This window comes from Calonectris borealis, chromosome 1 (genome assembly GCF_964195595.1).
Source record: "Calonectris borealis chromosome 1, bCalBor7.hap1.2, whole genome shotgun sequence".
Classification (NCBI taxonomy): Eukaryota; Metazoa; Chordata; class Aves; order Procellariiformes; family Procellariidae; genus Calonectris; species Calonectris borealis.
The window spans coordinates 57,461,117-57,600,079 of record NC_134312.1 but is presented as its reverse complement, the minus strand read 5'-3'; the positions used below and the strand labels follow the sequence as shown (position 1 = coordinate 57,600,079).

Genomic DNA, 138,963 nt, shown 5'->3' with positions numbered 1-138,963 from the left:
GCCGCAGGAGCGACTCCCGCCAACAGGCGCGTCCCTCGCCCGCCGGCCCTGCAGGCCCCAGGCAGAGGCAGGGGCAGGGGCCGGGGCCGGGGCCGGGGCCGGGGCCGGGGCCGGGGCCGCCCCCGCCGGCAGCGCGAGGCCGCCCGGTACTCCGCGCGAGGGGAGAAGGCAGGGCGGCCACGCGCGCGCCCACCACGCCCCCCACCCGCCGCGCTTGTGCGAGGCGGGAGGGGCGGGGGGTGTCCCGGTGCGCTCTTCCCCCGCCGCCCGGCGGGGCCCGCCCCGCCCCGCCGCAGCCCACCTTCCGCACGCGCTTCTTGCGGATGCTCTCCACTGCGAACACCTGCTCCCCGATGGCCGACAGCTCCATGCAGCGGGCGGGACAGCGGCGCTGGCGCCGGCCACCGGCGGCCCCGCGACCGGGGGAGCCGGCTGTCGCAAGGCGGAGGGCGGGCGGGGCTGCCTCCCGCGGTGGCGGTGGCGGCGGTGGCGAGGCTGGCCCGGCGGCGGCCGTTGCCCGCTGGCGGCCGTTACCCGCCGCTCCCCCTCACACGCCCCCTCGCGCGCGGCCGCGCCCCCTCCCCTCCCCCCGCCCCGCTTTAGAACCTGCGCAACGTTTTCCCCGGCGCGCGCCGGGGGGGGGGGGAGGAGGAGGAGGCGGGCGGCGGGGCGCGGCTTGGGCGGGAACCGGCTGAGGGGCCGCCGCTGCCACCGCTCCCTGCCTCAGCCGCCGCTTTACCCCTCCCCTCCTGGAGCCCGGCTCCCGCTGGCACCCCGCTTTCCTCACGGAAAGGGCCGTCGGTTTCCAACACGCCGGCGCTTGCGGGGGGAGCGCCGTGAGGAACCGCTGCCCGCCGCCGGCGCGGTCTCTAGCCGCCGCAAAGCGGTAGTATTTACGAGTGTTTTCCACAGGAATGGCCCTCAGCGATCGCGTGTCATCGGCGGCCGGTGGGAAACCACCAGGTGACAAAGTGTTGAGGCAGGAGAGGCCGGCGGCACGGACCGGTGCAGAAGAAATGCGGTGTGGCTCGTCTGTCCGGGCACCCGCTTCAGGTGCCTTCTCGTGAAGTGCTGAGGGGTTTTATGGGCATAGCACACACGTAGCTATTTGACATCTTGAAACAGGCAGGACCTAAGGCCACCTCTTCAAGGTGGCCAAGGCTTGTTTGGGTAAGGCAGGAGAAAATAGGAACATCATGAGCAGACATTCAGCATGGAGGTGTCCAGGCTCCTTTGCGCACCAATCTGGGACGCGGAAATGTGCTTTTGCTTCCCCAGCACTGCATTAAACAACAGATTATTTTTTCAAAGTCTCCTAGGACATTTTTTCATCCGAGCAGGGACTTATTTCTACACGTGTAGCTACCTTTCCTCCCACTACTGTGCTCAGTTGCTCTTCCGCTGTGACTGTGTGTCACTGGATGCTATTCGTATGCAAAGTTTGAGATGGGATGAACCTTACTGTACAAATGGCAAATATTATACAAAAGGAAGTCTACAAAGAGAGCAAGTTAATGTTAGTCATTTAGTTTGAAAGCGTTCATTTTCACATAACATACCCGATCCATACTTGTGGATGCAGTAACTGGCAGGGTGCCGATTCTTGCTGCAGCCATTTAAGAACTCAAAATCCACTGTCAGGAATTGTGATCGTTGGGATAACCCTTAAATAGACCTAGCAGTTCATAACACAGTTTTGGCTCTGTAACATTGTAGCCGTTGAATATTCAAGGTTTTGGTACTGTATTGCAAAATAATAATAATAATAATAATAATAATAATAATAATAGAAAGCTTTGATCTTCTTTGTAATCCTTCCTTTCTCATGTTATGCTTCTATGCTTTAGAGGGAATAGAGAAAAATATTTAAGATAAAATTTACTTTGTTTCTCAAAATTAAGACCTTCAGAAAAAGTAGAGTCAAAAGAAGATCAGAACATTTCTCTGAATTGCAACAACCTGTTTGTAATCCCTTTCCTTGCACTTGAATCCAATTACTGCAGTGCCAAACTGGAAAATGGGAGAAACTGTGCTCCAATGACCACCTTAGGATAAAATAAAAGAAAGAAATAAATCTCGTGGTCACAACAAACTTGCAGATGAATCCATTATTGATAAACTGTTGCACTTCTTAGTATAGGATATTTACAACTTGTTATTTAATATGTGTCTTTTTAAGGTCAAGAATATATATATTTTTTTTCAAAATTAAAGAAACTTTGTTAATGAACACTAAAGGAGTTCTCAAAACGAATCAACCTGCATTTTGGTCACAAGCTATAATCCTCTTCTTATAAACAGAGGTATACAACAAGAACCCACACATTTGATATCATCAGTATAATTTCTGCAGGATTATTCCCTTCTTTCTTTCTGCTTTTTCCTTTTCTCACACCAGCAACTGACCCAGGTGAAGTTTAAGCAACATTTGCATCAGTTATGTCGCAGCTTTCAAAAAAGCATTCCTTTGCCTGGAAGGATGAGTGATGAAATCTGTCCACAAGATGACATCAGCATGCAGCAAAGTTCCAGGCAAATCCCACGACATAATAAAAATATGTGTTTCTTGTTTGCTGGGGATTTTTCCGTACAAGTCCTCCTTCCTTCATGGGGGCTTTATTCTCACGTGGGGTTGTACTGACTGCAGTGAAACCTGTGAGAGTTAGGACTGCTACAACGACAGTGCTCCCCTGGTTCTTCCAGTGCCTCCAGCACCAGAACACGCTGCTTCTGGCTCATTTTACTTTTCAGAAAGCGCTACCAAGTGTCTCATGATCGTCTGGTCAGTTTTTTTGTAGAGGGTTTGTTTGTTTGCTTGGGGTTTTTTTTGCAACATTTTGGACAAAAATATTGCTTTTTAAAGCTGTTACACCACAATTACTTTTCATTCTACTGAAGGTTATAATATAATTTGAGTAGGTTTTTTTTGCATGGACGACCAAAAACTGAAGAGCAAGAATGCCTCCCTTCCTCTCACCCCATCCCAAGTTCTGAATTACCGTTAAGTGAATGTTACTAAGCCATTTATAGGTACTAGAAATAATTAAGACAAACAATATAAGCAATCAAGTTTTTCAGATCTTACAGCCTGTTTTAGCAGTACTTTAAAAGCCATTCTGTGATAAAAGACCTCTTCTAAAGTATATCAAGAACTAGATTACAGCAATCTTTATTGGAGTTGTTCTTGTTACGACTAATTGTACAGTCACACTAATATATAGCAGTGAACTCAATGTGCAGAAAACCAAAGCAAATATTGAACCTTCCTTAGTACAAATTCAGAGACCCAGATCCAGGAGGCTTTAATCAAAATTCCAATTAACTTCAAAGAGTTTTTCTTGGGTAAAAATTGCAAGCAGAATCTAGTACAGCAAAATTACCATTTTAATTGCTACTAGTCTGATTAAGCGATTCAGCTTTCAGTTGATACAAGCCCTTACATTAACACTAAAAATTTTATTAATGGTCATTTATATTCTACCAAGCCTAATCCTGCCAAAGATTTTTTTCTTTTCCAGAAGACTGCAGCAAAGATCAGCATAGCTTCAAAACACCCCAGCACATCCCTGAGGAAATGCTGCTTGATGAAGCTTCAAGAAACGACCTTGCAGCAGAAGCAAGCCTTGGCAGCCTACGAGCACGCTGCTGCCATGACTCCGTAATGTCACGGGAGCTGGCAGCCGTGAAGAGCCGTACTGCCGATGCCGTTTGCCATGTATCACTGACTCGATGGGTGAACCGGCCTCTCTCTCTGCAGTGCTGTATGTTTAATTATCAGTAGATGGCACTCATCATGCTGCTCTGCAAGTGCAGGTCCATTTTATATGCAGATGATGGTTTTGGCAGGCAGCCTCATAACGCATCACAGAAATAAAGGACAGCAAACGGGCAGGGTCAGTGCCGCCCTGGCCCAGGAGAGCAGCCCACCCAGACCCCTGAGCTGGCTCAGCGAGTGGAGTGGGCCGAGGCACAGGCAGGATGCACTGAATATCTGTGCAGTTAAGCCCAAGGGCACCAGAAAACCAACCCTGTTGGTATGCCCATATCGATTAGTAACTTTTAATGTTAGTTTCTTAAAACCCAGGGGAAGAATGCAGCTGCCCTGTGCTGCCAGTTGGCAGCTCCTCGGTTTACCCGGAGCCCTTGCGACAGCAGCCAGCGAACAATGTGTTTAAAGCCACACTTTTGCTGTGCGTTCCTCACCTGGCTCTGATCTGCTCCCAGCACAGGGATTTCCTGACAGTGGATGGATGGCCAGCGAGGCACAGCCCCAGCGCAAAGTAGTGCTCTGCCTCCGGGGTTACACAACACACACAAGGAAAACAAACGTGGAAGTCCCCTTGCCTTGGCCAAAGAAGCTAATCCTAGGGGGTAGAAGTGAGATCATCTGGCCCGAGCTTAGGTCCCTCTGAGAGCTCTGGTTGGGGACTGCCATGAAGAAAAATACCTCCTGTGGGTTCAATGTTATTTCACTTCCCTCCTTAGCCCCTTTTTGCCCAGCATGGGGTTTCTCCATCCCTTACAAGGCATACATGACAGTTGTCTACTTCAGCCTTTCATCCTCTTTAGATCAGAGCACCCAGCATTTCTCATTTATTGTGGCCATGCCTTGGACGCAGATCTGAGGCACCTGGAGTACCATCTAAATGGGATGGTAAGCACTGAATCCCAGACTGTGATCCTCTAAACACTGCACGGCTGGCACTCGTCCCTTAGTGTCACCTCAACTTGGTGGGCAACTCAGTTTTCCTCTGCACCCTGGCTCACACTCAGGTGTGACTGGGAACCACCAGGTAGGTGTTTCTTCCCAGTCTTCCCAGAACAGGATTAGTGCAGAATGTAGCAGCTACCGTTTTTCTTTGAAAAGACCGCTGGAAGAGGACTTGTTTTCTTACCTGTTAAACGATAGCTCAACAGTTATAGCACACACCCAGCAGTGCTGGCGATCAAGGTCCAGTCCCTCTTCTGTCTTCAGGGCTGTGAAATCCCATCTTCTGGGAGACTGCCCCAAACACCAGATTATTAGCTATCTCAGGAGCAAGGGGAGCACACATTAATCCGCTGAAGTTGTCTCGCTCTAAGACAAATTCAGAGTTCACTGGGCCAGGGAATGGGTGTGACACAGCTCATCTTCATGGTTATTTTCCTGGGCAAGAGGAGATCTGTGTTCTCATCCCCATGCCCGACTGTGTACGTGTTATCCAGCGCTCAACTCATGCAATACACCTAAACGGGTCCTAGGAAGATGCTGAAACGCTGATCTCTGCTTTCCAAGAGAGAAAACACTTAGCTAGAGGACAGTCTTCCTTCTTTCTGGGCCGCTTTGACTGCAAGAGTGAAGTGTGCTGGTTCAGGACACGAAGTACACAATCCAGATAAATTCCTCTACGGGAAGTTGTAGTAGGATTTTCAGTGCTCTGAAGCCTAGACTTGAAGTGTGGGTGGGCAAGGGAAAATAAGTGCTTTTGTGGTTTGTTTTTTTAAAAAATATTTTTGTGGTTTCAATGAAATTGAGTTTTGTTGTTTCAATTAATTTGAGTTTTGTTATTTTAGTGAAAGCCTGCCCATCTGTGGATTAATGATATGTCTTTGAAAAGCCTTGGCTCCCACATGCTTTATAGAAACTTCTTCAGCTGTTCATTGCTTAAAACTTCCAAAGACTCCCACTCTCACATATGATCCTCTCGCGGCACCTCCTGCCTGTAGAGCATCCAGCCCTACAAATGTTTCCTTTCACAGCGGACTATTTGCATGTGAGACAGTGCATGTCCCCTGTTCCTTCCACTGTGAAGGGGACAGAGTTGCAGTGCTCGCTTTCTTCATGCCTGAAGCACCCTGAAAAATTTGAAAGATTTAAAAACCAGGTATGGAGCCAGAGAGTCTTTCACACTTAGCTGAGGGTTCAGCGTCTGTGCAGACCATGACATGGTTGGCATTTGTGTTCAGATCTCCTGCTTTGGTGCGAGAAGCAGGCAACCAACCTTCAAGGCAGGGCACATCTGGGTTATGCCCTTGGGATGCAGAAGCTAGGAGGTGCTCTTCATCCATATTACAGATGTACCATATTAAACCATGCCCTGCCATGCCACGTCAGGCAGAGTAGAGCAGGCTAGGCTGGCGGAAAGAGTGCGTTGAGGAGAACATTTAGCTCACTCCCACTTTCTGGGAGAGGGCTGTGACCACACAGCTACCATTTACATGCACGCTGTGCTCTGTGACAGCACCTTTACAAGATCCCTCTGCTCTGGTGGGTGCCTGATCTGAGATCACGACAGAGAAGGTAAATGGAGGAGGAGGAGGAGGAGGAATGCACAGCCCTAACTCCTAAGCTCCAGGGAGGGACTGAGCTCTCACATGTTTTCTGCCTTCTGCCTCTAGGCAGCTCGCTGCCCTGGGTGGTGGTTTCCCCTTTGGGGTGCCTCCTTGTATCAGCAGAGGCCGTAAACCTGAGTGCAGTCCTGGGAGGCACCTTGGTACCTCAGTGTCCTGCTCTCTGGGTCTGAGAAGGCAGTTGTTGCCACCGGCACCAAGCTTGCGCTCTGTGTGGAGCATTTGTTCTCCTTCTCGTCCATGATTTCCCATGTAAAAAGCTGGCACCAGCTGGCTTCTTCCTGAGGGAATGTCCTTTAGGCCCTTTTGAGCCGTTCCTGATCCTCATGCCTGACCATTGTCCTCGCCAATCAAATGGAGCCCGACTTCTGCCTCCTAAAAAATGGGAGTTCATGGCTTGTCACTCAGGAGGGTGCTGGTGGTGCACAGGGAACAAGCCGGTGAGTCCCAGGAGGAGGGTGCAGGTTGCAACACTCTGCACCGTGTCACCTCTTTGCCCTGTCCCTTGGAAGCAGTATTTCCAGAAGTGATGCAGAGAAAGGAGTTACTCTGTTACTTAAGCACTGTTGACTTGTCCTGTGTATTTGGGCTTGGCAAAAAACTGCTCTGTGATCTGTCCACAGAACAGGATTAGTATTACCTGCTGCCTAACGGCTGGGTTGCAAGTATCGACTAAGTAATTTTTGAAGCACTGGGAGAGGGACGAAAGGCATTAGAGGGGAATGAAGTGCCCTAAGGCAGCCTTCGCAACCACCTTTGCCTGATTTCCCTGCACACAACGGCACGCGTGTGGGCTCTGAACGGCGCTCGTTCATTAGATGGCACTGCAGACCCAGGATTTCACGGCGAGCGCGGTCTCTAGATGGCTTCTCTGGGCCTGAGCGGGGTTTGTAGGCTCAGACTCTTCATTGCCCTATTTGCGTATTTTTTTCCTGGGGAAACATGCTGTCCTGACAAATCCTGGAAGAACACAGAAGTGATATTGCAAAAGCAAAACAGCAGCAATCAAGACTTCCGATACAGCCGCCCGGGCCTGAAGTCTCCAGGAACTGCACGGGGGGCCTGGAGCTGCTTGGGGTAAAACCCGTGCAAAGGACCTGCGGTCCACCCGCCCGCCCTGGCTGCACCAAGGCAGCGCAAAGGGCAGCGCTGTGGGGCTGCTGCTTCCCCCTGAACCGGGACACAGCAGAGCTGGTCCTCCCAAAAATGTCGTCCTTTCTCCAGCAGCCTGCGGAGAGGCCTCAAAGGCTGCTGGCGATCCAGAGACACGTGCTCTTTGAGGAGAGGGCACCATGCCGCTGTGCCTGTGCCTCCTGCCTCTGCTGCGAGGCCGGCAGCGATGGCTGGCACCTGGCCTGGGGCCCTGGAGCCTCCTGTGCTTTTGGGTAGAAGACACCCAACACCTCTCAGGTTGTGCCTCTTCCACTGAAATGTCCCGAGCTGAACTGGGGTAGGGAAGGCGCCTGTGTTCTCTTACAGCCCTCCCAGCCACCTTCTTCCTTCACCTTGATTTCCCTGGCATTTCCTTGGGTAAATGTTTATACAAGTTTTCAAAGCCAGGGAGTGCGCGGGCAAGATCCGGGAGTGCTTCCCTTGAAGAATTTGGTTTGAGGTGTTTTAACCCCCTCCCCCCCCGCGCTGCCAGTTATTCCCAGCCTGGTGCAGTCCTCGCAAAAGCCCGGCTCTACCGAGGCGCACCTGACTTGGCTGGCAACTGCCACGGCTATTCCCATCCCAGCGCCCCGCTAGAGCCGGGCCTGGGCTCCTCCGTCCCAGCTGGCAGCTTAGTCATTCTCCAGCCCCGGGTCAGTAACCTGCAGCCTACTCAGTGCCCCTCTGTCTGAAGCTGAAAGATAAATGCCCTTGAAATCTGAAGTAACCACGATAATTTTATTTTGAACAGGAAAATGGACTGTTTTTTCCCCTTATCTAATTGATTAGGAATGTCAAATATTCTTTTCTGTACACCGTGCATGCCTCTTATTTATGTAGGAAGCAGCTGGTCTAGGGATTGAGCCAAACGCTTTTTTTAAATAGAAAAAATTAAGCTTTCTTTTGGGGCTGGGGGGGGGTGTGTCACTGTATTTCATCGTGAGTTGACAGATAGAATCCATCTCTCTGCTTTTCCCTCTGCGTCCTGACATGCGTCTGGGAAATACTCGCCATGTCCCCACTTCAAAGAAAACTGCAGGTGTCTGGGAGAACGGGGGCGAGGAGGGAGCACTGGGACACAGTCAGGCCAACGGGATGTTCGCAGCTCAGGAGCTACGTCTGGGCGCCCGAATGACATCAGAAAAAAAATCTTGGGTTTTGTCTGGGTAGATTTCTGTCCACTTCTATTTCTGCACATTGCTGAGCAGTACTAGATGCAGCAGTTACTATCTAGAGGATGATATTAGCTTTGCGTCCGCGTGACTCTCTAAGTAATTCCTTTCTGTAATGGGCTTAAAATGGAGCGTATGTTCCCGTTTTTCTCAGTATGCAGTTACGCTTCCCATCTGAAATTATACAGCCTTAGATTGCATTTCAGAAAGTTTTATTAGGAAGAGCCTGAAATTGCAGCGTAGTTAGATTTGTTGCTGAGGAAATCTGTTCATTCAGCCTGATTGACAGACACAGCACCGTCTACTTGCAAAAAGCCAGCAGAAAGATGGCTCTTGGTCCCATTTGGTCAAATGGGTAACTGAACCTCCCTAAAAGATGTAGGACTCTGTAGAGTCACTAGTCATCATCACACCTAGAAGTTCATGCGAAGAAAGCTGTCAATCAATAGAACTATTTTGTAGGATAAACATGTAAATAATTTAAACATGGTGAAAAATACACAATCAACATTGTAGGTGTCACCGTAAAGCTGTCACTATGGATGTGCCTCATCCCAAAGCAGCCTGCTGCAGCTCCATATGACCACGGCCAGTGGTTTTAGGAGTGGGTAGTTTGTTAAAGGCGGATGTACGAAAGCAATGGTAATTGAAACACTGAGTAAGGCCACATATTGCATGAGGAACGTAAAAATATATCTCCAGTAACACCTCTGTTCACAGAAGATGAGAGCAGCGATGGGTCATACATTGGTGGATCATTGAACTAGCAATCTTTCATTCAATGTAGGGTTGGCATCATCCGCAGAAGGTTTATACCTGAGTGGAGAGAGCTGGGAGATACCAAATAAATGGGGTAGTGTCTTACCTCTCCTTTCAAAAGTGTTCACATGACTTTTCATCACTCAGCCATGGCTGATGTCACCACCATTGCTTCCCACTTTCTGTGACGCAGATCAGCTTGGCAGGTTTTCATCACATATCCCATATCTGTGCTTGCCTCCGTAACCAAAATGGGATCTTGCTGGACTTCGCCATTGTAGTGAGCAGAGCAGCCACAAATGGGTGCCAGTGGGGGAGCAAACAGAGTTACGGATGGACTTTCCCAGTCAAAATAGCACATATTCCCTGTGACACGTTACTATGGGAAGTGATCATTTTGATAGTCACCTTGAAAACACCTGGTGAGTTGGCATGACACTGATACAGCTTTCAACAGGCTCGTATGTGAGGTGTCCCATGACCACTACTTATCTACATAGGCCTCCAACCTTGAGTTGTGAAGACCGTTAAAAATGGTTTGAAGAGCACATTCACAGCAGTATTGAGACAACCTGGACTATCCTGTCGTGAATATTCCCCTTTCTTTATCGTAGTTGTGCAGTGTTTCTTAGGGCCATTTCAAAGCTGAACTCATGGCTGTCATTAAGGCTATGGCCAGAACGACACTCTGCGCCTCAAAGCTGAATATTCAGCAGTAACTGAGCTGCTGAATGCTGCTCGATGAGCTCGTAGGGACAAGGCAGCTGAAAAGGCTTGATTTCACCTGGTCTGGCAGGAAACGCTGGGATTTGTTTAATCAGCTAGCCAAACAACCTCCAGCACCTGCTCCCTTAGCAGAGAAGGCCAAGCAACAAACATTTTGCTGGATAAGAATTTCCACCAAGTTCTCACCGGCCGGAGGGAGATCTGCCGGCAGCACTGCTCTCCATCACCGAGAACTGTTCACAGGGGCTGACCTGGACGTAGAGGCAAATATGGCCAAACTGGTTGCTCCCACCAGGCACGAGGACACATATACGTGGTAATTTGGGCTAAATGTTTGGGTTTGCTATTCCAGGTTTTTACTTATGTTATCAGGAGCGGGTGAATTGCCAAAGGTTTGGCAGCTGATAAAAACAAGTGCCGTGCCAGATCCAGGGAAAACCCCATGCTCAGAAGCAAGTTGCTAGCCCCAGCTCCTCTTTCCTACATGTTTCAAGGTCCCCCAGGGACATATTATTTGACAATGCTGTTGGAGGACGAGGCATGCTGTGCATGTTGAGCAAGCTGGATTTTGCTGAGGCAGTGGTTCCCATGATCAAATTTTAGCACTAACTGTAGTTGTTAAATAAATCAAGCTGTGTTCCTGGACTTGCTGCTGCTTGTCATACACTGGCACATTGTTCTCCTGAGGTGGGATTCACTGTGCTTGGTGTTTGCCAGCTAAAAATTAAGCACCTTAAATTGAGCTGAATGAAAATGAAGCAGTCAAACACTAGCAGCCCTTGTCTCCTTCTCTAGACAAAGGAGACCGTTGAGCACTGCCACAGCATGATTCATCCCAACCTTAAAAAAATTAAGCCAGGGAATTGAGTTGCTTTCTGGACGTGCCCATCTCACTCTGTTGACTATCGAGGGAGCTGAGACAGCTGGGTGAGATTTCAGAGCCAACGTTTAGATGTCTGCTGTGAGGTGAATCCCACCCTTGGCCAAGAAGGAGAGCTTTCTGCCCCAGTGAGTGACCAGAGTTACCACCACACATGAACGGGTTTGGGTACGCATGGAGGGCACAGCAAGCACAGGGGAAGTACAAACACACAGCCTTCTGTGGGGCTGCATGCTGCATCCCAGCTCTGCCCCAGTTTCCTTCCTAATGACCTCCCACTAATCCATCTCCAAAACCTCTTTGACATGGCTAATGTTTGCTCAGAAACTGGCTTTCACTGACCGAGCGGTTACCCTGACTGCTGATGGGACTGACCACATACACCCTGTAGCAGGGGACAGGTTTATCTTCTGGGTTGGAGAAGAACAGACCAAACCAGTGCCAAGAAGATGCCACCTTCGCATTGCATTTATTATTACCCAGAACACAAATCCATCACCCTGGGCCAGGACCTGACGTTTGAGCCCAGACAATGCAGGTAGATGGGACCTTGGATCTTGCTTTTCTGGATTGCCTTAGGCATGCCAGTGCACAAAGTCAATCCTTGAAACAAATGAGTTTGCTCAACTTAGGGCGTCAGTGGACATGTACGTCAAATGCCGACTTAGACCTGCCATCCGCTCCTCCACTGCGGAGTCTGGCCCTCTTTCCCGGTGCCAGGACAAGGCTGGCCAGCTGTGCGTGCTATTGACTGAGCGCTGAGCCTTGTGAGAGATGTGCCGTCTCTGTGAGCGCTCAAGGACTACTGGGTCCATCTTGCCCAGCAGCCTGGGTTCTCATGTAAGAAAGTAGAAATCTGGGGAGACACGTATACAGCTGAAGTAATGCCATTTTGTGTACAAAGACCCTATTTTGATTTAAAAAAGGGCAACTCCTTTCTTTCTTGCACCTGCTATTTAATCAGAAATCCCAATAATCCTCAGACAAAGAGGTATAGATCTGATCAGCCCCTTGAAGGCTGTTGATTGACACTGCCAACAAATGAGAGGCGTGGTGTCTCAGATGCTAAATTTCTCAGGAAAGAAGTTAGAATAAACAAAAACAGTTTTACTTGGATTCCTCCGCAACACAGACATTTAAATACAGTCGGTTGGGTGCCAGTGACACTGTCATTGGGAAGAGAAATCCCGAAGAAATCTGAACACAAGCCAAATGGGAACTGAAGAGCCAAGGTGCAAGTAACAGGGGTTCCTCTCGTTCCAGCCTGGAAGCCTGGCCAGAAATGTCATGAAACCGTTCATCGTACCTGTGATGTATATTGTTTTGTTATTCTGTTTTATATAATCTGGCAGTAGATTGACGTATATGATATGACCGCTGTGATTAGCTTGGATGGCTTCACAGCTTGAGTATGGCTATGCAGGGATGGCTACTAGCGTACCTTGAAGAGATATTATCCTGCAAAGCGGCTAAGTCCGGATCATGCTGGTGGATGGGAGAGGTCGGCAGAAGCGCTGAAGAGCCCCCTGCTCCCCACTGGAAAGCCGGGGGGTGGCGGGCAGCCGAACCGCAGGGCCCTCGCTCCTCCACGGTGCTGGGAATGGGCGATCCACGGTGGCGGGGACGAGCGGCAGCTCCGAAGTGCCGATGCTGCTGTGGTGGGAGCCATCCACGCTGACCGACCCCTGCGCAGTGGGGGAGAAAAACAAAACCAGCCCAGGAGGGCCTTGTTGCGAGAAGGAAGTATTATTTAACTTGCATTGTGTTGGGAAAGGAAAACAAGGGTCCTGGCGCTGGGCCAGGTCCATTGGCCTCTTTTTTTTTTTTTCTCTTTTCTTTTCTTTTGGGCAATTGTTCTAGTGAGGCCAATTTTTTTTTGTTGTTTTTTGTTTTGTTTTGTTTTCTTTGGTGTTTTTGGAGTTGACAATGCACGGGGCAATTTCTCGGTGCTCTTCCTGTGTTTTGGCACAGGGGCTGCCCGAGCGCCCGGCCGCGCTTCCTGCGGCAGAGACGCCATGGCCACGGCCACGGCCACGGCCACGGCCACCGGCACCGGCACCGGCGTGTGGGTTGCATCATTGGGCGAGCGGGGGCTTCTTGCCTGCCCTGGGGCCGGGGGGCAGGAGGGAGAGGCGGGAGCACGGGCAGCGGGGTGAGTCAGTGTGGAAAGGCAGCGTGCATTTCTGTGGGGTGACTCACCAGCCCTTAGGAAGAAAAAAAATAATAAAAAAAAATTCCAGCCAAATTCTTTCGGGGAGGTAAACAAGGTCACGCAGTGCGGCGAGATCCTGTTTACCTGAGACAGGACGTCTTTGCAGAGCCCGTGCTGGAAGCGGGGACATGTTGACATGACTCAGGACGGCCGACGCGGGGAGACGGGGCTGGGGGCACCGCTCGGCCAGAGGGTCCCCGCTTCACCGTGGCGAAGAGGGGGCGAACCCCCACCACGGGGCCAGGCGCTCCCCTCCGCAGAGGATCGTCCTGCCACCCTGCGGCTCTGCCAGGAGGGAGAGCAGGGGGCAAGGGACCACGGGGCGATGGCAGGGCTGTGCCAGTGCTCGACACTCTCCTCCAGCCCTCCTCCATGCCGGCAGCCCCGGTGACTCCGACCCGCTGCTGCCCGCCTGCCCATGCCCGTCGCGAGCGGGCGCTTTCCCCGCGGCCCCACGAGGAAGCCCCGGTGGCCACACGGTTAATCAGAGCCCATTCCAGACGCTGACTGAGTGTTTTTTCCTGATAACAAGACGTGTGTGAGTGTACGTCGCTCGTCGCTCGGGTGAATATCCTGTTCTTGCGACAGGCCGGAGAAGCGGGGGGAACCCGGGGGGGGACGACGGGGCAGTGCACCGGGATTTCACATTCCTGGCATTCCTGCCTTGGCCGGTGACTGCAAAACAGCCCAGCGGGGGGGGACAGGGCACCCACGGGTGGCCACCCCGGCTACCTGCGCACCCACACTTCACCTCCATCGCTGCCTCCCCAGCGAGCCCAGCCACGGCGTCAGGGCAAGGGGTCAGCCCGGGCCACCCCTCCGTGGCCACTAGGTCCCTAGATGGAAGCAGCCCGGCCCCCTCAGCATCTTCTCTTTCCCCGGCGGTCTTGGCCCCTTTTCCGGCACCTGTCCCTCAGTTTGACCTTCCCGGCCGTGTCCTGGGAGCGCCTTATCCGGCACGGCCCCCCCGCGCCGGCGCTGCAGCAGGGCACACCGGCCTGAACCCACACTGGGGGGGTCGGGGGCACCTGCTGCAGGAGGACAGGCTGCGGGGCCTTGCCGAGTCCCCGTGTCCTGCCCTCGGCCACCCTGGCCAACCGGCGAAGACGTACTGCAAGGACTTCGCACTCAGGTCTCACAGTCCGGGGTTTCGCTGGATAAGAAAGCCCTGCTCTCTTCCCCGCTGGGGTGTTGTGCATGGGGAGGACAGGGATATACAGGGAAGTTATCCTGGTCTGCGCTGTTGAATTTAGCTCTCAACAAGCATATTTCTCCTGCCTCTTCCTTTTCCATAATCCTTGACCCATCAGCCATACTGAGCTTCTCACTGGGTCCAGAGAAGGGAAGGGTGCTCGGTGCTTCCCCTGCTCCCAAGCTGCTGTTGGGAGCCAGCACGGTGATGGAGAAGCCCACGGGACACCCTCCTTCTGTCGGCACGACTTCAGCTCTCGGCGGTGCAGGAAAGCACCCACAGCCCTGCTTCACCCCCAAACAAAGCACAGAGCCCAAGGGTGCCCCTCAGCCGGCTGCCTGGACCCGCTCCCAGCCCCTCCACCCTTGCAGAGGTGAGCCAGGATCTCCAATCCAGCTATTTCAAGTGCTGCAACAAGAAGAGCTCTTTTCTTTCTTTTTTTTTTCCCCCCTTTTTTTCCTTGACTCGACAAACCAAACAGGGCCAACGTTGACCCTCGGCCAGCGCTATGTCATGATGGTTTTTGTCCCACGGTCAAATCAAGATCCTCAGGGTCTTGCATAACCAGATACTTGGGAAAAGAAAGATTTCTTTCTTTCTTTAAAACACACCCCTGTTCTGCCTTCTCCAGCTTCCCGGTTTCCCCTTTCACAACCTGCCGGGCTTTGGTAACTTTCTCAATGAAACAGGCACACGTCGTAGCCCCATGGACCGCTAAAAAGAAGGAGAAGGAGACTCCCGGCTCCCATCACCAGCTGCACACACGTGTGTTGGTGGAAGGGGAAGGGACGGGGAGGAAAGAGGACGGTGCCTCTGGTCACATGCAGAACCCCGTTTTTGAGGAATTGAAAACATGTTATATCTGCAAGATTTCAAAAAAACCCCAAGGGTGCTTCTGCATTTTAGGAAGCGGCCGGTGCAGCCATGCCCCCGAGGCCTGGGCAGGCTTGCGGGAGGCTCTCGAGGGAGTCCCAGCGATAGCCCTCCCTGCAGCCATCGGGGAGAAAATTGGGGCACGCTGGGCGCGGGTTCAGCCCGCGACTGGGTGTGCAGCAGGGATCTCAGCCCGCGACTGGGTGTGCAGCAGGAATCTCAGCCTCATCCCAGTGGCCGGTGCCTTTGCCCTGGCAGCGGTGGGGTGAGGAGCTGGTCAGGTTTGAGATTTGTTTGGTACTTGTCTGTTTGCGGGGGGACTTACCACCACGCCACTGCGATTTTCGTAGATTTGCGTATTTCTTCGGTGTAATTCTGGTGGGGGAATCCCCCGCAGCACAGGGTTGGGTACCTGTGGGGCTGCAGTCAACAGCAGATAAACTGCCTTTGCTCGGCGTGGAGGCAGGTCCTCGCTGTCTCGGGGCCTGTCTCTGCAGAGAAGAGCTGCCATACATCGGTCCCAATTTTCTTCCCAGCGTGGAGGGCCTTTTTACCCCCACTGGAAGGGGACTAAGCCACACTGCAGAAGGGCGTTCAGTGCAGGACAAGGCAAAGGGGACTTCTGCACTTTCTGCACAGTCCCCGGTGCTGTGCAAGAGCTCCATGCAGAGCTCCATTTATTCCTAAATTCCTTAAATTCAACTTCTTTTCAAGCAGCCTTTTACATGTGCAGCTAAGAAGAGCCCTGGTATTGGGGAAAGGTGGGGAGATTTTGGACAACATGTTGACAAGTGCCTTATAACCATATGTAATGACCCAGGGTCTGTAGGAGGAACGGTGTCGAGGTCTGACACTCACTGGCAAAGCCCATTCCGACCTGAGATTGCTTGGGAAGGGGCGTGCTGCCCAGAGCAAAGGTCCAAAGATCAGGAGCTTAATCTGAGGCACAAAGCTCCAGTCGCTCAAGGACTTCAGCCCTGCCCAGGGCTCCTGAGCAACCCAAGTCCTTGGGAATGGGAAAACCCCAGCAGGGATTCGCTGGACTCCCAGAGGATTACAGCCCAAATGACTAAACATGTTATGTCACCCAAATGATCTGCTTCCTTTTATGGACAAAATCAAGTGTCAGAATCACAGGTTTCCTCTTTCCTTAGAACTGGGCTTTCTCGATACCACAGATCCTTCTTGCAATGCTAAAATTAAATGTCTGAAAGCACATGCATAGTGTTGCAATCTTGCTGCTTTGCTTACTGGTCTGTGTAATGCATGAGTTGGGTAACAAACAATAGAGGTTGGAAATAGCCGGGACCGAGATTTCCTCTTTCAATTGCAGAATTGTTTCCTTGACTGGTGCGTGCATAAGCCAGGTGGCAAAATGCTTGCCCCGACCAAGTTTCCTGGCAAGCAGGAGGGGTCTTTGAGTGAGGGGTGGAAAAGAGTGAAAGAAAAAGCTCCCAAAAAGCAACTCCTGCCTTTCTTGGGCTTGGCTTCACCCTCCTACTCCTTTACAAGTTCATTCTGACTTTCAGTAGCTGGTTCTTGCAGCTCTTCTCAGGTCCATTTTCAAACCTGTGGATGGGAACTATTGCCAACCCATACGAGTGATGGAGACCTGAGATGCAGATGCCCATATCCAGAGCACCTCTGATACTGCCAAAACCTGGCACTGTGGCCTCTCCCATCCAGTGACACATACCCCAGGGAGCCAGGTCCTACCAGCCCTGGGGAGCAGCAGAGTTTGTTGCTCTCCCAAATTCAAGAACTGCAGTGACTGCTTCCACCCCCACCTTAGCCCGCAGCCAGTCTCAGATGGTACCAGCTCCAGCCGAGCGTAGGCATCCAGGTCTCATCAGGCTCTTATTTCCCTCCACTCCAAGTCAATAAGGACTCATCACATGTGAGGTTCAGGGCCCACCTGCCTTACCCACGGCTCGGTGGGAGGCCTGGCAGGGAAGTTGTCATGTCCTGGTCTCCAGGAGACCCGACAGCCCATTGAACACAGGTAGGGAGCTTGCAGTGGAGCGGCTTTCCGGGATGCTGCAGACCCAGCTGGGTGCTTCTGGTCCTGGTAGAGTTGTGCAGGTAGAGTCACCTACACAAACATGTTCCTGCTTCTGAAAAACCCGACCGTTTGAGGTCTCCTCCAGACCCCGGTGTTTGCGCCTTGTCTGACTAAAATGGCTGCCTCTGCACTCAACTCTTGTGACCTAAGAAAGGGACCCCGGGCTGGGAGGTGAGAGGTGGCTGCCTGTCAAGCTTGTGACACTTTGGCTTTGTGGCCACGGGTGCCCCAAAGCCAGGGATGCTGCCGGCAGCGATGGCGTCCCTCCCCAGCTGCACCCACAGCGCAGGCGAAGCACCGCGGTGGGCACGGCAGCACCGTGCCAGCGCCCGCCGTTTGCTGCCCGAGGGCCTCCGCTTCCTGGATGGGTGTTCACATGCACCCAGATTCCTTAGAGGTTTTTTTTAATCCAGGTTCATAAATATTCATGTTTTCCAGCTGGCAAAAATCCCCTGTTGCTGGCTGGCCTTCCTCAGGGGCCGGTGGTGTATCAGCCCCTGCTCTTCCTCCTGGTGACAGTGGGAACCCTCCAAGCTCCCAGGGCTTCTCCTAGACACATCCACCCAACCCAGCCCTCTCTCCAAAAGGAGGAGCAGCTCCTTAACCCAAACCACTCCAACCAGCTAACCTCTTGCTTGGAAGAAACCACACAGGATGAACCTGCAATCAAATATCCCGGTTTCTAATGGCTGGGTTAGAGCAGGGAGGGAAAGGAACGGGGTTCAGCCCTGGGTTTGGGAGTTGCACCTGGCTCTGCATCTGTGTTCAGAGAGGGAAACTGGGGCAGGTTTTCTGTCCCGCAGGGTAGCAGCATCTGGTTGCTCCTTCCTGGCCACGAGCTTTGAAACCATCTACAAAACCTGAGTAAATAAATAAGTACAACAATAGGTCGCAGCATACCCGGTGGGACTATCCATGGAAAAGGGAAAATACGTATCATGGGGAAAAAACTGCAAATCCTGTTCAGCTGCTCCTTTCTGTTTCATTTAACACACTTGAAGACGGCTATGCTGGGAAAATGCTTTATTTGATTACTGGGCTGTTCACACCAACCTCAGTGGAGCCAGGAGAGCCTTGTCCCTGCCAAACCTGAATGCAAAAAGCGCCCATTTCAGCCCTTTTAAAACCGGCTGATGAAGCCGGTGGGATGCTCTCATGAGTAGAGCATCCCCCATCCCATCCCAGGGACAAACCTGCACCACTGGCCGTCTGCCTTGCCGCAGCGGGTGCCGGTCCTGCCCTTTGTGGACCGAGAACTTCATCTGGATTTGCCCATCCTTCTGGGAGGGAGCTGCCCCTTGCCCAGCCTGGGATGCTCCGAAACGGGGTCCCCCACAAGCGAGAGGTGCGCTCCCCCTTCACTCCGCCAGCCAGCGCTGCCTCAAACTTTCCAGGGCAAGGCTATGCTGCGATTGCGGTGTTTTGTCCATGGTCACCGGGTTTATGGGACACCAGGGAGACCCCCTTTTCCTCCCCTCCCCCCCCCAGCACAAGCATTTTGTTTTTCTTCTTGATTAGCGGAAAAAATTCCTGAACCTGTCAGAGGGAAGGAAGGTCTTTTCTCTCTCTCTCTCTCTCTCTCTCCTCGGCCAAACAATTTCCATCGTCACGGTGAAATACTTTTTCCACTGAAATAACACCTCTGCAGGCTTTAAAGGTGCAGGCCCCTTTGCACAGCCCCCCCTGCCCCGAGAGATGCCCTCCCGGGGCCACACTGGAGCGGGACGGGGGTGGCTGTTCCCCATTCTGCTTTACCCGGACACGTGCAGCCAGCCCAGGGCTCGGGACAATGCGGGCACCTCACACAGCCACCTCCCAGGACTTTTCCTCACAGACATCAAGCCAGCGTGTGCCGGGTCACGGCAAACCTCCCTGCCCCCCTGCTAACCCCCCAGCATGCCCGAATGTCAGCCCTCCTGAGTGCCCTGCCAACCCGCCGATGTCCATGGAGCCTGCCGGCATCCGCAGCCGAGGCCTGGGGAGCGGTGAAATCCCCTCGACGGAGGTGGCCGTCCCCAGGACCTCCTCTGAACCCAGCCACGTACGCCTGGCTGAGCTCTGCTGCCCGCCATGCTGCCCTGCCTGCTCTGGGGGACCCCGGCCCCTGCCCGCTGGAGGAGAGAGGGAGCATCCCACCCGCCATGCGCGCTGCAGGGTGCCTCCTTACAGCCGCCTGCCTAATTTAGGCAGCCAAAGCACTCGTGCAGGTGCATGGTGTGGTTCACATGTGACCCCGTGTGTGTATTCCGGGCTGTCCGTGTGCCGGACCCTCATGGGGCAACATCCGACGTCACCAGGGGAGAAGGTCACCTATGGGGCATCCAGAGCCCTCTGGCCAGTCGTCTCCTGGGTGCCCTGGGCTGCCGCTGGGCACGTGTCTCAGTAAGGGCTTCTCTCCCGGAGCGCACCTTAGTTCATTAATCATAGCTTTTCCTGCTCTGACCTCATTTGATTTGTCTCTGACATCATTGCTCGCAGCCGGCCCTGCGCTGCGGGGACCAGCAGTAGCTAACACCTTCTCCTCTGCTCTTCCCCAGGTCTGTGCGTAGATTCGTACTGAAAAATAGTTTCTCTTCATGCAGGAAACACCTGAGCGGGGCCTGGGTTTGGGGAGCAGAGCTTGCCTTCACTGACTGCATCGGCCAGCGGTGGCCAGGGCCGAAGGTGGGGGCATTTGGGAACTTGGGAGTTTCCAAAGCTGCCGGGGCAAGACCTGCAGCAGAGCTGCTTGCCCAGCATCTCTGCACCGTCCGTCCTTTGTTTTTGCAGCGTGTGCAAAAAAAAAAAAATCACAGCAAACATTTCAAAACGCGCATCGACTGTCAAGCCACAAACCTCCCTGCTGCCCGGGTCCCCGCTGTGTTTGGGTTGCTGCTTAATCGCTTGCAAACAGCTTCTTATATTGAGTTAGTAATTACAAGGGAGTTTTTTCCCTCAAGACTGCTTTCCTCCCGGCTTCGCCACGACCTTTGCTGTGAACCCAAGGCAGTCTGTTGTGCCACAGAATCCCGTTTGGTATCTGCCTGGCTGAGGGAGGAAAAAGGGTAGGTGAGCCCTGCCATAATTTTATATTTTGATCTCTTCACCCTCCTGCTCCTCTGCCGAGAGCCCCACGGACCCACCACTGGGACTGGGGGTCTCGCGTTAACCCAGTGCCTGCACCACTTGCAGGGAGGCCCTGGCGTTTGGGGTTCCCTCCACTTCCCACCCTCTTCCTTCTCATTTTTTGGGGGGCTGTGTTGTTCCTTTAACCCTGCGATGAAAGCCAAAAACAGTCGAGGCTGCCTGGCTTCCTCGCAATGTCTTTTAAGATGGGAAATTCCCAAGACTGCAACGGGTTCACTCGGTCACGGGCAGATCACGGCTCGGGGGGGCCAGCACCATTTGGTCACGGGCTGCGTGAAGGCAAGTGGGGAACAGCTGCGTGCTCGGGCGAGGGTTTTTTGCTGTTTCTTTTTCCTAAATAGTTTTTAACTCCTTATATTTTCCTCCCTCTTTGTACCCTGTTTTTCTCTTGGCACAGCCGGCTTCTCCAGCCCCAGGGCTCACCAGGCGCTGGTGCATGGACAGCGAGACAGGGCCACCCTCCGATACATCCCCGTCCCACCCCGGGATTCTGCGGGATGGCAACGGCTCCCACCAAGCCCCTTCCCAGCCGCATCCGGAGCATGGGCAGGTCGGGTAGTGGGACAGGGCGGCCGTCGTGGGGGGCACGGCTTACGCCAGGGAGGCGCGAGCCTGGTGTGGGGAAGGGAATGCCTGTGTGGGCTTCGTGCCACATGGCTGGGCTGAAGAAGTCTCTTCCTTCGAGCCACAGCCAGGCGTGGTGGCGAGCTTAAGCCGTTCGTATTCCTGAGTGCCAATAAAATAAGCAAATAGTCAAGGCTTTTCCTGGGACCAGTGAGGAAACTCTTGCAAACTGATTTTTCATTTCATTTAGCCATGTGACAGCTTTAGTGTTGCAAACCCTCAACACTAAAAAGCCCGAGGCCTGGCTTTAAAACACAGGGGTTTGCTTTTTGCACCTGAAGAGCCCATGAGTTTGCTCTCCCATCTGCCCAGGAGCCATGTGCTCGCAGGAGAACCCATCGCTGAAGCCTCTCTGCCGCCTCGAAGGCTGGATGCGTTTCCTCCAACAAAAGCTGAACTTCCCGTTGAATGACATATCCCGAGGCTGGGCCTTTAGGTAAAGCAGCAGTCGAGCAATTAAACCAGGCAGAGTTGCCAAGGCTCCCCAGCTCCTCCGAGATCACCTGTAGCACCGGGCGAGCCAAGCTGGCACCCCCGCGGGGAGGAGATGCTTTCCGGCGGTGTGCTGCAGCCCTCCCGGGGCTTATTTCGGGATTTATTGCCCGAGCTTGGCTTTGCGGGGTGGATGTAAACCACCTGCTCCAGCCTCGAGAAGCGGCAGGGGCGCCCGCCTTCCTGCGCCCCACGCTGACCTGCGCTGAACGCGCGCCAGGGAGCTGCGAGCGAACGGTGTTCAAGCGAGCGCCCGAGCAGCTGCCGCGAGCGGAGACCAGGCGCTGCGGAGGTGTTAGCTCCAGGCGCCCGGGCCCGCGGCTTCTTTCAGCACCTATTCATTTCGAGCTGTGAAAAGCAGAGGCGCACGCTGGTGGATGGGGTTACACGCCTCCCCCGGGGCCGCCGTGGCCGGGCGGTGTGCCGGCCCCCCTGGGATGCCGAGCCCTTCCTCCCACCCCCGGTCCAGGCTGATGCACCCGTGCTTCCCGTGCCTTGTACCCCTCTTTGCGCCCATTGCTCCCCAAAGTCCCTGCTGACAGGCCCTCAAGCCCAAAGAAGTCTCACACCAAAAATCTTTCTTCTCACTGGATTATCCTAAGGAAATCAGAGCAGGGATGCGATTATTATCCTCACTGTGATTTTGCCCATGGTTTCCATCCTCGGGGGCGGATACAGCTCACCCCTACTCCAGCTCCCTTTGGAGGATCATGGAAAACGTGTCCTCACCCCAAAATGAACCACGCTGGAGCGAGGCACACACCGGGGAGTGCCAGGCTTGTCCTTCAAGGACAGCCCGGAGCACACCCAGACACCGAGCTCCCCGGGTTCACTGTTGCAGCACAAGTCCCCACTTGGGTCTACGCTCCTCAGAGATGAGCCATGGACTGAGGGTGCTGTCCGCGTGCCAGGGGGACCCCAAAATTGAGGCATGGGGCAGCAGCTGCCTTCGCTCCCCGTGGCGTCGCGCTCAAGTGCCAGATGTGCGATACCTCCCTTGCTGGGAGGAAAGGGAAACGCAACGGCCTTTCCGACCGAGGGAAGGACCGCCGTTGTCTAGACGATGTGACTAAGGAGGGAAGGGGCTGACTGTTTGTACAGCTTTGGGGAGTGTAAACAGTGCCGACTGTCCCAAGCCCTTCAAAGCAGAGGAATCCGGAGATCGGATGAAAGCGCAGGGAAGTTCTGGCTGGGTGTCCGGACAGAGCAGCTAAGGAGAAGGGGACCACTTCGAGACGAAATCCCCAGCGCCTGAGTCATTTCAAACCAGCCCGAGCGCTGGGCGGCAGGCGGGAAGGAGGAGCGCAGCACCGCCAGCCGTGGGCAGGGCTGTGCCTGGGCTCCCAGGACTTTCCCAGCTTTGGTCGCTTCTCTCTGCAATCTCAGAAAAAGTGTCCTGAAAACGAAACTGGAGGCCCTGGGAATCCCACTCTGCCCTGCGGTGAGCCGGTTTGGCCTCTGCATTTCATTCAGCTCACAAAAGAAAGAGAAATGATGTTTGAGAGGTTTGGTTTCCTTTTTTTTCTTTTTTTTTTTTTACAACTTTAAATACAGTACTGAGTATAAATTAATCTTACATTTAAAAAAAAAAGCCAAAAAAAATTAAAATAAAATAAAACCTCACCATCTTTACAAACCAAAGGAAACAGATTTTGGAACAGGAAAACAAAATGTCTTAAGACTTGAGGGCTTGGGGATGGAGGGAGGGAGCAACGTGCCACCTTGGCAATGGTACGAGAAGTGCTCTGGGCTTGCAGGAGGCGAGGACTGCGTCCCTCCACAACTTGTAACAGGTCCCAGGTTGCAGCTTCGCCTCCTTCTCCCGGCTCCCTCCGGGGCTTTGCCCCACGATAGGGGGGTGTGTGTGTGCGAGGGGAGAAGCGGCTGGAGGCAGGAGGGGAAGGGGAGGGCTGCCGCCCTAGCTCTGGGCAGGCATTTTTTTCATGTGTAACTCTGCAGCGCCCAGCATGGCACAATCCAAGACTCCGAGGCGACACTGGGAATTCCCATCATGTGTAACATTTCTGCTAATGGTGACTGAGGGTTGGGTGTGCAGAAATAGCCCTTGCCCTCTGAGTCCTCCTCCCTCCTCTGGAGCAGGCAGTGGCCCGAGAGGGACTCTACAACTGACCAACTCTACAACTTCTCTGAGTCCTCCTCACTTAGAAGAGCTCATTTCTGTCTCAGACGGCTGCTACCAGCTGCAAAGACCATCCTCATTTCTTCCTCTATACCTAAACAGAGCTGCCCACATCTTGGACCAACTTCCAAGTTAGGTGGGCTGGGAACATCTAACGGGCAAAAATCCAGAAGGAATTTGAGAGGGAAAATGTGAAGAAAAAGATGGGAGATGCGGGGACATTGGCATGGAGAAAGCAGTGGAGGCATGGTGCACCCGTGAAGGGGTTAAAAACCTTGAGGGAATGTCATGATTCTGATTTCAGGACCACAGAGCAGGCAAGGACAGCTCACTGAGATTAAGTCATGCTTCTAAGTTTGGCTGTTGTTGGTCTTCTTGTGGTGCCACTTCGCCTCCTGCAAGGAAGTTGTGCTGGGGGGTTGGTGGAGAGTGAGAGAAAAGGGCAACAAGACAGGGAGCGATCAGATGATGTCTCTGCCTGTCCCGTCCTGGACCTCGCCGGCACGTTGCAGTAACAACGTGTTTTTCTGCCAGCCCAACGAAGCCAATGCACGCACGTGCCTCTGAGCTTCCTGCCACCGGGGAATGAAATCCATTTAAGAACATATATATATATATTTATATATGTATGTATAAATACACATACACACACACACGCACGCACACGTATATATATATACACACATATACACGCGCACACATACAGAGCGAATTTAAAAAATAATCTGAGTCCGAGCCTGGAAAGTTGAATTCTCCACCAGCATGTGCAAAGATGGCTCCCCTTGGCAGGGGCCGGGAGCGTGGAGACGATTCTGCCGCTGTCTGCTCCTTCCCCACGATCCAAACACCTTCCAGTCAGCACCAGGAGCAGGAGGGGAAAGGGAGGGGGGGAATGCATTTGGCTTCTTTGTTTTGTTTTGTTTTGTTTTTGTTCTGTTCCCCGAGATGTTGTATATCTTAGTGGTTTTGGTTTTTCTTTTTTAAAATAAAATATACACGCGCACATTAAAAATATATATCTGTCCAGGTAGGGCGATAAAAGTCCTTAGTGCATTTTCCATCATCGGTCGCCGCTCGCAATCTGAGATATGCCTGTTTTCAAAATGTAGGTCCAGTGCAAGTGTTGATCTCAGCCGGGCCCCCCAGCCTTACCAGAAACACGAGGGGAAGGGAGAATATTCCCCTTCCGCCCTCTGTCCGTTTGTTTTTCTCCTCCTCTCAGAAGAAATTGGACCCACTTTCCTTTTCACATTTTCCATCCTGTCCTCTGGAGCAGGGAGGGCATTGTCCTGTCCTCATCGCATGTTGTGGCTGTCGGGGTTCATGGTTTTATTTGTACTTTGTTCTTTTCTCATATATATATATATAGGTCATGTTTGTCCTTTTTTTGTGTGTAAAATTTTAAAATTATGCTAATAAATGAAAGAAGGGAGAGGCTTTGGTGGGAGAAGGTCCACTGATGGAAAGGGAAGCACCAATTGCCGTCTGAATCAGACGTCGAGGCAGACGGACAAAGAAGAAAAGTTATCACTCCAAGGACCCCATGGGGGCAATATAGCAAATATATTAAATAAACCTGGAAGTGAAACAAAAACAGACATGGCATTAGAACATGTAACCCTGCAACTCCCCTCCTCTCCCGTTTTCTCCTCTGGAAACGTTTGTGTCGAAGTGCCAGATTAGAAGCCCAGGAGGGCTTTTGACCTTCTCTATTTTTACCTCTGGACAGCTTGCGCCAGAGCTGAGATTTGCATGGGTTTGCATCTTTTCTAGCCTGGGAACCTTGGGCTGGCCAGGAGGATCCTGGGATAATCAGAGCCCTCGTAGTGCTAAGCGTGGGAATACCAATCCCAAGACACGGCCTGGTGCCCCTCGTCCCCGTCTCCTGAAAGGCCACGCGATGGAAGCCCATCGCCCCCCTCTCCTGAGGCGAGGGGAAGTGAATGGGAAGTGAGCGGCCCAAGATCGTTCAAGGGGCCATGGCAGAGCTGGAACCACTGAGTCACAGGCCAGGGCTTTCCCTGTTAAGCTGTGCCACCTCTCTCTAAATTCAACACCCCAGGTCCGCGCCCTGCCTCCTCTTTCTTTTCTGCACCTTTCCCTCTCTCACGGGGAACCAGGGCTTATCTCCTTCCCCTTGTACTGGTGAAATTCTCCTGATGACAAGGGAATTGCTCCTGTTTACACAAGTCAGGGAGAGAAGAATCAGACCCTGGGCTGACGAAGTCCAGATCTCTTGCCAGAGATTCCAGTTCTCCTTTCCCCTGGTATGACCTTTCTTATGCACACAGGCTTCCCACTAGGAGAGAGATGAACCAAAAGTGTCGCTGCTTTGCAGTCTTTCTGCCAACTCAACTAATGAAATAAAAGGAAAAGGGATCCCCAGAGCAACATTAATTCTCTGCTTTCAATGGAGAATCAATAAAGAAAGGAGAACAGGAGTTGCTCCACAGAAGAGATTAATTACATGGACCCCGAGGGGATTTAGGTGTAGAGAGAAGTCAGGCTCACTCTCTGCCTGTAAGGGAGGCAGAGAAAGGGGAGGGCAGGGCCTGAGAGCAAATATGATCGCAGCACGATCCTTCCACCCCTGCGAAGAGCCGTAGAGCCATAAATAGGATGTACGCGTTGGGTCCCAGCCTAGTCCTTTCCCCTCCGTCAGCCCCAGTTTTATCACACCCAGGCCCTGCAGTAGCCCCACGCTGAATGAGCAGCTGGTGCTGTGGGAAGCATCCAAGGTGCTCGGGCAGAACCATGCCCTGGGAGAGCATTTCTCCCAACTGGAAAAGCAGCTTGGTGTTACCTGCCTTGTGCTCTCTCTCCCCTGCCAGCACTTCTATGCTATGAGGATTTCTTTCAGCACTTTCTTATCGTTGACATGCTTGTACTTCTTATGTTTCCTCTTCTGCGCCGGCGGCCGGCGTACTCGCTGCCTCTGTGAGACAGCGGCTGTAGTGAACGATGGTGACGAGCCTGCCAAAACAGAGGGGAGAGTGTCTGTACGGCGAGGGGCAGCTGGGTCATGTTGAAGTATCTTTCCCCACACGCTATCAACAAAGAGCTCTGCAACAGGAGGGCCACAAAGCCTCCTTCTTCTATTCTTCTGTCCCTCATCCTGTGTTCTCCGCAGTCTCTGCTCTCTCCCTTTTCCCACGATGCCCTTCCCCTCACCTCTCACCTTCCCCTCCTTCATTTCCCTCAGTTCCAGCCCCTTGCTGGGACATCGGCTGGTATAAACCAGCGAAGGCCCGTGGGATTCACTGGAGCTAAGCAGATTGAAACCCGCCGAGGGCTCTTTCCTTTCTCCCCAGTCTCTCTTCTCACGCCTCCCTCCACTCTACTAATGCCAAGATCCTTACGTCTCTGTTCACGTGGCCCTGGCCGGCTGTTCCTGGGGGGCTGACGGGACACTGCTTCACACCGACACTGCACATGGTCCTCCAAAGGCACAACGACTTTTTTGAATTTTGGCTTCCTCTGGACAAATTCGATTTTGTTCACCTATTTGGAAGAGGGAGGCAAGCAAAAGATGAATACAGCTGTAGCTCCCACTCTGTAAAAACAATCAGTGTCAGTATGCTTCAGTACTGGCTTTCTTCCTAAAGGGTCAGAAGGCAGTTTATAGAGCGTGGTTCAAATCCAGGGGTGGTGTGTATGGGAGCTAATTCTGCACACACCAGCAGAGCAGACCTAGACCAGGCAAGTTTGGATGTGACTGATTGTTTCCCTGTTCCTATTGCCGCTGCTTGAGCAGGATGACCGGCTGATCACAGACAGAAACATGGGACGTGCAGAACACGCTAGCCTGTTTCTGACAGCTGTGATGGCGGAGACCTGGGGGCGACCAGAATTAATTCCCACAGGATCCTACAGGAAGGGCAAAAGGAGAAAACCTCAGGCCCGATGCAAGCAAACGCAGCTTCACCAGCTCTGCTGAGGCCTGTCTGAATTTGTCTCAAGCTCTTTAATAACTCGCAGGGCTGAAGCCCTCAGCTCTGTGTTTCACGGGAAAGGCGGTACTCTGGAAATTCCCTCGGACTCTCCACCAGTGCTGACTCAGAGGGAAGACTCACTGTTCCACATCCCACCACAGGGCACGAGCTTTCTAGGGGGTCCTCCCACTCCAGGAGCGGCTGGGCCTGACCCCACTCAGCTTATCTAACAAGACCGCGGTCCCTGAAGTGCTCCGCAAGCTATAAATACTTGCTCTGCTGCGCATCTGGGATTGAATTCCTCTAAACCCACTGCCCCCAGCAGCATCCTTCAGCCAGCGCCGAAGCAGCCAGGCTGTTTATCTTTCCTTGAAAGCCCACTCCACACGCTTCAGACCACACGCTGCTCGCTAGACAAACACTTCCAGCCAAACAATAGAGAGACCTCTGTCCTCAAAGAAACCATTTCCAGGTCACTTTTTCAGGCTGGCTTTTGACCTCTCACTTGTTTTTTCCACAAAAACAACTCCTGCTCCCCCCCCATTTTTCCCTCATTCAGCCTGGCTTTTCTGAGAAAGGAATTTCCTGATGAAAAGCGCTGTGTGAATACAACCTCTCCCAGCCAACCTCTGCCGCCTGCCTGGGGGAGTTTCTTACGGCTCAAGCAGAGGATTAGTACGGGATGAGTATTATTTTTAAACAAGCTGTCTGGGAGGAAGCTGTGAGGAGATCACTGGTAGCTGTGAGGAGGGCAGGATCAGAGCAAGAGGTTAGCTGTCAGGTGTCTTGCTTGCTGCTGGAGCGGGTCAGGAGGTAACCGTGGGGCTGAGAAAGAGGAGAAGCTGCTCCAGTGGGAAGAAGCTGCAGCAGCAGCGGGAGGATGGAGACTGACACTGCAAGTCCTCCTCTTTTTGCATCAAAAACAGTTCCCGCGATGAAAGCATCGCGTTTCTTCTGCTCTAACACAGCAGACAAGGCCGCCTCGAACAGAAATAGCCGCGGCGTGGAGCTGCGGCAGGGGACGGTGCCCTGTAGCTCTGCTATGGTGACAGTCCCCAGCTGCTGGACAGCACCAGCCCTCCCAGCAGACGGCACGGACATCACCCCACGCCAGAGGCTGCAGCGCTGCGTGGCTAATGCAGAAGATGCGACTGCAGAGAGGGTGCGAGGGAACAGACAGCTGTGTGAGCCTTGCACCTGAGACCCGCTCTGGTTTTGGTTTTGGGGGCTAGGGATTGAGGTGGGCTGAGGGAGGAGGGAGCAGCAGGATGCGTCTCCCTTACCTGGACATGCCGGACGCGAATCTGCGTGGGGCGACACTGCACGTTGCGGTTGTTGCAACACCCGGAGCAGCGCTGAACCTCCACACAGGGTGGCCACACCACAAAGTTGGCGTTGGTGCTGTCCACCATGTTGCGGGAGATTTCAAAGACGACTGCCCGCGTCTTGCACTCCGCGAGGACAGCTGGCTCTGCTGCTGCCAGAGCATCTACGGAGGGCCAAGAGAAGAAGGGGAGATGAAATGGGCTTTGCAGCTGTTACCAACCCACTGCAGCCACCTCTACTGGAAGAGAAAGACCCCACACGGCTCTCACACACACACACATGTTCTTCCTCCTTCTTCCACCCCTCCAGCTCCCTCCCTGGACAGAGCCGCGCTCTGTGGAGGAGGCCCCAGTAAAACGATGCTTCTTACTGCAGCGGCAGTCCTAGGCAGGAGATAACACTTCTTTAAAGCCAATCAGCACCAGCGGGATTTAAAGCAGAGCAGCTTGCAGAGCTCCAGACTCCCTCTCCTGCCCTCCTGGGGTGTAACACCCAGCTCCTACGTGAGGCCCAGACCCTCCTTCTCATCTGTCTACACATCGATGCACGCTATAACCTCTACCCCCACACATGTATCTCAGACGTGCACCTGCACCCACCCACAGCTGCTCAGGTGAGTGCCCCAACAATCACAAGGTGCAACACCCGCCACTCACCTAGGCTTCGTCGCTCTCGAGACAGGGCCACGGGGTTTTGACCAGTCTGAGTTGCATTCAGGTCCAGGCTCGAGCTATCCTCCTCTGCAAAGGGAAAGACATGACCTAATAGCACTCGGTAGAGGCAGGAGAAGACAGCAGGCACTTGTGCTCTGCTCACCAGGCAAAATGCAGAGACGTGGGATAAGCCAGGGCCCCTAGTACACCCCTAGGTGTAAATCCACCAGCAAGGTCACAGCTGTGCTGGGGCACGGACACTCTAGGTTTGCTCTTTGCTCAGGCTAGGCAGTTCAAAGCAACAAGCCCATCATGAAAGAGGGGCCCCAGACAGGTCTGGGAGAGGAAAACTCCAGCTCAAGAATGACAAGGCCTACGGCAGGGCTTCCTGGTGTCAGAGAGGAGTAGCAGAGGGATCCAGATCAGCTGGCTGAGACCAGGATATGGCAAGGAGGATCAAAGACCAGATGGGACCAGGAAAAAGTTTGCTATATAACACTGCGGTGCCTTGCTGGGATGGCTTGGGACTGGGAGAATCAGGGTGTGAGTGGGCAGGTGAAGGGGATGATGGGTGGGAGGTGGGGTGCTTGCTTTCTCTCTCCCAACCTACTGCAGCCACTCTAGGTTAGAGTCAGTTTTATGACAGAAGAACAGAAAAATAAAGTTTAAATTATTTTTCCCCTATACTACTCCAAGGTAAGCTGCAGGATCTGGAGGCAATTCAGTCAGCGATGGGAGAGGAAGGCAGATAGCATTCAGGCCAGCGCTGAGCAGTTCCCTCCCACCCCACTGCTTTTTCCCATAGGAAGTGCTGAATAGAGAAATGCCCATAATCCCCATGGAGCACTCCAACACGCAGCCCCTCCTGAGCTCCGGACAATGGCCGCGCTCGGAGATAGCTCCCACCCAGCCACAGCTCTTTCCTTCTCTGACCTGCTTTAGCAGCTGAAGGAAGCTGAATGGACGTCAGCATCAAGGGAGCAATTTTCTTAAAGGGAATTTGGGGCCAGTGGAAGATCTCTGTTTATCAGATGTGCGGTGGAGCAGACTTCCCATACCTATCATGTCCCATCCCGCTTCCTCAGTCCTGCTCTAGCGTAGGGGGAGCAGGGACTTTGCTCTCTGCTCAGCTCTGAAGCAATTGCTGAAGGATTTGGGATGGGTGCACAGAGGCTGTATTCACAAGGCAGGAATCCTGCGCCCGAGCAGTCAACACCTATGTGTGAGGTGGACAGACAGACACCCTTTAAAGCAGCTGGGGAGGTGTGATCAATTCTAGGACACCACTCATCTCGCCCTGAGGCAGACACCCAAAATGAGACCTGGTGGATCACGCTCTAGAAGGGCATGTAGCTCTCCAGGGGGCTACAGAGGGTGTCTGGATGACTGGCTTAGATGGCCACGCCTGCTTTGCGGGCAGTCACAGTTAAGGTCTACAGTAGCATCTAAGGTCAGGGGAGCAGTATCTCAGTTCATCTGCCTCCTGGAGCTGCCTAATCCTGGCTCCCTGTGCAGTCAGTGGAGGGCAGCAGGTGTGACACATACATGGGGCATGGACAGCGCAGGGAATAGCCCCAGCCGCTTTGGGATTATTTTGCTAATACACTTATTTGCTAATACACTCATTCCAAAGAGGGCAAGCAAGGGGTGATGCCCCTCGGTCACTACCTGGGAGCAGATGAGAGCCACAGGGTGCAACAAAGAGACAGCTTCACAGCACCATTTTCTGTTTCCCTGACCAGCCTTTCCCATCTGGGACCTGAAGTGAAACCAGTGACTCAAAGCTCTGCAGCCTTCTCCCATACCCCTGGGCTTTTCCAGCCAACAAGAGAAGCCCATTTTATTTCTTAACTGTGAGGGCGGTTAGTAACTGCGATAGAGATGTATCTGTTCCTTAGACACCGGGACATGACAGACTGCACGCATCTCCTCAGCCGCTCCTTCCCCACCCCTCCATCCTGCGCCGCCTGGCATTTTATCAAACGAGGGTGGGGGCTGCCTTTTGTGCAGAGGTTGAGTTGATGGTGGGGGGGAGGGGGGAAATAGCAACAACTGTTGACTTGAAACAAATCTCCTATTGAAAACCGGGTCCCTCCCTCCCCCAGGTTGTCCTTCTACACCCCGGGTCAGCACTGAAGACAGTTGGGGTGGGGGAACCAGCCTGGGACAATCCAGCACAGCTAATTTTGGAAGTTGCCCCATTGTGTGGCTCGTGGACAAGGAGGAGGGAACTGGTGAGGGCAGGGAGCGGCCGTGGCGGTGGTGGGGAGCCTCGTCGCCTCTTTCTAAGGCAAACAATAGCTGAACGCAGCTGGTGCCCTCCCCCTCGCTTTCCCCCCCCTGCCCCTCCAGGGCCGTTTTGAAAGGCAGCGGGAATGCTTTTGAGACTGCGCCAGTGGTTGGACTGGCATAGGAAACAAAAGCAGGAAATTCTGTTCCCCCGTAGATAGTGTCTCGGCAAGGATTACAAAGCTCCAAACAGACAAAACACGAGAGAGAAGGCGAGCTGGGGGGGCCGGGGGACGACGGGCGGGAGCAGGGTTAGAATAGAAAGGAATTTGCTCTGAAGAGACCGTTTATAAATAAATTCCTGGGCCAGCCCAGCCGCCGTGGCGCGTGCTCCAATTCCCACACGTGCCGACCCCTCCACGCTTCGCCGCTCCTGCCGCTCGCTGCGCTCAGCCCTGGCCAAGTGACCCCGAGGCACTGCAGCCCCCGGAGCTCTTATCTACGGGCAGGAGGTGAAGCGATGCTACCCTGACTTAGCCCCTGTCCTGTATCTCACCCATGGACACGTGCTCTGCTGCTCTCATCCTGAGAGCCTCTGGGAGCCCGTGGCCTTTTGTGGATGTTAAACCTGAGAATCCACTCAGCCCTTTCCTCCTCTATCACCCTATTTCCACCTCACGTTTCTCCACCTCCTAAACTGATCCTTGGCCAGTTCAAGCCCTGCTGCCTGTGCGTCTCCCAGGGTGAAAAGTGCTGACCTCAGTTCCTTGCACTTACCTTGCCCAACTCCTATCATTTTTGGAAGCCAGTGTCCCTCGATAGACCATGCAGCTAGGAGGAGATCTAAAAAGGCATCCAGCTGCCTAACTCCCACAGGTTTCAGGGGGGTTAGGTGTGTAAATAGTTCCTGAATGGTTCCTATATTTATAGTGAGGTCTGTTGATAGTGTGCCTGCTGGAAAACAGAATATCCCCTCCCTCCCCTCAAAGAGTTAAGAAAAAATAGAGGAGTGTTTGGTGAAGAGGAGATTTACCTACGGAGTCTATCCGCAGGGCACGCTGGAGGTCGCTGATGGAGCGCACTGAGCTGCCACCCAAAATCTCATAAATGTCTTCGGGTATGGGGTCCCCCTGCCAGATGACAAAAAGAAAAGAAGGGGAGAAACAAGCGTTAGAGAGTAGATCTGCAAATACTGACAGCGCCATGGAGCGGGAGTGGGGGGAATCGAAGGAGCACGGAGGAGGCACGACAGAACCGGCGAAATGCGAAGACATGCCCTCATAAAGGCATGAGCCTGAAACCTGAGCAACAGCGAGAGCACCCCTCTCGCTGCCTCTCACAAAGCGGTCAGGAGACTGAAAAAGCCAAAAAATACCCGGGCTGCGCAGCAGAGCCCTGAAACTATGCAAGCAGCCAGCAAGGCTTCTTTCTCCGGTGCTGTATGACTTCTCCAGGTGGCCTCTCGTTCCTGCTGCCTGCAGTAAAGGCGTTTTAACAGACTTCCCTTACGCTATCAGATAAAACCTTCCCAATATTTCCCTCTGTTATGAAACTCCCTCACGGGCTTTGTCAGATATCGTGTGTATGTGCGTGTGCATGCGCGTGTGTTTTCAAACCACAGCGGTCCAATAATATACATAATTTGCATACTCTTTTAAAAAAAAAAGGTGGGGGTTGGAGAGGAAGATTGACCTTCGCAGCTAAGGCTGCTCCGCTGAGGAGCTGATTTGGATGAAGAAACACATGGGAGTTTGGATGTGATTGCATGCCAGTGCCAAAAAACCTTAAGTAAGCAGGTTTATAGACATCAGACGATGGGCCAAATTTAGGGTTTGTGCAGGCAGGTGCAACGCCATCAATCTCTTGGGAATTTTACTCTGGCACCAAGCTTGAATGGGCCCCAGAGACAGCACTTAACAAGACTACAAAGGAGTGGTGTGGGAAAGCAAGCACTGATTAAAAGATACTTCCGAAAGACTAGAAAAAGAGACGGAGGAAAGTACTGGCCAAAGTGTTTGCTTAGCTCCTAGCTCTCTTCATTCAGGGCTACTCATGCGGAAAAGCTGCTCTTTCAGCCGGGTGCTGGATGTCATCTGAGCCACAGCCCTACACATGCCCCTGTAACCGAGAGGAGAACTTGGCTCGTGTGCTTGTGAAACGCAGGGATCTTCGTGTGGGTTTTTATGGGCAGTTGGTGGCATGCGTGTGGTCCTTCCAGTGTACAGCTATTCCCTCCCTGCCCGCGTTCAGGGCAGAACATTTCTCTTCCGCTTGGAGTCGAGGAAAACCGCCAGGCAGGTGGTTAAACGTTGGCTTTTAAACCTTGAGGGCTTTAGCCCAAACCTGCAGCCACTTTTGCATGGCTGCTTGAGCCTGGCACCCTCCCACGTGTGCCTGTCCCTTGGCCATCCGCCCTTTGCCTCTACTAACAGGGCAATAGGAGTGCTCCCTCCTCAGCCCTGCCAGCCCACCCTCTAACACTATAACTTAAACTAGGACACGGTGGCTTGAAGGCTGCTGCAGCCCAAGTCACGGGGCAGAAACCTCCTGGGATAGCTGCAGAGCAGACAACACTAGCATCTTAAACCTCTGCAACCAGACCAACCGGAGAGCTCGAGTCAGATCGAGCCTCTCTGCCCCGCTCCGTCACTGTCACTGTCACATCTCACCACAGATCTGGCTGTCGGCCTGCAGCAAAAAGCAGATTTTACATCCCCAGGCATTACTTCCTCAGTCTCCGAGGGAGAGGGAAGCAGCATCAGTGATGAATGCACAGCAAGAGACAGACTTGTATAATTCAGGGATCACTGAATAGCTGCAAAATGAAGATGCCTTCTGACAACTCCTGCTGCGTGAGGAAGAGTGGGACCAACAGCCCAGTGCCAGAGAGGCTCTGCAGCACTTCCCTGCCTTGCGCCACACACGTTTACTGGAAAAGGGATCATTTGCAATTCCCAGTACTTGCAGCCAGAGCTCAGCGCTGGGTGGTGAAATTGCAGGCTTATTAATGTTTGCACCTGTCAGCCAAATGCATTTGTGTATTAATGCTGCTGTGCACGGATGCCCCTGGTCCTTCCTGACACTTAATATGTGTAGGAAATGGAACTTTATTTTAAACTCCGGCACTCGCTGGGGGAGAGCGTGGGCAGGTGTTACGAGACTCGGTGACTTTGGAAAAGAGCTGGGAGGTGTCACCTTGCTAACTGAGCAGGGGGAACAGATACGAATCGGGGGTTGCAAATGCAGGCCCTCAGGAGCCAGATTGCTGGGGACTGCCTGTAGGAATAAGCTCCACTCCCTGCTCACAGCAGCAGTTTTAGGTGCCAATTTTTTCTTGTTGCAGATACTATCAGCATGGCTACGGTGTATCACCAGCCCACACGGCTCATAATACTGTCCTCCTCCTGGGGTTTGTGAGGCAGCTCTGCCAGTGACAACTGCAAGCTTGTGAAGCTCCTTACTCTCCTCTTGTGCTGCAGAACCATGTCCAAGGCTGGCCTAAAAGCAGCTACACAGACCGGAGCTGCACAGCTTGTCCTTGTTCCTTTTGGGGTCTGTGACTGGGAACAGCCGTGCCTCTGGCCCCCCATCCCAGCCCTATGCTTAGGAAGCTCTGAGATCAGGGCACTGCACACACCCGGGCTCGGGGCACTTGGTGGGAATGGGACACAGGGAAGCAGAGGTCCACCAGCCACCTCCATCTGATCCCATGGGGTAAGAAGGTGGAGGAGCATTGCAGGAGGTGGGATTCCCAACAGACCAGCCCAAGCAGCTCATGCTTTTCCTGCTTCGCAGCTCCTTTGGAGTTATTTGTCTAACATAGGTTAACAATCTCCTTTTTTAACTGCACGGCAGATCAAAGAAGACTTTTGTCTCAATGGACTCCTGGCTGGCTGTCAAGTGCCCCAAGGCCTGGCCTTGTATTCCTGCGAGGCCCTGAATTCCTAGAAGAAAGTAAGTTTGTTCTTCCCTCCCTCCCTCTGCCCCCAGTGCCTGGCTCTCCCCTGAACCGCAGGGGCACCCCCCACTCTGCCACTCCCCTGGCAGGGACGTCCCCTCCCCTTCTCCCGGCTGCTGGCGCTTGTGGGGCGAGAGCCACAGCACAGCTGAGACAAGGCAGCAGAGCACCTGGGCAGGGGCCCTGCCTGCCCGGCAGCCGCTCTGCGCCGCAGCTGTGATGCCAGGGCCTCTCAGCACGTCAGCTCTGCCTCCCTCCTCCCAGATGTCAGCAATGCTGTTTGGCCACTGCAAACTGATGCAGGTGCAGCAATGCCCTGCAAACAGGACATTCCCCCGTACCCGCTCCCCGCACACACGGTCTCCCAAAATCAGCCTCCTCCCTAATGCCACCACTCCCTGCCTCTGGAGCTTTCTGCCAACATATGCTTTTGAGCGCCAGGGATGCTGAAAGGGTCCCCTTGCAATCAGCCGCTGCCGAGGTGGCGCAGGGAATATGCAGGGCTGTGCTCTGGTCCTCCCTCCGGCTATTCACAGGCAAGGTTTCAGAGTCTCGCCTGAAGGTGCGTCTCTCTTGGTAGCACAGCAGATACAGAGGAGGAGGGAGCAAAGATTGTGCAACTGGCAGGGAAGGCAGACCCTCAGGGCTCAAAGAAACCAGCCAAGGATACTCCCAAGGTGAGGACTCCTCCAGTCCTCTTTTTTGAGGTCGTGTGTCTACACAACCATGTGTGACTGCACACGGAAGGACAGAAGGGTAGCAGCAGCACCAGTCCAGGGCAGGGAAGCACCCATCTGCTCCTTTGCCCAGGAGAGGAGGACTTTCCCAAGCACCTCCACACTGACCGCAGCAGGGGATCTTGGCAGCAGAGTCTCGAGTGATCAGCTAGGCAAAAAACCCCAAACAAACAGCATATTTTAATTCCTTCTGAAGTTGACATGAGGACCCCGAGGGGAGACTCCACTGCATTCCCTAGCAGAAAGCAAGACCAGCAGCACCTGCCACCAGCCTGCTGAACCCCAGAGGGCTCTTGCTCCCCTGGCACAGGGCTTCCACCCTTCCAGCATCGCTCCTGGCTACAGGCAGACCCTGACATCTGCCTGCAAGAAGACCACACGTGCCTCTCCCCGCAGCAGGCACAACCCTCCTCACATGAGCCCCTTCCACGTGGGACAGCGGCTTACGTTTTTCTCCCTTAAAAGAATCAAACTTAACGTTTGATCTAGCCCACGTTCCTAAAATACAGCCAGACCTACCCACCCTTTTCCCATTTCAAGGGGGACTCCGCTGCTCCACCCTGCTCCTCCATGCTCCCCCCACTCCTCCCCTGCGAGGGCTGGAGGCATTTCCACCCCCAGGGCCGGTTGTGTACCGGCAGCACTGGAAACAGCGCAGGAACCACTGTCATTCTCTCCTGCTACTGCGCATCAGCTGACGGTGAGAGGGAGGCAGGGACGACTCGCCTGGCTCCTTCCACGAGCTCACCCCAGACATGTCATCCATCCTGGCTTCCACTGTGTTGTCCTTGTCACAGCCTCATGCTAGGAAGACTCGGGAAGAGCCCGGAAGCCTTGCACCAGGAAGACGCAATGGGGAGCTGGGCCGAGGTTATAAGCAAGCGCCCAGCCGCACCCCATTCCTCAGGAATTCCAGAAAGCCCTGCCAGTGGGGCTTCACCCCAGCACAACCACGCTGGGCTCAGCCCATCTCTGTAAATGTTGCAAGGCAACTATTACAGCCCGCGGGGCAAATGCAAATCAGTTTAGCATCCTCGCTTCCCAACTGGCAAATACCTTCCCGCTGAGGCTCGTACTCCCTCCTGCTGGAAGAGCTCCAGGGCCCTCCAGCTCCAGATGGGTGTGATCGAAGAGGGAGAGGGACTCAGGAGGCTTCATCTCCCGGCTCAGGCCTCTGCTGATCAGAGGGAGCTACTGTTCCCCGTGCACTTTCTCTGACAGGGCTGGGGAGGAGGTGCAAGCCCTGTTCAGAGGATGACTGTGGTTCAGCAGCCTAGTAGGAGTCACGTTGTATGCGCCTGGTGCAGAGGTGCAACACACTGCCCTCAAAGTAGATGTGGGGGCTGGCTGCAGGCAGAAGCATCTACCCAAGCAGAAACCTTCTTGGTTCTCTGGTCATAAAATGATGAATATCATGATTCCTCCCAAGAAACCGACACCCAGAATTACCGAACGCTAACCCTACTAGGCTGTCATGGAGCTGTGTAGTCTTTTAATGTGATTACGGTGCAGAATAACAGGCCCCTGGGATCAGACACTTCCATCTTCACCCTTCCCCAGCGCCAACCATAGCTGATGTTTCACATTGCATGGCAGAAAGAGATCTGAGCCACCCACAGAGGAAATGCCATCCTCTGCCCAAAACAAACATAACCACTGGGCAGCCCACAGCTCTAACTGCTTCCCTTTGTGGCTTGGGCAAGGGCAAAACGGGCCCATAAGGAGGTGATGCGATGCTTCGCACCCATCCCCTTCCCTGCCGCCCACAAGAGGGGCTGCCTGAAAATGAGGAAGGAAGAGAAAGAAATGATGCAAAGGGAGGAAAGTTTTGGTGGAAGGATATTTCCTGCCCCTGACAATCCACAAGCTGCAAATACAAGCCATGGGTAGAGTCACTTTGGATAGAGCTGAACTGGGAACCGAGCGCTGTGGATAAATGTTGGGGGCTTTCTGATCCCCTCAATCTGCACACAATCAGATGATAAAACGTGGCAGCAGAAGTCAAAGTACTTGGGGGCCAGGGGCTCCTCTTCCTCAATCATGACTCAGGGGGAAAAGAGGCTTTGATTTCCATGTGGGGAGACCAAAGAAAGCTGGTGTATGTTCATCAGTCAATTCTACCACCTGGCCCCCACCCTGGCTTCCTCCTGAGCAGGACAAGATGTTTGTGTGACGGTGCAAGCGCAGCAGAGACACTCATCTCCTGCCTCTTCCCATGGCCCCGGCTAGACACACACCTTACTGAATAACTGTGCCACCCTGGTGTCGGTGTCTCTAGCCACGTTGTCCCAGTCCTCGCCCCTTTCAAAGCCCCCCTGCCCTTTCTCCATCGGCCCCTTGGCGATGCCAGGCTGGGTTTCACGCCGTGCATTATTCTGGAGGTGGCAACCGGGCCTCGGTCCCTGCCTTGCACACGCCGCTGCCGCGATGCCAAAATAATCGGAGGGAGCGAGAGGCTCGGCAGAGCTGCCGGCCGGCGCCGCGCCCCGGGGTGACAGCTGCTGGGCAACGCTGCCGGCGGGGCAGGAGGCTGCGGGCTCCCCGGGACTCCCCAGCAGCACCCCTGCTCCCGCATTAACCGCTTCAGCCCGGTCTCCCCTTCCCCACCAGCCTGGCGCTGACTCCAGCCTGGGACATACACGGGGGTGGGTTTATTTCCACGCGAAGCCTCCCCGGCGCGGCCCGTCCTGAGGGGAGGCGACCCCTGCTGAGGAGGGGCAGCCCCCGCCGCGAGGCGGGAAACCGGCCCCAACGGTCGCTCCCCCTCAGGGCCGGGGGCGGCCGGCTCTGACCGCCATTAGCGTGCCCGCGCGCCTGCGGAGCCCTTCCCTCAGAAAGGGGCAGGAAAGCCGCCGCCCGCCCCGGGCTCCTCGCCCCCGCCGTGCAGCTCCGCTCCGCTGCGGCCACCCCCGGACTTCACTCCGCCGCACCTGCGGGGCGGGAGGCGCCGCCGCCGCCGGTCTCCCCCCGCCACCCGCTCCGGGGCTCGCAGCTCGGCAGCACCGCCCGCTGCCGGCGACGGAAACTCACCTCCAGGCGGGCCAGGGGCAGGGAGAGGATGAACGCGAAAACCACGCCGAAATTCATCCCGACTTCAGGCCCCGCCGGCTGCGGGCACATGGACGGCGAGCCCCGGGAGGGAAGCGCTTCCCGCAGACAGCCCCGCGGCCGGCCGGCCTCAGGCATCGAGGGCGCCGCGCGTTCCCATTTCGCCTCCGAGCCCGGCTGCTGGTGGAAGAGTTGCAGGAGCCCGTGGAAGGGGAGGTGGTGGTGGTGGTGAGGGGAGACAGAAGTAATTCTCGGTGACTCGCCTGCCTCTGTGCTATCTCATAAGCCCGGTGGAAAGAAAATGCAGTCCCTCGAAATTATACGCATCCAGGGTGTGCGTCCCCTTCGCCGCAAGGGATGCTTCAGTATTGCCTTTTGCTAGGAGGTCCACATGCTATTTTTCCTCTTGATTTTCTTCCTTTTTAAAATACGTATATGTAAAAAATGTTACATACAGGTAACAACGACTCAATGTTCTTAGAAAAAGATGCACAACATAATAATTAAAAAAAACTTTTCCAAAGTTTGGTGTGAAATCCAAAAAATAAGATCTTCTTCCTTAAGGTGTCCTTTTCTTAAAATGCTCCTTCTCTTCCTTATGCCCGCTTGCTTTTTAGCGAAAAGTTGCTACTGCACATTGAATTTCTTCCCCTTACATTAGATTCTGGCTTGGGTGCCTTCTCGTTCGAAGTGTTGGTGTTTTGCCTGGACGGGAGGTTTGCTTTGGGTTTGGAGACAGGTGAGAGCAAATGTTTTTGCTCTGGGTTGCGTGTGTGTGTGTGTGCGTGCGTGCGTGCGCTGAGCCTTGACAAGCCTCAGAGCGAAGCCGCTACTGCCTCCCGCGCTCTGTTGCAACAAGAAAGGAAAAAAAAAAAGGCAGAAAAGGTAAAATTGAAGGGGAGGCGAGTGAGCCGATGGGTCTTTATTTTAGTCTGCGAGCTGCAAGAGAGACTAAACTGGCACTCGGGGCTGCTCCTTTTATAAAGGAGAGGAGATGGGTGGAGCATAGCTTGCCATCCTCCTCTTGGCTGGGTATCAAGGCGAAAAATCTAGTGAGGGAGTAGCAGTCCATTGCTGACAAAATAAAAAGTGTGTTAATTTAAATGATAAATTAATTAAAAATGACTAATGCTGTAATAACCCGTATAATGTGGCTTTAATATCGCGTGAGGAATGGGGACAGAAATTCCTTCCTCCTCGGCAAGAGATAAGAAGAGAGGAGTTCCCGGCACGGTAGTTTGTTATTTTTTTGGCCCCGGGTTCTCGCTATTGCAGTCTGGAGCCCATTTCTCTAAGCTCCACTCGCCTTCTTTCCTGCCCTGCTATACCACTAGCTCCGGGGAGAGAGATGGCTTTAATATCTTACATCTCTTTGTGTGCAGGGGAAAAAAAAAGCCAGAGAAATTTAAACGTTCCTACAAGACAATCTGGTGTTGCTCGTGGCACCGGGAGGTATTTTGCTGCATGATTATCTCCACGATATAATAAACATCTGAAGGGAAATTAAGCAAGCAGATATTTGCTGGGGGGGGAGAGGGATGGAGAGGGGAAGGCTGCTAACAGGTGAGTTCAAGAAAGAGTCATATCCTATTGAAAAAACACCCGTACGCACGCCCTCTCATGTACGTACGAGCGATCTCCCGATGCGGAGTTGCACGCTCGCAAAGCACACTCCGGGCACGACCAGGAGGGGTTTCTGCACCATCTTTGTGCAGGCTCGTATCCACCGATACATTCCTGCACCGTCATGCACCGCAGGCACTCGGCAGGCGTTCGCTCTGAATCCCAAGCATCTTCCCTGCTTTTTCTATGCTACGCACACGCTTCTATTTGAGCCTCTCGCATGCACAGCTATGTGCAAATTTTGTCTCATTCACACATCCCTGGGCATCCATGTGTTCTCCTTCATTCTCCCCCTCTCTCTTCCTTTCTCACATACATACACCCACCGGCATACCAGTGGCCTCAGCTCACAGCATCACACATGCTTCCTTAGACTATTTAGGTGCCTGCGAGTCTCATGCAGCCAACCCTCTCCAAAACACACGGTCTCGCACCAGCACTCGCGTCTGCACCATCCAAAGTGTCCGGGTATGAGGTGCAGCTACCAGAACTGAGCAGCAGGCAGCCACCAAATGCTCTTCTGTAGTAGGCATCTAACAACACCCCCCAGCTTGGCTAGCTACACCCCCGAACCTGACTTTGGTCTCACAGATGTGGATGTTGGTCAGGAAGCACAGGGACACAAGGAGGACTGGGGGTCCTCCACAGCTTTCTTAAAATAGCATAGCTCCTCTGCTCCTCCCATCACAGAGACAGGTAACTCAAACACAAAATGAAAGGTCCTACGGTAGGGCAGCGTGTCAAGACGCTCTTGGGTCACGAGGGATCACTTCACCCTGACCCAGAAGAAGAGCGGGCAGATTTCCCCACAGGGGAGGAGTTCATCAGAGCCATGCCAGCTCCAAAGCCCGGGCCATCTGAGGTGCATGGGTGCAGAGATAAGGAGTGTCCTGGGAGTCCCTCAAACCAAGTCTGAAGTGGCTCGGTCCCAATTTTGGAGCTCAAGTGGGAGGAAGTGGAAATGCAACGCATACCTTTGCTTGTTTCCACTGCCAGAGACCTTAACAGGACTTTACCTTAGATGCTCCGGCCATGCTAGCCCTGTCCCACCCCAAATTCCTCAGGACGCTCTTAGAATTCCCCTCATTCTCCATCCTGGCCTGCCAGCGGCATACCAACCATTTCATGTGATGACAATTTGGTTCTGACCCCCCGGCAGGGTGGAGCTACTACCCTAACGTCTACCTGGGCACTGAAACTCCTTCTGAGATCTGTAGGAGGCTCCAAAAAAAGGTTTTAAAAGGGCCAGGGTCCATCTCACCTCGCTCCAGATGGCACCAGCCAAAGGAACGCCATAGCCCTGGGCTCCTTGGTGATCAGCGGGGGGAAAGCCAAAGATTTGGGATGGCCAAACCAGTCCTTCTATCTGTGTAGAGGGAGCTGAGGGCAGCTCATAGGTCCCGAATGTCCATGACCCCATTACGTGTTTAAAGTTCATAAGGGGTAAATGGAGGCTCAGGTGCCCTTTGAGGATCTCTGCCCTCAAATAACCTGGCGTGGCTCCACCACCTTCACGCCACTTTATTCAAGCTGTGTAGGGGGTCCCCCACACCATAGTGGCTGCCTGGCCAGGAGAGAACAGCCTGCGTGTGGGAGGGTTGATTAAACTCCTCAGCAGGGACAGATATCACTGCTGGAGAGGAGAAGGACTCAGCAGTAAGCTAGCAGGGATTGCTGCGAATTTCTTGCTCGGTAGCAACAAGAGCTTCTGCAGGGCCTGGTTTTGAGGGGGGCTATGTGTGGTGTGGTTTTTTTTTTTAAATATCCGGCTACATTACATGCAAGCTGGGATAGAAATAGAGTTATTTATTTTCATGTGGATGATGCCCGGCAGTTTTTAGAAGCTCGACATCAGAAACAAAAAGCTAATCCCTGTTAAACCTCCAGACGGCAAGGAAGAGGATGTTTGGAATTTGATTAATCATCTACCTATGACCCTGCCTGGAAATAGAGCAAAATTATATTCAAGCCGCTCAGGCTTCAGTCGCTTTTCCTTACTCTTTCTGCTTTTAAGACAGGGACAGATTTTTCTCTAGTGAGGTCTTTAGACTCACTAAAGGCGTTGAGTCTCATTGGCGTTCAGTTCAATATGGGCACATGCACTTAAAACTGCTGTGCCTTGAGCCGGGCGGGTGCTCCTTTGATTCTCTTGCTTTTGTGAAATTAGCTTGTCATTTATCCCACAAACCCCTAAATCTAATGGGGACGACTCTGTCTTCCCCTCACCTGGCCTGTGGGGTGGGTGTGGAGGCCTGCGGGGCTATCAGTGTCCCAGATGCCACAGGACAAGGGTTTGAAACCACCACTGTACATGTGGGAAGATATTTCAAGGCTACATGAAGCGGCTGGACCGTAAAAATATCCCGTTAGAGCATCGCGACTTGACAAGGTCCAGTCGCATCTGTGCTAGCTGGCAACGGCCCTGCAGACAAACCGCAACAAAAACAGAGATTTCATAAGAGCCTGTAGCAAGGTTTCTTATTAAAACACTTTCACCACCACTACAGCTTTCTAACCTGTGGACAGCTGAACTCATCTCCTCGGTTATTTTCTTATCACTAGGGAGGAGGGCAACACGTGTCCGAGGACAATAGGCAGTTCCTTGCTGCAAGGCTGCTCTCCCCTCATCTCATGTCGGTGGAAAAAATTATCTACTAGCCACCATCCACAGAGGCACGATGTGAGGGGCGATATCTTCTTTTTTTTGTTTGTTTTTACATTTTTTTAGAGGGGGGAGAGAATTGTGAAACAGCAGGAAGAAAAACAGGGCTTACAATGGAAAGCAAGACTCAGTCTGAACAGCTGAGATGTCTCAGCCTCTCCATGATGAGTCCTATTTTGAAAAACAATCAATGGAAAGAAATTAGGAGGTGTTGACAGCCAACGTGTAGTCAGTCCGCCCACTCAAGGTATCTAACTTAGGTGTTGCTCCAGCTCCGGTCTCTAAGTTCAGGAGAACGATGAGCAATCCCTACGCCTACTCCGCGGGGCTGCCGCAGCCGTCAATGGAGGGGAGCAGCCGTGACACTGAAATGAAGCACCTAGAGTAAGTTTTATGCCTAGTTTACACCAGGAGGCCCGTTCTGTGGGCGCATCGGTTTTACGCCACATCGCCCGGTTGTGTGAGGTTTATCCCGACCCAAGCGATCAGAACAGAGTCGTCGTACGTAGCTTACATTGCTGTTTACACCATTTGCCCCAGAGGCTGCGGCTGCGGGAGCTGCCCCGACTTCCTAATGGCTGAGTTTGGTTTAACCGAGGAAGAAAGGAGGGAAGGAGAAGAGATACCAAAGGAAGGAGACAGAGGCAGGCAAGGAGCCTGGTCTGGTTATATTTGGTGCTGGAGAAAGGCAGAGCCTCAGGGTGCCCAGGGCTTGCATAATTCGCCTTCTCGCCCCTGGTGCTGGCAGGGAAAATGCTTTCCAAGGATGAGTAAAGCCTTCACAGAGCAACTGGCTCCAGAGGAAAGGGAAGGTGTCACCTGGCGAGCAGGCGTTCGATGGGACCTGCCAGGCTTCCTCCAGGACCCCCCCCGCTGCCTGTCTCTCCCCAGCGGAGGGATTCCCCCAGCCCCTCACCGCCTTCATCGCAGCCATTCCTGGCAGAAACCCGTCAGAGAGGAGAGGATGGGGAAGGGGGACAAGCACACAGCAGCATGCAGAGGGCAGAGCACGGACCCTGACAACGGCAGAGAGGGAGAGGGCTCGCGCCGGCCCCAGCTTGCTGCCCCGCACTTTGGGGTGAAGAAGAAGGCAAAAGCATTTCACATCTCTGCGGATGTGCAGCTCGAGCAGGATTCAAAGAGAGAAGACAAAGCTGGGGGGACTGATTTCCCAGCGCTTTCCCGTGTGCATACACGTTCCTACGCCAGGTGGGGAGGAGGGGATGCAGCCTTCCCTGCTCACGCTACCATGTATTTCTCCCCCCCCCCAACCCCCAAGTTTAGGGTAGAAGGGAACAATTTCCTTACTCTGGCAACCATCCATTATGTCTATGGATCTGCTCCCCACCCCATTCCCCCTCTCTTTCCTGTTTTGATGAAAGGAAAAAATGTTCTGCTTTCCTTCTTTATTTTTCCAGACTGGTGAATAGCACTCGAAAGGAATTTCTCTCCCTCCCCCCTTCCCCTCTCCCAGTATAATAAATATATACGTATGTGTCTGTGTGGATACACCACACATCGCAGGTCATCTGTTGTTTTTCAAAAGGCATATGCTATTTTTGTTTCCAAATTGATTAGGTGGGCAGCGGTCCCCCTTTCCACTGACACCGCCCCAAACACCGCTTCCCCTGCCCTCGGCCTCTGCCACTCACCGTCTCCCCATCCTTTGCCCCTGGGTCCACGGCTAGCGGCGGTGGCGGTGGCAGCAGCGAGAAGGAAGCTTGCTGAGCTGGAGTAAAAATAGCCCCAGCAGTTACTCAGCTCAGAACGTAACATGACTCATGATGTGAAATGAAGATGAGGGTCGAAAACCAAAAGCAAGCGGCTCTCCCTCCCCCCCGCCCCCACCTGCTATCGCTGCTCACGTCGCAAAGCAAAACCCACTCTAAACACTGCTTGCCAGGGGTCAGGGCATCGGCCGAGGTGGAAAGCCCCGTGTGCACTACCCGTGAGAGCTGGTCCTCCCGCCCGCGCCGATTCGGTTGCGCTGACACCAGCAGCGGGCGGATTTGGTGACGCTGTGCCCAACCCTCAGCTCATTTACTCCCGTAAGCCGTGGGCCCTGAGCAAAACTGGCATGCCATTGATACAGCGGGACGAAACGCCCTGCGGCACACTTGTGCCGCCGTAGCCGGCAGCTGGTTTACAACAGCACAAATGCAGCCGGGCATCCCGGTTTGCCTGCACCCGTTGTGGCCTGAGCCTGTGACGGGGGAGTTGAGCGGGTCTGTGCCCATAGCCGACCTTGCGCCCCATCCCCGTCCCCGGGCAGGGTGCCCCCCGCACGGTGTGGAGGACACCCTGTTCCCCGGGGCGTGCGGGAGAGCAGCACCCCTGGCACGGCGGGAGGCAGGCCATCGCTATCTGCTGGCCTGTGTAATAAAGGAGGGAGTTTAAAAATAGACTTTGAGCTGCGATGCCGGAAAGGCAGCGAGACGTATAGAGCGGGTGTGTATTTATCCTACACACCCTGGTCTGACACCCCACTGGCATGGGGACCTGCCCCAAAGCAAAGGAGCCACTCACCGAGGGGCCCGTGTGCCAGTCCTTACCGCCGCCCTGACCGCAGATGGCGGTGGGTGCTCGGGGTTGAGGGGAGCCCCGAGCTCTGCCTCGCAGGTACCAGGGCTGCTCAGAGATGCTCACCCACCACCCCATCCCAAGGCTATTTGGAGCAATGGGTCATGGACCTCTCGCCCACGCCAGACCGACCCAATCTGCGACTCCTCCGTCCCTGTATACCCAGACAAAGTGGCATCTCTCAGGACAAAGCCTTTCAATAGATCCCCTGCCCTCTGCCCTCTCCTGAACAATGAGAAATCAAGGAATATTGTCCGAGCTGAATAAAAAGATCTAAATTTAGAGTGTCTGATGTGTTCTTGGTTTCCTGCCATGACTCCCCTCCTCCTCCCCAGCCTCCCTCTTCATTGCTTGCTAGCCTTGTGCACAGAAAGGTTTCTGATGGGGTGAGATCACCACCAAGACCCTGTCTCCCCAGTGATGAGACAGAGGGGAATTCCAAGTTTGACTCTAGTCTCTATTTTTGTAGGGCAGGGAGGAGGAGAGCACACCGTTTTTTGCCTCACCGGCTTAGATGTGCAGAGAGGAGAGGGAAACCTAAGGTCAAGAGAGAGGGAACTTTCTCTCCCACTTCAATCTCCTCGTGTCCTGGCCCTGATGTGTCCCAAACACTCTGTCCATATGTTTCCACCTGCTCACAGCATCCTCGCCTCCAGCCCTGCCACGGCAAGTCCTCGGAGCAGCACTGCCCCTGTGCTGTTCCAGCCCAGAAGCCCTGGCTTGTAGGACCCCCACTGTCCTCCCACTTTCCCCGAGCAGGTCTGGCAAGAAGCAAGCAGCTCAGAAAGAGCAAATAGAGGCAGAAAAAAGCCCAACCCAACCGAAAAAAAGCCAAGAGGGGAGGGAGAGGAGGGGTGTTATCCAGCAATGTACTCCTGATGTTTAAACAAGGGACTCCCTCGGGTTCGTGCCTGATAAGGCTGGGTGTCAGGGGAATCTATTCATTTGTTTTCCTCTTTAAACAAAAAGGCCTTCCCATAACCACAGTGAGGAGGGAGCCAACACCTCTTGACGAACAGACTTGTCTTAAGTGGACACGCGGGAAGCCTTTCTGTCTTGCTCCTGGAGAGGGAAAAAAGCCTAGACTGTGAGTATTGACCACACCGCTCAGTGTCAGTGGAAAGGGGAGCGTGGGCCAGCAGTATTTTCTGCACCAGGATGGACACCAGGAGCCTGCCAGCACGTCTGCGGGGTGTCTGGAGGTGCAGAGGTCCTTTCCGATAGCGGGATCCAGGCAGATGGGCTGGGGGACTGCCTCAAAAGCAAGGAAAACTCCTCCCGCCCTCCTTCGGCTTTGACCAGTGTCTCCCGAGAGCCTCCTCCCCGGCTCGGTGGCTGAGTCGGCGAGCAGGTGGAGCAGGGCTTTGAGGCCAGCCAGGCTCTCCCACGCTTCGCTCTCTTTCCCTGGCTGCGTAATTGGGGGCGGGGGGAGGATTCTGAGTCTTTTTAAAATTATTATTATTATTATTATTAATTTTCCTTTTGCCAAGAGTTTGGAGGCAGGCTCTTTGGAATGACGTTTGTGTGTGCCGAGGACAGCGCACCAAGTGTGCCAGAGCCCTCGGTGGGATAGGAGCGGGGAAGGAGCAGCACTAGGAGCTCAAAGGGAGGGGAAGAGCCGCCACAGCCCTGGCCGCCATCGTGTGAGCAGGCAGAGAAGCCGAGCGGGGCTGGACCCACTGGGGCAGAGGGGAATGTCCCCCGTCCTTCTCTCTCAGCCAGGCTGAACAGCACGTGGGGTCAAGAAGCGAAAGGGAGAGCCAGGAGCCATTTGTCGGTGGAGAGCGAGTTTAATGCCCATTCCCAGCTCGGAGGGATTGGCAGCGCCAGAGGCTGGGGAATGGAAAAGTTCAGGTCTCCCGTTCCACATGCAGCTGCTGCCAGAAAGCATCAGGCTAATGGCTGTAGCAGGGTGGGAAGGGAAAAAACAGCATCAAGGCCACTGGAGATGAGGCCTCCTACCATGGTCTGGCTTGTGTGTGAGGGAGCAGCAAGAACTGGGCTGCTCCACAAAGAGGACAAGCCAGGAGCCAGAGTGACCCCAGCCCAGGTGGTGACGCCGCTGATCCGGGTACAGTCCCTCAGTACCTGAGCAGAGACACAGATGGGACTGGGATGAAGCGACCTACAAAGTGAGTCTATTTTTGTTTCCTAAAATATTTCCATGCCTTGTTTCATTCTTGTACAGCAGTTTTCAACTACATCACCGCACATCCGTCCATCTAGGAAAACCAGTAAGCCAGGACAGCAGAAGACAGGACTGGGCATGGGTACACCCACACCATAGCTGGGGTTAAATGGAGCTCTTGGGCCATGAGGATGTCTGGGTGCAAGTCCCAGGTGAGGCTGGCCAGGACAGATAAGGCCCAGTAATGCACTCAGAGTCCTGACAACCATCAAGGTATGTTCTCACACCTTGTGGAGGTCTGGGCTCGATGAACGGCTCCTTGTGAAATGCCCTGGTTGCTTTTGGTTGGGTGACCACAGCCGGGGCAGGGACACGGAGCTGGGTCAGGATGGTGGCACAGAACCAGAGCAGGCTCACAGTATGGGGACAGGGGACTTGGAGCCAGGTTGGGATCATAACTTGGAAGCAGGGCAGGGACATGAATCTGCTTCAGAGACACAGAGATGAAAAAGTGGTCCCAGAGGCAGGCAGACATGGGGAGGGGTGCCAAGCCCCCACTGCGGAGAGGCCAGGTAGTGGTAGGTGGCATGGGAGAGCCAGCGCTGAGGAGCCGCAGGGACAGAAAAAGGCATGCAGTAGTGCCCTAGGGTCGCTGTGGGAGCACTGGGGTGCAAGGTCCAAGGAGGAGGCGTGGGGCCAGGTCCCACACAGCCCGAGGACCAGGCTCCATCGTGCGCAGCTCAGGACTGGAGAGACCTCAGCTCATGGCCAGCAAGCAGCAGGAGCAGGGCTACCCCACACGGGGGACCGGCCCAGGGCCAAGCACAACCCCAGCGCGGTCCCACAGGCGGTCAGCACTGCCAACGTGACAACAGGGACAGATTCCAGTCACAGCCCTAGACAAGGCAAGGTCCGGTCAGGAGCAGCAGGAGACAAGGCTGGAAACAAGGCTGCAGCGTAGGTCCAAGGCGCATCCTGGAGAGAAAGCTACTGCCAGCTGAGGTCTGGAGTCCATCTGGGACAACCAGTCAGGAAACCAGGACAGCCAGGGACAAGGCCAGGCACAGGTACACCTACAACATAGCTCAGGCCAGAAGCAGGTACCTGGATCTGAGCTTAAATGGAGCCCCTGGGCAGAGGGGTGGTGGTCCCAGGTGAGCCTGGTTGGGGCCATTAAGCCCCACCGATGTGCTCAGGGCACAGCCAAGCATTAGCCATCCCCACGGCAGGACATTCCCAGCTCTTCAGGGCGTGGGACCTGTAAATCTGTCCCTGGTAGGCTCACCATCTGAGCAGGATGTTGATTACCTAAACCAGCCAGAGGGAAAAGAGGCTTGAAAGCCAAGACACACCTGAGCAACACGTAGTCAAGCTGAACTATCCTTGCCTGGCCTCATCCTTCTTTCGCTCGCTCTCCCTTTCCCTCTGGAATGACAACGCTAGATACTGCCTCCATCTCTGAAATCTATGCCAAGAAACTTTTATTTTTAAATTCACAAACAATGACCTAGCAGCTGCTCCAAGGCTTTTTTTTCCTTGCTAACAGAGTGGAAATTATATATATATTTAATTAGCTCATCGGAGCTAAATTTCCCTTCCCACCATTCTTCATTAAAGGCAGATGTAAAATGACCCCCGACTCCAATCTCTATTGAAGGGGGTGTGACCCCACTCCATCTAACAGAAGTTTCCAGAAAGCCAGTTTCTCCCATCCTGCCTCTTTGCTTTGTCCAATTGTTGGTAGAGGGAGCCAAGAGTTTAAAATGCCATTTTGGCTGCCTCTCCATTATCTTGGGCAGAGGGAGGGTTGAGATACCTCAGAGAATGGAAAAATCCCGATAAAAGAGGGGAGTGTGGTACAGATATACCCTCACGTCTAGCAGGCCCTTGGATCCAGCTGGGATCCAAGAATGCTTTCTTGTTGTTAAAAAAAAACCTATTTTTTTTTTAAATATCAGCCATCTCAAGTTCTTGCTGGACTTGAAGTTAAGCCCAGCCTGCAGGTCTTTACCTTCTGCACCCAAAGGCCAGCCCTTCCCCATGCATCGGCCATGTGCCACTCCCGGGCAACTCTCCTGACCTCACACAAGGCAAATGTTGCCCGGGAGCTCCCCGCAGCCTTGCACTGCCCGGTCGGGGCTGCCTGCACCACCATGCTGCGGGCAGCGCTGCCAGCGCCGGCAGAGGACTTCACCACCGCATTAGGATCGTCTAACACAGCGTATGCATTCATTGGCCTGAGGCACGGCAAGGGGATACAGTCTCCTATTCACACCTCTGATGAAAATTTGATTAAAACATGCAAAACATTTTGTTTTCTTCGTGTTCCCCCTGAAGGGATTCCCTGAAGGCATTACTTTTCTTCTCCTGTCCCCTTTTTTGAGGAAAGGTGCTGGGCTGACTGCCCTGGTCCCTAAGGTCCAGAAGAGATGAAGGAGCACACATCGCCTTTTTTCCCTTTCCTGCCAACCTGCCAAGATATTTGTGTGGGCAGCAGGAGACAGCGTTCATCGCACGCATGTCCTGCACAACCACCACTCCGCAGTCTGAGAAGGGGCATGGGCTCCAAGGTGCAACAAGACCTCGTCCTTCTCACTGAAGCAGCCCACCAGGGATACTTGAAACATGGATTTTGGTACCTTTGCCACATTTCAATCTTTCTGCCATCCTTCTTCTCGTTCTCTTCCCCCCCCAGTTATTTATGGCCTGGATCTGGACTTGTCTTAACTGAGCAGAAAATAATAGCATGCTGGATGCTTCTGGCATGTTCGTCTGTCACATCGATTTGGACTTGACTCCAAGCCATTGATCTAGGTGGTTGGCTCTTGCTTTGAGAGGTGCCCTACAGGATTTTGGGATCAACGGTCACTGAATGCATATGCTGTGAGTTAGACCTCTCCGGACACCCCAGCCTCCCAAGTCAATCTGCTTGGCATAGGTCCAAGACAGGACATGCCAAACTGGCTGTTTTGGACTTGGCAGTTGTTGGCAAGTCTGGGCTTCTCTGCATCGCCCCAGCCCCATGCCGGGTATGCCTCAAAGTTTGGGAGTTGTTTGATTACTGCCTTAATCTCCTCCAGTGTCTGAGCCACAATAGAAGGTCAAGTCAGACGTAAAGGCGGGCTTCTGCCGCTGCTCCGGAGTGACTGCGAATAGGTCAGACTTATCTCGAGAAAACACAGCCCCAGGAACGGCGCGGCCCCTCTTGTCAACCTGTCTGCCCTCTCTTTCTCCTTCCCCCCTGCTCGCTCCCGGCGGGATCCTCTGCGGGGCTGCGGGAATCTCAGCAATGCCAGTCGCACAAAGCCCTCTCCGGTGACAATAGCTCCTTCCTTCCTTCCCCTGTTCCTCCTTCCACCTCTGCAGCTCTCACACGTTCCCAGAGCTGCTCCCAGGGCCTTCCAGAAGGTCCTGGGCAACCCCCCCCCCCGCCCTCCTCCCCCAGCCTGGCTGGCCCGCACCGTGCAGGGCAGCCACGCGGTGCTTTTGGGGAGGAGGGGTGTCCCCACGATGCGGCTTTGCTTGGGAACAGACGTATTTACATCTCTGTCTGTGACTGAGGGTGTGGTTTCAAAATTGGCGTGAGTTGCTTGGAAAAAAGCTTCTGGAGAAAGCGGCTTTCCTGTCTTCTCCCCTCTCCCTCCAGCTATGCATTCCCTCTTTTTTTTCCTGGTTTGTTCGTTTTCCTGGGATGGTTTTCAGCCGGATCAGCTCCAGCTTGCCACCCTGCCACCTCCTTGCTCATGCTGACATAGGAAGCTGGAGAAGGCACGGCCAGGATGGAGGCACCAGCCCTTTTGCTGGCAGCAGAAGCTTAGACCAGTGGAAACCAATCCTGAAACCACTCACTCCAAGACCTTCTTTTTCTTCATGCTGGCGAGTATACCTATGGCTACATGGGATGTATGTATCTATGGCTCTGCCTCCACTCAAGGGATGCTCCACACATCTCCAGAAGGTCACATAAGCGTGTGCAGGGAGATTTTTGCCGTATAATTTCCTGCATGGGAATGAATGCCTTGCAAGTAGCCTGGAGGTTCTCTATGGGCTCGTGCATGTTGCCATATCCGTGCCTGTGGGATCATCTGTGTTTCTTATGTGAGGCGGCCGTGTGCCACGGCACAGCTTTGCCTTTTCTTCGCCCACATGGAGTTTGACGAGCCTAGAGCTGGGAGCCAAACCCACACGAGCCGCTCCGTTCTTCTGGGCCTCGGCTGAGGGAAGCGAGGCTGGAAGAAGCAGCAGGGTTGCTGTAACCCACTGTCTTCTCCCCCTCCTCCTCAGCCTGTTTCCTGACACAATTCCTATATAGGACAAGTTTCTGTTGCAATCAACTGTTAGGTTAATGAAACCCTGAATTAACCCCCCTTTTCTCCCCCCTCTGCAGGGAAACCATCCCAGCGGGCAAAGCAAATCCCGGGTATCTGTTATCCGCTCCGCAGGAGGCACATTCCCGAGGACATGTGTGGGAACTCGGGCTGGAGTGGCCTGCGGGGAGAGGGCTGGTTGGCACGGACCTTTAAACCCTCTTGCACATGTGTGCGCAGGGACACTCACCACCCTCACTGAGGATGAGGATGGTAGGAAGAGGGGGAGGGAGAGGTGGGATTGTGTAATTGGGATTTCTCTTACCCAACAGACAGCCACCCCCAGGGCACCAGCAGATAACGGGGCAGTGGCTGGTAAAGGCGTGAGAGGTTTCAGGCACAGCCTGGCAAGGTGTTTGCTGGCCCCAGACAGGCTGGCTCGCTGGTGGGCTGGAGGGTGACCTGGCTGTGTGGCTCGGAAGAAATCATTGGATTTGGAAAGAGGCTGCTCCCTTCCTTCGGGAGCTTTTCTACCCAGGAACAGAGCTAGTGCAGGGCCACTCCGACTGCCGGCTTAGCCAGGGGTGGGGAACATCTTTTAAAACCTGCTGATGCTGGACTAATCAGTGTATTTTTCTAATGTGGTGCCTTTCCTCATTCGAGGTTTGCCCTGAGATTCCTTCCTGACTCTACACATTTCCAGAGACATTTTTTGCCTTTAGGACTGATCTAAAGACTTAGTATATTGATACTGTGTATTTGTTTTCCTGCCTCTTCTGGATTGAGGGGTTGCAGCTTAGCTCATGGTGGGGCTAGAGGAGTCTTTCCCTCTGCCTTTTATGTTCAAGCTGGCATGCTAAAGGAACAGGCTTCCCCCTCATTTGCACCTTTACTGCATCCCAGATCCAGAGCGATGCTGGCTGCCTTCTGCTGAGGGACTGGGTGCGTCAGGAGCCGGCGGCAGTGGGGTGTTCTCTGGTCCTGCTCTAGCTCTAGGCAGGGATGCAGCCATGGGCTCTGAATCATAAAGACCTGTGATTTTTGCCCAGAAGTGGTGCTGGGTAGAAATGCCAAACTCGGACTGATGTTTCTGTAAAAATGTGGGCACACTGGAAGGGGCTGGGGGGAGGGAGCACGAATTATACAGAACAGATCCTTTAGTCCTGTCTGGCACTAGCAATAATAGCAACAATAGTAATATTCATCATCATCACAGCATTCAGATATCAATTTCCATCTTGCAATTTCTGTGTGTGCACTGACTCATTTATTTTCCCTGGTGAGACAGGGAGGAATTGTTAGCCCATGGCAGATGTGGGGAAGCAGACATCCCAAGCCCTGCGGAGAGGGCCAGTAGTGGGGTTTAGTCGATAAATTGGTCCCTGCCTTCTAGTTCCACGTTCACAAGACTCTGCGTGATAAGCGTCTACTAAAAGACGACTACCCTGTCATGGTACCCCAGCCACAAAGGACTCGGTGAATCAAAGTAACCGTCTCTCTGAAACTATTTGAGATGATTTTTTCCCTAGCAAAGCTGTTATGGTGTGTGGGCACATGGGAAGACATTTACCACCACTGGAAGCTCCTGAAGTCATGTTATGGACTTTAATTTTCAGTGCTGAGGCTCTGGCACCTCGCGGTGGGACTAAATGGACTAAGAAGCGTATCTAACCATGGAGCCATCCGTGTGACGCATGAGCCACCGAGTGCAATGAAAGGCAGGCTCGTGGCTGAAGCCTTTTTCCCAGGCCAGCCTCCTCCGCTCCCAGCTGTGCTGGGCAGGACCCTCTTTGCAGCGATGGGACCGCGGCGTCTGCAGCTCCGTGTCATCGCCGGCTATGCCTGCCCGGATTCAATAGCAGCCATTGTCCCGGGGAAAGGTCACCCAAGCCAGGCACGCAGACGGCAGCGAGCGTGGAGGCTGCTGCTGGAACAACCGATCACGGGGAAGGGAAGCGGGGGCAAAGGGCAGAGGGGACGGAGGGGATGGAAGGGGCAAAGACGTCGGAGGAGGTCTGGGTTGCCTCCTGCTTGGGGGAGGTTTTGGGTCCATACGTAGGGAGGAATCGGAGGATTTCCACAGGGTTAAGCTTGCGTTTGTGTGGGCAGCACATGGACCCTTGTTGGGAAACGTCTAACACCAGAAAGCTCAAGGCTTTCCTAGGCAATCTGCTTTTCCCATAACTGGCTGCGTTTTTCTTTTCTTCCCATCTTGAGCACAGCGCTTGCAGGGCTTTAATGTCTTTAGCACCACACCTACAAGAGACATCATCTAGTCTCCTCTTACACGTCTCGGTCCCCAGACAAGTGCTGTGATTTAGTATGTCTGACCTTGTGCTGTGTGACATAACGAAGGAATGTTCTCTGCACGGGATCCCCTCGCCTTTGTTGTCCCGACGAGGTGCTGTGTACTCAGCGCTGGGGATTTTTACGCCTGTTCAGTGAGACTTTCTCTCCCCAACCTGTTAGCATTGGGTCATTTTGTGCTTCTTACTGAAGCTTCACAAAGAAGCGGGGCTGGAGCCATCCTGGCAGTCATTTTCTTTCCCCTCATCCCCTCTCTCTGGAAAACACACTGGAATTTCACTAACAAATATTCCTCCAATTTCACGATCAGATGTCTGGGCCGTGAGTCCCACCCTGGTTTCTGTAACACGCCTTCTACCAGCCCAGGGTGGGCGTCTGCCTCCACCAATTCCTGCCTGCGAGGATATCCATGAAACCACTCACAAAGTCAAAGCAATTGCCAGCATTTTTTCCTAATCTGTTCATAGTTCTGTAGGGCTTTAGTCAATGCTCTGGAAGCATATGCCATTGGGTGATCATCTTGCATTTGAACAGCTGCTAATCTCCGCAAATTTACATTCACTGGGGTTTTCAGCCTCCTTGCTAATCTCAGGGCATTTAGTTTTGGGGTTTCTGTAACAAGTATTTTTTAATTTTCGAAAGCAGTTCTCTTCTCATTATCGGAGGGATCACCCTGGGACAATCATTCTCCAGGGAGAATAGAATGGAGATAAATTAGAGATGCATTTAATTTTAATTCATTTAACATGCCCAGGATGAGCTGGAGGGTGGGCAGGGCGGCAGGGGAGAAAGAAAAGTGAGAGCGGTTTGCCCCTGGGTACCTGTTGAGAGAGGCCTGGCTCATTACATTATGAGACATCCTCATTTAGGAAAGATCACAGACCTGGGTTTTGCCCCAGACCCTGTGGAACCTCGCTGTGCCCCTGGATATGTCTGCAAATCTCCAGGAGGCTCCTCCGTTTTGGGATCCTTCTTCCCAAACTATCGCCTCCCAGCCTTCTCCCTGTCCTTCCTCTGCTGGGCAGGGACTAAAGGGGTGAAGGCAGAGCTACTTTTCCAAACTCTGCCTGCAAAAGGAGGTCCACCAAAGCACGCTGCCAGCAGGAGACCCCGGGAGAGCAGACTGTGCAGCGCTGCTTGCACCAAGCCGGTGAAGCCTCCAGAGCCTGACTTCCCCTGGCTGAACCTGCTTGAACCTGCCCTTGCGTTCTGCCAGGCTTCTGTACGTTGGCACCGGCTCCTCTTCAACGAAAAAATAAGGGGACTTTCCCAGGCATCCTACTTTAGTGGTACCAAAATGAGACAGCTCTGAGAACGGACTGTTCTCAGCCACGAATATCCCTCTGCCTTTGCCAGGCTTGACTCTGCAAGGAGCGTTGGTGGCTGCTGCTATTTGGGTCAGAGTTCCTCTCTTTGGCCGATTTCTTCTTCAGAGTCCGGTTATGATTTCTGGTCAATTTTATTCCAAATCAGCATGCCGGCCACAGACATTTCTAAATTCTTACGACCTTCAGAGACGTGCTTATGTGAGAGACCTCAGTTACCGAGAGAAGGGTCCTTGCAACCTCCAGCATGAGAAAAGAGAGTGGAAATATTTGCACTTTCTTGGACTTTGGCGCTACAAAGATTTTGTCCTCCATCCCCGTGCTGAACAGACCCTTTTATTTTGATCGCCTTATGACCACTTCTTCAGAGGTTTGTCTGTGCTACCTAAAATCCCCAAAGCACTATCAGAAAAGGACTGAAAGCACTATCAGAAAAGGACTGAGCAGCAAAATTAAGTATTTTCTTCAATATATCCATAATCCTGGGATCCTGTTGCCAAAATGAAGTTGTTTAGAGCCATTTGAGATGTCTTAGGGTATCTGAAACACATGAAGGGGGCTGACAGATCTGCCACGGGACTTACTGGAGACCAGCACCCGTCTGGAGTAGCAGCTGGAGGCCAGGCAGGATACACTACTGCATCTAAAATGAAACTGGATACCAATATTTGGGCAACTGCATCAAACTCACAGCTAAGTGAGTTGCGAGTGCATCCCCAGCTTGAGCGAAACAACCTCAGGATGAATAAAAATCCAAAAGCTGAATAAATGTGGCACTACCAAGCCTCGCAAGCCCCCTATCTTTGCTGCCAAATCAAATCCGGTTCTTGCACTAACACTGAATCGAGCTGCTTGTCAGTTCTGCAACAAAATAATTTCATCCCCGCTCAGGCTGGCCATCTGTTCACTCTTTGGATTCACATGATTTTATGCTGTAGCTCTGTAACCTGATGATCAATAGCTTCGCCATTTCTGGCAGCTGGCGTGCTGCATAAAATCTTTCCCAAGTGCTCTTCTTACATGGATGGGTGGAAGGAGCCTTGAGATTTCATGATGATGCTGACCAGCAGTTTCTTCCTGCTGCCGCCAGAATGGAGCACGGGTCTCCGCCATCTCTGCCTCTCCCACATGCGGTGGCACAGACTATTTCAGCTCTTCTACTTGCCCTTGAGGACCTCACTGCTATAGAGGCATCTAACCACCTGCGGCTACCTCCTCCCATCCTCAGCCAGCGAGCTTGACCTGCTCTGCTTCTGCTGGAGATTTAATTGACTTTGGTCACTGTGTAAGCGTGCTGCGACTCACTGCAGGGCTGATAAGAGCCTGAGTTTTATTTCTCGGCCTCAGTTACATGACGCTGATCAAGGTTGCGGTGAGTTATATCACCGTCACGTGGCTGGGGCCACCACGCACTGCCCGTGCTGGCTGCCCAGCTGAGCGTGTGCTGGGACTGGCATGAAACCGTGGTACCCCTAAAGCAAAGCAAACGCCTCTCTATCCCCTGGGGGATCTCCGGTGTGTTTGATGAGGGGTGCAAAACCCAAAGGTGCTGCGGTGGGCGCTCAGGTGAGGGCAGAGGTGCAGGCATGACGAGGAGCACGTGCTTAGGGGTGCCTGGCGAGCTGCGGGGCAGGGAGCGCTGTGGCCGTGAGCCCCCATCGCATCCCCATGCGGCCGGGGGTAGGGGAGGAGAGGCCCCCTGAGGAACAACAGAGCATTGAGCTGCTGTATCTCTCCGGGGCGAGGGAAGCGGAAAGGCGATAAGAGCCCTCTCAGATGAGGAATTCCTTCTCACTTTCCCCTTTCTGTTTGCCTTTCATCAGAGATAACACGAGTCTCAGGCAGCTTACCGGGACACCGAACTGCCAGCACGAGAAGGGACAGCCACAGACACCCCTGCGTCCGCCCCCCCGGGCACGCGCCCACGCCTGCCACCCTCTTCAGTGGGTTCCCACTGGAGCAGCCTGACCATGGCCTCCGCTTCTTCTCCCCTGTCTGACCAGTGTCCTCAGGTCCCCTTGTGTGACGCCCCATCGATTACTATCAGGAGCTGTAACCTGAGGAGCAATTCGGAAAAGAGGAGTGAATTATGGGCAGTAAAGCCAAGGCTGATAAAGATGGCAGAATATTTGGGTAGCATTTCATTGCGGCACTACCTACCTGGGAGGAACATCTGAACGCCTGCCCACACTGTCTCCAACCTGGGCTATGCACACCGTTGGGAAAGTCAGTCCCTTCTGGCTCTCAACGTCCTTGAGACGCCCAGCTGCATTGCATGATGGTGGTCTTTCCAACTACCACCCCGCAGAGGCTCCTGCAATCTTTGCCTAGCGAGGCACGTTCTTAATTCTCAGAGGCCCTGAGTCCATCTCCTGCCTCCACAGATGTAGTGGGTTTTAAATGAGCAGAGCTCTGGGAAGAAAGGCCCAAAGGAGCAGTCCTACCAAACCACGAGTCCTTTCTGTAACTATCTATCTGAACCATCTCCAGAAGAAGCAGCTGATTTCCAGCTGCCTTTGCTAAATCCAACGACGACCACTCTGACTGCTTAGTGCGATCCCCTTTTCCCCTGCCCTGCATGACACAGTCCAGAAAATCTTGCTTGCCAAGCCTTTCCCCCAGCCCATGTTATCGTGGCTGCGATGCCTCCAGTGACCTATCCTAGCGATGTGGCACAATGAGGTGCAAGCACGTTTATGGGCTCAGTGGCAGCTCTGTGGGAGACGGGAAGAAGACAGAAAAGTTGCAAGCGGTCGGACCCAGCGAGGCTCAGCCTGTTGCCAATTTTCTCAAGAGAGGCTCAGCTGCACAGCTCTCGGGAATCCCAGAGCATGACTGGGCTTGCAGGTTGCCTCCTCAGCAGATGTGACTGACGAACAGTTTGGCTGGAGAATTGGGCTGTGGTGGTGCCCCAGTTCCACACCTTCCTGCCTACGCCCCCTTGCCAACAGTGGGGAGATTGGCCATTTGCTCTGGCAGTTCAAGAGGAATAACCTGCCAACTCTTCAAGGTGGGCACAGACATCCAGGCCAGGGTCTACCCATTGGTGTGAAGAAGCAAATGAGAGAAAAAAGAAGGAGAAAAGGCTGGATGATGGAGCAAGAAGGCCAAAGCATGGAACTGGTGTTTTATCCTTGGCCTGGGCACAAACCCTTGGAGCGGGAGAGGGATCCTTGCTCTGTCCAGAGCAGGATCTGGGAATGTTCCCTCGGTGCTGGAAAAGACCGCAGCTGGAATTCAGTCCTTTTAGGCAGGGACTGTTGAGTACAGCATCCAGTGAGGTGACTCGGAGATTTCTCTGTCCCATGGGGTCATCAGCCCGTGCCACTCAGCAATGGGCAGTGCCCTGTCCTCGGGGGTGCTGCGGCTGGGACATACATACCGGGATGCCCAGGGGCGGGCTGCTGGTCCCTCAGCCATCCCGGCCTCTGATTCATTCTTGCTGATTGTTGCCGGTCCTTGCCAAAGGGAAGACTGAGGAGAGCGCGGGAAGGGGGGGTGACTCATCCTCAAAGCCCAGGTGGCTGTCCTAGCCGAGGGACACCTGAGGGCTTCCGGCGTGGCAGGAAAGCAGTAGGAAGGGCAAACGTTCCCAGAGGAGCCGTGCGGAATAACCGCAGGAGAACAAGGGTTTCCCTGCCGCATTGTGTGCCTCCGCATCTGGGAATCTCATCAAGCCCACGCGGCAGAGTGAGCTCATAGCCAGGGTGGGAAGGCAAACCCACAGTCTTTGTCCGCCCTGAAGTCCCCTACAGCCATTGCTTTGGCTCCCTGTTGTGCTGCCGACGCCGGTAGCTGAGTTACTACCTCTTCGTCCCACCATGAGTAGTGCCACGGCATCGCCCCAACCCACTCATGGTGGAACGAGGGGTAGGATGGTCCTCAGCAAGCATGCTCTTCAACGGCATCAGAGTCACTTCCCTGCCACAGCACACCCCTGTGCCAACACCTCCAGAGACCAAATGCTCAGGGGAAAGGGGAGAGACAGACCACTTGGAAGAGCAACAAGAAGGGAGAAGGGAGAAGAAGGTATGGATGTGGGCAGTGGAGATGATGGTGCAGACGAGGGAAGCTGGAGCCAGCCAGGGAAAACTTGGGGCTGGATTTTGGAGAAGTAGGTGAGATGGAGGTGGAACTGCTGTTAATGAATACTGTATGCGACCTGGCAATTGAGATAGATCGTACAGCAAGATTAGAGGTCATGGAAAGTGTATTACAAGCCCTGCATTGCTTTTATTCACTGGAGACTGTTGGAAAAACAAGCAGGAAGGCAGCACAATGGGTCCCCCAGCTACGGACATCTCAGCACACATTTGAAAGACAATGGAGAAAACGATTAACTCCAAGAGTCCTCTATCCTGTCTCCAGTAAGATGCATGCCTTGTTTTGCCTGGCTAGGAACTAGGGATCAAATGGACAATGCCAATTAAAAAAAAAAATCTCTTAGAAATTTCTTCAGGGGAAAAAGGGGGTGGGCAGAGGGGAAGAATGACGCAGCCGCTGGGATTAAGCACAGCCTGAGTAAGCTGGGCCTTCAGCAGATGTTGACTTGCAAGGGAAAGCAGGTTTGCACATAACCTGGCCTGTTGCTGTTGGGATCCCTCGGTCCTAGATAAGGGGTGCTTTGTTTTGAGGACGTGGTCTGGCTACTGGTTCCCACAATCCCCAGGTGCTGATGACCAGCCAGGCCTGCAGAGGTGTCCCACCTGGCCACTGAGAGCTGCAATCCATGGCTTGATCTGCAAACACTACATCTCCATCCCAGCAGAGGGGAGGGCTAGAAAGCCAAGTGCAGAGGAGGAGAGGGCACTTAAAGGGAGCGAGGGCTGCAGGAGCTCAGAAGCCTGACCCCCGCAGAGCTGCAGCCAGCTGGCCACACTGAGGGGCCGTGTCTCATCTGTCCCCCCGCAGATGGGAGGGCAGCCGGTGGGGTCAGGTGCTAGGGAGCAGCGAAGAGGGTGCTGGGGACCTGCAGCCCCTCCTCGTGCTCTGGCACTTGGCCTTGGCTGTAAGGACAAGGTCAGGAGCATCCTTGCTTGAGGTCTCTCCAAAGGTCTCTCCAGGAGTGAAATTTGCAGCCTGTCACCTGTCTTAATTAAATACATTATCTAATTAAATTGTTCTTCCATTGGTATTCCTCTTTCTGGTAACAGATGGTGGCTTTCTTTCCCAGGAACCAGGAAAGCTGTGCATCTCTCCTTGTGTTCTGCCACATCCCCACTCATGACCACATCCCCGCCTCTTCGGATAACTATCAGCAGTTCACTGAGGATTTTAAAGTTCAGACAGTCACATTTGTCCGTCGGGCGACTGGAGGCACCCTAAGGGCCTGTACCACCTTCCTTGCACAAGGTGACCTGAGTCCTTCAGCCGTGACTTGTCTGCAAGACAGAGGCAGGCCAAGAAGCATGAGCTTCCCCTTCTGATCTCCGCGCTGGCAGGGCTTCCCTGTCCCTGGGAAACCCTGGGGTTCACAGCTGACTTGAGCAATGGCAAACTCCTGTTCAGATGGGCAGTGGAATTGGACAGGCTAATGTGCTTGTAAGGTCCCTCAAAGACGAGAAAGGCCTGGCATGGTGTTCAAGCTGGCCTCTTGCTTCTCCTGCTGCCGCAACACCAGCCTGTTTGCTCTTCCAAGCCTCCCAAAGCCCATCGCATTGTCCCCATGGCCTCTCCTGGGTCAGCAATCTTGCCCCTCTGCCACTACACCGCTCCCTGCTCAGTCCTGACCCACATGTGTCCTGTTTGCCTGGGCTTGGAAGGTTCCGGTCACCAGTTCTCGTGTCCAAATGAAAAATAGGGGGCAGGGGGAAACAAGCGCTGTAGGTGGAGGAAGGCTAGGAGAAACAGTGGGAGGTGGGAAGAGGTGTGGGGCAACACCTCCTGGGAACACCTGCTGCAAGCGACTCCCTCACCACCGCTCTCCATGGAGCCCCGGGGAGGTACCGTCACATCTTGGCTCTGGAGGAGAGGGGATATCCTTAACATCAGTTCTTAAGGTATTTTGGCCAAGCATCCGGTCCCCTCTTCCTCTCCCTGAGTTCCTGTCCTCTGCAATGAGCGGTGACCTCAGCTCGCTCAACGTGTTGTTGAATTCAGAGATATGAGACCTCCCCATGGTCCCTTCTGGGCCAGTGGGCTACTTGGTTCATTTCCTAAGTCTAGAAATAACCTGTTATTTCAGAAGATCCTTCCCAATCTTGAAATTAGCCTCCTCGAGAGTGCTATGTTTGCTGCTTTGACTCAAATACCCCCTTCCTCCTTCTGTCCCAGCCTGGAAGGGTCTCAGCCCCTAATTTAATCATGGGTTGATGGAGTTGATGGGTTTGCTATGAGGTTGCAAAGAACTGGAGAGTCTCCAGTTGAACAGGTCCTCCCTGGAGAAAAACAAAGCTTTACACATGGTGGGGAGGTTTTGCCACTCCCTACCTTCCAATTTTTCCTGGTGCACCTCAGCAATCCATTTCCATTGCCCTCTATCCCTCAAGCTTGCATTTGGGGGCACTTCTGTCCCTGGAGGTACTCTGAGCATCTAGTCTCTTCCCAGCATGGTTCCTGAAAGAGAAGCCTTCCCTGGTCCGAAAACATCCCTGCTCTAACCTCCATTCAGCACACGCCATTGCCGATCTCCCCTTCCTCTGCAAGCCCTTCCACGTTTCCCTTCCCAGCCCTGCTCCTGGCCACATGTGACAGCCCCAGGTCTGTTCTGCAGCAAAATGTGCCTCCATCCCTGGCTCCGAGACACACCAGCCCCTGGCTGTATCCTTCTCCCTGGGACCACCTTAGCTTCGTGATTCCCAGCCCTGCTGTCCTCAGCAGCCTCACCCCCCTCCACCACCTGCCCCAGGAAGCACTGTTCAATATGAAGAGCAGCAGTGCAGGATCCTGCTTCCAGATCAGCATTTATCTCGTGCCGGGCTCCATCCCTCAGTATCCAACACATATCCTTAAACCTTTTGTATTCTGCATAAACATCTTTGCCCAGATCTTCTAAAGGGCCGGGCAAGAGAGGAAGCAATAGTCTACAAAGAGCATAAAACCCTTGCGTCATGGTCTTACCCACTCATCCTTCACGGATGCCGAGAAGTCCGGCTGTGCGACACTGCATGAGGCAGGGGCTGCACAGGGAGCAAACCGAGATATGCAGGGTCTGAATGTGCTGCGAAAGGCCAACGTGTGTCAGTGATAGATGCAAAGCCCCAGTTTCCTTCTTCCCGAGTCCCCAGTTTCCCAGTTGGGTCCCACAGAGCATCCCACAAGTCACCCTGCATTTGCAGCATCCTCCCCATAACTGGAAGCCCACAAACCACCCCACTCGCCATGGCTTTCCCTGCCTCCCTGGGTCGGCAGAGCCCTGTGGCCATGCCCTGCCTGCCAGGCAGAGCCGGGCTCCCAGATCCACGTACACGGAGTGAACAGGAGGAAGAGCAGGTGCTGATAAATTTGGAGCGTAAGGAGGCGGAAGAGGACTCACAGCCTGGTGGAAACCAGCTGCCAGTGCTGGGGTGGCTCAGAGGAGAGGCAGCAGCAGCAGCACGGCAAAGGGCAAGATTGCAGGAATTGGGGGGAGGCTCAAACGAGGAAGGGGGGTGAAGCTGGTGAAAAGCATCCGGAGATGTAAGTGAGGTCAGGTAATTCCTCATATAGCAGTTCCTGCGCCTCTCTGGGAACAAACAAGGCTTTCCTTCCTCCTGGCTTGTTCCTCCTCGGCAGCTCTCCTTTTTGGGAGAGGCGGCTGGCTGGACCACTCTTCCCGCATCGCTGGCTGCATCCCTCGGGGTGACTCACCTGGCCCTCGCTGCGTTCCGCAGCTTCACACCTCCCTGCCCCGCCACGGGCGGCGTGGGCAGCATGGGCACGGGGGCCCTGCCTGGGACCCACACGGGGCAATCGCCAGTGGTGCCCTGGGGTGGCACGGAGTGGCCGGGCGGCAGCCGGCGCTGCTTTGGGCAGAGGTTGCAAAGCACCTGCTCGCCTCGCAGCACGGTGAGGTCGCGGCTGCTATTTTAGGCTGGGAAAGTGCAGGAGAATAGTCCTGAAATCTCCCTGCAAAGCCATGATGGGCACTTGACCAGGTGTCAGCTCCAGCGCTGGCGAGCCCGAGTGGCGCTGCTATTTTAGGGATGTATTCTTTCCCTCTGCTGGGGCTATTTTTGGAGGCTGAGTGGGTACTAAAAGGATATGTTGCAGATAAGGGGCCGATGACATTTTGGCGCTCGTGTTTCAGCCACAAACACTGCTCACGAAGGCAGACCCTGGGAATAACGACGCTGCCGGCAGCAGCAGCATCCTGGCCGCTCTGCCCTTGCCGCAGGCAGCGGGGTAGGGGTGCTGTGAGCTTCCCCCCAGCAGTGCCATCCCGCGTGGCTCCACGGTCCTTGGTGCTCTCCCAGGCGTCAGCGGTGCCCCGCAGCAGCACTGAGCCTCACAGTGTCACTGGTGGGAGATCCTCCCCGCTGGCTCTGGAGCAGGCGGTGCACGTGCCCTGGGGACGGGGTTATGGACCGAGGGGGTCTGTGTTTGATGGGGCTGGGCTGGGCTCTTGCTCCTCAGCCACAGAAGGGTCTGAGATGTGGGTGCTGCCCCCTGTAACACAGAAAAGGAGGGTCTTCGTCGCAGGCAGCTGTGGTACACATCCTTTTTTTTGGAATTAGGGATACAGGGACTGGACTCCTTAGCACAAGTGTGTTGAGGAGAAAGCTGCGACCACTGTCATCGCTCTCCACTGCTACACACAAGGCCAGGGCTTGGCGAGCTCCTCAGCCCAGCCTGGTCGGGACACCTGCGTCCCGCAGGGCCAGGGGCTGGGAGACCCAAGGGCTTTGCCCCGTGTCAGGAGAGCGGGTTTCCTGCCCCAGCGCCATGCAGACAGACGTCCCATTGAGGCTGGTCTTCCCTGAGGATGAGATGCTGGGGTCAAGGAAGACCCCTTCGCACTGCTGACCCACGCTTTCAGGAGAGGAAGCGCTGACCCAAAAGGTGCCATGGATGGACAGGGGCAGCTCGGGACTCTGCAAGGCAGAGGCTTGCACGCTTCTCCCGGCCCTGGGTGAGACCGGCGGCCAGGCCCTCTGGCCTTTTTAATCAAAGTTTCCATTTGTGCTGGTGGGACAGAGGGCCTGTTGTGCACGCAGGGCACGGGAACAGCCCCCCTGGCATTTTGGGGTGGTGGGGGGGAGAACTTTGAGACGGCGGCGAGGCTGGCGCCCACGCCACCACTGCGCGCTGCTCTCTCCCCATGGCCGCCCTCGCTCCGCCGCGCCAGCCGAAGCTCCAGCAGCGGGGGCCGGGTTAGAGGACTCCCCCTGGGTTGCACTCCCCACGGCTTCTCCATGCCAAAAACATTGGTGATGGCTTACAGCTGCCTCCTCTCCCCACCCTTGCTCCCCCAGGTCTCCCTGCACCCCAGAGCTCGGCGCGGGGGGCTCGGGCTGAGGGAGATGGAGGCAGAGCGTGCCGGAGGGGCGGGAGCTGTGCTGTAAGCTGGGACTGAGACGACTTGTCTGGGCCGTCTCCAGCGCAAGCCCGTACATAAGCCCTTCTGAATCTCCGTCTTTGTTCCCCTCGGTGGCGTCAGCGGCTCTTCGCTCCCTCCAGGAGATGATTCTGCTTCCGTCGCTGCCGTTTCCTGTGTTTCTCTCTCCCCCCTCACTCCCGTAGAGCCAGGCAACACCGGCACAAAAACAGGATTCAAGCTGCTGGAGAATTACTCTGATAACAATGACCAAGGAGACAGTCCGCTGGACAGGACCCTTCCCGGAGCCAGACTGAGCAGGGGCCCCAGCCGGCTCACGCCAACCTTTGGCACCCCCTCTTCCCCGTCCCCTGAGGCTGCTGGTGCATAGGGGGGATTTCAGGCAGGGGAGTGAGCAGCCAGAAAAGGGAAATCCTGAGTGACCAGCTGCCCGCCGGCAGGTCTGTCCATCCCCACACCTTGGCCATGGTGGCCAGGCAAAGCAGCTCCGACTGTCCCCATGACAGCTCCTGTGGTCAGCAGAGCAGCAGGGACCGCACTGTGCTCTCCCTTGCCAACCAGCTTCATTCCCCAGGGGACAGAGCATTTTCAGGGAGCAGCCAAGGGCAATTGCGATCCAGCTCCATCCGGGAGCAGAGGTGAAGGCAGCTCTGGCTTGCAGGCAGGACTGAGGGATATAATGCCTGCAAACATGCTTCTGTGTAGCAGTAGCCTTGGCCCTGAGTGTCCATCCATCTGCCCCAGGCATGCCCTAGGGAGAGCTGGGATTGCTTAGCATCCCAGATGGAGATCTGAAATTCGGGGAACCCTCACCCATGGCCCAAAATCCTCTCCTGGATCTAGTTGTGCTTCTGGAGGAGGTCCCATCCCTGGCTGCTCACCACCGCTCCCTGCTGAGGAGCTGCTGTCCTCCCAGCACACTGGTGGAGCCATGGGGGGAAGCATTGCCCACTTCGCTTCATGCAAAGCCGACCGGCGCAGCTGAGGCAAGGAAAGAAGGGGCCTGAGCGAGCCCGGCTGACGTTGCCTGAAGCGAGCTAGGAAGCGCGTGCACGGACCGATCCACTGGCAGGTCTGGAGGCAGCGACAAGCGCTGGGAAGGGGCTGCAGCGCGGGTGCACAGCTGGAGCCCAAAGAAGACGCGTCTGTAGCCTCACACTGGCTTGTTGAACAAGCTGGGTCCGTGCACGGGCGAGTGTCTGCGCCGCCCTCCCCCCTCGCAGGTGCTCGCTCACCCCTAACCGAGTGCTCCCTTCGCCTCGCACGGCAGCGACCTGCAGCTTGGGGGTAGCAAAAATTGACTCTGCATGACAAAAACCACCCGAGTGACATCCCCCCTGGCTTTATGGCCTGGAGACCACACCGCTGTGCCCCAACAGGGCATCTGCCTCCCACTGGGGCTGCGGGTGTCTTGGAGGTGGTGCAATGCAAGAGATGTCCTGGAGATGGGGGAGCTCAGAGAAGTCCTGCCTGCTGCAACACTCAGCAAACGCCAGCCTTGCAGAGCAAAGGAGCAGGACGCTGTCTCCAGCCTTACTGATCCCTCCAGCCTTAGCCCTGACCTTGCTGCTCCAAGGGAAGATGACCACTGCCCTACCCAGCAGATGCAGAGGACCTTGGAGCAACTGGTGGGAACGAGGCCAACCGTAGGCGTGAGTCTGTCCTGCCAGGGCCAGGGGGTTGTAATCCCCCAGTTACCAGCAGTGCTGCTGATCCGTAAATTCCTGGCGAGGGAGGAAAAGCTGACTTTTGGCCAACACAGGAGGTCTCTGACCAACAGAGGCAGGAAATAGCTACGGTGAGCGAATAAATAAATGGTGCAACTGTAGCTCTGCCTTACATGGGCTTTGTGGAGAGTTTTCCTTTGTTTTTCAGGTTGGCTATTTATACCGTGGGGTGTGAAAATGATGTCAGCGAAAACCTCTGCTCTTCGCCTCAAAGAAAACCAGCCCTGAGAATTTTTGAAGGGCCGAGAGACCTCCTTGAGCAGCAAGACTCAGAGGCTGTTTGCAAGGCTGGCAGAGCCGGCAGGAAACCCCAGCTGCCGTGCGGTTCCCGAGGAGTCCCCTCCGCTTCCACGCACCCGGCTTGGGGGGGCCTGTTGTCCCAAACCCATCTAGGATGTGGCTCTGCCCCTGTAAAAGTCCATCTTGTCTCCGATAACGCCCTCCTAGAACACCTCCAACACTGCTGCCCTCCGTCCTGCCCCCCAGCCTCCCCTTTCCCTCTGTCTTTCTTTTTTGCCCCCCCTTTTTCTCTATCCCGTTCTCCATCTCAGCCTTTAAGGTGTTCAGTTCCAGCCTGCTCAGCCCAGTGTTGTTGCCCCAGGTCTGCCCTGGGGGACAGAGAAGAGAGGACAGGGCGTCCCCCTCCTTGTGGGGCTTTGCCGCTCCCCTGGGAAAGTCCAGGACACATTTTGGAAAGCTGAGCTCCCCGCCAGGCTATCCCGGTGCTCACACGGAGTGGGAAAGCACAGGTTCAGCCCAGAATAAGAAGGTCCACTAAGTTCAAGCTGAGCCTGCTTGGCGGCGGACGGTGGGCAGCAGTGGCCACGCTTTGGGACAGGAGAGGAGGAATACACTCTTCCTTCCCACCGCGTTTGTCCCCTGCAATTAGGAGCGGCGATGAGGAGCCCACACGAGCGGCTTGACAGCCAGCGAAGCCTCGGCTGTCAGCCCCGGTGCCCCCGGGCAGGGGCGGCCGGCGGCGGGGTGGGAAGGGAAAAGCCAATGTGAGTTCAAGGGTTGCCGGTGCACTTGAGACAAGAAAAACTCCTGCTGGTGACACATGCATCAGGTGTTTCCAGACGATAACAAAACCTGCCTGAGGTCATCGATATTTAATTAGCAATGGGCTCGGTTAAACATTATCCCAGGGGCAGGAGGGAGGGGAAAAGTGCTGAATTGAAGAGAGAGATTTAACTCTTTGCAGAGAAAGGGGAGGAAGAGGGAAGGTTGCCTACAAGGAGAAGGGGTGTCCATGGTTGGACTCCATCAGACTCTGACATTAGTCTGGCCTGAGGGGAGGAAAAGCTTTGGGGTACACGCGTCTCTTGGGTCTCCTAGAGAAAGAGGTGCTTTGCCCCATGGAAACCAAATGAGCTAAAATTGGAAGCTCAGCGCTCCTGCACCTCAACGGCCCCAGGGCGGCCGAGCAAAATGCTGGTGAGCGGCGAGGTCGGTGGCTTGTCTGGTTTCCCCACCGGAACCCTCCTGGCCACGGCCGTGCTGGCATCTGGGGCACCTCGGCGCTTTCTCTCGGATGGCTGAGTCACGGCCCTGCTACCTGCACGGGTTCGCACCTGGGCCCCTGCCTTGCCGCCGTCTCCCCCGTTTCCTCCAGCGGCTGAGCCCCTGGCACCCATCCCATGCCCCCGCCCCAGGGAGACCCAGCTCAGCACCTTGGGGCGAGGCAGAGGGAGGCATGGGAGGGCCTTACCTGGGGTTTCCCTTTAGGAGGAAGGCTCGGGTTGGAGAAGAAGGGATGCTGAAGGCTCGGAGTGGGGGTGTGTGTTAGCATTTTAGCCCTGCAAGCACAGCCTGACACCCTGGTGTGCTCCAGGAGGAGATGCTGTGAAGGTCCGGGTGCAAGAAGCAAAGCAGCTTGCGATGGAGGGGGGAAAGACATGTCACCAAGGGAAGGGAACCGCTTTGGGACTGCAGCTTTCGTATCCTCACAACACTCCCTCCCCAGTCCTGGCCGGCGCCGGGCAGGAGCTGTGTGTGCACAGCAAAGGAGGGAGCCAGGCTGCGTGCAAGGAGCTGCGATTAACGGGGCTGGATCATCCCGGTCTCCATAGGAGCTGCATAAGGTTGCAAGAGGGAAGCCGCGGACCCTGAAACAGGGAGCCGGCACCCGACTGCATGGAGCGAAGGGCTGCTGCGGCACTTCGACATGGAGCAGGGCAGGACCCAGCTGAAACGGCACCAAAATCCCAGTAGCACCCACCCTGCTCCATCCTTCCCCGGGCCCTCGCCGTCCCCCCGGCTGCTCCCTGCCACCTCCCCCCTCCAAAATCCCCTCTTGGCTGCCCTGAACCTGACACTCATAATTACCCCCGAGATCACAGGGACCTGCTGAAAGAGTGAGCGTGAGCCAGGCCGGGGGGGGGGGGACATGAAAAGCAGCCGCAGCCCCTACCCGCAGCCGGGCCCCCCGCCGCGCCAGCAGCCCCCCCGGCACCGGGGACACCTGGGGAAGGCGCCTGCCGGGAGAGGGGAGCGGGAACCTGCTCAGGAGTCAGACAGGACAGCACAGCCCGGCCTGGGATATGGCCAGCCGCAGCTCCCACTGACCGGCATCCCCCGGGGTCTGCTCCTGCCCTGCAGGGAAGCCCCTCTTGGAGGGGAGGAGGGTGAAGCTGGGCTGGCGTTTGCCCACCGCCCCCTTTGCTTGCCAGTGGCTGGGTGCGGGGGGATGCTCCCGCTCCACCCCAAGGAGAGCCTGGGGAACAGTCGGCCTTTGCTGGTGCTCAGTGTCACCTGTCCAGGACCGCTGCACGCCGTCCCTCCTGCATCCCTGGCAGCGGTGGCGGTGGTCTCCCACTGGCGAGCCCCCAGGAGGGATCCCCAGAGCAAAATGGCCTTTGGGGAAAGGGTCTGTGCAGGCCCCCAGCGCGGCAGCACGGCAAGGGCCCGTGGCTGGGGTGGGGTCAGCAGCAGCAGGTGCCCACAGCAAGGGTGTCTCCCCCCCCCGCATCCCCACAAACCACCCATCACAGCTGTACCGCGCTCCTAGGACCTCGCCCTCCCCTTACCCCTGCTCGTCACCAGGGCTGGGCACTGAGGAAGAGGAGGGAGGTGTGGGACAGAGAAATAAACTCCTGCTGGGCACCTTCTTATCATCCCCTCGCCAGGAGCAGGCATACTCCTGCTTTCTCGCCCCCGTCCGCAGTGTCATCCGTGGGCACAGCCGGCACGCCCTGCACGGGAGCCATCAGACCCCACACGGGTCCTCACTGAGGTCCCTCAGAAGTGGGAGAGGGGATGAAGCCGAGGTGGGGAAGGTGTCACAGCCCTGTCCCCCTGCACCCCTCATCTCTGAAAATGAAGGAGGGTGGGAAAAATGAGCAAATCCCCCATTTTGGGGTAGAAGAAACCGCAGCAACGACCCCCCCCCTCCAAGTCTCTGAGTGAAGGAAGAGGCTGCAGCCCCGGGCAGGGCGGAGCGGGGAGGCAGATGCAGGGATTTCATCTGCGAGGAGCGAGGAAATGTCCCGGAGCTGTTTGATCTTATTGTATGGAGGGAAGCGGGAGTGGGCTTCCAGCCTTGCTGGAACCAAACAAAGATTATAAATACCTCTCGCCATCAACAGCTCCTCACTGACCCAGCCTGCCAGGGCCCCGGTTGCTGGCTGATTCCCAAGGGGAAAAATGAACTTTGGTTTCCATCCAGCCCTCGAACGCGGTGGCGGATAGGAGCGGAGCGCACGACAGCCGTCTCCGGCCGCAAAGCTGGGGGGGGATTTGTCCCTGAGGGATGATGTGCACCGTGGGAGCCTCTCCCACCGGCTGCACGCACAGCCGTGCGCAGAAGGAACGGCCCTTGTGGGCTTAATTCAGTCTCTACCGCCGCTGGTGTCAATAAAGAAGTTGAAAAATACATATTAAGAAGCCCTGTGACGTGGTGACTGGGCGTGAAGCGATGCCTGACCCCGGTGGATAGCCTCGGAGAGGTGTCCCTGTGTCCCTTTGGGCACCGGGCTGGATCAATCTGGATTGATCAAGCTGGATTGAACCCTGCTTCAATCCTTGGGTTTGAATTTGGTGCCACACGTGCTACCAAGAGTGCCGCCTGGCATCGGGGTACTTTGGGGCTTGCGGGGGACCAAGCCCTGGCGCTGCCTCTCGAGCGGCACCTGGGAGTCCTGGGCACCCTGGCACAGTGGCTGTCCTCACTGGGAGGGGAGGGCAGCCCTTCGCCGCATTTTGGGGAAGTTGGGAGGTGGTAGGAGATAAATTTAGTCTTCCTCGTTGTGCCTGGCGGCGTCCGCCGCAGAAACACATGATTCCCCAGCGCCGCGCTGGGGGGGGAGATGAGAAGACTTCTCAAAACTCACGTGGGCTCCCGTAAGCCCCGTGCCCGGCCGGGGAGCAGCGCTGCACTGGGACCACTGACACCCAACAGCGGGGAGGCCGTGGTGGCCATGGGGATGGACGGGCTTCGGCTTTGGCTTTGCCTTGGCACCGGGAGCTCGGGGTGCCCACGGGGCTGCGGTCCCAGAGCAGGGTTGCCCGCACCCCCTTGCCCCATGCAGGGAGGGCCTGACCTCCATGGGGACCCATCTCCCCGCCGCATCCACCCCCCCTGGGTCCCGCAGGCACTTCTAAGGGTTGGTGAGAAGCCAGAGAGTTGTCAGGTACGAAAGCAGTTCTCGGGCTGGGAGGGCTGCAAATCAAACGCACGCCGTGCTCGGAAAAGCCCAGCGGAGCTGCTCCGGCAGAAAAGCCGCCGCGCGGTGCGTGAACCCGGCCGCGGCTCCCCCGAGGCACCTTCGTCAGCCCCTCTCCCCCGTAGAGCATACTTGAAGCTCCCTGCCTGTCACTGGGATCAAAGGCAGGGGCCGGGGCGGGAGGCAGGGGTGTCAGCTGGGCCACTTGTGAAGCCGATTGCGGGAGCCAAGACCTCCAACTTGAACCCGCTTTTTTTTTTCCCCGCCCCGGGCGTCCTTACACGCTTCTAACATCTCCGCTCCAGCGTCGCAGCTGCGTCTCGTTTCATCTCCAGCGAGAGAAAGAGGCAGCGTCGGAGCCAGATGCGCCCCGGGAAGGCTGGAAAAGCAGCCGCCCCCCGGGAGCGCCGGGTCCCAGCCCCTGCACCACTGGCAGCTGGGGAGCGCCGGGTGCTGGGGGTGAAACCTGGCCCCGCTTCCCAGCCGCGGCCCTCCCGGCACCAGCTGGGATGGGACACGTTCCCACGGTGGCTAGCACTATTTCGGCAGGGTCAGGGCTGTGCCTGTCCTCCCGCAGCTCTCGGGTTGGTCCAAGCATCACCAGGGCGCGGGATCTTTTCTGAGCGGACAGGGATGTTGGACATTTTGGAGCAGGGAAGATGCATTCAAGCAGCACCACCACGGCACTTGGGGAGCTGTGGGGGGTGAGACGACCGTGCCGAAGAGAAAAAGTTCAATGTTAAGAGAAGGTGGTTTAAAAAAAACCATAAGCTACCCTAAAACCAGTTTCTGGGCTCTTGGGAGCTGCTGGACTGATGTGTGACCTGCACTGATTGCTGCCTATTGCACTGGGGACTGTCCCCAAAACAGAGGACGGATGCTCTGCAGGAGCGGGAAGGCTGGGCGGACCCAAGCGTTGGGAGCGGGAAGCTTTGCTGAAGCCAGCTCGGCATCCCCTGGCTTCACCCCCCACCCACATGGCTTGGCTCCCAAATCTGAATCCCAGGAGCTCCCCAGCAAAGTGCCCGGGTGACATTGCGGGGCTTCAGGGAGTCCTTGGAGGGACCGAGAGGGACCACATAGCCCCGGGTGACCTGGCCTCAGCTAAGGAGAGTTTTTCTCCAGGCCAGCCCCACCAGCAAGCCCTTGGGGACAAGTGTCCCACACACCCTCTACAGAGGGAGGAGCGCCACCTCCTGACGTTGGGTCTCCTCTTGTCCCCAGGATTCCAGGATGGAAAAGGATGAAAAACCACTTTTGTGGGTTTTTTCCTCCCCATCCAGCGTTTTATCAGTCAGCAACCATCACTTCAAGAATAAACAAACCCAAGTCTGGCACTGGGTCCCAAGCTGAAGCAGCTCCTCCTGCTAGACACTGTGCCGAGCATCTCCAGCAAGGATAGCATTTCTTCAGGACTGCTTCCTTCTACCTAGGTGCTAATTTGACTAAAAATTCCCTCCGCTACCATTGCCGCTTCAAAATACATTCACCAGCTCCCCAGCCTCCACTGAGACCCTCACCACAAGGTTTGATTTGGTAAAATGAGGTGCTTTTACACATTTTCATCAAGGTGGCACATAGGTCGTCATGGATGCTCATTCCCAAAACCTCACCGTTTATTCCAATAATCCCAGTTCCCCCTGACTGATTTGACTGAAGCGGCAGTAGCAGACAGGGCTGGCTAGAAGCCGGGCACTCGGTAGCCAGCTAGCACATATGTGGTTTAAAATGTCCATCTCGGAGCCAAGCAAAAAGACCACCCAAGGCTTCCTAATGGGCAGGAAAACCTCAGTCTTGAGAGCTGCTCATAAAACCATGGCCTCAAGATGGACAGAGGTTGGAAGTTCTGCTTTCCTGCATTGAGGGAATACTAATTTAGGGCTCTTCCCTACATACCCACTAATTTGAGACTTGTGAAAGAAAAAAAAAAAAGAAAATAAAATTAGTGGGTGAAACCTCTCTTGTTACACTTGGCTGAAATCAGGCAGCAGGTTCATGTGTTAAACGAGGCTGACAGGGAGCCAGCCAGCTTGTGCAGTCATCGAGTCTGGTTTCTAGGGAAACAAGGTAAATGTTTTTCCTCCTTCTTGCCACCTTTTAACTCTTAGAAGGTTCTTACACATCACCACAGGAAATATTTTCTACATCCACCTTTCCCCATTTCAATTAGAGCGAATAGCATCAAATTGGGTCCGTCTCAGAGCGGCACTACCCGTCGGTGTGTAGATCTTGAGGGTCGTTGCCTCCATGGCTGCCGCGTCTCCAATTATGGTCAGCGAAGGATACACCAGTTATCTAAATGTACACGAGCCTCAGCCAGGCTATGGCCCGAAGCGCGAGTGATCTCACTATTGCGGCTGGAGGCAGCCAAGCGCTCAGGGCCACCGCTGCCTTTCTTGGTACGACGCCTCAGCTCCCGTAACTGCAACGCTTCAGCCAGGACCGGCGCTATACACGGGGCCGGTCCCACGCACAGGCGCCACGTCTCGTCTGCCCTTCACCGTTGGACTCCGTTGGGAACACCGGCCAAACCATCTACCCAGGAGCCGACGGAGTATTTTGAGCCATGCAGTAACGCAACACCAGCGGCACTCGCAGCTCTCCCTCCTCCTTGGAGGGTGGGATGCAGGAGTCGCCCTCCTCCCCTCCCAGGAGGGCCCGTTTCCTTTCACCAGGCAGAGCCCTTAGCAGGGATGGGAAATGGATTCAGGAATCGAGGTAGGAATTTGTCACGTCACCTGCTGCCTCCTGCTGCTCCCAAGGACAGTAACTGCATTCGCAAACAGTGCGCAGGTTACATCCCCGCCGTCATACAGAAACTGGAGGGTTTCCATGGCAACAGCCAGCATCAGCCACCTACCTAAAATTTAGTGATGTTTCAAATGCCTGACGTAGTTTCATTGATTTCAAAACCTGTTTGATTCAAAGGAGCCCTCTAGCCGCCCAGCAGAGGATTAACATGTGGAATAATACCTCAGTAATTGCAAACACGTTTAGGGCTCCTGCCGCTTTACTATTTCACACAACCAAACAGAGAAGCCTTGCTCTGCCCCAAGACCTTTGCTCTCCAAAAACAGCAATGGCAGCTTCTTTCTCATTACAGGAACCCTGCTACGAGTTGGATGCTCATGAATTTGAGCTTTACTTGCTTCTTTGGTTTGATTGGTCCCACAGGTAGGGCCCACAGTGAGAGTACCAGACTTGACACAGCTATGTATAAACCAAGAGGCAAAGTTAATGTCTTTAAAATATTTATTTTTTGGTCTGAGAGCACACAGGCCACAAGACACAAGACCATTCCACACATTAAGCTGTCTCCTCTTTTGCAATACGATCTTTCTTGAGTGGTCCCTGAAAGAAAAAATGAAGAGAAACTATGTAAACAGCAGTCCGCACCAAAGACCACATCACATCCCAATTACAATGCTGTAGTTTCTTCTCCTCTTGCTGCAAAGAAATTAAGGCAAAAAAAGCCCTCAATGTTGCAGCCCGTTGGAAATCCCAAGCCCCATCCCCACAGCTGCAGGTTTCAGGGGAAAGCTGAACTTGGTGCAGCCACGCTGCACCAAATCGATGACTTCATATGTAAGAGAGAGAAATGCTGGTGCCACCTTGTGGGGAAGCTCCGGTGCAGCCCCAAGCAGCTGAACCACTCTCTGACCCGGCAAGGGCCTCGCACCCTGGACTCCCGACTCGCTTTCTCCAGCAAGTGACAAATTGAGAATGCCACCCACAGCCCCCTGCGTGCACCATCGTCCGGAGCTGCTCTCAGAAGAAATCTGTGCAGAGCCACTCCCCGCGGGTGTCGGATACTGCTCAGTGCTTGTTCCACGCCTCATCACTGAACGACTTGTGCCCAAACATGGCAACACCCCTCAGGCATGAAGCGCTGTCACAGGGGAAGCGAGGCCCCAGCCCCCTCTGTGGTTATAACCAAGCTGGCAGGATGAACACACTCGACTGAAGCTGCACACTGTTTCACAGAAATTTTGGCCCCATGGCAGCCCAAAGGTCAAGCTACCAACTGCCATTAGCTGAAAGACAATACAGATACACAACACAAAGCTGCCAGCTTCAGAAAGTGTCCTTACCATGAAAGCCTTCTTCTCCTCAGCTGTCTGGAAGCGGCCATGACCAAATTTGGAGGTTGTATCAATGAACTTCAAGTCAATCTTCTCCAGGGCCCGGCGCTTGGTCTGCACAAGCAGGGACTACAAGAGAGAGGCCAGGTGAGCACCTTTTCAGCCTGCCAGTACACTGGCTACTTCTTATCACCTCCTAAGTCAGTCTGACCTCACACTTCAGCTGCTATTACGTGCAAGGAGCAATTGCCAATAAGCCAGCCCACACCTTTGGCCTTCAAGGCTGAAGACTGGTCAGCTCACACCAGCAGGCGAGCCCAAGTCTGCCTGCCAGTGTCCTTACGGCCCACGAGAATTCTCAACCTAAAGCACGTCCTTACAAACTGACCTGGACTGAATTAACCAGGGAAAGGACCTCACACTACTCCCGAGGTCACTAATACGAGGTGGGTTTGTGTGCGTGGGTCCAACAACAGTCTTCTAGGCTTTTCTTTCTAGCTGGCTCCATGAATCCCCACAAGCAACCCCTGTAGCAGAGGCAGTGCAGCTAACTTAAGCTGTTCCAGTCCATTTGACAGCAGGCTGCACTACTCACCTTGCGCAGGGTTAGGACCCTCTTCTTGGTCCCAACAACACAGCCTTTCAGCATGATGAAGTCATTGGTCACCTCACCATAGTGGACAAAGCCTCCCTGAACAAGGAGAGAACAGTTAGTGCTCTGTATAAAGCAGGACCAGTCATCGCATCTGCCTACAGCTTGATGTTCTCACTTCTGGGTCTTGGCCATTCCCACATTCACTAAAATCCTATTTCCAGTATTACCTTTCGCTGGTCAAGTTTCTTGATACAACGATTTACTTGGTGCTGTAAGACTTTCGCCAAGAACAGCAGCAACAAGAGGCTGACAACACAGCAAAAGCTGCTCTCCCTGCTAAGTTAGTCCTTATTTACGAGTATAATTTCTAGGTTTGTAACATCCCTCTATACTATTGCCACACATTGAACACAATTAGCAAGTTACACAAGTCAATACTGAGAATGACTAAGCAACACCACCTCCCACAGCAGCCGAGTTTTAACTCAAGAGCTCTTCATTCAATCATTTTGCATCTTGTACCAGGCCAACTTGCCTCAAGATTGCAGCTCGCAACCAGACTCTCACCATAGAGATGCAACTCACCAGAGGGTTAATGCTCTTGTCAGACAAGTCATAATCGGTTGATGCATTGTTTTTGATCAGCTTTCCATCCTTGATTTGGTAACCCTGGCCGATCTTGTAGATCTAAAAATGTCAAGAATTTCTACTTAGCAAAAGGTAGGAGAAAGGGCTTGTCAACAGCCAAAATGCAAATGATTCTACATAGGATTGGAGAAAAATGTCTGTTGCACTTTGAAAACCCGTGGCCATACAAGAATTTTATGGTTATCCAACATAATGGACTATAGTTATTGCCCCCAAGATTACATTCAAACAAACACAGCAAAACTACCAAAGCAAAACTCTCCACTCTATTCACTGTCATGCAGCAGGTGACCTTGGCCAGCTCTCGTTTCCTCCCAGCAGTTCAGAGACACAAACCTTCTTATTGATTTCAGTGCGATGGTGATACCCCTTCTGACCCGCCCGGGCCACAGAGAAAGCCACACGAGCAGGGTGCCATGCACCAATGCAGGCCACCTTGCGCAGACCCCTGTGAGTCTTGCGGGGCAACTTTTTGGTGTGCCAACGGCTGGTGACACCTGAAAGAAACCAAAGCAGTGTTGCTAACTATTGTCAAGCTGAGATGTCACCGAATTGTTTAACTAGAGTTTAAGCCACCTTTCAAGCTGCTGTCCCTGGGCAACAAAAGGGAAGCCCAGACCCAGCATCCCAGGAATTAACCACATTTCCCAGTGAAGCACCCTGCCCCCGAACCACCCACTCTCCCTCCCCAGCTGTCCCTGGGTTGTGTTCTCAGAAGGAAGGCAGCATGGAATGACTCCTCACGGATGTCAGGCGCTGTGCCCAGCGCTCATTCCATGGTCTCATCATTGAACCATGACAGCAGTATAGATTTACCTCCTCAGCTCTTAGCCCACACACTTGTGAAAACTCAAGGCTAGGATTTCATTAAAATCTGTATCCCAATCACAAAGAGGAGAACTTCCACGTGTTTACCTTTATATCCCTTGCCCTTGGTGACTCCAATGACATCTATCATCTCATCCTGGCCAAAGACAGTTGACACAGGCACCTGCTGCTCCAGCTTCTCCCGGGCCCAATCCACTTTCTCAGCAACAGTGCCACCATTCACCTGGATCTCCATCAGGTGAGACTTCTTCTGTCTCAGGGGAAGCAAACGCATCTAGGAAACAAAGGATAAAATTTAGCTCCTGCTCTTCCAAGATGGACCTCATTAACTAGCCCAGTATCGTTCTAGTCCTGGCCTAATCTGTTTTTCTAACTAACCATATCATTTCCCAAGACACACAACTTGAACTTACTGAAGTAAAAGGCCCTACACTAAGGGAAAAGGCTGTGTTGTGGTTTAAATGACAATTCACAGTATCTGGAAGTTATTCACCACCCACAGGAGCACAGAATTAACAAGTGTCTCTAACCCCAGAGCCTCCAGCCACACTCCATCCAGGAAGGACGGGAGATAACAAGGGGCAATGGTTTTAAACTGAAAGAGGGTAGATTTACATTGGACATAAGGAAGAAATTTTTTTGATTATGAGGATGGTAAGACACTGGAACAGGCTGCCCAGAGAAGTTGTGGATGCTCCATTATTGCAAGTGTTCAAGGTCAGCTTGGATGGGGCTTTGAGCAACCTCATCTGGTGAAAGATGTCCCTGCCCACGGCAGTGGGTTAGACTAGATGATCTTTAAAGGTCCCTTCCAACCCCTATGATAAAAGCCTGCTACAGTGAAGGACACTTTGGGTAGGGTCACATTTACAGTCACTTCTACTATATTTAGCACAGAGGGATTGATATGAGTATCAACAGCAGCTGCAATACTACCTTTGCTGTCTAGTATGGGAAACGAATTCTAGTAAAATTAGCAATGACATAACTAGACTTATTGCACTTACAAACAACCCAAAGATTTAATTAAATCTCCCAAGAAAGTCTGGCAGAGCACTGATGTTTAAGGGAAGCACCACCACACCACTCAGCAATACACCTCCTCCAGCTGAGCAACAGAAGCCACCAAAAGCCTGCGAGTGTCTGCAGTCCCTACAGAACGCAGCCTGAAATGATGCTGACCACATGATGAGTGCCCAGGTCCACATGGTATCAGCACAGGACTGAGTCCAAGAAGTTCCTATTATGGTGCAGTCTATTTTGAACACTGCTTCAGAAGACTGCCAGCGGTTGCCCTCAAGGCTCCTCAAGCATCCTGTGAGCACACGCTTTGTACAGAACGAAGAGTACTAGTATTTGTATCATGCCTAACAGTTAGCATGAGGCTGCAGGGGAGGGCAGAAATCTCCCTACAGAGATGGATCAAGGTTGGTTGATGCTTGCTCTCTGTTGTTTCCACTGTACACCTCAGTCCTGCAGGCACTTACCTGAGTGTGAGCCATGACTCTAATAACCTGGCAGTATTTCTTCATGCTATTGAAATCTTTCTCCAACTGCTTTTTGCCTTCATCATCTTGCCACTTCTTGCAGTATTTGGTGAAGGCCTTCTTCTTGGATTTGTGCCTTCAGGAGCAGAGCAGAGACAAGGTTTGGCTAAGCCCTTCATCAATCCCCCAGGAAGTGGGGACGAGCGGAAGGAGCTGCCACCTCAGCTGGTTTCGGCTCATTGCCAGCTTCTAAGTTCTCTTTACCACTGGCAAGCGGAGCCTGGAGCTCATCAGACAGAGGCAAAGTTGCCAGAGCTGAGCGGAGCTGCCATGAATTCCAAAGCACATTAACATTCACAGTACAGAAGACAAAGGACTGTAAAGAGATGTTGAACAATAACAGAAAAAACAGATCTTTAAAGCAATTGTCAGATGACTACCATCTGCTTCAGAATACCGTAATTTCCCCCCCCGTAAACCCAAGCTATGCCTGACAGTAAGGTCGTTACTGTAACACCCTTGAGATCATTATTGCTCTACTCTTGACGTCTTCTCAGCCTGTAGAGTTCATAAACAGGCTGTAAGCTCTAGACACGCTGGAGCCACACTTGGGCAAACGCGCATACTTTGGATCACAACAACAGTGCCTGGAACAGTAATCAGAAGGAACACTTGTCTTCCCCTTTCCTGAGAAAACTGGGCTACAGTCAGGACTCGACACTCAACAACAAGCGCCAGAGGCGATTTCCTTATGTCCGCCCGTCGAAGTATCATCACGTGTAGCCTGTTAAGGAGATCTCAGGCAAAAACCAACACCGTCACCCCCATGCCAAGAAGGGCACTAACATAATGCTGTTACCCTCCCAGAGCCATTCCTACAGCCTATCCTGTTATTAGGCCAGTTCATCAAGGCCAAACACTAATTGCTGAAAAGCCTCTTCAAAAAGCTGTACTAACATAACCTGCAACCCAGCAGAAAAAGTAAACCATGGCATGAGATTAAGGCAACAAAAGCCCTGCTCTCTTACCAGTTCTTGTAGAAGCGACGCTTGCACTCATCGCTGATGTGCTCAGCAAAGATGGTCTTGAAGCTGCGGAGACCGCGAGGAGTCTGCACGTAGCCCACGATGCCCACGATGACCATGGGAGGAGTCTCTACTATAGTGACCGCCTCAACCACCTCCTTCTTGTTCACCTCTGGATGAAGACAGAAATACAGCACAGCAATTAACACCAGCATCAGCTACTAAACATTATCTGTTCTTTCTCATTCACAAATCCTTCGCGTGAAAGGTTAAATCACTCAAGTTCTTTTCACAAAGGCAAAGACGACGCATGGTAAAGTGACCAACCGTAAGTTACATTTTATGCCTTGCAAAAATTTGAGGCTGGCTCAGTAGGAAGCACAGACAAAGCCTGATAGGCAAAATAGATAGTAGAGAGTAACAGAACTACATTCAGGACTCGACAATCAGCAAAAAAACAACAAAGGTGAATTACTTATGTCTGCCCATCGAGAAGAGGGCATCATAAGTAGCCTGTTACAGTACAGCTAAACCAAATCACCAGGTCACTGCGCATCTCAGACACAGGACCATTAACAAAACAGCCACCGCTGAACATGAAGTCCTGCTCCTGGGACGTCGCTCACATTGAAGTGGGAGGGGTTTGGGTGCTTTATACCCCACCCACTCAAGGACTTTGAACAGGGTGATGTCAAGCCAGGACTAAAATCCAGAGCTACTACCAAAGAGGTCATCTTTCACCATTCATAAAGAAAAGAAAACTACCTCCTCTATTCAGAAGAACATTAATACATACTGGATCCAGGTCTGTCGACTTCACGGACAATGTGGGTCATGCCAGCTTTGTACCCCAAGAAGGCAGTGAGATGGACAGGCTTGCTGGGGTCATCTTTGGGAAAGCTCTTCACCTTGCCCCTGTGCCTGCTACTGCGTTTGCGGGGCAGGAAGCCCAGAGACCCGTGCCGCGGAGCTGAGAACTTGCGGTGAGACTAGAGAGAGAAAATAAACATTTAGTGCTTGCTATAGAGATTCACTTATATCCACTTCAGGGCCAACGCCAATTCTCCTCTTGCCTTGAAAGATGAGTACTATGTATATAGCAGACATTTTGCATTCTAGAAATTCTTCTCAGTATCAGCTATTTGGCTTCTGAATTCCATTATGTTGTAAGAACATAATCCTCACGCCCCAACCACGTCCTTCCTAGATTTCCTCAATGTCCCCTCCCTTTCAAGCTTATTTTAAAACACCACCAAGTCCCACTCTAGTTAGGGAACCACACAAGCTGTAGTTTGGCCACAGCATGCCACCAGAATTTCAGTGCACCCTGGAAGCCTAGAAAACGCAGAAGCATAGACAACTTTACAATATATTTCAACGAATCATTAACACTACGAAAATAAGCATTATTAAAAAAAATTGTTTGAAAAGCTGCAGTAAAGCAGCATTTCAACATCCACCTTTGAGTCAGTCACTTTGGGTGGAAATGCAGGTTTTTTCCTAATCTGTTTTCAACTTCCAGCCCTGTGGCCTCCCTCTGCAACCCGAGAGCCAAGGAAGGCTGGGTTCTATCCAGAGAATTCTCAGCCCAGCAAAGAATTACCCACCCAGCCTCACATCCAAACTTAAGAAAAATATTGTACAGCTAAACATGGAGCTAACAACCAACAGCTAAGAAATATGTCTGTTTTTTGAAAAATACTCCACACAAGTTGCCTTAAGCAGACCAAGTTTACCAGCCCCCAAAAGGGCTTTTCATTAGCATCACCGATCTTGCGGCAGGGCCCAGCAGAACTAAATTTTGACACCTCCGCAAGACTGAAGGCTGCCAGCACACCACCTTCGCGTACGAGTGACACAATCAAACACGAAAGCTGATGCTACAGATGAAAGGCGGTGACCTCCGCTATGAGACTGACTACTCCGGGTGCTCGCACCCCCCCCCCGGCCCCACTGCACTCGCAGGAGCGCTCACAGCGGCCTCACTCCGAGCGCGCTCCTGGCCGAGCGGGCACCCCTGCCGCGGCCTCCCTAGAGAAGAGCCCCCACCCCCTAAAAAAAGGGACAGCAAACCCCACCACCGGCAAAGCGCCCTCCTGGCAGCCCCCACAGCCGCCCGCCACCCCCTCCCCCAGGCGCCGAACAGGCCCGGCCGGCGTCCCCAAGGCAAAGCCTCGCCCGTCCACGGCGCCTGCCGCGGCCGAGCCCCGAAATAAGCCCCACGTCGTCTCCCGCAGGGCCCCGGCGCGGCGGGAGCGGGGCCGGGCAGCCGCCGGGGGCGGGATGGCGCCGATACCCGAGGGATGTCGCGGCCGGGCCCGGGCGGCGCCACCGCCAGCAGCACCCACCATCTTGTCCCTGCGCCGGGCCGGAAGGGCCGACAGCCGCCGCGCGCGCGGCTTTTATAGACGCCCCGCCCCCCGCTGACGCGTGGCGCAGGTGCGTGTGCCGAGCGCCGGTCTCGCGAGAGGTGGGGGGGGCGGTCCGCGCGTGGCGCTACGGGTGGGGAGCGGGGCCAGAAGTGTGCGCTGGGGCTGCGCTGCTGCAGCTGGGCCACGGGAGGAAACACGTACAAAATACCTGGCCGAGTTCCTTGGGAATTTAAGTGCCTACGCGTACAGGTCATAAGAGATAATGTTAGATTGTAGTTTGAAAATGCAAAAGGAAAGGGAAGAACGTAATAAAATACGTGCAACTCCGTACATAAATATTTAGCTGTGGTTCTGTATCACGTTATGCAAAACCATGATGTCCCTGTGTCATCGTTCAAATGTATATAATGTCAGCAAGTGTGTCCCACTGCAGTCTTCCTCCTTGAATAGGCTAGATGTTTCCTTTCCACGAAAATAATGTGCTTGTTCCAAGCTGGGAGTGAGTGCCTGCCTCGACAGAGCATCCCAGTGTAGTGTTTAACTGCTTTTATTAAATAGCTCCGCGGTCACAGGAAGCTGTAATGACCCCTGAGTCAAAAGGTGCTCGACAAATCTTCATCGTGGTTTGCAAAAGATGTTAGGCAATGTGAAGAAACACAGTAAGAAGAAATTAAAAAAAAAAAAATTAGTAAGATAAAATAGGTTTCACTGCTAACACTGGCACCCATTACTTTTGCATATCTCTCAAAATAGAAAAAGACATCAAATAACTTCTCTTCTTTCATGCAGGGACACGTTCTCGGGCCGATAGTGTGTTCTTCAGTGGCTGCATCCTGCTGTGTATTCCCACGGTGCTCGGTACGGCGCAGCTCCAAACTCAATCAGGGCCTCTGTGTGCTACTGTTGAATTAATAACAAACAACAAAACCAATGCAGATGCTGAAGTTATGCTGTGAAAGAGGAACTGAAAATAAGACTTTCTGTGGAACCTGTCTGGAGCTGTTGTTGTTCATGCTATTACTTCTCTTGCTCCATTTACTGCTAATCCGGCACACGGATAAGCACCGCCAGGACCAGACGTGCCTTTGGGAGATGTTGGTTGGCTTGGCCCACGTCGGAAACTCGCCAACGCGGGAGCTGGCACCGGAGCGTCTCTTCAGGGTAGGGGCGAAGCAGAGCTGAGGTGAAACCTGAACAGGGAGGGAGCTGGGGAACAGGAGATAAATTATTCACTCTCCCTCCATCGATGCCAGGAAATCAGATAGGACCCGGCTGAAGAAGCTCCCTCAGACTTCCCTGGATTGGGAACTGCGCAAGCACCCTTGCGGGATAACTGACGTGAGCACGGCTCCGGCTGAAACGTCCCCTGAAGTGGCTCCGGTCCTCGGCCAGAAATCCCGCACCTCCTGGCCGAGGAGGGGGGAGGAGGACCGCCCTAAAGGATCTGGGGTGGACCCACATCTGTGGGACAGGAGGGTAACGGGGCCGGGCAGGGCTGCCCGCTCTGCCCAGCCTCCTGCCCAGTTGGGCTGAAGACCAGATGAGGAGGTATGAAGAAAGCGATGCTGCGAGACGTGGTCCCTCCAAGGACCACCATGGGTTAGCGTAGGGACAGACGCCCTCCCGGCCTCACGAGCTGCGTACCCCATTTTTCACATCGCTGGAGACACGGGATGCGCACCCGGCGGCTGGGAGAACCAAGGGCTTCATCCAGGGCTCTGTTCCCTTTGGAGGAACGACTCCTGGCCGCTCGCTCAAAATGTTGGGGTGTCACGTTGCCCCTGGGTCAGCCCGAGAGCCTCAGCTGAGGTAACACAGGCTGAACCCAGGCTTGAGGTAACTGGCGCGGCATCCCGGTGGCTGGTAAACCTAAGAGCCCAGCCAGCTCAGCTGATGGCCACATCCTGCTACCTACAGCCCCTCTCTGGGGTGAGGATGCAGGACGCGAGGAAAGCGAGGAAGCAGATGAAGCTGCCGGCTGGTTGAGCTGGTATTAGATATATCCACGAGGTTATCTGTGGAAAATAACCAAGCTGCTGAATGGTAAGATCCACCCCCACCACATCCAGAGGCTGAATAAACTGGGAATAAGTAGACAATTTTGTGTTATTATAAGGAACATGGGCCTTAATCCACCACTGCCTGTGGTACGAAAGGGGATGCAAACCCAAGGCCATCAAGATGATGGTACCCAGAGCTGGGTGGGCTGGAGCTTCCCACACACAGAGCACTCGGAGTTTGCCCTCAGGATCTCCTGGGGCTTACAGAGAAGGATGTGTTTGACAGACACAACACTGTGGGTAGATTGGTGCCCCCAGGGATGGCTCCTGCCCTGCCTCCTCCCTCCCTGCCAGGGACCGCAGCACCGCGTGGAAGCCATCAGAATTCCCACCGCGGGGATGCTGACCTGTAACATGCAATGCAAGTGCTGCACATTATGGTTATATCAAGTTACTGCAAACATTAATTAAACAGTTCAAGCAAACACCTACCTATAGAGCCAAATCCCGCTGCCAGCTGCACAGGTGTAACACAGCTAAGCCACTCACCGTGGGGAGGCTGGTTACCCAGCTAGCATGAAATAATTAAGGAGGGAATATCCAAGTGTCAAACACGCTTAATCAAGTCCCAGAGACCTTCCACCTCCCCTCCCCAACTCTGGTCCCTGCAGGTTAAGTAAAAACCCAAGGCTGGAGGCTTTGCTGGAGGGACTCTGTGTGCAAATCTGCCTGAAAAAGCCCGTACAGACCGAGAAGTGCTTTGTTTGGAGGACGTTTCATCGCGTGCTCTAACCTGGCAGACAGTGGGAAGGGAACCAGTATGAACTGGAGGGCTGAGGGTCCACCTGTGCTGGCGCTGCAGTTTATCTTCCCAAAACAGAGCTGCCCCATTCCTGGAAACATTCAAGGTCAGGTTGGACGGGGCTCTGAGCAACCTGAACTAGTTGAAGATGTCCCTGCTCATTGCAGGGAGGGTTGGACTAGGTGACCTTTAAATGTCCCTTCCAACCCAAAGCATTCTATGGCTGGATGTGATAGGGGAGTGCCCATCCCCTACCTCCAACCTGCCCCTCAGAAGGTGCCCCACAAAGGCCAAGGGATGGCTGCTGACTTTTTAGGGTGCTACTCCTAATGAGTGACCAAGGGTGCTCTTTTATCTTCCCCATACATTTTTCTCTAGCTCCTGCATTGAACTCTCGAGTCACGGAGCTGATTTGTAGACTCTGCCAAGAAAATGGATTCGGACTCGGGCAGAATGAAATGGTGCTAGAGGTGGGTCAAGCACGTTCCCCATCCCACTGCTCTGCCCTTTGCTCCCTTGCTGTTAACCTGACTCCCTGCATAGGTGTGGCCTGGAGGCGAGCGGGACATAAGCCGTCCAGCCGGTCATTCTGCTTTGTCAGCCTCCGTGCTGATGGTCGGGTGCAGCACCATCACTCCGCCTGGGTCTGGAGCAGAAGCAGCTGGTTTTGCTGCGTACCTGGCCAGGTCCAAACTCTGTTCATCCAGAACACCGGAGCATTTCGGACACCTATTTATCAAAACCAAACCTCTCCCCTCTTCATTTATCTCCTCTCTTTCATTCATCTCCCCCAATTCATGGGGATTTAGCTTTCAACGTGGGGACTTTTGTATTTCTGGGCCCTTCAAAGGTGTCCTGGCGCTCTAAGACCTTACAGAGTGCTCACAGCATTCCCACTTGCCCTTCGGCTGGCTGCTTCCAGCAAAGCTGTTGCCTGGTTTGAGTTGAATATCTCCATAATGAAGAGCTAGAGATGTCCCGCGGCATGCCTGGTGGAAACGTAGTGCAGAACATCTCTGTTCAGGTGAAGCATTTGAGCAGTTGGGCTTCAGTTGTGTTCAGGCTGAAGTGGACAAGCAGACTCAAAACAGTTTCGGCTTCCGCTGCCGAGAGTAGGGAACCACGTTACAACCCAAGGGCTTGCTTTTAATTTCAGTCCTATTAGTATAAATTATTGGGGACTCTGCAGAAGCCAGTGGACTGCTGGTACGCAGCTACGCTGCGCAAAAGGCACGGGCCAAGGAGCTTGAACCGCCCCTAAGAGTGGATGGCTTCTACCCAGGCATCCCCTCCTGGCTGTACTGGTGCTCATGGTGGTACTGTGGACATCGGGGAAGCCCAAGTAACTCTCAAGGCCGCAGCGTCAGGGATGCGAGGTGCGTCTCTTGCAGGCTCTGCCTCCCGGAGTCAGGGGGTCTCCCCAAAATCTGGACTCCCCATGTTCGCGAAGGGCCTTTTTCCTGCCGCCCCCTCCCAGGGACACGCTGCCTGTAGGGTGAGGGTGTTAGAAACGAGAGCCGGAGGCTTTGCTGCAGTGCGATTTTGAGGCTCACCAGGCACCTCTGCCTGGGAGCAGGCGCCTGGCGGGGGTGCAGGGAGCCGCCTGCACCCAGGGAGCACCAGTGACGGCTCCCTGTGGATAACCGGGTTTCACCCAAGGGGGCCAGCCTTACTCCTCTATGGGGGCTGCAAGCGGTGAAACACGTTGGGCTGCGTGGCAGAGGGGTGATGGGGGTACAGGGTGTGAGCGGGTGGGGGGGTTGGCCCCGCACTTCTGCTAGGCCCTACCAAAACAAAGCGGGGCAGCACCCCTGCCTCCCTCTCCCTTTGTGGTGGTGGTGGTGGTGGTGGTGTGCCTTTGTACTGGGGAGGTCTTCCCACCCTCCCCCGCCCCCAGCACCCCGCCATGCTGCACCCGCCGTGCCCTCACCCCACACACGCCCCCAAGCACCCCCTCCTCACACTCCTGCCCCACCGACACCTCACGCCTCCCGCCCCAGACGTGCCCACTCCTTGCCCTCACCCCCGCGACGCGGCGTGGGCGGCGGCGGCAGCGGCGGGGCGAAGGGGGCGGGTGCGCGCTCCCGGCGCGGCGCGTCCCCGTGGGCGGGAGCGCGCGGCTCGTCGCCGCCGCCGCCGGGCTGCCAGGCACGGCTCGGCGCGGCGCGGCTCGGCTCGGCGCGGCTCGGCGCAGCCCGGCACGGCTCGGCGCAGCCCGGCACCGCCCGCCGAGCCCCCCGCCCGCCTCCCGCCCACCCCCGCGCCGCCATGGACGGGGGAGCCTTCGGAGCGGGGAAAGCCGGCGGCGCCTTCGACCCGCACGCCTTCATCCGGCAGCCGCACACCCTCCTGCGGCTCCTCTCCTGGGTAAGGCCCCGCCGCCCCCGGGGGCTGCCGCCGGCACCGGCACCGGCACCGGGGCGGGGGGCGCGGGCGCGGGGCTCCCTCCGGGGCGGGCGGCCACCACCGGCCCCAACCCCGACCTCTCCACATACATACATATATGTAAAATTACTATGTTATATGTTATAGATCATTATATATTATTATAATGTATGCTATTATGTATTCTATATTTATTATTATATATTTTATATATGCTTGTGTATGGATATGTATCCACATCTGTAGATATGCATATGTCCATTGATATGTCTCCACACATCTAGATCCATACACAGAGATATATATGTATACGCCTATATAAGCATTTATGGCTATATCTCCGTGTAGGTATGCATGTATGTTTCGATATATGGATCTATCACTGGGTTTCTCTATCTCCATATGTAAATATCTCCATATATATCTCCACATACATGTGTGCACACACAGATATACAGCCATATCTGTGTGTATGGATATAGGGCCATATAGATATAGAGCCATATGGAGTGAGAGCACTCTGGTTTGGGCTTTTTTCCCTGGGGAGGGAAGGGGTGAGCTGGGTTGGACTGTGACCCCATCTTCACCTCTGCTGTTTTGGGGGTTGTGTTGGGGTCTTCTCCCCCCACCTCCCACCCCCCCCAAGCCGGTGGGTTTATGGCGGGTGCGGGGAGGCAGCGGGATGTGGGGTGACGGGGGGGGAGCTGGGGGTGATGCTGCAGTCCTGGTGTGGCTCTCTAGCGAGCCGGGGCTCGGGGGGCACTAGGCTCTGGCCGTGCCAGGGCGAGTTGGGGGGGCTATGGGGGCTGGACGTCACTCTGTGTTTTATCCTCATCCTCTCAGCCCCCCAACCTCCTTTCCCTATAATGCTTTCTTCTCCGTAATTTGTGGGGAAGGGGGTAGGGAGAAAAGGGGGTCTAACGGGGGCGGTGGAGAGGCGCGGGGTGCCAGGGGGAAGGTCTCTCCCTCCCTCCCTCCCTCCCTCCCTCCCGTGACGCCGATCCCATGGCTGCCCATGGGGCCTGCGGGTTTGTGCAAGAAGGTCATTGGGATTAAGGGAGCGGGAGCTGCAGCACCGAGCCGGCGGGGGAGAGATTGAGGTCTCGGCCGGGAGCAGAGAAGGGAGGGCAGGGGGAGAGAGCGGAGGAGACACATGCGCACCGGCGCTGGGAGGAGAGACGTCAGGCTGGCTTTGGGAAAATAAAATAAAAGCAGTGCCAGGAGGGGGGAAACGAGGAGGGAAAGGGAAGGTGGCCCGGCTTGCTGCCAGCAGTGGGGAGGCAGCCCTTGTGCTCCTGGCCGGGTGGGTGGGTGATGTCCCCTCTGGGTGACGTGACTCGGAGGGTGGCTGGAGAGCCCCAAGACAGCTGAGGACGTGATTAATGCAGGCGGTCCGTCCGTCCGTCCATCTGCCCGAGCTTGTTTACAGTACAGCATATCATGCCGGGAGCAGGCTGGCCGTGCCGGGACTGCCGCTGGGTGCTGGGTGATGGGGTACGCGCACCCCCCGGTCCGGGGAGGGTGGAGCGGAGCCAGCCTGCGTGCCTGGGGATGATGGACGTGATGTGACCTACAAAGGCTCTCCCGTTGCTAATCTCTGTGGCAGAATTTTCTTTCTCTCTCTCCCTGTCGGTCTGGTGGGTTTTTTTTCCCCCTCATCTGAGCACTGCGGGATTTTGGCTTCCCAGAGGCACCAGGTGAGGGAGAGAGAACAGGAAATATGTTTATATTTTAATTAGGCACCTACTCTGCTTCGGAGTTTCTCAGACACTGTTGGCTGGCTCGCCGAGCTCAGCTCCATGCCCCACAAGGTCTCCCCAGGCAAGGAGCGCTTCCCGGGGACTCGCATCTCCTTGGGACCCCGCATGGTTTCCCCTTGCCCATCTGACCTTGACAGAGGACAGGATGGGATTTACCCCAGGCACTTCACTTGGCCGTGGAAATTAAAGTCCTTGTGCAGGAGCTGGAGGTGCTCCAGGTCAGTGGTCCAGCAAGGGAGGCTGGCCTGGCCATCGTGGCGCAGGACTACGCGTGCACCTCTTCTCTCCCGAAATACGAGTTCCTTCTCCTGCTTTTCCACCGGCTTGGTCTTGTCTGTCCTCCCGAGCATCTCTCCCTCTGCAAAGCCAGGGAGCCACAAGCTTACCCCCAGATATTTAGTTGTGGTTTTGATCTTTTTTTTAAATTGAGACCAAGAGGGGTCCTCATGGGCATTGAAGTCCTATCTCAGGCTGTCACAAGCATCACATCCTTTATGGCCCCTTCCATAAATTGGTTGAACTTCGCTGAAAAAAGACTAGTTCATGGGTTTTTTGCCCTTCTCACTCCCTCTGGGAGAGGATTCAGCAGCTCCAACGGTCAGGGCTTTCCACTGTAAATCTATTCGTGGCTGGGTTTCTATCCATTTGCTTTTGTGCTCTTGTGCCCTTCAGTTTAAATGGTGCTTTTCCCTCCCTGGTGTTTTCCCCTGGGTGTATTTATAGACCGCGATCACATCCGCACTTAGCCTTTCTATCGCCAGGTTCTACGAGCCAAACTCTTCTGGTGGCAAAGGGCTCTCCCGCCCCGTGGTCTCTGTGAAAGTCCTTCCTTTCACCTGCTCTTGCACGCACTGGAAGCACCTTGCCTGCCATCTCCTCAGATCTCATTTGCCTTTATCCTGCTCATGGTGTGAGTGGTCCATTGTCTCCCCAGGGCAAACTGGAGACTCCTTTTGGCCCATTTCACGTGATGAGCTTTCACTGAGAGCAGAAATTCTCATGATTGCTTCCCCAGGCAGTGACCTTGTGCTCAGGTCATGCTGTCTTTTAGCAGACTTTATGAAGGCACGGAGGTGCATATGGCTTTTTACCAACAGGCAGCAAAACTGGCTCCTGCCCAGGGAGTTTGCAGCCCAATTGAGATGGCGGCAAATCTCCAGGAAGAGCTGCAGGATCAGGAGCAGATGGGGTGACCAAAGATTATTTATGTTGCTCCTTGCTGAGGAGGAGATGGGATAGGTTTGACAAGGAGGATGCTAAACTATGGAAAGGGGTTAGCAATTCTGGAGCATCTATCCACTGTGACAGTGTTGTGAGGCAGCTCAGGTTTCTTGGGTGCTTTGGAGGTTGGGCACAGCGGAGTAAGGATGCATCTCCCTACAGAAAGGTTGCCTGGCATGGGTGCTGGCAAGCAGTGGTGGTCCTGCAGAGCACCCATGTCAGGTTTGGATGTTCAGCCTCAGCGTGAGCCTTTTCCCTACTGCTGCCTGCCCCAGATGCGCTTGCCTGGATGAAGCAGCACCTTGTAGTGCAGGGAGGCAGCCCTACGGAGCGGTACCTCCTGAGCATCTCTGCTGAGGATGCCTGCAAGGGCATGTGGATCTTGCAGTGAGGTGACTTGTCCGATTTGGCTGGACTGAGGCTTGCCGATGAAAGCAATGAGCTTCTGGAAGATCCCGGAGACTTCCTCACTTCTCTGTGGGGAAGGGCAGAACTCCCTCCCTATTCCCAGCGGCGGTGAAGAGAAGTCAAGCAACTCGCCCTGTTGTGATGGGTGGCTGGGGTTTACTCCCAGTCCTGGTCTTTCAAGGCATTGCTCCACGCCGTGCTGCTTCGCTTGCCGCTGGCTGCAACACAGAGGCATCGCACAACTGGTGCCTCACAGCAGACGAGACATGGGTGCATGGGTAGGTTTTTTACCACCTTGACATGTAGACCTGCCTTCAGCCTTCTTAGGTGACCCAACAGCTGGAGCTAGTGGTGCTACAGCTGGAGCTAGTGGAGCTGGGTGACCCACACCGAGCTAGAGCTGTGCTACGGTGCCTAGCTCCAGGATCGTTCTTGAAATAAAGCAGGCGAGTGTGGGCACATCCCTGCGTAATCCCGTTGCGCCCTGACCCGCAGTGCTCTCCACAGCCGGCGCGGGGGAGCTGGGAGGCTCCTTTGCAACCCGCGGGCGTTGGATGTAGCACTGGCTCCATAAATAAGTAAAATGCTAATTGAAACAGGTTGTTCCAGGCGCTCCTGACTGCTTGGAAACCTGCTCGCTGGAGAAACTGAAGCACTGCTCGATATAAAAGCCTAACAAGGCAAAAGTAACTTGCTTTTTGGAGGCAGGCCCAGCTAGGTGGCTTGAGTGAGCGTATTTCTAGCCACAGCCATGCAGGCAAAGCAGCCCATTAAAACTTGCCACACGGATTGAGACACAAAATCTCTCTCTGATGCCAAGGGCACTGCCCCTCCGCAGGGAGGTTTGGTGAGGAGAGCCGCTGCCTCCCCTCCATCTCCTCCTCCATCACCCGCTGCCGTTGCCACCATGTCCCCTGTCTGGTGGGAGCATGCAGATGTTTCGAGCCGGGATGAGAAGCGCTGTCCCCTGTCTCTGCAGGCACGGCACATCCCAGGCAACTCCGGCTGAGCAGACAAGGCAGGTGAAGGACAGGAACCGCGTCCCCGGCCTCGCCACGACAAGTTGGCGCCTGCGAGCTGGAGGACGGGGCCGAGCCCCGGCGTGGCAGGGAGCCCCGTCTCCTGCCCTGCCGGCAGGTCCTGGCTCACTGCGCTGACACCCAACTTACGACATCCTTTGCCTCTTCCCTCCACACTGTCCTTTGCTGTATGGAAATGACACCCGCTGTGAACTTGTGGAGGCAGTTAAACCGAGCCTTAGAGCTCAGGGGCCATGTTAGTCTGAAACCAGCTGCAACCTCCACCTTCTTTCTGTCCCAGCTAAATTTAGCTGAGATGTTCCCTGTGTTCGTGGACCATAGCTCATGCTCTCTGCCTCTGCTCCTGCACGTGATTTTTGCCCCAGCCACGATGCTCACTGGCTGCGTGCTTGGGAGATACGTTAGCGCACGATGAAAGAAACACAGTGGTTCAAAGCACGTGCTTTCGGTCAAGCCCTAGGTGCGGTTCTTCATGGGATCCCCTTTCTTGGGTCAGCTTCAGAAGGGTTTTTGGGGGATCGCTGTCACTGGGATTGGGTGAGAGGCCACGTTGGAAGACGAGCAATAGATGTGCAGAGCCACGGAGTGATTCGGGGTTGGATACAGAAGGTCGCGTTGTTTCCAGCATAGCTTTTCCAGGAAAGATCTTGGAGCAGGAACAAATCTCTCGTTAATGGCATTTGCAGATAAAAATCTGAGAAATAGCATATAAGGACCAAAGGCAGTCAGAAATATGAGCAAAAAATAAGATAATCGTATGTAATCTGCTGTTTCAAAACACGAGAGGCACACAGGTGAGGAGCAGAGAAGCTGTATGGAGGTGAGAATGGCTAAGGCAAACATTTGTGGCAAGACAAGGCAGCAGAGAGGACTAGTGTGGCTGTGAGAGGAGCAGATGCAGTGGCAGTGGATGCAGTCCTCCCCCTAGGTTGGCACAGCCAAGCCAAGAAGGCAGAGGTGTGTTGCTAGAAAGAAAACTGAACTCTTCCTCATGGAAAAAGATGCAACTTTTGGGTGCTCACTTTGCTGAGCAGCAACCTGGCAATGTAGGGACCATCTAGAAAGCACAGAAGCACCTGGATACCACCATGGAGGTGTGGCCATGGGGAGTCGTCACTAGTAGCGGTGGGACAGAAGATGCTATTTGACCATGAGAAGAGCGTAAGACCTGCGGGACTGGCTGGAGCTTCCTGAAGTTGCTCTCTGGGACACAGCCTCCTGTTATACCAGCGGGCATCTTCCCATGGCAAAGCTCTTCCTCCCTCCCCGGGGTGGCAGGCATGGCTGCCGTCGGAGGCTTCCTGGCTGCTGGCTCCTGGGGTGCGCCGGCATCACCCGGGGCTTGGGCTGCTGTGGGGGTAAAGATTGACCCGGGCACAGGTCTGGCAGGAGGCGGAAGGGTTAATGGCCAGCCTGTCAGCTGCCAAGCCATGTGTGAAAAAAAGCCGGCTGGCCAGGAAAGCCTGTCCCAGATCCCGTGGCAGGAATTAGGGATGCGGAGCCTTTCTCCCCTCCATCACCTGCTCCGGCTCAGCCCCGGCTGGGGAGCTGGTGCCACATGGCTGGTGGCCAGAGGGGGTGAGCTGGGAGGGAGGTGCTGGTGTACCCCTGCTCTTCCCCCGTCCCATGCTCAGGGGAAACGGGTATGAATGGGTACGGGGCGGCTGGCCCCCTCCAGCACCCGCACAGGGCTCAGACATGCCATCGAGACCGTGGGCAGGAGTCATTCGCTGCCTGCGTGGGGCCGGCTGGAGGGAATAAATAGAGGCCGCCTGTTTCCAAGCTGCCAGTCCCATGCGTATCAAAAGCTGCGTATGTTTTCTTCAAAACGAACTAAATACAAGTAGATTTAATGATGATGATGATAATAATAATAATCCGTGTCTGTGCAGGGCTCTCCAAAGCTTTCCAGAGACTTCATTTGCGAGTGGCTGAATGAAAATGAAAGCCAGATCATCTCTGCCAGTTTATCGTTTGCACTCTCCCCTGCTCTTGCTTTTTTTTCAAACTGATTTATTCCTGGTCATTACCAGATCAGACACAGAAGAGTTATTGCTTCATTTTGCCCAAGGTGGATTTGATTTGAAGTCCCACGAGGAATATTATGTCACCAAACTATTTCCTCTCTATAATAGAATAAGAAGGGTGTTTGGGAGAGGGAGAGGCAACACGCAGTGCAACAGAGCCTGTGACCGGAGGGCACCGCAGCGAGCCCAAGCAGGCGGCTCGACAGAAACCGTCTTCAGCCTCATCCCCGCTACGACCATCGTGGGGATCTCGGGGATGAAGTCAGGAGGCAGCGTGACAAACTCCTGGGATGAGGTGCAGGAAAATCCTAGCGCACCGCCGGAGGCTGGCCGTGCTGTGCATCCATCACATGATGCTCAGGAGCGTCTGATGCACGGCTGGGGATGGGCAGCGTGGTGGAAAGCCTCACATGATGCTCAGGAGGTTTCGCCTGGCTTCCTGTGGGGCTGAGCCTGCAGCGGGGAGGTGGGGAGGGACCGGAGAGCCTCTCCTCTGAGGGCTCATCTCTCGCCTTTGCCTCTGGCAAAATCAGATCACCCAGTTGAGTGAGAGAGAAAAAAAAAGGTCTTTTATGGTGGGATGCAGCCTTTTGCCTATTTGCACTTTTCTCTCTGTAGTGAGCCCTTACAAGCCTGTAGTGGCCAGCACGAGCCCCTTGAGAAACCAGGACAGGGAAGCTCTCAGCCTCTGCCCGTCTCCTCCCCGCAGTGCTTAGCGTCACGTTCATTTCGCTGCGTCTTTCGGCAAGTTGCTCTGCCTCTGCCAGCTTTGCGAAGTGCCTGGCTCTGGGCTTCACTTGATGTCTCGGAGCTCTTTGAGGAAAACAGAAGTCTAGGAATTCATTGCAACAACCTGTGTGGATGCGATGTTTAAGGAACGATGAAGTCAAGAAAAGCTGGGTCCCAGCAGCAACGCTGAGTTGGTCAGATCTTCTCCATGTGCTGTTTTCTGTCCATTTTTTTGAGTGTAGCCAAATATATTACTGCTTATTAAATGCACACCTCCAGACAGGCCACACACCTGCCTAATTAATGTTGCTCTTGGAGGCTTAAGGAAACCCTCTCAACCTAAAAATCTACTTACTTCAAGTCCTGTTAACTGACTAAACAGCCTCGCTGAAGAAATGAGGCTGCTGAGGTGAACAAAGCTGGGGATGGCTGGCTGGTTTTCGTCGCCGAGCGTAGGAAAGCGGCTAATGGTCTCCCTCCGCGGAGTGGGAGGATGGGCTGCTTTTGGGAGCGTCGGGATGCAGTGCTTTGCGCCTGCCTCCTGTCTGCCTTTGGACAAGTCACTTCCCTGCTCAGTGCTCAGTCGGGAGAAGACTCCTGCCATCTTCTCCTCGCCTGCTCTTCGCAGCTGGATGCATATTTTGGACCATTTTATTAGTGGCTGTAGGCAAGGCCTTGTGCAGCGAGGATTCGCTATGCCAAGCGGGTAGAAGGAACAAGCAGCAGTAACACAGAGGGGCAAGAGGCTTGTGCCAGTGCTGCTGGGAGCTGGCATTTCTTCAGAAGTGCTGCAGATGTGATGGGAATGGGAACGTAAATGCTTCATCCTTGCAGACTTGGTGCTTTGTTTATAATCCAGGCAGCATTCATACTGCACCTGCTGCCTGAATCATCTTTGCACGGGCACGGATTGTGAATTCAAGGAAATAAAAAAATACTTGCTCTTTCTAAGATGACTTGCTACGGCAGTGAGCTTCCACCCACCCGCCCCCTTAGCGACAAGAAGTAGCTGCCATGGATTAAGTGTGCAACAGTTTCTCCTGAGGGCTGCGAGATCCGGGCTCTCATAATTATTATTTTTTCTAGAAAATTGTTTGTCTGTGCACCCATCGCAACAGCTTCTGGGTGCAGACATCACGGTGATAAAATGTGTGACACTGCCTGTTGGCAGCAGCAGCAATCGCCTCTTCTGCCTGTCAGTCTGAAACCTCTGGTTTGAGCCTGCCCGTTCTTGCCCAATCTCTGTGATCCAGTCCAGCTCAAGGCTTCTGTGCCCGGTGGATCCTCACGGTGTTTTGCTGTGCTACGAGGGCAGTGGCAGGCTGGCAAAGGGAGCAAATCCTCTGCACTGCCACTAACCTTGTCTTCTCTGCAGCACCAGGGAGTGGAGCATGGAGCAGAGCTGATACCAGTAGTGAGGAAAACACGGATAGGAGATATCCCTTAAGCTACTGTGCTTTGGTCTGTAGAAGGCTTTCCTAAGGACAAAGAGTACTTTGGGGTGGCTGTTTCAGGATATAGAAGATCCTCAGTGACTTGTTCTGCTCACGAGTGAGAATACCCTGAGTGGAATCTCCCCAGAAAACTCCTAAGATCAGATGCTTGCCAGTAAATCATACCTTGGGCACTTCCAGGCTGTAAAACAGGTTTCTTTTCATAGGAGAGAAGTTGTGGCACCTTGGCTGACTAAAGATGGAGAAAGGAAGCTAGGAATGCCACCTCTGCTTGAAATTTTAGGGAGAGGGAGATGTCCCTCTGATCTCGTGACTCTGAGATGTGTCTTCACGAAGGGCCAAGATAGATAGGTATAAAGGGGCAAATGCAAAAAGGAATGATTCTGCTTCTTCACTCGCAGACGAGAGCCCTTACAGGCCAGCAGCAAACCCAAAGATAAGAGCAGAGGGAGGATGTGTATCAGGATATGAGCAGAGTAAACAGAGGTGTCTCTGGGGAGAGGCCATTACCGAAGTTCATTCACCCCAAATGAGTAAGCAGAGACTCGCAATACAGCTCATTGCAAGGGTTGACCTGGCTCAGGGAATTGACATTTTACCAGTTTTGAGCCCTACAACAAAACTGAGCAGCAGGCTATGCCACTTTTGAGGCTGTTTTTCGTCTTCCAAAGAGAAACTAAGCTTTTTGTCTAATGCTGTGGAAAACGGGGCACCCATTTTGTAATCCCAATATAAGGAGGTTGGTACTTCAGGTGGCAGCATTGGTGCTGGTCACAGCCTCACATCGGGTTGTCACTTCAAGAAGTCTGTCAGTTCCCCCTCAGGTAGAGGAACATGGTGTTACTGCCGATGGTCCTAGGCAGACCTGTCAGCCCAGCCTGTTGAGGCGGTGTGCGAGACTTCCCACTGAAAGAGCCTGCTGTAATTGTGTGCAATTTTGCTGCCTTTCCCAACCATGCAGGCTGAAATTTTGAAGACCAAACCTTTGCTTCAGGCAGAAGAGATTTTTGTTTCATTTTGGTTTTCACGGGTAACTTCTGCAAAGTATGATCAATCTTTATTTTCAAGAAGAAGGAGGAGGACAAATCAGTTGTTTTACTTCGAAGCTTAAAAAGCTCTTGTGAACTTTCAGAGAACCCATACAGACCCCACAGTTAGGAGCGCTGGCTTGTAGATTTTTTTGGCTTGCTCTAGTGTGTCAAAAATATGCCCAATGTCAGCAACCCAAGTGTAACCCAGTTATGAGCATTGGGGTGAAAAAATAGTATCGGTGTCAGTAGATACTTGTTAGAGTTCGGCAGCTGAAATGTGGTCAGTGTTGAGTATCTGCCCAAGGGCTGTCGGGGACCGTGAGTAAGGTTTTTCCTCTGGTTCTTGATGCCACAGGTCAAACAGCAGAGGTCTGTGCTGTGGCATCCAACCCTACTGATGATAGATGGTGTTTCAGGTTGATATTAATCAACAGTTAATTTTCCCTGCAATCACAAAGCTGCTTCTCCACTTTCTAGGTTGTCTGCCGTGTGCTCTCCCGGTGCTTGGTCGGGTTAAGCGGTACTGGGGTCCTTCTGACCTAGTAAACCCTCAGACCTACCTCCGCTCCCTGCAGGAGACTTGGCCACCTCATCTTCTTGTGTGCTGTTTCTCCTGGGGGATTGGGTGGTGGTTCCAAGGGTGCCAGGCTCCTGTTGCGCAGACAACTCCCAGGCTAGCCGAGTGCTCCGGTGACGTCCTAGTGCACGTCATACGTATGTTCACCCCATGCTTGAGGTCCCATTTCCCGTCGGCCTGGGGCCCTCGCAGGCAGCCTGCAGGCGAGCTGTTCCTACCAAGGCTCTCAAGATGCCCTGCAAAGAAAAATCTGTACGTGCGCCTTAATCTTCCCCTCTTTCTCCCGCAGCTGCGAGGGGAAGCTGTTTATTTGAGATGCGGGACTGGGGCTGCTGTAAATAGCTCTCTGCTTTGGTGAACCTGCTGTGTCAAAGAGGGATGGCCTTGTGGCAGGTGACGAAGGCTAAGCCTGTGAGCAAAGATTAGACTGGCAACTGCGGATTATGGCATTTCTACCTGGACTCATCCTTAATTCTACCCGATTTAAAATAACATGCAGCGGCAGTGGCCGCTTCCCTACCCGGACGGGTGGGGAACTTATGATGGCCCTGCCAGGCGGACCTGGAGGGGGGATGTTTGGCCCATTAAATCCTTGGGGAAGGTTGGAGGGTGTTGGCGTACGGGTGAGTGGGCAGAAGGACAGGTGGTGTCATGGGCTGGGCTGGTGGAAAACTGGTGGAGAGAGGTGTGTGATGTGTAGGGAGATGGGGAGAGCAGGAGCACGGCAGAACGGAGCCGCAGAGCTGCAGATTGTGGGAGGGTGCGTGGGAAAAAGAGCGTAGTAGCTGAATAGATAAAATTAGTGAACAAATGCGTGGTAGAAACAATGAATTCCTAGAAGGGAAAGGAGTGGGTGGGCAAGTAAGAGCAGACTAAGAGGATTTCCGCTACTTGGAGCCCTTGTACGCAGGCACCCGCACCACAACCATATCCCAATTTACACTCCACATCGCCTCCCTGTGTGTCTGTGGGAAGCCACCTTTACTCCACAGCTTTACATTGCTTTAGATCAGATGGATAAAAAGGCTCAATCTGAGTGGTCCTATTTTAAGTTAATCCTCAGAAACAAAATGAGACTGTCTCCCCAGTAAATTCCCCGTGGCTACAGCCCAGGCGAGGCAGCGGGACGGGAGCTCAGCAGAGCAGAGGGGTGCCTGCGAAGGGCGGCTGTCCTGCGCAAAGCTCAGCTCCTTTGTGCTGGTCCTTAGAGACGGGGCTTGCCCTGACGTGTCTCCTGCCTCCTTCCCCACCAGGTGTTCTCCATCGTGGTGTTTGGCTCCATTGTCAATGAAGGGTACGTGAACACCTCGGAGGAGACACCAGAGCACTGCATTTTCAACCGCAATCGCAATGCCTGCAACTATGGTATTACCGTGGGTGTCCTCGCCTTCCTCAGCTGCCTTCTTTACCTGGCTCTAGATGCCTACTTCCCGCAGATCAGCAGCGTCAAGGACCGCAAGAAGGCAGTGCTCTCGGACATCGGAGTCTCGGGTGAGCTTCCTGGCCGGTTGGCCATAGTGCCCCTCTCCTCCGCCGGCAAGGGAGAGGGAGGGAGCTTCTGCTGCCTTGCAGGCCAGGTTCCTTCTAGCAGGGAGGTCTTTGGGTTCTTTACTCTCTCAAGCCTTCTCTCTCTCTCCTTTTTTTCCCTTTCTCTTCTTTTCAGCCAATCTGGCTGATACCTCTCTGCTGTTCTCCATAGGCGTAGCTCAGGGTGCCCTTTAGGCTCAGCACGTCTTGCCTCCCTGCATGCTTGTGCTTGCTAAGGCCAAGTGTTGATGCCTCTGGAGACGGTATTTCATTCTTTTCCAGCTCCAGGTGATTGAACCCCATATATTTTAACATAAAAAAAGGTTGAGGATTTCACGCAGGCTGACTAAACTGTTTAGGCTGACTAAACTAGTCCTCCTAGGTTACCTGGCATTCCCCAGGTGAATAGCTGTGCAGGACCTCATCTAGCCCCAAGGCTTATTCTAACTTACAGTCAGACCTCTCCATCCCCAGTGTGTTGAAGTGACAGACAGAGCGATGGTGCGTGTGTGTGTGCCTGTGTAAAGCCAGTCAGCAGCAGCGTGAAGAGGTGCTTTGCGCTCGGGCTGCGATCCTGAATCGCTCTCTTGGCTTACTCCGGCCGTACAGGCAAACTTTTCCACGTCAGGGTCCCCCCCTCAGTTTGTCAAAGGGGCCACGAGTGGAGTGGGAACAGGATCAGGTGCAGCATCTGAACTGGACTTCTGGCTTGCAAGTTTGTTCACGGTTAGCCCCTTGCCTAGCAGTCCTGTTTAGAGCTAACAAGAGAAGGGGAAGGGGAAGGACTGAGCCCTGTTTTGCTGCCATTTAGGAATGCCCGTTTCCCTCGCTGCTGGGTATCTGGCTGACCTGGCAGAGAGGGTGAGTCCCACTCCTCCCCACCAGCTGCCAGTCTGGACTCGGGGCTCCCCCCTACCTTCACCCCTTTCCCGGGGGTGCAGCATGTTAATGATCTTTCAGCACCTTTCCTCGGCGTGAGTCCCTTAGCCTGTGCTGTCCTGAGCAAAGGCCGGTCTCTGTGCAACTGCAGGCCGGCTGCTTCCCGCTGTTCTGCAGCTCCCTTGGAAGGAATTGCTCTTCGCTTGTCCTTGGAGGACAGGGTTGCGAAGCAGTGGCTGTTTCAGAGAGCCCAGGTGATCTCTCCTGTACAGGCTCTCTCCCAAGGCCAAATGCAAGTCCTGTGATCAATCCAAACACAAGCAAATGAACTCTCCTGAGGTACTTTCTGCAGACACCTATAGTCACCTTGACGATTTAGCCGTCAGCGAGCCTGCCAGCTCGCTTGGGCTTAGACAGGCTGCGCAGTCAGAGTTTGGCCCAGTCTGGTGGGTCTCGTAGGGTTGAAGTTTCCAGAGAAATGTGATGTGTTTATGTTCTGTTCACACATACCTTCTTGATATCTCTCCCCTTCCCCTTTGGCATGCTGGTGGTGGTCCATCCCAGCCTTTTGGGCGTTCCTGTGGTTCGTTGGCTTCTGCTTTCTGACCAACCAGTGGCAAGCTTCAAAAGAAGAGGACAACCCAATGAATGAGGGAGGGGATGCAGCCCGAGCAGCCATCACGTTCTCGTTCTTCTCCATCTTCACCTGGGTGAGTACAGCAGCCGTGATGTTGGATCAGGTGTCCTCTGCACTGTATTAGCTTGTGGGGAACGGAAGGTGACTGGCTAAGGGTGATTCCCTCTGAGATCTCAGTTCACATGGCTTCTGAGAAGGAAAAGCAGGAGGGGAGATGGTTAGGAGGTAAACTTGGGAAACAAGGACTCAAAAACTTATATGGAAGAAGGTGCTAGAGCATTAACAAGCACAATGGGAAAGAGGGTCCCATATCCCAGTAAGGAGTTTGTCCTTGACAAACCTCTAATATGACCTTGGATGAGCCAGCTCCCCAAGCATCATTTTCCCTGTGCGTCAGAGGACTTTAAACAGCATTTTCACCTCGTAGACTCTAAGCAGAGAAGGGAGCTCCAGGCCAGGGGTTGCACCCATCTCCCTCCCTGCTTTGCTCCCATCACGTGAAATGTCATCAGTGGCCACAGGAGGCTGCAATCGGCGTCCCTCCGGGCTCTCCGACTGCACCCACGACTGCGGCGCCGCCGCACTGCGTCGCCTCTTAGGAAGGTGATGGTGCTGTCTCTTAAGACTGCCCTTTCCCCAGCACTTCTTTATTGCTAGTTTCCTGGAAAAGCTGTGGTGTGCAATATAAATATCCCCCACAATTTCCTCCCATCTCTGAAAGCACCAAGCCCGAGTGATTTTTGTCTGAAGTGACAGGATAGTGCCAGGCAGGAAAGCATTTTAGGCCGGTCTCCATGTATAAGTCCTTGTGGCTTTACCTTCTCCTCTCCCTACGGGCCTTAACGTTGGGTGGGGGCCAGGTAGGAAGGGTGCCCTAAAACCACGAAGCTATCAGAGAGGAAGGGGGACTGCAAAGGGTTGTGCGGTCAGCACCCTCGCCAAGGTGACGCCAAGTGGGGGCAAGGGACAGCAGCATGCGTGTCCCCTCACAAGCGGCGTCCTGCACTCGAGCGCTGCCGAAGGCCTCTTGCAAGCTCCAGCGGAAAGTGTGACGAGGAGCGAGACTTTTGCAAGGGGTCCCCCTGGACCCTTTCTGAGGTGCCACCACCTGCAGTGGTCCTCCCCAATGCACGGGCTTGCAAGTGGCCAAATAGGAATCCTCTTCCTCCAGTTCCTTGGGGTTTTTATTTCAATCAAATGCTCTGGTTTGCTCTTCCTTACTGATTGTCCTCCCCACACCCCTCTCTCTCCTCACAGGGCTTCCTCACGTTTCTGGCTTTCCGGAGACTCAGAGACATTACTTTTCAGGAAGAATACAACACCCTGTTCCCTAACTCCCCGTCCTTGCTGCCTTAGTGCCCCTCGCTCATGGGGGAATTTGGGGGAAGAGGTGGGGGGATGCAGCTGGAGGAGGTTACTGAGCACAGACGGTTCCAATGCCTTGACCACAGGTGTCCATATGTGGTCACGGCAGGGCACGGGGTGGGAAGAGATGGGCCATTGAACCAGAGTGGGCCAGGTTGTCCACTGAACGGGGGTTCTCCCTCTGGGGAGTTGGAACTGGCAATTTCTCCTCCTCCTCCTCTGCCCCCTTCTCTCCCTCACCCGTACCCTAACTAATGCTGCATAACACCGCTGTGCCTTTCTTTTGGTGACTGCTCAGACCTAATACTTCAGCCAGGAGATATCCTCTGCCCCCACCACTGTATCATCTCCTCCATTTCACCCAGCCCTCATTCTCCAAAACCCTCTAACCTAGTAGACCACTTATCTCTATCAGGAATGCTCTGGTGCCTGCTGGGGTCCGCGATGCTGAACCCCGTGCCCGGGCTCCCTCAGTCCACCAAAGGGCATCCTGCCTGCAGTGCCTGGGGCAGGAGGCAGCAGTACGCTTGCTAACGCGGCAAGCAGCCACCTTGCCTCCTGCTGCTCCTTCCCAAGGTCTGTGCTGCACCGTGCAGATGTTGGCCGGTGAAGGGGTTACAGGAGGTGACCGCTACCTCGCTACTCCGGGTCAAATCCTGCTCTCCTTCCTGGCCTCTGCAGGCAAAATGGCTGCGTACATCCAGCCCGGCAGACAAACCTTCTGCGGTGGACCTGAGGCAGGTTGCCTTTCCCAGGGGCAGGAGCATCTGAACGGGATAACCCCAGGCTGTCTGAGCCTCTGCGACCTGCACCATGTCGGTGAAACCCCACCACCGGGCAGGAGGTGCCCAGTGTGTCCCAGAGGCAGCAGGGAGCCTTGGGCTCGCAGCCGTCCCTGCCCAGCCCTCCTCTCTCCGGGTGGGCTTGCCCTTTCTGTGGGGCAGCCTGAATCTCCATGCTCTCGGGGGTTTTTCACCAGTGATCTTCCAGGCGGGCTTCGTACACTAATCCGTAACCACTACTAACCCCACTTTTGTTTGTTTCTCTTTCTCGGTACGTTCCCCCTCTCTTTTCCCCCCTCCCCTCTCTGCTTCCCATCTCTTCCCTCCACCTCCTCCCTTAAAGGTGGGCCAGGCATTCCTGGCGTATCAGCGTTTCCGGCTGGGTGCCGATTCGGCCCTCTTCTCCCAGGACTACATGGACCCAAGCCAGGACTCCGGCATGCCTTATGCTCCCTACACGAACGAGGAGGATGCTACAGACACGGTGGGGACATACCAGCAGCCCCCTCCGGCAGATGCTTTCGACACCGAGACACAGGGGTACCAAACGCAGAACTACTGAGCCACCGATGCCCCTTTCCCTGCCCCCTTCCCTTCTGCCCCCTTTCCCACTGCCGGCAGAAAGCCGAGGCACAAACCAGACACGTGCGTAGTGGCACAAGAGGTGGCTCTCAGCTATGCTCCAGCCTTCTGGGTCATCTGTTTTTATTTATCGTTTTTAAAAAAGGAAAAAAAAGAAAAAAAGCTTTCCCCATCACCTCTTCCTTCTCCTCCCCCCAAAACTACCCGCCAGAACCAAATTCTTCCAAAATCTGTCACCGCGTTGAGACAGGAAGGTTCCCCCTTCCCTCCTCTCCCTCCTGCCTTGCTGCGGAGGGCAGAGTCTGGCCGGCGGGCAGGAGAAGGGCGATGGCACCAGCAGGGCCAGGTGAGAGGGTGCTGGAGGCAGAAGGAAAAGGGTGAGAGGGAACGGGGACCTTCCTAGAAGAGACGGTGTCGCCTAAGGCTGGAGTAGACGTGGGAGCATCCGAATTGGGCTGGAGGGCCTGGTGGCTCAGGGAGGGGGACAGTGTTGGGAGTTAGCATGCAGGCGTGCAAGGGTGGAGGGGAGCTGGAATGGTGTCCCCTGTGCAAAGACGGAGGGGCTATTCTCTCCCACCCACTAGTGAGGGAGGGGTGCTTTAATTTTAGAGGGTTTGGGGAGAAGTGGTATTGGGCGGGGGGGGAGCGGAAAGAGATAAAATGGGAAGGGAAGGAGGAAGATTTGCAGGTACAATCAAAAACCACAGGCACGTCTGTAGGTTACAACAAGAGACTCGGCAGAGCAGAGGGGCAGTGCCACGAGAGTCACTCCTTCCCCAGCCCCCTTGGATTGAGGGGGAGGTGGTTCCCCTTACTGGTACGCCCTGCTCGCCACTCTTCTCAGACCAGTGTTTGGTGAGGCAGGAGGGGAGCTGTGCCCAGACCCTGGCCCCCAGGCGCAGTCCCTGTGGAAGGAAGGATGGAGGAGGTGGGCTTCTAGGGGGCCCTGAGAGCCCTCGTCCCCAGCTGGGCTGGTTCGAGGGGGAGAGGAGGGCTTTGCCATCTCACCCTGGGCAGGAGGAGGAGAAGAAAGCCAGTTTCACTCCTCAGGTCCTGCTGAACCCTCCTCCGTTCCTCTGCTACCACAGTGCAAAGTCTCTTGCTGACACCATCTTTGTAGCACAGAGGAATGGAGCAGGACTCCCTCTGGAAAGAAATACAGCTGCTGGGATGGCCAGCGTGCGTCTGGCTCTTGCACAGGGGTGCAACCAAGCGGGGAAGGGTCCTGCCCCGCGCGGCTGCACTTTGCCTCCCACTCAGATGGGGAGGAGGTCTTAGTGTGCAGAGAATTGGTTGGGACCAGACCGAGCTCTCTGAAAACTGGTCTTGCTGTACTTGCCACAGACTGTAAGTGCGTCTTCTGCAGCATCTCAAGTCCTGGCTGCCTTTAAAGCCTCACCTAGGTGGCAGTAGTGACTCTCAGATAGAACTCGTGTGGACATCATTCCACACTCCTCATGATCCTGCTTCAAGTAAAGACACAGCTCTGGAAGCACACTGTTTATTCCAGGATAGAAGTAATGTCTATGTGTCGACGATCTGTGTCTATGTGAAAATGATCCCTAAAGGGAAATAATTCAGCAATAGCCACCTGGACAATTCTCCCCAGCCCAGACATCTCAGAGCACAAGAAGCAGGGTAGGCCTTGCAGCTGTGAGGAGTTCCAACCTCGGGCAGCCACCCTGCTCCACGCAGCGCTGGCCCCAGTAGCAGAGATCAGGAGCAGATCCAAAATCCATAGGTGCTTCCCTTGAGCGTCCAGCCTATTCCCTGTAGCACCCTTAGGAGTCAGGAGGACGGGACACAGGTCAGCCCTGTGGTTGTGTAAACATCTCATCTGGAGGACACCGAGGTTACCAGTCCTTCCCCTCCTCCCAGTACAACTCCTCTCCCACAACGATAGGGAAGGGGTAGAAAAACGTAGAGCTGCAGGCCCCAAGAGGGGAAGAGAGGGCAGTTGTTTGCTGTATATAGGCACCGTTTCTACCTGCTCCTACCAGCAGACTTGTGCTGCCGGTGGCTCTCCCCATGGCTTGTCCTCTCCATGGCTTGCCCCCCCCTTGCTGGTGGTTAACCACTGGTGAGGATGGGAGAAGGGGACCAGCCAGCCCCGTGGACGCACCAGGAGGGACTGGGCACACATCCCTTGCTCTGTGGCTGCGAGTGAAAGCAATACTGTAAATAGGAGGGGTATTTTTTGGAGGGAAGCCCCTTGGGCTTCTTTTTCTGTGGGCTTAGCCTAATATTTAGGCTTGGGAGGGGGTTACTTTATTGAGAGAGGTTCATTATGACTGTAGCTGTGGGGGGAACTGCCTCCAGTCCGTCTCTTCTGCCGGGGGAGAGGAGAGAACAAATGACGAGGTGGAGGAGGAGAAAAACTAGTTGTACTCACCCAGACTCATCTGTGTCATCCTTCATGCTTTCATTTTGGGTGTGTGGAGGGAACCAAGAGGAGGAGGAGGGTTTAAATAACCAGCCCTCAGCTCAAAAATGTGTTGTACTTTTTGGGAGGAACTGCCCATCACCTGTCCCCCCTCCTCGGGGTGAGGAGGTGAGGGACCAGGCACATGAGGAGAGGTACGGACCATACGTGGGGGGTCTACCTGGGGCTCTGTTTTGGCATGTAGCACAGAAGCATCTTACATGCCCCTTCTCCCCTCAGAGTTACATAGATGGCTGAACACCATTTGGGGCTGACTAATGAGCAAGCTTTTCTTTATCCTTATCTTGCTTCCCTCATGTAACCAGCTGATGGGCTCTGGTGGGCTTGAGGTAGGAATGAGCCTCCCCCTCAGAGCCAGCACTTCAGTGAGAGGTGAGCCAGGTGGCTTCGTCCTGGGTTACTGCCCATCTCTCTGTCCCTTTCCTCCCTGCTTTGTGTCATAGGAAAGGCATTGGTGTGGCAGGGGACACTATAAACTAGATGATACTTGGGCAACTTCTTGCTTTTGTTCATGGGAGAAGGCATACTGTCCTTGGGTTGACTTGCTTTTAGCCTTTGCAGTGGTAGGTTGGTGGTGACAGACCTGGGGGTGGGACTCTCCTTGTTTGCATGTAGCTCTTTAAAATGCAATTTCCAGTGGCATTTGGCTGGTTCTGCAGCTGATGAGAGATACAGACCTACCCAAAGGGTTGGTTATCTTATCTTAGGCACTTCTGATAAGGTGCTGCCTATTTCTGGTGATCGTAGGCAAGACCTGAGCAGCTGGCTGGAACATGTCCCTTTTAGATCCTAAACGTGGGTGAGATCAGCCCCACTCTAGGGATTAGGAGATCAGAGGGAAGGCTGTATGAGCAAAACGATAAGGCAGCTTTCTTCCCCCTCTGCCATTTGTCCGGATTACAGAGGATTACACATCCCCTGTTGGGAGCAACAGCCCCTTGATGTCTTCTTATCTTAGGAAGCCCCCAAGTAAGGGACCATTTTGTAGAAGTAGGGGCTGTGAGGGGCAAAGGGATGATGAAACTGCCTCAGTTCTACCTGTAGCTTCAGTCTCCTGACGTGTCCCCATCCCCGGCTCACCCATGTCCCCACCACACTGTTCATCACCTCATCACACACCCTTCCCCTCCACGTTATTCCTGGCAGTTCCCTCGGGAGGAGGCGTCTTTGTCCCTGCACCCTCACAAGCACTTGGGAGGACCCAGGAAGGCAGCGTTGCGGGGTGGTTCCCACTGGAGTCTTGGCTCTGGTCCCCAGAGCAGGTACAAGGCAAGGAGCCCAGCGAGGCCACCTCATGCAGCAAGTCCAAACCATGCATCCAGACAACTCCCTGCTGCCTGCGTGGCATCTGTAACACCACCTGGGCTGCCCTGCCCCTTCCCCTGCCACATTACTGCCTGTGTATAGTATATATATTATATATATATATTTAAAAAGATGTATAATATAAAGCTATACATATATACGTATATATGATGACTCATGGATGGCCTGCCGCATACAGGATCCCCTGAGTGGTCTTGTCTAAGCCCGAGTGTCCCTTCACCCCTCCTCCCCCTCTGCCCCTTGCCCCTGTCCGTTCCGAAATCCAACTACAGCGAACCCCGCCACCTCGGCACCTGTGTTTACAATGTCCTATATATTTGTGGTTAACAAAGTGAAGGTGGTAACTACTGGTGTCTCAATAAAGTTATGACGTTCAAAATAACCAAACTATATGAAAAAAATGGTCTGGATTTTCTTCTTTGTGGAGGGATGGCTTTTTAAGCTGGGTTTGCTATGAGGGCATGGCTGCTGTGCTCCTGCACGGCCGGCAAGTTTAGTGACAATCAGTGGCTTGAATGGAGGAAAGAGACCTGAAGAACTGCCCTTATTGAGATATTTCAGGGGGAGCTAATGGTTGCGTGTTTTGCTTGGCCCAAGTTTCAAATCACACACACAGAGTCAAGTGTCTCTTACCTAATCAGTAGGAAAACATGAGCTTAACGTGCCATATTAGAAGTGGACTCTCATTGTGAAAGGGATATGGCTATAGGAGGTGTGGATGGGGGACGTACAGGAATATAGGTTACAAACCTATATGAAAATAAAGATCAGTATTTCCACGCCTGGGGAAGCAGATCTGTTTATTCCTTTGATGTGTCTTTACCTCTATTCATCTATGTGTGACCATTGCTCGGGTGTCTAGCATAGTACACATTTTCAAAACATGATCAAATATTGGGAAACGAGCTCTCAGGGCACTGCTGACAGTGGGTGTCAGTAACTGATAGCCCACCGTTAAACAGGATCTCATTTCAACTGGCTCTGCAATAAAAATAAAATTCAAAATCCCATCCCCTGCTGATGCTTAGGTAAAGCTTCCTTCTCATCACCTTTTAATGAGCCCGTCACCAGAGTACCCGAGTATCACATTTCCCAACCCTTGTGCAGTTTGAGGATGGTAAGCGGAGGCATATGATGGCGAGCGGGCTGCATCCAGTTCTCCAAACTGTCTCCCCTCTGGGGGACACAACTGAGCACACAGACGCTGTAGCTTCATGTCAGTTTATATGCAAAAGTGTTGACATACCCATCTGTTTCTTGATTAATCTTTGTTTGGACAAAGACCCTTCCTACAGTCCCAGCTTTTGGGGTGGAAGTGTTGTGGAGATACCATGCTCACAGAAAGGCAAATGTCTGTATTGGTGACAGATAAAGTTAAAAACTGGTGAGACAAAACATTGCCAAAAGCAAGCACTTAAGATGAATAAGACTCCAACATTACCAGTTTGTTTCTTCTAATCATTTGAAATCTCTTTAATTTTGCTTTCTGGTATTTCAAGCTCTTATGAGTCATGTTTTGAAGCTTCTCCCTGCAGCCATGTCATCTAGAAACATAATTCCATTATGAAGTTTTTTTAAAAAAAAGTTCACATAATCCCAGGACTTGAGGAGATGAGACTTTCTTTAGTGTATCATAGAATTCAATAAAATCATATGCTTTGGCACAGCTGAAACCACCCCATTTCCCTTCCTCAAAAGCCCAACTGGCCTAAAGCTCTGTATAAACTGTTTTGCAGCGATATTTGGCTCTTTCTTGGGGGGATCAGCACTCCGTCACCATTCCCCCTTGCCCTGGCAGCAGCTCTCCACGTTGGCTCTCCAACTCTCTGGAGGGTGCTGGGGGAAGGAAGCTGCTGTCTCTCTGTCTCCACCTCTCTTTCTTTCCTTAATGCTTATTCTCTCTACTGCTCCATCTCTATTTCTTTGCCTTTCCAGCCTGCCTGGAAACAGTTGCCTGTAGAGGAGCGAGGAGCATGAGGGCATCTGCGTCTGTGGGAAGCATCAGGCTGAAGTTGGTAGCAGTAGCTGGGGAGAGCTCAGGGTGGAGCTGCGTGAGGGCTTGCAATGGCACCCCCTCCACCATCCCTTTCTGCAACCGTCTGCCGTAGGAGCGGAGCAAGTGCAGCAAGCTGGCTCTGTCAGAGAGACCCTTCTTTTTTTCCATATCGCTTCATGCAAGCCTTGCTAAAAATAATGACTTTCCTTTCCAGCCCCAGCCTCCATTATCATCAAAACAAGGCACAAAAAAAATCTCCCTAAACATGTCTCACTTGTGATCAGTGGAGAGAAACTAAAGGTTGTGATGGCTTCTGCCAGCGATCCTGTAATTGCTTCCCGTTGTGTGTGGTTTCCGAGCACCTACAGGAGCACTGCGCTGGGGCTGCCCTGTGCTCCCTGCTCCCCACGGCACGTTGTTCAATCATGTTGTTCATCTTTCACCCAGCAGCCCAGCAGAGCGATCATGCTTCTTCCCTTTCTACAGAGAAAACATTAGTAAGAACGGGAAGGCAGCAGTACAGCTTGGCACCTGAAATACCGTGTGTATAATCCCTAGCACGGGGAGAGAGAAGCAATGAGAAACAATAAATATACAAAGAGAGAGAAGGGGAGAGAGAGAGGGAGGAATGAGAAATATGGGAGTTTAACATGAGAGAGGGAGCTGTGGATCTGGTAGCCACTGAATCATATGATTCATTTATTGGTGCATGGATGATGAGGTTCAGTGACCGATATCCTGCATTCTTGAGGAGATTTTGGCTGTATGAGAATACAGTGTGGTAATTTCTGAGAGGATTTGCTGAAGCATAACTAAAGCAAAGGAAAAAATAAGCTTGATCAATACAGCCAACAAAAACTGTTGGTGCAGTATTTCATCTTGCAAGTGCTGCATAAAGCTATTGGTCTCTGTGAGCAGGTATTCATGAAGCAGCACACAAGCTTTGGTAGCACTTTCCTTTGGAGGGCTGCAAAATGCTGGATAAATATTTGTTTAGCACCGCAAGCAGCCTCGTTTGGTAAATCTTACTATTACCTTTTTGCAGACCAAGTAGTTAACTGCCTCGCTCAAGGTTAGGGCAGAGGCTCGGTGACAGAACCACAGCAATATCCAGACAGAATCTGGCACAAGTATTTTCACCAAGAAAAAAATGTTTTGCACCAGGTCTGTGTTCCAGCCCAAACGGGCAGGAAAAAAATAAACCAGAATGACAATGATTAGTGACTATGTGCTGAAGCTAGACATTTAAATTATGAACAGGGCACATTTTAAACTGCAAGAGGTGACTAGTCATTGTACAAACAAGGAAGTGGCAGCTTTTCTATCTCGTATCTTTAGGAAAGTAGTTTTATTCTCTCATCGAGAGCACGTTCTGCCCTATTGCACCCACACAGACTCGCTCGTTAGTCTCAGAAGGACTCACTTATGGATATAAGTGAGTATGGACAGAAATTACTCCCGAATTCTCAGTCCCGCAATGCGATACACACTGGCAGTCTCTGAGCACACCCAAAGCCTTGCTGATTTCAGTGGCGCTCTGAGCAAGGACAGGGTCTGCCTGTGCTCATCAAGGTGCATGACTGCAACCTTGAATGTCATTAAATAGGCATAAGCTTCTGCTGCAATGCTGAAAAAGTGACATCGTGTTTTAAAGCAGAGAAACTCGCCTGTTGCTTTTTAATGACATGGACAATGCTGTTCTACACAGATTTCTGCAGCACTGGGAATTCGTCTTGATACTGGTGAGAAAACAAATCTTTATTAGTACTAAATCTGTCCATCCGACTGTTGTCCCTCAAGCGGGGTTCGTTACCCTGTGTGCAATAAGCCAATCTCACACACAGAGTCGAGATATTTGTTTATTTCATGTCTGCGCAGAGATGGGTGCTAGGTGGCAACTCCACAAAGCTAGCACACCTCAGTTAACACCCGGTAAGCATTTTATATACTCCGAGCAACAGTTATCAGTACTTTCACATCGACACTTAGTCATCCTTGCTTCTATTGGTTCTTGTAATGCCTCGTCTTCACTTAAAGTCACAGTGTCCTCTCTTTTTACTGCGCATATTCTGTGGGGAAGGGGCTTTGTTCGGTAGGGGGCTTTCCTGCCCAGGGGTGGGTTTTTTACTATGCTAATTAGATAAGGTCAGAATAGGTCAGACTACTCTAGAGGAATTTGCTGGGCTTTCCTAAACAATAGGTTAATTGGTAGCTCTTCTCCAGTTTCAAGGATGTACCTCCTCATTTATCTCACCAGAGCCTTCCTGGGATTCATCACCCTTGGTGCATCTAATCCCTAAAATAAACAATGTCAATGTAACCTAAACGCTAACTCAAACATATGGATTTGATTAGACTACACTACTTTTGATTTTAATGTAGACTCGAGACCCATTCCTATAATTACTTGTACCCACTCACAGCTTTACCCACAGGAATACTCCAAATGACATCGGTGAGACCAAGCTTATACATAAAGCTAAACATGTGGAAACTTGTTAGTAGACTGAGGTTCTAAATTTAGCATTTTCTTCTATCTTTGGCCAATATAACTTTTAAAAACGTAGTTCTGCCTGTGTACCTAAGTCTGCTTGAATGGCTGAGTATTTGTGAGCCTTGCCTGAAGGGGAAGGATCTGAAATCTTTGTATATTTGGATAAAAGAGATGTAACAGAACAATTGACAAAGGATTTACAGGAAAGGGAGCTGGAATCCTCCAGCAGGATCCCCTGCAGTAAAAACCATCGTTCCATAGAATAAGGTTAATTAACTGGCAATTATTTCTGAAGTGCATCTGAATCTAATATATTTGTTACAAAGATGTCATTAAAAGAGCATCAAGCCACTGCTGGAAGTCAAGACTTTAACACTCCCACCCTCACCACAATTGCACTGCTACACGACTGAAACTGCGCATCTCTCTTGTTGGGAGCCCCTTCAGCCTCAAGTCACACAGGGAAACATGCTCTTCCCCAAGCCCCCCGCTGCCGCAGCCTGTCTGCCAGCCATCACTCGCTCCAAGATATGCCACTCACACACCTGGAGGGCTCTTCCGCTGACTTATAACATAAGAAAGCAGTGGGAACGATTCTTGTGTCTTTCCTCCTGCTCCAGCTGAGCTGCTTCAGTGGAAACTGTCCCTCCTGAAACAGTCTACCTCAACCTAGAATAATTCTTAAAGAACAGCAAAATCAGTTATCTCTGGTTTTGTCTGTATTGTTCAGGCAGGCACACAAGCAATTTTGCTCTTGTGCCTGACTCCAGATGACCACAGACTGCTCTAAACTGTGGTGGGTATTGAGAACCACCTGTCAGCTGTTCTAGATACCTTCCCATCGCTGGCCTGAGGGCATGGTCCCACTACATCCTTGTTATAGCCTGCAAAAGGAGAGTGGAAAAGGGCTGCGGATCGCCTAGGTGGGAGACGGGCTCCAAGCTGAGATGAAGAGGCCTCTTCTGGTGTCTACAGAGCAGCAGTGCAGCTGACAGCTGCTATCTTGGGCTTTCCCAGGCTTGGTCTTCCCTAGAGGTTGCACAGAACAGGTCGTGGTGCTAAAAAAAAAACATTTCAACACCAGATTCCCTCAGGGCTCTTTGGCGTCCAAGGTAACCTCATTTCACAGGATCCTCATGCCCCTGCCCCTCTTCCCTCCCCCGCCACACACGCTTGCAGTAGTGGCCGAAAAGTGCTTCTTTCTCTCACAACTGAAGGCCTCAAGGTAAGAAACGGAGATGTCTCTATTTCCCCTAGACAAGAGGAAGGGGTAACAACAGGGAAATTTTAAACTATGTATCACTTCCATGGGATTTCTCTCCTCATCGAGGTGTGCTGACCACGCTTTCTCTCTCCACCAGCCACACAGCCAAGCGCTGGGGCACCACCGCGGGCTCCCCTATACCATAGAGCCTGCAAGGGGGTGCGCGCGCTTCTCCAAGGTATTGATGTAGTAGGTACAGTATCTACTATTCCATACTGTTTGCTTCTGTAATTCTACTGTTCGCTTCTGTAATTCTAAACAATGAAGACTTGTTGCTTAGAAGTTAGGTAACTAGCAGGCGTTGTGTTTGCAGGTGTGTAGAATTGTAACTAGTCTAAATTGTGTATCCTGGAAGCATTGTTAGACTCTAGTGAAGAATAACCTTGGAAACTATAAACAAACGTGGTCCAAGCATGGCTCAGGGACAAATTGCGATCCTATAAGGTAAAGAAGAAGTAAGTTCACGAAGAGTTCACTACCCTGCTGACCACCAGAGACCACTCGAGACCCTCAAGGAGACCCTAAAGGCTTTAGTGCGCATGTGTTTAAGATGATGTAATATTATAATTAGTTCTTGGAAATGTAATGACTATGTAAAAGAGAAATTTAAAATATGTATGAGAAGCATGGATATAAACAGAAAGGTGACTAGACCAGGCGTGCTTGATTTGTGGCAAGTCAACCGAGCACCCAGGCCTGAATAAAACAGTATCTCTCCTGAGCGTGTGGAATTGGTTACTTGCACGCCGGGCACGAATCCGCTTTTTGGACAACAGTGGGATTTCTCTCCTCATCGAGGTGCGCTGACCACGCTCTCTCCACCAGCCACACACCCAAGCGCTGGGGCACCACCGCGGGCTCCTCTATACCATAGGGCCTGCAGGGGGGTGCGCGCTTCTCCAAGGTATCATTTAGGGAGCCCCAGAGGACTCCACAGCATCGCTCAGGCCACGTTTTCAAGCGCCCTCCAAGCGCAGACGCCATGGCGGCGCCGGGGCTGCCACACCGCGCCGCGGGAACCGCGGATGCCTCAGCCCGGCCCGCGCGACACCGCCTCAGCGTGGGGGGCGGAGCCTGGGGAGGGGGGCGCGGTGCATGCGCGCGCATGCGCCTGGGCTCGAGCGCAACCCGCCGCTCCCGCCCATTGGGTGGGGAGAGGTGAGGTAGGGGCGTGGCCATCCCGCGCAGGTGGGCGGAGCCGGTCGCTGCCGCGGGGCGGGGGGGGGAAGGCGGGTTCCTGAGGAGCGGCCGCTCTATCCGGCGGACTCGGCTGCTCTGGGGGAGAAGCGCGGGCGGGGGGGGAGGAGGAGGAGGAGGTCGCTCCTGCTCCAAGATGGCGGCGCAGAGGAGGAGTCTGCTGCAGAGTGTGAGTGGCACCTTCCCCCCCTCCGTGCACACGCACCCCCCCAGGTGGGTGCGAGGGGGGACCCGGGCCTCCTCCTCGTCCGCCCCCCCCGCAGTGCCGTGTGGGAAGGGGGAGGCCCGGCGAGGGCGGGGAGCGTCCCCCCTCGGTGGGGAGGTGGGTTGCTGCCCCCCGCTCCCTCTGCTGCCTGAGGGCAGGGGATCCCAGCTTGGGGGGTGGTCCTGCGTGCTCATCGATCTGCACCCTGGGCTGGCCTGCCGCTCCGCAGCGCTGTGGGACTGGTGGGGGGCGGCAGGTGGCTGGGGGGGCCGTGCCTGTGCTGCCGGCTTGGAGGGCTCCGCTGCGTGAGGGGGCAGCTGGCGTTTGCAGGCTGTGTGTGTGTACAGGCAGCGTGCGCCAGGGAGATGGCGGCCCCAGGGATGCCTCTCTCATTGCTGGCAGCAGCAGGGCCCCAGTCCCTTGTCCTGGGCGTGTGTACTCCAGGGGGGAACCAGAGCCTTCCCTGTACTCCCGTGCCACGGATGCGCGAGGGTCTGATTCACCAAATGAATAGCTAGTGCTGTGCTGTATCGAGTGTAAAACTCGGGTGCAAATTTCACTTCTGGTTTCTTGTTAGCAAGAGCTGGAGGTGCAGCCAGAGCTCAGCTTCAGAGGGAAAGGAAGTGGTAAGTGATCCAGTTCTGCAGCAGGGAATATGAAGTTATTGGCTGGGGTGGTGTGCTACCCTTTTAGCAAAGGGAGAAGGGTTGAGACGAGGGTGGAGATGGACTTGTAACCCGTACTGGACCAGGATCCTCACTTCAGGCTGCTTGGGGTTTACATGGTCTCTTTCTGTCTCCCAGGAGCAGCAGCCCAGTTGGACAGACGACTTACCATCATGCCATCTCTCTGGGGTGGGCTCAGCTCCAAACCGTTCCTACAGTGCAGATGGCAAAGGGACAGAAGGTCACCCCTTGGAAGATAACTGGTTAAAATTCAGGTAAGTGGGTTGCACAGACTCCTGCAGACACAAGAGCAGATAAAAGTGGTATTTAGTTTGTGATACAGGACTTGGAAGAAGAGGGTGGGGCGCGAGCATGCAGGAGATATCTGGAGGAACTTGTTACGTATGTCTGTGTCTCTTTGCTTCTGCCCTCTTTGATAGGAGTGAGAACAACTGCTACCTCTATGGTGTCTTCAATGGCTATGATGGCAATCGGGTCACCAACTTCGTGGGTCAGAGGCTTTCTGCAGAATTGCTGCTGGGCCAGCTACACGCAGATCACAGCGATGCTGATGTGCGTCGAGTTCTGCTGCAGGTAAAGAAGCTTTGGCTGGGAATGGCTCCTGCTTCTCACACTACCCACCTCCTCTTTTTGCCACCAGGGGAGCAGCATCTTGTTTCTGTGGGGGTTGGAAACATCTGCCAATGGTTGCGATTGCACTCATCCTGAGCAGCTGTAGAGCTTTGTTTCACCTCCGCCTCATACCCATCTGTCCCCCTGGCTCTGTCAGCACACTGCTGAGAGCCCTCCAGGAAGCTGCAGCTGGCCTTCACTGGACATGTAGGAACAAGTCAGCCTGTGAAGGAGATGACAATGAGTGAAAGGGGGAAGTTAATATGTGGGGAGATGGATTTGTGAGTGGGCTTTCTTGAGTGATAGACAAGCTCTTACAATCAACCCACAAAATCAGATAGGTCTCTGACATTGCTTTGAATGTAACTTTTATGTTTTTGTCTCCCGTTTTGAGTAATTGCAGATTGTTTTTACAAGCTGTTAACTAGTTGCGCTAAAATAATTGTGTTTCAGTGCGACGCAGTGATCCTTGAATGTCTGTATGTACAGTGACCAATCACTACAAGCCAGTCTTAGGGAGGTGGGGACGGGTAGCCTCAAAGTCTGTAGGTATTGGATAAGATCTTAGTTTCTCTTTATGGCCTTTTTTTAGGCTTTTGATGTGGTAGAAAGAAGTTTCCTGGAGTCCATCGATGATGCCTTGGCAGAGAAGGCCAGCCTGCAGTCCCAGCTACCAGAGGTAATGTAGCCTTAAGAACAGAGATTGCTGGATGAGTCTTGGGCACATTAGTCAGTCTGGTCCAAGGGAGACTGTAATTGAAAATTATTTCTCTGTGGTTCTCTTCTGGGAGCTTGTGTGAAGTAAAGCAAGCGTCTTGATCCATTTCCCAGAGTTCCCACTGTTCATACTGGCACTAATTAGACCCGTCATTGGTTATCTTAGTAAGGAACTGAGCATACCATGGAGAGGAGTTCAGCCTGTACATGTGGCTCTTCCAGGACAAAGCCATATGACACAGATGAGAGGCAAACCCTCAAATTTGCATGACATCTGGGCAGATGCGGATTCTGTTCTTCAGGTGAACTGGACTGTCATCTCCAGAATCTTATCAGAGCCGTGTCATTTGTTAGGATTGAACAAATAATTGTATGTCTTGCACAGTCTTGGCATGAGGCTAAGACATGCCAAGACGAGTCCCCTCCCTACAGAATTTTGATTCCAGCTGTGGTTTCTGTGTTGTGGACTGTATGTTTAAGCTTCCCCCTCACTTTGGGTTCCAGGGTGTCCCTCACCACCAGCTGCCGCCTCAGTACCAGAAGATTGTGGAGAGATTGAAGGCTGTAGAGCAGGAGATCTCTGGAGGAGCCATGGCTATTGTGGCTGTTGTTCTCAACAACAAGCTCTATATCGCCAATGTGGGTGAGTTGTTTTTTGCCAGCATCTCAGTCTTGGCGTTTCTGAGGATGGCTGTGGTTCTAGGAAGTGAAAGAAATTTGAATGTGAGGGACAGTTTTCTTGGTCTGTGGCCAAGGAGCAATATGCTTATTACTTATAGGAGCGCTTGAAATCAGCCTGGCTCTTTATCTCTGCAGATGTTGGCTGATGCAACGTGTATGACCAAAGAACAGAGGGAGAATGGGTTGAGAGGCAGTAGTGCAGATTCACTGAGAAGTGGAGAGCTTTCTTGTGAGGTACCAGCTCAGGCCTGAAGAGCTGCCTAGCAGGCCTACTGTGCTGCTAGCAAGGCTACTTTTTGGACATCATGATGAGACAGTACATGAGCCTTTCTCTTCTTTTCTGCCTTTATTCCCCTCTCCTGTTCTTTTTCCATTTGGATATGTTCTCCCTCTTAATGGCAGAGCTATCTGGTGCCTCATCTCGCTGCTCCCACTGCAGGTACCAATCGGGCACTGTTATGCAAGTCCACGGTGGATGGGCTGCAGGTGACTCAGCTCAACGTGGACCATACGACAGAGAATGAGGATGAACTTTTTCGCTTCTCCCAGCTGGGTGAGTGTTGGGTTTCATGTTCTTATCTGAGAACATCGTATGCCTCCATTTATCTGGGGCACCAGGAATGACTCAAGCCACTGGAAACTATAAATGACCACAAAAAGAAGCTTACTGTGGTTTCAAATGACAAGTTCAGTGCCTTCTTTTCCTGCATATCTAGCCATTGTGAGGCTACAGAGCGAGTAAGTTGAGCTCACTGAACCAGCAGAAAACTGTCCATTTTTTTGAAGTTTTGAGAGTTAGTTTTGTGTCCGACTGCCAAACTGACATTGATTTGCCCTCCAGCTGTGTGATTGCTGGAGTCGATAGGAAGGCAGGAACGGAAGCACGTAGCCAGAGGGTAGAAGCGGGATGGACAGTACATGACTACTCCTTTGGAGGCAAACCACAGTTATGCTGGGTTAAGTTCTGTGTGATGCTGCACCCTCGGAATGGTGCGTTTCAATATGCCTTTGTACAAGCTGCTGCAAAAAAAGCAGCTATGCTTCAGACAGAGCCAGGCCAAGCACTGGCATTTACTGCTCTCGCATCAGTAACTACTGAACTCTAATGCTGACATTTTGCTTTAGGCAATTTCCCTTTTTGTTCACAGTGTTTGACATGTTTTCTTCCTTTGTCTAGAACTAGCCCAGACCACTTGTGTGATTGCTAGTACTGAATTCTTCTTATTGAGATACTTACGTTCTGTACCTTTGTTTAGGTAGTTCTAACTCTGCATTCTTCATTAGGTTCGCCTGGTAGATACATTCTTATCTGGTGAGGCTGTTGATCTGGTGGTAATTTTCTGCGGCCAGGTCTTGGTTTTTTTCCTTTCCTCTTTTACTTATACTCCTGCAGTAGGGATATGTGCTATGAAACAGAAAACTGAATACAAGAATCCAGGGAAAGAGACCCTTTGACTGCCTTTCTACTGCCAAAAATGCAGAATTTAGCTGCAGTCCGTAGCAGAACAGGGATCTGCTAGAAATACCAACCTTAACGTGGCGCAGCAGTGGCTCTCCTGCTGGCAATCCCAGCAGAGGGAGAGCCCATGGAACAAGCTAGTGTGCACAGGCTGTTTTGGGGGCCCAAAGGAGGTTGTTGTAGGGCTAGGTTGAAGCATAGTGATAAGAGGTAATGGGGATAGCGTTTGTTGTGATGGTGCCTGTGTCGCACCTCTCCTGGGGGAAGGAAGGGAGAGATCTTATGCCTTCGTGGCTCTTCACTCAGCGCATTGCAGCTTGTTCAGTGCTCCAGGAGAGTTGCTGTGATTTAGACACCACCTCTCCGGCCTGCTGCGAGCCTCCCTGTGTTTGTGTCTGTCGATAGCATGTATCCCCCTGCCAGGAGCTGGCAACCGAGCCAGGCCATGTTGGTGAGTCAGCTTTGGTCTGCAGCAGATGGCAGAGTTGTGTCTTACTGCTGGGGTAGGTGTGGAGCCATCTGTGCAGTGAGGCTTGGTTTGACTCAGAGGGAGAGTTTCAGTTGGACCCCTGCCTTCACCTTGTACTGAGGACAGTCATCCCTAGATAAAATCTCAAAATAACATCTTCTGCCTGTTAGCTCTAGGTATAACCAGGAAAGGGGAATTGCCAGAACAGACCAGGTAAGTGGCTCATCTGCTCTGAGTCCTGCCTCAAATAGTAGCCGCACCCAGATGGTCCCTGTTAGAACCTTCTTCGAGATGGGATTCCTTCCTAGCCCCTGCCAGAGGTATAGCCCCTTAAATTTATTTAAATAAATACTTCTTTTGTCATTGTCCTTATTTTAGGAGTAGCCCACATCAGTTTGAGCACTTGAGCAAATTCAGTGCCTCTTGTAGATAGTTCTCCTTTTCTCCCTCTGCAATCTAGCGCATTAGTGAAATTGTCATGTGGAGTTTAGGAGCCGGGATCAATAACAGGCGGAAGAAAAAGCAGAATCCTTCACGTATGTTTTTCTCCTTCCTGCCTTCTCCTCCCATCGCACAGTCCAGAGCTGACAGGCGCAGATGTTCCCCTACCTTTTCAGCGAATGCCTGTGCGCCCAGGCCAGCTGCAGCTGCTTTGGACCAAGATGTGGGCTTTGTCTCTGGGCCAGCCGTTGCATTCAGAGTGCGCATGTCGGGCTGTGTGCATCTCTCTCCTTCTCTCTCCTTCCCAGATTACAACTAATGAAAAGGTGGCCCTTGGAACAGAGCAAACAGCTCCTCCTTTTCTTTCTGTTGGGCTCCTGATGATTCTTTGGCATCTCATTTTCTCTTAAAATTCTCTTTGGCTGTGGATATTTCTTTTCTCATTCCTGACAGTGTAAGCAAAGGAAGTCCTGCAAGTTTCTCAAAGTCAGTCAAACTTTTCTGTTTTTCAATCTGGCAGGCTTGGATGCAGGGAAAATAAAACAAGTGGGAACTATTCGAGGGCAGGAAAGCACTCGGCGCATTGGAGATTACAAAGTCAAATATGGCTATACTGATATTGAACTGCTCAGGTAAGAAAAACTCAACTTTGTGGTTTCAAGCCCTCCTTTTCTTCATGACCCCTCCATTCTCACCTACTATGTCACCATTAAATAACACTGTCTCTTTCCAGTGCTGCTAAATCTAAGCCCATCATAGCAGAGCCTGAAATCCACGGAGGGCACTCGCTGGATGGGGTGACTGGCTTCTTGGTGCTCATGTCTGAAGGGCTCTACAAAGCGCTGGAGGCAGCTCATGGGCCTGGGCAGGCCAACCAGGTGAGCCTGCTCACGCAGGAAACGTCCCCTTGGCTATTGACTCATTCTGGCAGTGTCAGCTGCTCTCATACAGACTTTCCGCATCTCTCCTGTGAGTGCTGGCCAGGTTGAATGCCTGTGCCACCCCGTTCCAGTCTGTAATAATATGGGAGCTGCTTTGCCAAGCCAATTCTTCTAGGCAGCTGCCTGTCCCTTAGGAGTAGCCCGTTAAAGGGAATGGGATGATTCAAGGCACAAGGGCACACATCAGCAGGTGAGACTGGCAAGCGACAGTTGGATGAATTGCTGTAAAAAGTCTTAGATCAGATGGCAGGAAGAGGTTTCCTCCAAAATCTCCTAAACATCCTTCCTCTTTTTTTTTTTTTTTTTTTTCCTTCCCTTTTCTGCTCAGGAAATTGCAGCCATGATAGCCACAGAGTTTGCCAAGCAGACATCGCTGGATGCTGTGGCACAAGCAGTAGTGGACCGGGTTAAGCGGATCCACTGCGACACTTTTGCCAGTGGTGGGGAACGGTCCAAGTTCTGTCCCCGGCATGAAGACATGACGCTGCTTGTGAGGAATTTTGGGTACCCCCTGGGTGAGATGAGCCAGCCCACGCTGACACCAACGCAAGGTATGTTGGGGAGAGAATGAAACAAAATGGAGGCTGGAAGATAAAATCTCTTGATCAATCCAGCAGTGATCTAACATCAGGAGAGGAGATACTCGGTGTAGAAAGAATTTTCTTATTAAAGGGATTATTGGCTTCTGAGCTGTAGAGTCTGTGACAATTTGACAGAATACATTACAGCATCTAAGAAAGGCAGTTCAATATAAATTCTTGGGTTCTTTGGCCTTTCTTTGCTGCTGTGCACCCCCAGTTACTCATGTCTCAACTGCATTTTATAACTCGTGTTTTCTTCCTTCCCAGGAGGCCGTGTCTACCCAGTCTCTGTGCCGTATTCCAGCTCCCAAAGCACAAGCAAGACGAGTGTCACACTGTCTCTTGTCATGCCTTCCCAAGGCCAGATGGTCAATGGTGCCCACAGCAGCTCAACTCTGGATGAAGCCACCCCCACCCTCACTAAGTAAAAGTCCTGCTCTCTTGCTACCCTGTTTTTCCCTGCACCTCACACTGTGTGAATTGGTTGAAAAGCAGAGAGACACCTGTCAGTTACCTGTCAATCATTCCCTTATCTGGAGCGTGGCCCTCCTGACTGCAGTATTGACAGTTAGCTGGAAAGCGACTGTGTGAGGAGTGGGAATGTGTAAAGCGAGCAGCTCTGAAGCCAGCTCTGGGAACATGCCTTGGGAGCAGCATCTGCTGCTGTTCGCGAGGGCACTCTGGCAGCGAGCAGCCCTTCTCTCTGGATCTTGGGTGCCAAGTGTGTTGGGTGCTGTGCATGGAGGGAGTGTGGGTGCCCTTCATTTTAATAAGGAAAAGGGGCTATGGAGGTCACCTGTAAGGCTGCTGGCGAGGCTGTGCTGCACAAGTTGACTTGCTCGGAGGCAGAGGCCAGGGTAGAAAAAAAGGATAAAGGTTAGAACTGGATCCTATTTGGATCCGCTTTGCAGGATCATGCTAGTTAGTGGCTCTGGTTTAGGTTGAGCCTTTGGCACAGGGTGGTGTGTGTAGACGCTGCAAAGTGAAGAAGCTCTCTGGTTATTGTGTTCTGGTAGCTCCAGAAACAATGAGGCTGACGCACTAGAACTGCTTTGGCTGCAACGCAGGTCACGCAAGAATAGCTTTTCTTGCTGCCAGACTCTTCCCGTAAAGCTCATACTGTATGGGTATGGGGAGGCCAGCAGAGTGCGTGCCTCTTACTATTTTTTTTTTTCCTCAATTTTTTTTTTCCTGCTTCCTCTCCTCTGTTCCTCAGATGCCTGGTTGTACTTAAGGCCTTCCAGTTAAATGTGAATCAGATATCTTTGGCATTCATCATTCATCAATTCCAAGCAGTTCTCAACCTTTCTAGTGCTCTGATAGAGCAAGAGGCTGCAACTTTTTACCTGCTTGATCTGTGAAGAAGCTGGCACTTGTTCTGGTGCTTTTCTTGTCCAAAGCATCAGATGGGGAAAAATAAAGATGCTTGTGTTCTCTTTTTTTCTCTCCGTAGCCAAAGCCCAACTGTGACGCTCCAGTCGACTAATACTCACACGCAGAGTAGCAGCTCAAGTTCAGACGGGGGTCTCTTCCGCTCCCGACCCACCCACTCGCTCCAGCCAGATGAAGATGGGCGTGTGGAGCCTTACGTGGATTTTGCAGAGTTTTACCGGCTTTGGAACATGGACCATGGCGAGCAGGGAGCACTGACTGTGTCCTAACATGGAAATCTGCCTCCTCCAGACACCCTGTGCTCGGCTGCGTGAGCAAAGACTGAGGCAAGAATGAGAGCGTTCCACCAAGGGCTGTGTTCTGCCGAGAGTGAGCTCCTATCCAGGATGTGCTGAACACTGGGCTGGGAGCGCGTGCAGCGCTCTCTACAGACGTGCTGCCTGTGCCCAACCTGACCAACCTCGTTCCCTCGGAAGCCCTGTGAATAGGGGAAGGGGTCTTGAATGCAACCCTCGCTGCAGGTTTTTGCAAATAAAGATGCAGAGAGGGCTCCCTCTGGATAATGCAAGAGTAGAGGCCTGTACAAAGGCTGCGTGTGTGCGCGTGTGTAGGTGTACGCGTGTGTGCCTGCGTGTGTGTGTGCTGTCATAATGTTTCCACAACTCGATTCATAATGCTGTGATTCCAGTGTTCAACGCCATAGAAGATACCTCTATTTTGCAGAATAAATAACTTATAGCTACACTCATTGGCACCTATGTGGCTTTCTCTCTTCCTTACAATGTTGTGTGTGGGTGTGACAGCTCTTCCTGGTGAAACCCTCTATTCCTCCAGAATAGGGGGTTGCACCTTGCAGCAGGCAAGCTGCTGTTGTAAAAGTGGCCTGAGCCCTTGCAGGTGACTTAAGTGTAAGGTCTTTCTCCCATGCTTACTTATTTGCTGAGCTTTGGCACTGATTATGGCTTGGAGTTAAACTATAAATTCAGATTATTGGTTTTTGTAGGCAAAATGCACATCATTTCCCTTAATGCAGGCCATCTGGAAGGTTGTAGAGAGGGCAGGTGGAGTTTGTCACGCAGTTTTCCTGTACAGGTAATGCACAGCAGGAAGTCACATGTGGATAGAACAAAAACCGTGTCGTGATGCGGCTGCCTTGAAGATGCAGTTGTGCACCCTGGTGCCAGAGCAGAGAGGTGGCCGCGAGGAGAGGAGGGGTCCTGTTTGTCCCCTGGCTACGCGTCAGGCCAGCTGAGGCCTGGACTAGCAGGCGGAGGTGTCGGGATCACGGTGATCTTCCTCTTCAGTTCAGGCTTCTGACGGCAGGCGGCAAGCAAGCCTCTTCCCTCCCTGCTCCAGCCTTTTCCTTCAGCCTGCCTCGCTGGCTCCCTGGGGAAGGAGCCTTTCCCCAGCAAACACGGGGAGGCCTCGGGGGTGACCGCTGTGCCACAGCGCCTGGTGCCTCCGTGGGGAGTTGTGGTAAGGCACCAGGCAGAGCCAAGAGAGGCTAGAGGAGATTACAGGAGAAAAGGCAAGTGAGGGAACTGGCCTGGGTTCCTTCCTGGGTATATTTTTGCTTCCAGGTTGGTCACCTTAGGAAGGAGGAGAATGGGAAGGGATCAGGATGAAGTAGCAGAGGATGCCCCAGCCAAGGCCAGTGTGTAGCCAAGCCCTGGCACATGCAGGTTCAAGGCACTTGCGGTGTGCCAGCTTAGAAAGGACCGGAGCAGGATTTATCCCTTTGGATAAATCAAATAGCACCGAGTGCCCCGAGGCAAGATCCGAGTTCACTGAGAAACACGTGGGCAGGATCAGAGCGGTGAGAAGCGCCCGTTTGCTCAGAAGGCACCGGAGGGATCCCTCGCATGTAGGTGGGTGGCTCTCTGCCACTGCCCCCTCCAGGTCCCGCTGGCATGGCTTTGCCCTGCGGGGTTTTGTGGGAATCCTGTGGGGCGTTTGGCTGCTGGGCTGCCTGCAGAAGCTCGCGTTTCCCTGCCCTCCTGTAGTTCCCAGGAAGGCTGGGTGTGCTGAACGTGTCCGTACAGGCACCTTCTGTCGAGACCCTTCCAACCCTGCCAGGGAAGCGGCGTTCAGTGGCGTGGAGGGAAAGGCAGCGGAGTTGTGTGAGGTTTGGTGCCTTGCCCCCGAGGCAGGGGCTGGCAGTCCCTCACCTGTGTCCTCTGCCCTGCGAGGAGCAGGGAGTTCAGGTATCTGAGCCCAGCCTGGTCTTGTCGAGGACTGCTCCGAAATGTCGTTTGACCTGGGGATCCTATCCTTTCCTCCAGGTTGTTGTGTGGCTATTTAACAGGATGGTGTGATCCTGCTACAGACTAAAACGGAGTTGAAGAGGTTTTATCCTATTCGACATTCCCTAACCTGGCACGGATTTCGATAGCTGTATAAACAAGTCTTTCTTGCTTATTCCTCCATCCCATTTATCTATGGTATTTGCTAACTTACACCGAGAACAGTTCCAATGGGAAATATTCCAGCGTGTGGATGCTCCAGATAAAAGTTTGAGAATTGCCAAACGCACTTATATAAAGCAGATCACGCAAAACAAACTTATCCTTTGGCATAATTACCAGTTTATGAAGTATGAAAAAATAAAGTGGGTAGGAGCGGGTGGATGACACTAAGCTGAGTCTGTACAGCCACTGGAAAAAAGATGAGGAAAACAGGTTTTCTGTACATGCTATGTAAGCCATGGCTTAGGAGTCCAGGTCAAAGAAACAGATTCAACGTTGTGTATGGGGGAAGGAGGCTCGTGAGCGAATGTCGGTATTTGTCCTTAGGGAGTGATGGGAAGATGCAGGCTGTAACAACAGTGGAAAAACCTCCTCTCCCCTGCCCCTTTAAAATGAAGGAGTGGATGGAAGAGGACAGAACCAGAGCGATCTGGAGAAACAAGAGCAGGGGCCTTTTTGCAGTGTAGTGAAATTCAAAACCACTAGAAATGTAAAGTCCTAGGCAGAAAGGGAGAAAAACAGTGCAGCTATGCACCACAAGACTGCTGGAGAGGAGCTGGCAAATTAAGATCTGAATATGCAGAATAAGTTTGCCGTAAAGGCAGCTAATCTTATTTTTCAAGAGCTATCCCCCTGCGAGACAAGGGTAGAAATGAGAAGCCCTGTCCCTGGAACGGGAGCAGCAGGAATGCTCCGCGTGTCCCTGAGCTGCGGGCGCTGGCTGAGGCTTGTTAGAGATGCTCAGGCTGTGGCTGGTGAGACAGGCTGGGAGAAGGTCCCGGTCCCAGCGCTCACGGGCAGGCAGCGAGGTGAGCGGGCAACCGAGCCGAAGCGATGTGGTGAGGATTCGGCAGGGCCGAAGATGATGCAAAGACTTCAGATGCCCTTGGGAAGAACCGAAGCCATATGTGCCTCGCTGCGTGCCAGGGGCATGGAGAAAACCCAGCAAAGACTGGAAAGGGCTTTGTAGACTCCCTGCTGCCTTTGAGGACCTCCAGAAAGAGCTGACTGAAAGAGGAGGCCATGTCAGGGCTGGTTTCAGTACGAAGCTGGGGCTTGCGTTGTTCTGGAGTCGAAGTGGTGCCTCTGTCCTAAGCCATCCCCAAAAGCCTTCTCTCCACTTGCACTCTTGCTCCTCCCCAAACCACCGTTATCACCTCACCAGGTGGAGGTGCCTGGGTGGGAGACAAGAGATGCCCCATCGTCCCTCCCATCCCTAATTTTCTGTCCCTCCTTGCTTCTCCTCCCCTGAGAAACCTTTCCAGCAGCCCGATGGGAAGCACCCAGTGCCGGTGGAGGGGGCTCGGCGAGATGCCCTTGCTGGCAGCTGCCTGCACCTTCTGCCCCCCCATACATCTCGCAGTCCCAGGCCAAGCAGGAGAGCCTCTTCAGCACTGGGAAAGGGTGATTTCCAAAAAATGCTTGGCAGGGTTGTGTCCACCCCAGCCTGGGGTGGAAATAAGAAACTTCCAGGCTGCCTTGGGGTGTGGGGGTTTGCAGCCGTGGGGGGCCCTTCGTTGCCACCTAAAACTGAGGTCCTCGCTGTCTCTAGCACTGAAAGATCACCGAGGACTTTTTTATTTTAAGCTCTCCATTAGCCGAGCAGCACACCCATTTATAACAAAATCTTTAAATAGCGGAAGGATAGCCAGGCAGGGTCACGGCCGGCAGTTAGTGCTCAGCTCCGGTACACGGTCTGTGGGCAAGTCACGCAGGGCTTGGGTTTTCTTCAGCAGCGAGGTATCAGCTGAAGCTAACGTGGGCTGGTTTGTTCCCATTCACCTCTTACTTCATGCTCAGTTGCTTTTGGCACACCTGGACTTTCCAATAGGGAAGAGGCACGCGTGAGCGAGCGTCACGCGGTGCCACCAATGCTCCCTGGACCACGCAAGGGAAATGCAGCATCCTTGACCAGAGTCTCTGCCCCCTCAGCTGCCACGCTCTGAAGAGGAAGGAATGCGTTCCTCTCCCCTCTCCCCTCTCCCCTTTTCTTTTCACCACATTAAGGTTTTGAGAGTGTTAGGAGACAGCAGAAGGGTTTGTGGCACCACTGAAAAAAATGCTGCAATTGGCCTCCTGTCGTTGCGGGGCAGAGATAGCCATAGCTGAAGGATGAAGCTGCCTAAAATATATAAATATTTTTTAATTTGATAGATAATAGATAGTTGTTTATATATAATAGTCTGATTTTTTCCTTCCCTAGAAATTCTGAGGAAGGGCTTTAGAGTAATCCTGTGTAGTTCATTACTCAAGTGACTCGCCTTTCTCCAGTTAAGAGCATCGCTGGCATCCTAAAACGTCAGTGCTGTTAATGTGAGTTGTAAATAAACCACCAGGGATGGGTTAGGTATTTTAAATCCTATAGCTCTTTCTGTAAGCATAGGAATGCTATTCAGAGTATTCTGGCTAAAATTCAGCACGAGTACTTATAATCTGCCAACTCAATCCCCTCCTGGAGTTTCAAATGGATTCGATATTTATCTTCACTTCCCATCTTAACTATTGTGTGTTGTCGCTGTAGGTTGCTAAACAACTGCTGTCTCATCGGTGGCTGTATTTTGCTGGCGAATAAAGTGAGCCCCATGTGCATATGAACCGTAAAGCTATTTGGAGTCCTTGCATAAGAACCCCAAGATACATGTAAGCTGTTAATATTTATTATGTGGAGCTGAGAACATCACTGAAGATGGAGGGATTAGAGTAACTGAGTTCAGGCTGTTGAGCAGCCAGACAGAATGGAAGAGAAAACAGAGGCCCTGGAGGAATAAGAGCAAAAAGCATGAGGAATTTTCTACATGCAGGATTAGACTCCAGTGGAGCATGGAAAGAAAAAGCCTGGGAATGCTCCAGAGAGCCAGGGCAGATAGGACGGATGCAGCGTTACGGCTTCTTGCTCGGAGGTGAATCTTCCCCTCTCTGCTTCCCCCAAACAAGCAGCAGCCTAACCACGGGCTCGCTGGGCCGTGAACAGCAAGAGCCCTGTGAGGAGGGACGTGGCCACAGCAGGAGGCAGGTCGGACGAGGTGTTTCCAAGGCGCGCGAGAGAGGACTCGATCTTCTGGGCTGGGCAATGCTTGGGGCTGGCCCTCTCTCTGCTAGGTGTTTCGAGAGTCTCCTAACCTGTTTTCTCTTTTTGCCTTATCTCTCAAGAACAGCGTGACCTAGAAACTCTGCATTTCTTCTGCTGGTTTTGCCCGAGCCAGGCAAAGAGCTTTTCTCTGCCTTACAAAAACCAAGCGACGGCGGGGAGCAACACCAGCCCCTTTCTGCGGAGCAAGGTCCTCAGCAAACCAGCTGCTTTGATGTCCAAAGGAGTGGTAGCAAGGAAAGGCAAGGCTTGGAGAGCCAGAGGCTCTGGAAGGGCTGCAGAAACGCTTCTACACAAAACCCTTCTGATTACCGTGGCACTAAGGCGGCCAACAGCCACCAAAACACCTCGGGAAGCCACTGCGGTTTGTTTCCAAAAGCAGCCACAAGCCCAGTCATCCAAAACTGAAGTTCCTAGAGGTAGTTGGGCATTTCCGAACACGCAGCTCAGAGCTCCCAACCGAAGCGAAATTGGGCAAACGCGGCTGCCTCCGACCTCTGATGAGAGTCGGTTGCTTTGGAAAATTCAGGACTCCTTTCAAAGTACGGGGATCAAAGCCGAGCTGTTAGTGGTTTCATGCATCAGCAACTCGGAAAGTCCCTTGCTCCAGCCAACGGCAACTGGCAGTCGAAGCAAAACAGGTAGCCGCTCTCGTTTGCCTGTGCGCTGCCGGCTCCTCCTGCCCTCGCCGGTGCCTGAGCCGCTCGACCCCTGTCCTGGCTGCAAACCTGCTCAGCGAAACGGCCAAAAAACTGGTGCATCCATCACCTCCGAGGCAGCTGGGCAGGGTCTCCCTCCCACGGCCAGGGAGAGGGTGATTTCACATTGCTGTCATGCAGAGGGGACTGTACGAGGGAGGGGGAGAGCCCCGGTGCCTTGTTTTGACCAAATCTCCACCCCAGACCCGCTTTGCAATCCCCGTGCAAGGGGCACCAGCTGCCCGTGTCAGGAAAGGGATGCCTCTGTGCCGAGTTTTAGGCAAAGTGGAGCAAACCAGCCAGGTCACCCATTTAGCCTTGGTTAAAGGTTTGCTGTGGGTGTCCGCCGCGGCACCGGCACGAGGGCAGAAACGAAAACTCATCTCTGAACGGGCTCGCTGGGCACTGCTTGTCGGTTCGGCATGGAGGCAGGCCCCAGCCCAGCCCTCCTGCGACCCACAGCATTTTTTATCTGCAGCCATGTGCTGTATGAAAAGGGAAAAGGCTCTTCCCTCTGTTTGAAGCAAGAAATATGCAAAGAAACAGCTTCAGACCTCATCCCTAAAACACTTATAGCTCTTAAATGTAAATGAGAATCAGGCACTTAAGGTGAAACAGCTTTTGGATATGAATTCTTCATCCAGGTAGTTCAATAATTTACTGAACTCCCCCCCAATCCCAACATATTCTGGAGCCAACTCTGCTTTTCCTTATTGCTCCTGTCATTAGCTCTTCCAGGAGTTCTCAGCTGCTGCGGTGAGAAATATCCAAAATAGCTCCACAAGGGACTTCTCAGAGATCTGAAGCCTTGAAACAACAACAGCAAAAAAGAAAGGCTAGATGGGAAATGGAAAAGGTGAAGAGAGAAAACCAACATGCAGTCAATAAAAGCTTTCAGAGAAGAGATAAGAACAACAAAACACAGAATGGCTTACTGCTCGCTGAAGGTGTGACGGGAATGAAAAGAGCTTTTGCAAATGTCTGGAGGGGGAAAGAAATTAGAGGAGAAGTGTATCCATTAGTAAATGAGTGTGTGACTGTATTATTCATGGCTGCAAATATCTGAGCTGCAAAAGTGCAACATTTTTATTTCTATCTGCCTTTAGTGGCAAATTTAAGAATTTTGGATAGCAAGGAAGTAATTAAGACCTAATAAAGCAGCTTGTGCCTGCCGTTGCAAGCGAGGAACGTGGCAGCATCCCTCCCAAACTCCACAGGGCTGTTCACCTGGATAAAGTTACTCCGTGTTTGCAGAACTGCAGCTTGAGTCAGCATGAAAAAACCCAAACAGACACAGCACCTTGACAGAAGTAAGGTACAATATTCAATGATTTAGCTGAGATGCGTGTCAACTGCTGCCCTTCACCATGGGACTTCATTTTCGGTAAGTCACCGAGGTCCTGCAGCCATTTGGCACCAAGGGACCCGCACTGTCATCTCCTTGACCCCCGGCAGTGCCCCTTGGAGGGGTGCAAGAGGACTATGCTGCGCCTGGAAGCAAGGTGGGCGGCCGAACGTGCCTGCGATTTGCAGCTGCCATTGCCAATCCCACCACAAAGCGGCTGTTAATTGTTATGCTTGGCACCTCCAGACAGCCTGGCTACATCTGGTCGGCCGCCTGCCAAGCGTGCGAGCAAATGCGTAGTTCTGGGGAGACACGTTGTTGCGCTAATGGTCTTATGCGGAGCTTTAAGCACGCTGGGGACCTGCGGCTCTCCAAGCAGGAGAAGCATTTCACTCTCCTCTAATGAGACCAGTTTCGCAAACCGGGGCATTGGAGCGGGGCTGTGATTCCTGGAGAAAGGGACGGCTCCGCAGGCTGTTTGCCAAACCCGCTGCGGGCGAGGGACGGATGTGACTTAGCAGGACCCCCCATGCTGGGAGCTGGGAGGCACGCTGCCGCACCGAGCCTTTTGCCGCAGGCTCTCCCACACCCCATGGCCAGACGCATGCCGGTTTTGTGGTTCTCAGGGCAGCCAATACCCCATGACACAAACCAAGATGTGGGACAGGGGAGAGATGTGAGGTCCAAGCGTTAGCCAGGCTCCGCATCCACCGGGAAAGGCAACTTTGTGCCAGTAGCAGAGAAATGAGGGTAGCTTCCAGAAGAAGAGCAGCCACAGCTAGCGGAGATCAAGGGATGAGAGAAGAGCATGTTGTGACAAACTTTGTTTGAGAGGTGGTTGAACCACAGGAGCGTGGCAGCTTCGACAGGAAATTTCAGCAGAGAATGTAAGTATTTCTGTATTTTTGGGGAAAAAAAAGAGAATTGGCATGGCTATAAATACAGCCATGTGAAAGCATGTTGCCTGGAGGACCCGGACTGCAATGATAAATGACTGCTGAGTGCTATTTAGGGCATAGAGGCCTAAGGAAGCGCCAGCGAACTAAATATCTAGTCAAGTCTTGGCATCTTCACCGATGAGTTCAAAGGAGGATGGCAAAGGGAGCTGCTCCAGGCTCCCTACTTATCTGGGGCTGGTGAAGTCCCCACGCTGGAAAATAGCTCTGAGAGGCAGGAGCTGCAGCAGTGTTGCTGCAGAAACTCCCCCGGGCAGCAACGGCGGGGTAGTGGAGGCCTCATTAGAAGGCACGTTCACTAAGAGGCATTAAGTGGACCATCTGGGGTAGGGACGTGGCCAGGAGGTAGCACAAAACCAGGCTGTGCCATGTGGACGTGGTGGGGACAACCCACTGAAACATCAGGAAAATACAATGGGCATTGAAACCAAAAGGGTTTGGTGGGACACACTGCGTCAGACAGCCTCCGGTGAGAAAGCCCTATGGAGCTGGGCTGTCCAAGCAGCCTGGTCCACTAATCGCTCAGTGCCCATTTCAGTCCTTCTATTTATTTCTGCTAGCATGATCAAAAAAAACAAGTCACAGAAGTGTTTTCAAATCTGAATGATTCCCTGGCCAAACACCAATGAAATTTTGACTTTTCCCCGTCTGGTATGTAAACACATTTCAAAGGGCTGCAGCGGCGGAGGGGAAGAATCTCCGCTCCAAGCCAGCTCCTGCTAGTCGGGAGCAGCAGCCACACTCCCCGGGGCACTGGCCCTTCTGCAGGAAGGTGCCACTGCCGGTCTGCGGGGAAGAAGGGAAGGAAACGGCTCCGAAGTTTGGTATTTGAACTTGCCTCGGACCGCTGACATTGCAGCTTTATCACCGGTGGGCTGAACTCTGCAGCATCCTTGTCCTCCTGCCTGCCCCCGGGCTGCCCTTTGGCTCTTTTGGAGGAACCAGAGGAAACCAGGTCGAGGAGCTGAGCTGGATTAAAAAATAACCCAGGAGAAAAAAGAAATTAAAAAAAAAAAAGTTATTTTTTCAGCCAGATCAGTTCCTCAGCTGGGCTTGGTGAATGGACTCACGTGCAATCGAGCTGCTTGCGGCGCTCGGTTTTGGAGCCATTCCTACCGCGGTGGTTGTACTGTGGACGGCAGGCTGGAGAGGTGCAAGGGGGCCTGGAAAATACGAGCAAGATGCAGCAAACTCCGCTCAGCCTTGCCAAGCTGGTACCTTGCAGGGACCGCTGGCAGGAGGAGGCAGAGTGAGATACACACCTCGGCGGAGCGGGGAAACTGGAGAGGAGACAGCACAGGTGATGGCAGGGCAGTGATGTGGGCAAAACTGGATTTTGCTACCTCGAGGGTAGGAAAGGGTTGAAAAGAGGAGAGTAGAGAGGGATAACGTGGGCACAAATTGCAGAGGAGGGCCCGAGTGACTGTCTGCGCTGCTCGCCCTGTTGCCGGCCACTCGCGGCAGTGGCCGAGGTGCCCAGAGCTTCCTGCCATCAAACAGCTCCGAGGGCCAGCGCTTGCCCGGCAGCCAGCAGCTGAGGAGGGCTGCGGTGTGCTAGCATCGGCTTGGCAGGTCGAGGACTATAAAATGGATTCAGTCCCCTTCTAACAGCTGAGATCCAAAGAAAGATGTGTCTACCACCCTATCAGTGGTGCCCCTGTTTCTGCAGAGCCAAGGACAGGGCTCCCCGGTCTCCTGAACTTCTCAGCTCCTGCGCCCTGGCTGTGTCTGTTCGCAGAGACGTACAGCATCGTCTTGCTCATCCCTGGTTCCCTCGCTCTCCTTTAAAATCCCCCAATACCTCTAGTTTATCACTCCAGCAGCAGCGGCATTCCCACGAGGGAGCAAGCGCCATTGTTCGCTAACCGAGGCATGTCAGAGAGACGCTTTCGCTCCCCCTTGCTCCAGCTACGCTGAGCGCATGGGCCGGCTGGAAATGAGAGAGACCAAGGGAGTTCAGCCCCATGGGGAGCGTATCCTCCCCACGGCATTGACCTGCTGCTCCTGGGGAGGATTGGCAACGGGAATAGAGTCAATTCTCCATTATCTGCAGCGTGGGGAAGGCAGCCAGGGCTCGCAGGGAGCTGGCAGGAAGATGGAGGAGCTGAAGGGATGCAGCAGAGTTTGCGCTACATTTACTAAACATGCCTAAAACATGAGGCCAAACCATTTATTTATGGTCTGGCTGATGTACAAAATTTTGACCACAGTGACCGCTAGTAGAAAGAGACCAGACGCCCTTAGAGAGGTCGCCAGCGTAAACCCTCTGCTTGCCACATTCCTCCTACACCGGTGCAAAAGGCCACTGCGGCTGTACAGGAGCAGCACTGCTGCACGCAAAAGCGTGGTGCAAAAGCACGAGGATGCAAGCACCAGCAAAGGGAAACTGCGCTCGGAGAACTGCTCTCAGCTATTTCACAGGACCCTGAGCCTGCGTGCGTGTCCTGCCCCAAAACATCATTGCTTATTCCCAAATATCTGCAAAACACCATACCCGGCCACTGCGTTAAGCAGATACCTGACGGCAGGAGAGGGTGATCTACGTAAGGGGGTGTGTTGGTGGAATGAGGTAGCCATAAAATCACCACCACCACCACCATGAATCTTGCTAATTTTACTAAACCCCTATATTTATTCACTGATCCATAAGGCCTTGATTAAAGATTGGCTAGGAAGACATTTGTTTTAGATTATATGCAAGGAAAATCTCCTGTCTCTGACAAGGCTCTGCTGTGTATCATTCCCAGGTGTCCAAACACCATGAAGCAGATCCCTTAATATTCTTGTGTTTGGCTTAAAATAAAAAGAAAACAATACCAGCTCCTTTCCATTTATGTTCTGCTTTTCCAGCCTCTGAGGTGCCTCGGGTAGCTTCTCCAGGTGATTCTTTGCAACCCCCATGGCCCGAAGCTCCCAGAAAAGTGAAAGGGGCAGAGCAGGGGGGCTGCAGCCGGGGGACATCACCTCCTCGCCCTCCTCCCCAGCTCGGCGCTTTCCCCTGTCCCACTGGTGCTAAAGGCAACTTCACCAGGCCTGAGCTTGTTCTGTCCTTAAGGCATCTGTGGTATTTTGGACACATGCATGTTCCTCTCATCCTCCAGTTCCCGAGACCCATTTAAGGGGCTGGGGAGGGGGCTGCAGCCCTGGCCGGCAGTAGCTCCCGCAGCTGCTGCTTGGCCCCGGGTGGGCGAGCGCTTCCCCCCGGCACCAGCACATCTGCTTGGCCTTGGCTGCCAGCAATGGGCTTCGCGCGAGCGATCCGGCAGCCCGGGGGGACGCAAACTAAAACTGAACCATGGGAATGTCCCTCTGCATCCCCACCAGCTGCAACTGGGGAAGCAGGAGCCGGGGAAGACCTTTTTAAATAGTCCGCTGATCCCTCTTAAATCTGGAGGAAAGCTCCGCCGACGTCTAAAACCTGCCTCCTTTCACCTGCAAGGATTGTTCACTACAGGAAAAACAGGTTTAAATAAGCAAAAAGAAAAATAAAAGAGCACTTGAAAGGGAAATAGTTCTGCAAATTGAGACCCAAAGAATCCCAGAGGTATTTGATGCTTGAACGGCTGAATGAGATGCCATTCTGCAAGGCGAAGCATTCGGACTCATTTATTTATTTAAATTGGCATCGAGACACTGCTCAAATTTGCCGCCTGCAGCTATCCATCAGCTGGGATCCAGTGAGCTGACAAGGGCACCGCGGGCATGGGGAGATGCAGAGCCCTCCTCGCTCAGTGCTTTCCTCAGGAGGGTTTCATCCACGCAGCAGGCACAGCAGCGAGGGTAGGCGAAGCAGGGGACCGCACACCCCCCCAGCACCCCAGAAATGCATCGCCCTCTACTCCAGCCTTGATTTCCCAAGCCAGATGCCATCACATGGGCGGCGCTGGGGCAACCTGTGGGGATGGGACCATCCTTCACTCTCCTGGGCTGTGACATTTCTAATATCATGTCAGATGGTGTTAAAACAGCCCAGCAGCAAGGAGAGCAATAATTCACGGAGTGGTTTGGCCCTCGGCCGATGGTGTGTAAGCACACCGGGGAAACCCAGCTCTGGGGCACCCATGAGATGGGGCCACCCGTGGCGATTTGCCCCAGATGAATTTGGGAGGGGGAGTTAGCAAAAGGCAGGAGTGGCCTGTCAAACCAGTCCCTCCTAAAGGTCTTATAGTGCGGGTAACGCCTGTACGTGCCCGGACAAGGCATCGGCAAGCTCCGGGATGGGATGTAGACCCCATGCAGTGACATGGGGCTGGTGCTGGTGGCTCAAGCACACCGCTGTATCCCTAAACAGGGAGCAGTTTCGGCCCTGGCACGGGACAACAACCAAGGGAAGGAGTCAATAGCTCTCCCGAACATCCTCGTCTCCCAGGGCAAGACCTCTCGCCGGGCAGGTCTCCCAACACCAACCTGCAGATAGAAAAGGTGCTAGTTTGGAGGGGGGGGTCCTCCAAATACAGGACCCCCCTTGGAGGTACCTGCCGGCCCCTCTCCTGCTCCGTGACCCAAACACAACCGCTGCTGCTGGTGGGGACAAACGGCTGTTGAGGCAGGAAGCAGCAGGAAATGGGAATTAATTGTATGAGGTTTGATGGGTCCACATAGGACCAGACCACCCTGTTTTTGGCCTCCAGCCTCTTCCTGGCCTCTTGTGGCTCAGGATGTATAAAACAGCCCGTGGGTTACTGCAGCCTGTCAGCACCGACCCGCAAATCAGGCAGCGAGGAAAGCATGGAGAATTTTATTTCCCATCCCCAGGCCCTGAGCTCAGCTGCATTCAGAGGAGAGGTTTGGTGGTTCAGGGTGGAAATAAAGGTGAGCTAAACCCAATCCAGGCTTTGTTTAACTGTTACGTTCCTCTCTCTAGGGCTCTGCTGACATTGTACCTTGTTTTCCGAACTAGCGCCAGACATTTTCTGTGGACACATTCCCAATGGCTTTCCAGACGAAAAGCTGTGATAAAAACCTAACCTGTTATGTTGTAGGGCATTTCCTCTTCGCCCTTGCATAAGCAGGGAAGGATACTTGTTTGGGATATTTACAGCTGCAAAGGAACAGCACCCGGGTAGAACGTCTCACCAAACAAAAAGGAAAACCCCACAATTAAAATGCAGCTAAAGAAAACACGTGAAACCCGAGATATGGAACAAATCCCAGCTTGAATCATCTGGTTCCAAGACCTGCGTGGAGCCCATTGAGCTTGAGCTAATATCTATTCACAACATGCAAGAAGCAAAGACAAATAGGAATGGCCCGGAGCTAAAGTTACATGGTGCTGCATCCAGAGACGATACCAGTCCCCTCTTCTGCTCCAACACCCGGTCAGGGCACCAGCCCCACTCCCCGTGTACATGCCTCCACAATGCTGTCACCGCGCTGTCCTTGAACCTCAAAGCCCTTCTCCAGGGAAGGCGGCAGCACCACCAACGGGAGCACGCAGCCTTCTGCAAACGCCGGAGCTTTTTGGCGACTAGACTTCAGGCTTGGAGGTATTCCTGGCCCTGCGGCAGCCCGGCAGTGCCAGTGCACGTTGCACCCAGAGGGCCAGTGGTTTCATGGAGCACTTTCTGCTGTCCTGACCCCCAGCTCATCCCCACCAGGGAGCCAGCTGGGTACCTGGCAGCTCCCGGCCAGGTATCCCTCTTTCAGGAACTAGCTGGAGGGGTAACATGCGGCACCCACTTAGGTGTTGCTCTCATGCAGGTGGCCCCAAGCACACCATTTAATTCCTGTGATGCATCTGGGGGGTGAGATGGAGCGAGCCTGGCTGGACCCTGGCTGCAAGGCTGCACAGTTCCTAACGACAGGCTCATGGGGCGCTTTCCCTGCACCCTTCCAGCTCTGCTGCAGTACAAAATGAAAGCAGATTGTGCCCAGGCCCTTTTTTCTTTTTCCCGTACGCCCATGTGGCACTTTGGGGCCCACATACTACCAAGGCCTCCTTTGCAATCCTCACTGACCCACAGGACTCGATCTGTTGGCAGCTGCGCCCTGACAAAAAGTCCCCACTTCCTCCCTCCCCCCCGGCCAGGACAGCACTGCTCCTGGCCGCCCTCCTCACACGAAGCCCTGCCTGCACCGGCAGCTGGGTGAGCGGAAGCTGGCTAATGAAATGGTCACACTTAACCTGAGTCACTTGAGCAAAATGGGTTACGGGGAGGCTGAGCCAGTAATTTTGGAAGTGCCTGGGAGGGAGGCTGGTGGTGACAGCTAGTCAGGCTCAGGTACCTTTTAACCTCGCTCAGCTGCAAGCAGCTCAGATGCGATCAGACCTGTAGGTGTCATTTCCTTTCCAGGTCTCATTTTGCTTTCAGGGTGTTTTTCTAATTGTGCATTTCTGGGCTATCAGGAATCCGTCCTGACTTGGAAGATAAGTAAATCTCTGGCGAGGGCTCCGTGCCCTCTCACAGCACCCCAACGAGCTGGGGGGGGTTGCGAAGCCCCCACACAGGCACGGACCATGGGTCCCCACAAGAGCGTGCCATGCCAGGCAGAGCGAGCAGCTCGCTGCAGTGTAACCACATTAGCCCTGCAATAAGATGTCACCCTGAGCAGGGTTTAACAGTTTAGTTAGATTAATGAGCTGGGAGAGCCGACCCGGTTCACGACCCAGCTGTGTAGTTCAGTCACTGCAGCCAAGGTGAGCACCACGGTTAAGCCAACGCAGCCAAATTTTACCAAATAAGAGGCTGTGGGGTCAAGGCAGTCCTGCTGACGGTGATCCCACTGGCCTTCCCGCCTGTGCCTGTCACCCCTTCCGAGACGGTCTGAATGGTTATCTCTGGGATGCTTTGATAAGCCTCTGTATCTTACAGGTACTTCAGAAAAGAGCAATAAAATAAGATG

The 138,963-nt window shown here is 53.5% G+C and overlaps 5 protein-coding genes and 2 non-coding genes across 12 annotated transcripts in view; 2 read left to right on the top strand and 5 right to left on the bottom strand.

Moving 5' to 3' along the window:
• CBX7 (chromobox 7) overlaps positions 1 to 547 on the bottom strand; it is a 16,497-nt gene extending 15,950 nt beyond the window's left edge. For 2 of the 3 annotated variants that reach the window (XM_075155128.1, XM_075155136.1), the window contains exon 1: positions 302 to 529. In XM_075155128.1, the coding sequence (XP_075011229.1) occupies positions 302 to 370 (69 nt within the window). In that variant the 5' untranslated portion in view covers positions 371 to 529. Of the gene's footprint in view, positions 1 to 301 lie in introns of all 3 variants that reach the window. The other variant, XM_075155122.1, reaches the window with a different exon arrangement.
• Positions 548 to 24,349: 23,802 nt separating this feature from the next.
• Positions 24,350 to 45,647, bottom strand: PDGFB (platelet derived growth factor subunit B). 3 transcript variants are annotated; one of them, XM_075155090.1, is made up of 8 exons: positions 45,561 to 45,647; positions 39,606 to 40,697; positions 32,914 to 33,010; positions 29,655 to 29,738; positions 28,956 to 29,161; positions 27,100 to 27,241; positions 26,544 to 26,713; positions 24,350 to 25,316 (listed from the first exon to the last, which is right to left on the bottom strand). In XM_075155090.1, exons 2-7 carry the CDS (start codon positions 39,759 to 39,761, stop codon positions 26,577 to 26,579), a joined length of 822 nt encoding a protein of 273 aa, XP_075011191.1. In that variant the 5' UTR covers positions 39,762 to 40,697; positions 45,561 to 45,647; the 3' UTR covers positions 24,350 to 25,316; positions 26,544 to 26,576. The 3 variants fall into 3 exon arrangements, with proteins under 3 accessions (XP_075011191.1, XP_075011201.1, XP_075011209.1); XM_075155100.1 differs by having other exon boundaries at positions 39,606 to 40,469; XM_075155108.1 differs by lacking the exon at positions 45,561 to 45,647 and having other exon boundaries at positions 39,606 to 44,784.
• A 30,008-nt stretch (positions 45,648 to 75,655) lies between these two features.
• RPL3 (ribosomal protein L3) lies at positions 75,656 to 83,529 on the bottom strand. Its single transcript, XM_075155074.1, has 10 exons — positions 83,435 to 83,529; positions 81,883 to 82,075; positions 81,090 to 81,258; positions 80,062 to 80,197; positions 78,662 to 78,848; positions 78,083 to 78,243; positions 77,684 to 77,785; positions 77,099 to 77,194; positions 76,513 to 76,632; positions 75,656 to 75,772 (listed from the first exon to the last, which is right to left on the bottom strand). Exons 1-10 carry the CDS (start codon positions 83,435 to 83,437, stop codon positions 75,728 to 75,730), a joined length of 1,212 nt encoding a protein of 403 aa, XP_075011175.1. The 5' UTR covers positions 83,438 to 83,529; the 3' UTR covers positions 75,656 to 75,727.
• On the bottom strand, positions 76,183 to 76,271 carry LOC142078131 (small nucleolar RNA U83B). Its single transcript, XR_012672140.1, has one exon. It is a non-coding gene; the product is annotated as a small nucleolar RNA U83B (small nucleolar RNA).
• LOC142078130 (small nucleolar RNA U83B) lies at positions 78,451 to 78,542 on the bottom strand. Its single transcript, XR_012672139.1, has one exon. It is a non-coding gene; the product is annotated as a small nucleolar RNA U83B (small nucleolar RNA).
• A 4,858-nt stretch (positions 83,530 to 88,387) lies between the features above and the next one.
• On the top strand, positions 88,388 to 105,142 carry SYNGR1 (synaptogyrin 1). 2 transcript variants are annotated; one of them, XM_075155049.1, is made up of 4 exons: positions 88,388 to 88,627; positions 100,146 to 100,383; positions 101,863 to 102,008; positions 104,426 to 105,142. In XM_075155049.1, the coding sequence occupies exons 1-4, from the start codon at positions 88,529 to 88,531 to the stop codon at positions 104,642 to 104,644; spliced, it is 702 nt and encodes a 233-aa protein (XP_075011150.1). In that variant the 5' UTR covers positions 88,388 to 88,528; the 3' UTR covers positions 104,645 to 105,142. The 2 variants fall into 2 exon arrangements, with proteins under 2 accessions (XP_075011150.1, XP_075011161.1); XM_075155060.1 differs by having other exon boundaries at positions 88,417 to 88,627; positions 103,193 to 105,142.
• A 10,269-nt stretch (positions 105,143 to 115,411) lies between these two features.
• TAB1 (TGF-beta activated kinase 1 (MAP3K7) binding protein 1) lies at positions 115,412 to 124,312 on the top strand. Its single transcript, XM_075155036.1, has 11 exons — positions 115,412 to 115,553; positions 116,393 to 116,529; positions 116,695 to 116,848; positions 117,480 to 117,566; positions 118,109 to 118,247; positions 118,725 to 118,838; positions 121,175 to 121,286; positions 121,388 to 121,532; positions 121,924 to 122,146; positions 122,444 to 122,600; positions 123,630 to 124,312. Exons 1-11 carry the CDS (start codon positions 115,521 to 115,523, stop codon positions 123,835 to 123,837), a joined length of 1,509 nt encoding a protein of 502 aa, XP_075011137.1. The 5' UTR covers positions 115,412 to 115,520; the 3' UTR covers positions 123,838 to 124,312.
• Positions 124,313 to 138,963: the final 14,651 nt, after the last annotated feature.

Bases quoted from the DNA above. Each gene is read 5' to 3' on its own strand.
- TAB1 (XM_075155036.1), top strand. From the start codon at position 115,521: ATGGCGGCGCAGAGGAGGAGTCTGCTGCAGAGT. The intron at 116,530-116,694 runs GTAAGTGGGTTG...CCTCTTTGATAG, and splicing joins GATAACTGGTTAAAATTCAG to GAGTGAGAACAACTGCTACC. The intron at 122,601-123,629 runs GTAAAAGTCCTG...TTCTCTCCGTAG, and splicing joins GCCACCCCCACCCTCACTAA to CCAAAGCCCAACTGTGACGC.
- RPL3 (XM_075155074.1), bottom strand. The intron at 78,244-78,661 runs GTAAACACGTGG...GGTTTCTTTCAG, and splicing joins CAAGGGCAAGGGATATAAAG to GTGTCACCAGCCGTTGGCAC. The intron at 77,786-78,082 runs GTTTGTGTCTCT...TGACATTTTTAG, and splicing joins GCACTGAAATCAATAAGAAG to ATCTACAAGATCGGCCAGGG.
- SYNGR1 (XM_075155049.1), top strand. From the start codon at position 88,529: ATGGACGGGGGAGCCTTCGGAGCGGGGAAAGCCGGCGGCGCCTTCGAC. The intron at 88,628-100,145 runs GTAAGGCCCCGC...CTTCCCCACCAG, and splicing joins TCCTGCGGCTCCTCTCCTGG to GTGTTCTCCATCGTGGTGTT. The intron at 102,009-104,425 runs GTGAGTACAGCA...CCTCCCTTAAAG, and splicing joins TCTTCTCCATCTTCACCTGG to GTGGGCCAGGCATTCCTGGC.
- PDGFB (XM_075155090.1), bottom strand. From the start codon at position 39,761: ATGCCTGAGGCCGGCCGGCCGCGGGGCTGTCTGCGGGAAGCGCTTCCC. The intron at 33,011-39,605 runs GTGAGTTTCCGT...GTCATCTGGCAG, and splicing joins TGCCCCTGGCCCGCCTGGAG to GGGGACCCCATACCCGAAGA. The intron at 29,739-32,913 runs GTAAATCTCCTC...TTCCCTTTGCAG, and splicing joins CCTGCGGATAGACTCCGTAG to AGGAGGATAGCTCGAGCCTG.